This window comes from Lutra lutra, chromosome X (assembly GCF_902655055.1).
Source record: "Lutra lutra chromosome X, mLutLut1.2, whole genome shotgun sequence".
Taxonomy (NCBI): Eukaryota; Metazoa; Chordata; class Mammalia; order Carnivora; family Mustelidae; genus Lutra; species Lutra lutra.
In genome coordinates, this window is record NC_062296.1 from 27,732,694 (window position 1) to 27,844,866 (window position 112,173).

At 48.3% G+C, this 112,173-nt stretch overlaps 2 protein-coding genes and 1 non-coding gene across 9 annotated transcripts; all 3 read left to right on the top strand.

Annotated features, from left to right (window-relative positions):
• The first annotated feature begins 22,525 nt into the window (after window positions 1–22,525).
• On the top strand, window positions 22,526–86,644 carry SEPTIN6 (septin 6). 7 transcript variants are annotated; one of them, XM_047715563.1, is made up of 12 exons: window positions 22,526–22,775; window positions 28,640–28,791; window positions 41,295–41,409; window positions 48,599–48,794; window positions 61,356–61,542; window positions 64,014–64,175; window positions 68,972–69,068; window positions 72,030–72,198; window positions 75,519–75,651; window positions 77,114–77,304; window positions 79,053–79,113; window positions 82,336–83,032. In XM_047715563.1, the coding sequence occupies exons 2-12, from the start codon at window positions 28,711–28,713 to the stop codon at window positions 82,393–82,395; spliced, it is 1,452 nt and encodes a 483-aa protein (XP_047571519.1). In that variant the 5' UTR covers window positions 22,526–22,775; window positions 28,640–28,710; the 3' UTR covers window positions 82,396–83,032. The 7 variants fall into 7 exon arrangements, with proteins under 7 accessions (XP_047571519.1, XP_047571514.1, XP_047571518.1 ...); XM_047715562.1 differs by having other exon boundaries at window positions 22,676–22,775; window positions 79,070–79,113; XM_047715559.1 differs by having other exon boundaries at window positions 22,676–22,775; window positions 28,640–28,725.
• Window positions 85,004–85,107, top strand: LOC125092561 (small nucleolar RNA U13). Its single transcript, XR_007125013.1, has one exon. It is a non-coding gene; the product is annotated as a small nucleolar RNA U13 (small nucleolar RNA).
• Window positions 86,645–94,570: 7,926 nt separating the features above from the next.
• NKRF (NFKB repressing factor) lies at window positions 94,571–110,174 on the top strand. Its single transcript, XM_047716265.1, has 3 exons — window positions 94,571–95,303; window positions 106,000–106,130; window positions 107,187–110,174. The coding sequence occupies exons 1-3, from the start codon at window positions 95,038–95,040 to the stop codon at window positions 109,142–109,144; spliced, it is 2,355 nt and encodes a 784-aa protein (XP_047572221.1). The 5' UTR covers window positions 94,571–95,037; the 3' UTR covers window positions 109,145–110,174.
• The last annotated feature ends 1,999 nt before the right edge of the window (window positions 110,175–112,173 follow it).

The window sequence follows — 112,173 nt, forward strand, 5'->3', positions numbered from 1 at the left end:
AGATGTTTTCCTACAATAAGATGATGGACTGGGGAGGGATGAATGACTGCGGGAGGTTCTAGTAACGAGCCTGTACCTTTTGACTTGTGTATCATTTTGCTGTAAGGGCTCTGTGGCCAGAGACCACGGGGTGAGCTGTGAGATAACAGAAAAAATATATATATTTAGCCCTGCTCCCTGTCCCTGGGGACTCTTGGACCATTGTGATTTTGATAAGAGCACTAGGAGCCTCTTTGGTTCTTAATGTTGGGGGTTTTGACAATTTTTTAATGATCTTTTAATTTTTTAAAAGATTTTATTTATTTATTTGACAGAGAGAGAGAGAGAGATCACAAGTAGGCAGAGCAGCAGGCAGAGAAGGGGAAGCATGCTCCCTGCTGAGCAGAGAGCCCGATGCGGGGCTCGATCCTAGGACCCTGGGATCATGACCTGAGCTGAAGGCAGAGGCTTTAACCCACTGAGCCACCCAGGTGCCCCTTGACAATTTTTGACACAGGACTCCTGAGCACTTATCATTTCAGGGTGACAGGAGTGTCCTTTGTTCTAATGAGGCGACTCTGGGTGGGCTCTTGGATGACTCTTGGATGAGGACTGCTCACCGGAAAGACCAAGCCTTGATTAGAAGCTTGGAGTTTTCTGCCCTGCCCCTTGTTTCCCGGAGAAGGGAGAAGGGAGAAGGGCCAAAAATGGAATTAATGATCAATCATGACTCCATAAAGTCCCCCCAGTACGGGGTTCAGAGAGCTTCCAGGTTGGTGAACATGTGGACACTGGGAACAGCAGCATTCCTGGAAGCTCTCTGTCACCTTCCACATACCTTGTTCCCATGCGCCTCTTCCATCTAACTGTTCATCTGCGTCCTTTTTTTTTTAATTTTAATTTTTTTATTTATCAGAGAGAGAGCATGCACAAGCAGGGAGAACAGCAAGCAGAGGGAGAAGCAGGCTTCCCGCTGAGCAGGGAGCCTGATGCGGGGTTCGATTCCAGGACTCTGGGAACCTTACCGGAGCCAAAGGCAGACGCTTAACGGATTGAGCCACCCAGGCGCCCCTGTCCATCTGTGTCCTTATCATACCCTTCAACAAACAGGTAAACGTGTTTCTCTGGGTTCTATGAGCCACTCTAACAAATTAATTGCACTTGAGGAGGGGGCTGTGGGAACCTCTGATTTATAGCTCTAACAACCTGTACTTGCCTTTAGTATCTGAAGTGACGGCGAGGGCAGGGGGAGGGGGGTGTACAGTCTTGTGAGATTGAACCCTTGACCTGTGAGACTTGACGCTATAGTGTCAGTAATGAGTTCAATCCTCTCAGCACCCTGCTGGTATCCAAGAGTGGCTTGTTGGTGTGAGGGGAGCACCTTCCCTACCCCGTTCCCCGCCACTACACATTGGAATTGTGCCCAGAACTAAAGTCATAGTTAATGAGAATTTAAAAAAAAATATGTGGGGCCAGATTGTAAATATTGTTTTACAATATTTTTTTTAAAGATTTATTTATTTATTTATTTGACAGACAGAGATCACAAGTAGGCAGAGAGGCAGGCAGAGGGAGAGAGAGGAGAAAGCAGGCTCCCCGCTGAGCAGAGAGCCCGATGCGGGGCTCGATCCCAGGACTCTGGGATCATGACCTGAGCCGAAGGCAGAGGCTTCAACCCACTGAGCCACCCAGGCACCCCAATGGATGCTGGGTGTTTTACAATATTTTTTAATTTTACAGTGTATCTTTGAGTTCACTCCATGTCAGTGGACTTAGAGATATGACATGTAAAGGGCTTGGAAGATGCAGGTCAAACAGTGGTTATGGTGGGAAAGAGATTAGGTTTGGGGCTAGTTGATGAAAGGGAACCTGACTTTTTAAAAAAGTATTTATTTAAGTCATCTCAACACCCAATGTGGGGCTTGAACTCACAATCCGGAGATCAAGAGTCACATGCTCCTAGGACCCAGCCAGCCAGGCACCCTGGTGAACCTTACTCTTTTGCCTTTTGTTTTCTTTTTTTTTTTATAACATTGGGCTCATATATTATCTGTGCAATTAGTAATACATTTACGTTTTAAGACTCAAACTCTAAAAGGTCGATTTGTTCCCTATCCCCACTCTGTTGTCCGTATGTTTCGGATTCACTCTCATTGAATTATTCTTCCACTCAGTTATTGCTGAGCACCTACTGTATGCATGGCATTGTGTTAGACGCTAAGGGCTTATAAGAAATTTAAAATATGTTTTGGTTTCAGGGGCGCCTGGGTGGCTCAGTGGGTTAAGCCTCTGCCTTCGGCTCAGGTCAAGATTCCAGGGTCCTGGGATCGAGCCCCACATCAGGCTCTCTGCTCAGCGGGAAGCCTGCTTCCCCCCTCTCTCTCTGTCTGCCTCTCTGCCTACTTGTGATCCCTTTCTCTCTGTCAAATAAAAAAAAAATTTAAAAAAATATGTTTTGGTTTCTGTTGATGAGCAACTTTAAATCTGGGTAGGAGAATTGCAGGGCAATCACTCCCTCGAAGTCAGAAAATCAGCATATGATGAAGATTAGACATTACAAATAGTATTTTAAGGGCAAAATGTTTCCCAGGCCCAAGGCAGGGAGAGTAAGAAATTGACTGTAACTTAACAGAGAGTTATAAGCTGGGAGAGGATGTGTTGCTCAGAAGGGAAGCCGTTAACCCAAGACACAGAGACGGGGGAACTAGAAAAAGAGTTGGCAGGGCCCACCCAGTGCCCTCATGTCTGAGGGGCTCCCTCAGCTTCTTGAAATGTCTGGGTCACCCGTCAGGGGTGCGGCTGAATCCCTGAGCCCTGCCCCCACCCCAGGAGTCGGGCAGGTAGAAGCAGGGCCCCTACTGTGGTTGTAGAGCTGGAGAAGCTTAGCCGGAAGACTGGAGGAGCAAGTCCAAAGTGAAATCCACTAGGGAGAGGCTGCAAATGAAGCCTCAAGAAGTCCAAGGGCACAACAGAGGCTCAGACGCCAGACTTCAAATGGGCACAAATCCGAGAGGCACAGCCGCAAATTTACTGTCCGCTTCTGTGTGAAGTTGTGTATATATACACGAGCAAGGAGGTCCAGTGCAATGGGATCAAACGACCCTGGGGTGCATTCTTGGGGCCCTAGGTGTGTCAGGCTGTTCTAAAGGCAGTTTATTGGGGACAGGCAGTTTCTCACTGCAGTGGAGGTGAAGGTAGCGCGCTGTGGCTACCGTTGCTTACCGCCTTTGGACGTGAAATCCATCCAGCTAAGCCCTTTGCTCTGCTTCTACGGTCACTAAGCAACCTTCTCATTAAAATGTGGCCCCTCTCGTAGGTCTGCCCGGAGGGCATAACGGGCTGGCTAGCCTGTATAAATAGTCCTTCTCTCTCATTGTAATGTTTTTTCAAAATGAAATGTTTTTCGAAATGTTCTCTTATTACAGAAGGAATAGATGCTAATTATAGGAAATACACACAAGCAAGACGAGAGCATAAAGGTCACCCATAAGGCCCACAACCCAGAATGACCACTGTTCGTACCTTTGTGATTTTGTGTTGGTACTTGTGTGATGAGTTCGGGTCTTTTTAATATGTAAATTTATCTACAATCGTTATCCCTACGGTCATATGTGAATATTTACCTTCGGTGTTCTTTTTTTTTTTTTTTTTGGATTGGATGTGGTTTTATTTTAGATTCAAAGACATTTTTTACCGTATTTCATCAGTTTACCTTCAGTATTCTTTCTTTTTTTTCATTCTTTTTTTTTTTATTTGAAACTTCTTCAATTATATAGGAGCACATTTTCATAAAAGCTTCTAATACAATATAAAACAATATAGGGTAAATTGTGAAAGACCCCAGAAGCAGTTCATAGTAAATAGCTTCGCATTTGTTCTGACAGCCGTTTTTCTCCGAATTTAGAGATCAGCATTACATACCATTAACAAAGAAAACCTTGCATCCTTTCTATCACACGTGCTAGTAACTGCTTATTTTTACTACAGATCCTATCGTGAACATTGTATCGTGTCAATAAATACAATTTACATGGTTATTTTCAGCGGCAGCATGGTAGTTCATTGTAGGAATGTACCATAATCTATTGAACTAATACCCTATTGTTGAACATTTAGGTTGTTTTCAACAACCTCCTGTGTAGACCATTATGCACGTGAGTGATTGTTTTCTCGGCATAAATTTTCATGGGTAGAATTGTGGGGTCCGACAATGTGAACATTTGAAGGTCCAATTGCCCTCCACAAAGGACATAGCAATCTACACACCCAGCACCCAGAGTACGAGGGCGCCCATTTTCCTCAGTCCTTGCCTACGCTGAGTATTTTAAATCTTTTTAAACTTTACCAACCTATGGGCACAATAGGGTAGATTACTGTCAGCTTTAATGAGTGTCTGAAATTGTTCCCGAGGTTTGTTTATTTAATTCAGGGCCAACAATGTGCTGAACACTGTATTAGTTACCAGAGACATAATGGTGAACAAAAATGGCCACAGATACCCATCTTAATGAAGCTTACAATTGAATGAAAGACAGACATTAATTGAAGGATGCAAGGGTCATGAAGGAGAAGTACAAAGAGCTTGGAGGATATAAAATAGGGGACTTGGTCCATCAGGGAAGGCTTCCTGGAAGAAGTGATGGTGAGGTTGGTAACTAAAGGGAGAGTTGGAGTCATCAAGCAAAGCAAGGAAATATTCCATAGAGAAAACAACATGTACAAAGACTTTGTGGTAGGAGAGGGCATGGGGAGGTGCTGAAAAGCAGTCAGTGGACTCAGAGCACAAAGAGTGAGGGACAGGTGCAGAGAGGTTGGCCAAGGCTAGGGCATTCAGGCTGGTCAAGTGGGTTAAGGATTTTGGTCTTTAACTGAAGCGCAAAGGGAAATCATTGATGAGCAGGAGGATGACATGATCAGATCTGCAGCATGAAAAGACCACCGTGGCTCTAGGGTAGACAAGAGATTGGCAGGGAACATGAGTGGATGCAGGTAGGCCATCCAAGAGGGCAGTAGGTAGTTCAGATGAATGATGATGGTGCTGGCTTGGAGCAGTGTGGAGGCTTCGTATATGGAGATCAACGCACAGACACAAACTCTGCTAAGTGTCAGGACATATACTATGGAACCAAGAATCAAGCCAAAACCCAATCATCACTGAGTCCTGGCCTATCTCCATCTGGAATCTCTCTCTTGAATCTATTCCATCAACCCTGTTCCAGCTTCTTCTCCTGCACCTACCATGCACCAGTCACTTCCGTGGCCTCCCGTTCATTTCCTGGACCTGTCACCACAAAGATTTTTCTATCTTTTTTTAAAAGATTGTATTTATTTATTTGACAGACAGAGATCACAAGTAGGCAGAGAGACAGGCAGAGAGAGAGGAGGAAGCAGTCTCCCTGCCAAGCAGAGAGCCCGATGTGGGGCTCCATCCCAGGACCCTGAGATCATGACCTGAGCCGAAGGCAGAGGCTTTAACCCACTGAGCCACCCAGGCGCCCCTCCCATTCCTTTTCTGCACCTGTCACCACAAAGATTTTTCTTTCTTTTTTTTTTTAAGATTTTATTTATTTATTTGACAGACAGAAATCACAGGTAGGCAGAGAGGCAGGCAGAGAGAGGAAGGGAAGCAGGTTCCCCGCTGAGCAGAGAGCCCGATGTGGGGCTCAATCCCAGGACCCTGGGATCATGACCTGAGCCAAAGGCAGAGGCTTTAACCCACTGAGCCACCCAGGTGCCCCTCTTTCTTTTTTTTTTTTTTTAAGATTTTATTTATTTATTTGAGAGACAGCTAGAGAGAGCACACACAGGGCAAATGGCAGAGGGAGAGAGAAAGGGAGACACAGACACCCTGCTGAGCAGGGAGCCCAATGAAGGGCTCAATCCTAGGACCCCGGAATCCTGACCTGAACAGAAGGCAGACCCTTAACTGACTGAGCCACTCAGGCACCCCAAAGCTTTTTCTTAATAATGGGTTTATTGAGATATAATTCACATGTCATATAATTCTCCCTTTCAAAAGTACAATTCAGTGGCTTTTAGCATTTCACGTATATGTGAAACCACTGTCACAATCTATTTTTAGAACATTTTCTTCACCTCCAAAAGAAAACCTATAGCCATTGACAGTCATTCCCCCTGCCCCTTCCAACCTTTCCAGCTCTAGGCAAATAGGAATCTACTTTCTGTCTCTATAGATTTCCCATTCTGGACACTTAGTAAAACTAGAATTATACAATGTGTCGTCTTTGGTGACTGGCTTCTTTCACTTTGAATCATGTTTTCGAGGTTCATTCATGTCGCAGCACATATCAGAACTTCGTTCCTTTTTAAGGCAGAATAATAGTCCATTGTATGGACATACCACATGTTTTTTCTCCATCCGTCCATTGACGGACATTTGGGTCGTTTCCACTTTTTGGTCATTTGGGTAGACATGTGTTTTCATTTCTTTTGGGTCATTCTCCTGGGTCATCTGATGACTATGCTTCACATTTTAGGAACCACCTGCCTGTTTTCTGAAGCAGCTGCTGTCTTACACATTACAGGCAGCTATGAGGGAGCATTCCAATTTCTCCACTTTCTTGCTAGCACTTGCTGTTGTATGTCTCTTTTATTGTTGCTATCCTAGTATGTGCGAAGTGGGTGTTCCTTGTGGTTTCCATTTACATTTCTCTGAAGGCTAATGATGTTGAGCATGTTTTCACAAATGTATTGGCCACCTGTCTGTCTTCTCTGGAGAAATGTCTATTCAGATCATTTGCTTAATTTTTTCACTTTTTTTTAATTGAGATACAATTGACATATGACATTACTGTATGTCTATACTCTCCTAAGCATTTTGCAAATTTAAATATATTTCGAGGTGCCTGGGTGGCTCAGTTGGTTAGGTGCCTGAGTCTTGGTTTTGGCTCAGGTCACGATCTTCGGGTCCTGAGATCGACCCCCGTGTCGTGCGCCATGCTAATTGGGGAATCTGTTTTGGGATTCTCTCCCTCTCTCTCTCCCGCTCCTTGTGACCCTTTCTCCACTTGCATGCTCTCTAAATCAATCAATCAATCAATTAAATCTTCATACCAGTCCTGTAAAATAGGTACTGTTATTATCATTATCTGAGTTTTACAGGGAGAAAAGAGACCAAGGCACAAAGAGGTTCATTTTGCCTAAGATCCCATAGCTAGTAAGAGGCATGCTGAAATTTAAACCCACGTTTAAACAATTTATTCAAGCCAAGAGAAATTTGGTGGGCCCAGCTGTCATTGCCTCTTGCCTCATGTCATGAATTTTGCAAGTCCGGTTCACCACGTGATGTGCCAGAGAAAGCATTAAAGATTATGAATTTTATCTGGGCTCGTGCCTTTAATCATGAGCATTTTATGAGCTATTTAGAAGAGATTGATCTCAAGTATGGAGATTTACTGAGCTGCCATCTCCAATCAAGGGCTTTTGGAATAAGAGTTCCCAAATCCAATTTGTTAGACCTCCAGTGATTCACAAGATTATATTTTTGCATGGATGTGACAAGACATCTAAATGCATTGAACTCGAATCTTCAGGGGACAAACAAAAGCTCCGTTGATTTGTTCAAGGAAATGAAGGCTCCAACTGGACATGTGGATTGGGCAGATGGTGACAGGAAGCTGCTCGTTTTCCATTACCAAGCTAGCTCAAGTTCAATGCATTCATAGATTTTGAAGGATGCTGCACTCCATTGGGTGGAAAATAAGTCAATGTGTGTGAAGATTTTCTTCCCTGGATGCAGGGGGAGAGGTGCTTAGGACAGTTTAGACCACAGGATCCTGAGAGCCCAGGACTGGAGGAGGGAGGGAGTCTCTTCCTTTGGACTAGACACACAGAGCCAGCGATCTGTAAGCCAAAAACGCCAGAGCGGTAACAGCAGGACCAGAGCCAACTTCCAGGACTGGACCATGCTTGGCAGGCACCAAGCATGCTTGATTGGCCTGCATTTTCTGTAGCAACCTTGATAGGGTTGCAGAGGGCCCAGCTGAATTTAATGCATCGGGGTGGGATGGTCAGGACAGGCTGCTAGGTTTTGTTTTCTCCAGTATTACCCTTTTAGTGAGCTGTAATTCACATACCACACAATTCTTTGGGCTTACATGTTTTGAGGAGTGCGAACAGTCCTTAATTTTCATAAACACACAAAATACAATTTAAAAGACATTTTTATGATTGCCTTGAGAGTACAGATACTAGGTCGTCATTTATGTGTGTATATCCTGCTTGTGGCTTAATGATCATACCCACTACTATGAGTGTCTGTCATCGTTTGGCTCAGTGAACTGGACCTGCCGGGAATTTTGCAGGTAAACATCATCCTACTCTCTCCAGTTGGATCGCCCATCTCTAGACAAGTGTTGAGGTCTTCCTGATGCAGCTGAAAAGTGCACTCTCTTTCTTAAAACTGCCCAAACTGAAGCCCTGGGTGGTCTGTCTCTGGAGTCAGCATGAGACAGGCCCAGACTGAATAGCTCCCCCTCTCCCATTCATTTTGGTAAATATCAGTGTTCTATTCTCATTGAACCAGTGGAAATTGAGCAGCGACTGACAACAGGCCTGTAAGTGTGCACTTTTGAGTGAATACAGTTGATTTAACTTTTTCTGGATGCTTCTGGGTTCCTGTCCCTATAGTCCCTATTCTTGAAGAGCCAACGGGCCATATTTCACTGTCATTATCCATTTCTGCAGCTTATATGTATCCACATCTTTTATTAAGTGACCTCCAATGGAAAAATGTGGATGCCCCAGCTTAAACAAACTTTACTGAAATTCTGGTTCTCTTGTCTAGATTTGTGATCAGAACTAAAGGGGAAGTCATTTACAACCTGTAATATCTGATAAGGGGCTTAGAGAGCTAGTATTTTATCTCTGTTGTTTATTGAGGGCTAATCCATTTATTTTGGAAGCCAATAGAGAGATGGTTGGGAGATTCTCTGTTCTGGAGGCTGAGTAGCTTAACCTCTGGTCTCACCTAAATGGAAGGTCACAGGACCTCTGGAGGTGGGCCATGAAACTACTTACAATGAAGCCCAGATCTTCCTCAGGATGTAACTTTGGCTATTTGCCAGCCTGTCAAAAAGTGCTTGGCGGAGTCCCTGAGTTTCACAATATGAAGCATGGAATTAACCAGTCACCTCAATACTATTCCAGCTCTGGAAAGACCATGTAGGCCCCTGTTGGGCAGGGCACACCATATGAAACCTTCTCTAGAACCTTCTCCCCCACCTCCCAGATACACATCCTTGCTCATCTTCGGTTTTTGATTCCAGCTCGAGGTAATGGACTCATACTGTTGGAGTTCACTCCTAAGCCATTTTTTTTTTAGATTTTTATTTATTTATTTGACAGACAGAGATCACAAGTAGGCAGAGAGGCAGGCAGAGAGAGGGGGAGAAGCAGGCTCCCCACTGAGCAGAAAGCCCAATGGGGGGCTCCATCCCAGGACCCTGAGACCATGACCTGAGCTGAAGGCAGAGGCTTAACCCACTGAGCCACCCAGGTGCCCCAAATAAATAAATAAAATCTTTTTTTAAAGAAAGAGCCTGTATGTCTTTTTCTCCCTGCACACCCACCTAGAGTGTAAGTTCCATAATAACACACATTCCCAGCTGCACCACTGGGGTCAGACCCAGTGCCCAGCATGGCCCCATCAACCTTTACTGAATAAACAAATAAGCGAACTCATTCCACTGGCTTACCCACTCCTTTAAACCCTGCCTGTGTCCTTGACTTGAACCCTTAGCTAGAGATCAACACTAGGAAATGTCTGATGTTAAGTAACATGACTTCCCCATGAGTTGGCTTGGTTGGATTAGCTGCAAGTCAGTTGGCCCCCAGGTCACCGAACCCACTTTATAAAGTTATTTAATATTAACTAGTCGAGTACAGAAAATATGTGCTGAGGGCAATGATTACAATTTCATCTTAATTCTTTTTTTTAAGATTTTATTTATTTATTTGACAGAGAGATCACAAGTAGGCAGAGAGGCAGGCAGAGAGAGAGAAGAGGAAGCAGGCTCCCCAAGGAGCAGAGAGCCCAATGCAGGGCTCCATCCCAGGACCCTGGGATCATGACCTGAGCCGAAGGCAGAGGCTTTAACCCATTGATTCACCCAGGTGCCCCAATTTCCTCTTAATTCTAATAGGAGCAAAATACCATGACAGATTCGCTTTTTTTTTTTTTAAGATTTTATTTATTTATTTTACAGAGAGAGGCACAGAGAGAGAGAGGGAACACAAGCACGGGGAGCGGGAGAGGGAGAAGCAGGCTTCCCGCCGAGCATGGCGCCCAACATGGGACTCGATCCCAGGATCCCAGGACCATGACCTGAGCCGAAGGCAGAGGCCCGACCCACTGAGCCACCCAGGCGCCCCGACAGATTCGCTTTTGAGATACCTCTTGACAGGTGATGATAGAATCATGTCACCAGCCTTCGGAAGGTCCCAGTGTCTATTTGTCATGGTAGGGGAAAATATCAGGCCAGGTGATCGAAATGCTGATTCAGATTACTGGAGGAGAAATTTAAAAAGAAGAACACAGACTCTTGGCAGTGCTTTCCGACCTACTACAATATTGGAAATAATTAGTAGAAAAGATGAGATCAGAGGACTGATCTGGCCACCAGGAGAACTCACACGATGGCAGTACTAAGATCCATGGTCTGTCCTTCGCCTTTGCAATTTAGAACACTCCAGTCTCCGGATAAACAAAATGTGCTATATACAGGCAATGGCATATTATTTAGTCTGAACAAGGAAGAAAATTCTTTTTTTTTTTTAAAGATTTTATTTACTGGGGTGCCTGGGTGGCTCAGTGGCTTAAGCCTGTGCCTTCGGCTCAGGTCATGATCTCAGGGTCCTGGGATCGAGCCCCACATTGGGCTCTCTGCTTAGCAGGGAGCGTGCTTCCCCCCCTCTCTCTGCCTGCCTCTCTGCCTACTTGTGATCTCTGTCTGTGAAATAAATAAATAAATAAATTTTTAAAAACAAAACAAAAAGATTCTATTTATTTATTTGACAGAGAGAGAGAGAGACAGTGAGAGAGGGAACACAAGCAGGGGGAGTGGGAGAGGGAGAAGCAGGTTTCCTGCTGAGCAGGGAGCCCGATGCGGGGCTCCATCCAGGACCCTGGGATCATGACCTGAGCAGAAGGCAGAGGCTCAACTGACTGAGCCACCCAGGTGCCCTGAAAATTCTTTTTTGTTTTAAAAGATTTTATCTATTTGTCAGAGAGAGAGAGAGAGAGAGAGAGAGCACGAGCAGGGGGAGGGGCAGACAGAGGGAGAAGCAGGCTTCCCACCGAGCGAGGAGCCCTATGAGGGACTCGATCCCAGGACCCTGGAACCATGACCTGAGCTGAAGGCAGACGCTTAACCAATTGAGCCACCCAGGTGCCCCAAGGAAGGAAATTCTGACACGCTAACAACATGGACCAATCTTAAAGACATTGTGCTGAATGAAATAAGTCAGTTACCATGATTCCCCTTCTGCGAGGTCCTAGAGTCATCACATTCATAGAGACAGAAAGTAGAATGGTGATTGCCAAAGGCTGGGTAGCGAAATGAATGGAGAGTTATTATTTAATAGGTATAGAGTTTCAGTTTTGGAAGATGAAAAAAGTTTTGGAAATGATGGTGGTGATGATTGCCTAACAATGTGAACGCACTTAGTGCTAATGAACTGTGTGCTTAAAAATTGGTTAAAATGTGGGCGCCTGGGTGGCTCAGTGGGTTAAGCCTCTGCCTTCGTCTCAGGTCATGGTCTCGGGGTCCTGGGATCGAGTCCCATGTCAGAGTCTCTGCTTGGCGGGGAGCCTGCTTCCTCCCGCCTCTCTACCTACTTGTGATCTCTCTCTGTCAAAAAAATAAATAAAATCTTCAAAAAAATTGGTTAAAATGTTAAATTTTATGTCTATTTTTCTATGACTAAAAACTAATAATAAAAAATTTAAAATTGAACAAAAGATAAAACACTCCAAACCAGGAAAATGAGCTCACCGCAGCCCATTTCACATTAATTAAAGCAGAGTACCAATTTACCAATTTACAAAGAAATCTAGAACACTAAGGGAAAAATTATAAAGGGAAATATTGATCGATTTTGACTGTATAAATATTTTTAATTTCTTTACACCAAAATCCATCATAAAATCAATGACAAAGGATTAATAGCCATACTATATAAAGAGCTTGTACATATTAACAGAAAAATAAGTGTTTCAATATAAAAGTGGCAAAGGACATGAACAGGAAACTCATAAAAGAAAAAAATACAGTTGGGTGATAAGTGAACATTTCAATCCTTCTTTCTCTTGTTAGTGAAATGCTGGACCCTAATGGAGGGCTTGAGACCTCATATCGATCACTTGAAATCAGTCATGGGGAGAGTATTTCCACCATGGAAGCAAGCAAGTACTGTGTATCAGAGTTTGGTTTTCTTCCTTGGAGAACAGGTTGGAAACATTTACCAGCAAACTACTATGCATATTCAGTCATTCTCTCTCACCTGGTTCCTTTCCAACTACGGTTAACACTCTCAAGTCTTCACAGCCATCTTTAAAGAAGCCCGAACCCATCCTTTATCCTTCTCCAGCTACCGTACCATTTCTGTCTTCCTTTAATCAAACTTCTTCAAAGAATTGACTAGACTTGCTGAATCCATTTACTCATTTCCTAATTATTCTTCAACACACTTAAGCCATTTTTTGCCACCACCACTCCCCTGAAACAACTTTTGTTCAGCTCCGTGACATCCATGAACCCTAAATTCTATGAAGAATTTTCCCTTACCTTTCTGACCTCTTGAAGGTATTCTTTTTTTTTTTAAGATTTTATTTATTTATTTATTTAACAGAAAGAGAGAGAAAGGGAGAGAGATACAGCAAGAGAGGGAACACAAGAAAGGGGAGTGGGAGAGGGAGAAGCAGGCTTCCTACTGAGTGGGAAGCCTGATGAGGGGCCTGATGTAGGGCCTGATCCTAGGACCCTGGGATCATGACCTGAGCCGAAGGCAGATGCTTAACGACTGAGCCACCCAGGTGCCCCTCTTGGCAGTATTCAACTCTGTTAACCATTACCTTCTTAAAACCTTCTTGTCTTTGGGCTTCTGTGTGATACATGATCCCGGTTTTCCTCTGATCTTTTTCGCTCCTCTTTCAGTTCCCTTCTCAGATTTGTCTTTCCATTTCCTACATCTAAATGTTGGTGTTTTCCAGAGATTAGTCTTGAGTCCTCTTCTCTTTTCTATTCTCTCCTTAGGTGATGTCATCCATTCCTGTGACTTCATTTTATTTTGTAAGATTTATTTATTATTTTAGAGAGAGAGAGAGAGAGCACGCACATAAGAGGGGGGAGAGGCAGAGGGAGAGAGAGAAGGGAGGCAGACTCCCCGCTGAGTGGGTTGTCCAACTTGGGGCTTGATTCTCAGGATCTTGAGATCATGACCTGAGCCAAAACCAGGAGTCGGATGCCTAACTGACTGAGCTACCCAAGTGCCCCCATTCCCGACTTTTATGCAAATGACTTCTAGGTCTGTATCTCCAGCCGGGTTCTCCTCTGAGTTCCAACTGCCTGCTTGACAATGTCACCCTTTCAGTGTCTCAAAAGCATCTCAGACTCAATATATCCCGAACTGGAGCCGAAGACTTTCTCTCTTTCCCTCAAACCAGAGGTCTCTTAGTGTTCCCCATCTCAATAAAATGCACCATGATATAATCCAGAAACTTAGGAGCCAACATCTCTGTCTTCCTCATTTTCCACATCACAAGTCTGGGTTGTCGTTGGCTTCCAAATATTTCCCAGGTAAGTTCTCTTCTCTCCATGTCCATTTCCACTGTCCTAGTACAAGCCTCCATGATCTTTCCGGTGGACAACCTCCTCATTGGCCTTCCTGCCTCCATTTTCTTCCCTTAGATATGCTCTCCACAGTTAAGAGTCCTTTCCTTTTTTCTTTTCTTTTCAGATTTATTTATTTATTCATTTTAGTGAGAAAGAGAGAGCGCGGGCGTGAGTGCATGGGGGAGGAGCAGAGGAAGAGGGAGAGAGAAACTCAAGCAGACTCCCCACTGAGTGTACAGCCTGATGGGGGTCTTGATCTCATGACCCCAAGATCATGACCTGAGCTGAAACCAAGAGCCCGACGCTTAACCCACTGAACCACCCAGCCCCCGCCCCAGCCCCCACCCCACACCCGGCCAAGGGAACTTTCCAAAACAGGAGTCTGATCATGTCACACTCCTGCCTTAAACCTCTCAATGGCTTCCCATTTTTTAGGATTAAAAAAAAAAAAAAACTTGCACTGCCCTAGGGCCCTGAATTATCTGGCTCGATGCCCATGTCTCCAGCTTCATCTCATACCACTCCAGTCCCTCTGTACTCTAGGCACGCCAACTTTGTTTTGGTTTCTAGAACAGAGACTTCACACATCCTCTTCCCTTTGCCCGGAATGCTCTTTCCCCCTCCTGTCCTCCCTGCACCTTGCTGACTCCTATCTATCTAATCCGTCATCTCAATTCAAATGTCACTTCCCTCCATGGAGCCTCCTATAAGACATGCTAGAATAAATCCAGTCCGCATCTCTCCAGCCCCACCCTGCCATTATAGACTCTCGGGTACACTAAACATCTTCTTTATTGTTATTACAGTCTTATTTTTGCATTTATGTGTGTGATTATTTGATTATTGTCCATTCTCCCCACTAGACCAGAAACTCCACGAAGGCAAGGACTAAGTCTTTTTTTGCTCATCATTGATCTGCAGAACCTAGGGGAAGACTTGGCCACAGTAGATACATAATTAATATCGGCAGGACTAATGAATCAGTGATTCTTGTATATAGGAAATTCACAAAACCAGACCAGCTAGCATTTCTTCTTTTATTAAGGCTTCCAGGAAGCTAAGAATCATATTTAAAGCTTAATCACAGTAATCATATCAACCCTCTATAAATAACACATGTGAATCATCTCTTGTAATCTTGGTGTTCTATTCTTAGTTTATTGACCTGTAACATCGGTTTTGGCATAAGATGCTGTGTGTACGTGTGCCTGTGTGTGCAACACGCATGAGAACATATATATGGATACAAAAATAAATCAGTCCCTAAATGCAAGGTGTTGAGAAATTGATAAAAAAGAAGACCCCCCCCCTTTTTAAAAAAGATTTATTTATTTATTTTAGAGAAAGAGAGAGAGTGTGAGTGCACGCACAGGGGTGGAGGGAGAAAGAGAGAGAGAAAAAATCCTCAAGCCGACTCCCCACTGAGCGCAGAGCCCCACATGGGGCTCGATCCCGGGACCACTAGATCATGACCTGAGCTAAAATCGAGAGTCAGATGCTTAAGCACCTGAGCCACCCGGTTTCACCCCTCGCCCCTTTTTTTAAGACCTCATCTTAACCAGTGGCGATGGTGAAGCTGGTGTTTTATACATGTGTCATTTCCATCTTTTTTTTCAGTTCTTTTTTTTTTTCAAGCTCTATCCCCAACATGGGGCTCCAAGACTAACAGTCGCATGCTCCACCAAATGAGCCCGCCAGGCACAGACCCCCCACCGTCTCATATTGCAGACCTTTCATGGTGCGCGTGGTTCATCTGTGGACTATAAGGGCAGCGGGTAGAGACCTTGTTTCTCTAGATTCTGTACCACGTCTAGGGACTGTCGACTGATATCATTCAAACCACAGAACTCACTGTCTTTTTAAAAAAACTTTTTTATTTATTTGTCAGAGAGAGAGAAAGCACAAGCAGGGGGAGCAGCAGGCAGAGGGAGAAGCAGGCTCCCGGCTGAGCAAGGAGCCTGATGTGGGGCTTGATCCCAAGATCCTGGGATCATGTCCTGAGCCGAAGGCAGATGCTTAACCAACTGAGCCACCCAGGCATCCCTAAAAAAAAAAATTTTTTTTAAAGATTTTATTTATTTGACAGAGAGAGAGAGAGAGAGATCACAAGTAGACAGAGCAGCAGGCAGAGAGAGGGGGGTAAGCAGGCTCCCTGCTGAGCAGAGAGCCCCATGTGGGGCTCCATTCCAGGACCCTGAGATCATGGCCTAAGCCAAAGGCACAGGCTTTCACCCAGTGAGCCACCCAGGCGCCCCTAAAAAATCTTTTTAAAAGATTTTATATTTTTAAGTAGTCTCCACACCTAATGTGGGACTCGAACTCACAATGCCGAGACCAAGAGTTTTGCGCTCAGCCAACAGAGCCAGCCAGGCGCCCCTTGTCTTTTTATTTAATTAATTAATTTATTTATTTATTCATTTTAAAAAAGATTTTATTTATTTATCTTACAGACAGAGATCGCAAGTAGGCAGAGAGGCAGGTAGAGAGAGGAAGAAGCAGGCTCCCCGCCGAGCAGAGAGCCCAATGTGGGGCTCGATCCCAGGACCCTGGAATCATGACCTGAGCCAAAGGCAGAGGCTTTAACCCACTAAGCCACCCAGGCGCCCTGCCCCCTTGTCTTTTTAAACCATTTTTTATTCTGTGAAATGTAACACACTTCAGAGGGGTTCCTAAAGCATATATAGCAAAAATCGGTATTTAGAAAGCAAATACCCACGTGACCACCACCAGGTTAAGAAATAAAGCCCTGGTATTTATTGTCTGTGGTGCGTGTTAGAGACTGCCTTATGGCACATTTGGTACTTACTACCTGACTTTTCGTGTACACAAGGTGAATCACCTCGGTGAGACATTTCCCTGAGAACAGAAATCATATGTTATATTTCTTTATCCCTCCCACGGTGCCTAGTGTGATGAGTGCCCTAGGTATGGTAGGTGGGCAATGCATTTTATAGGATTCTGCATCTTAGATGAACTCTGTGACTCCGGGAAGACCACCGAGGGCTTATTTTGGCAAATGAGAATTGTTGGAGGGAACACAAAATTGTATTTTTTGTCTAAATCTGTGAGTCCAGATCAGGGTAGAAGGATACTAGTTTATCACAATGTGGGCCATCAGCTCAGCCTTCTCTTGAGTTCTGGCTATTGCCCAACGTAGAAAGCCAGCCTAGAACTATTGGGGTAGCCTCCCAACCGGCCTTTGGGTCTCTCATCTATGCCCTTGTTCAATCAGTGCTTCAGGTGGTGATTCAAGTAACCTGTGTGGACACAAATGTCACTGTGTCATGCCACTGCTCAATGACCATTCACGCGCCAGTTCTCCAGCAATGCCCCTGGGAGGCTTGTTACAAACCTGCTCCCCCCCCTACCCCGCCCCCACCCCTCCCCCCGCCGCCACCCCTGCAGAGTCCGAGTCAGCAGGTCCAAGGTGGGGTCTAGGCCGCTGCCTCCATAAGAAGCACTGTGGGGGAGGGGCGCCTGGGGGGCTCAGTAGATTACGTGTTTGCCTTCGTTGCAGGTCATGGTCCCGGAGTCCTGGGATTGAGCGCCGCCATAACCGGCTTCCTGCTTGGCGGGGAGTCTGCTTTTCTCCCTCTCCCTCTGCTGCTCTCTCACTCAGTCTCTCTCTCTCTCAAATAAATACATAAAATCTTAAAAAAAAAAAAAGAAAGAAAACACTTTTCAAAAGAATACTTCTGCTAGCAGAAAATATGTCCACATTATGTGTGTGCAATATGAAATCATAGCCACAGGCACAGATGTCCATGAAAAAAATAAACTATTGAATTAAGCACGATCAATACTGGGATTGTCTGTTTAATATTCATTTGCTTCTTGTTCATTCATTTTGTTGCTCGCTAGCAGATAAGCAGGAGCATCTGTCAAAGATTTAGGGGAAATTTATGGTTAAAAAAAGTTAAAATAGAGAAATTTCTACCCATTATCTGATTTTTTTTTTCCACTCTGAGCATCCATCCATTTGCGGCGGGCATGTTTCCAGACTGAACAGGGCTTGTCCCTGGAGAGCACAACTTGAGAACCCTTACTCTGGAACATGAAGTCTAAACTCTTTGGCATGACCAATGCGATGCTTCCAGATCTGACCCCATCTTATCTTCCAGATTCATTTATAGCCACAGCACCCCTCACCTCCCCGGGGCCGAGACTTGGAATTCGCTGTCTTGTGATTTTACAAATACCATTCTTCTACTGCCTACCTCCCCTCAACTCCTGCCCTCTCGATGATCAGATGACCTACTACTCATTCTTCAAGACTCTATCCAATGACTCCTTTCAGGTGACTTTCTCCATCTCTCTGGGTCTCTATCTCCCCAAGGTCTTGCTCGGGACGGATGACGTCACTGCTTGTTTGTGGAGCTATCTGCCAATTGGCCTGGGAGCTCCCTCCGGTCGCAGAAGGGATTCTCGTCACCCACCTTTTCTTGAGGTCTCTGGCTGATATGCAGCAGGGACTTGGGGCATATTTGTGGATTAAATGAGTACATTTGCAAAGGGAGTGAAGTTTATTTTTAGAATCTTCTAGCTCCCTACAGGGGCGCCATCTATACCCTTTTTTGGCACCCCTTCCCCAACCCAACGGACTCTGTAACTTTATGCTGTCCATGTAGAAATCCACCAGGATCTGCCATTGTTCCTGGAGCCCAGGCTCCAAGCTTTTCCCTCGGTATCCTACCATACCTTACCAGTCCTGTGTCGCATCCCTCCGTGGGCTAGATTTCAGATAAACCGGTGGTTCTCACACTTCCCCGTTAAGTTCAAACCCCCGGGTTGCTGGGTCCCAGCCCTCTAGGGTCTGATTCAGTAGGTCTTGGGTGGGGGCTGGGAACTTGCATTTCTACTAACGTCCTAGGGGATGCTGCTAGACAAAGACCACATTTTCGAGAACCACTGGGATACATCAGTGCAAAACCAGGGGTGGCGGTTAATAAAGCACAAAGGAATCCTTACTTCGCCTTGACTCCACCCCTTCACTGAGTTTCTGATTCTGTTAGCACATCTGGATTTGTTTCATCCCAGATCATTTTCCCCTCTGCTTTGCTTTGTCCTCCTCTTCCAACTTCCTGATCTTTTCAGATTGTTCTGTAGCCCAATGCTACTATCCCTCCCTTCCTCCTTCCATAAAGCCACCATTTCAGGACAAAAGCTTTCCTGAGCTCTTAGCTCCATTTCATCGCCCTCTTTTCCCTCCCCGCTCAGTTTTAGCCACTCCCCTCCCCCAGCAGGGACTGACCTTTCTAAAGCTTGGCTCTGATTAGGATCCACTCCCATCTAGCACGGTAGCCATTTCCCCTCCCCGGCAGTCTGGTTCCACAAACAACATTAGCATGCTAATGACAGTCACCTGCTGGCCCTGGGAAACCGCTGAGCGCGCCAGGGCTCAAGGACAGTGGAAACACTGAAAACAGCACGTTTAAATGCTTCCGTTCATTCATTCACTCAACAAACATGGATTGAGCACTGGCCAGACACCACGCTGGGGCCGAGGGATCCCCCAGAACACATGGATCATGGTCATGGGTTCACAGCAGCGCCCCAGGGCCCACCATGCCTCTTCATGAAGCGGATCTTTTGCAGCACTCATCAAGGGGGACAGACATTCAAGAAGAAACTGACCCCTTGTGAGCCCTCTTGTCTCAGCCTTCCTGCTGTCGCTGTACCTGGGCAGGTAACCCAGGACCAAAGATTGGGAGACACCAACCCAGGGAGGGTCCGGACCTCTTTGTTGAAATAAACACTGTAATCCACGCCTCTCAGTGATCTGCCCACTGTATTGAGTGAGGCCGAGGTATGTAAAGCCCAGAACACAGTGAGCTGAAACCTCTCTGCACATACACATACCCACTCGGACACACACACACAAGCACACAACACTGGCACTCACACTTTTACACACATACCAACACACTGAAAATACACTCTGACATATACATCAACACAGACACACACATTGAAACAGACACACACCGGCAGACACACACCAACGAACACAAAAGGAGTAAATACAAGCCAACACACACACTGACACATGCTGAAACACACAGACCTGTAGCTGACACACACACTGACACATACAAATGCACACCTAGTCCCACGTCAATACCAGCCCACAGCCCGTAGAAACCCGGGATGCCCAGGACCTAGCAAGGGCTTGAAGAAGCAGATCTCAGAGAAGGACCAAAGGGTTCCAGGAGACTTGAATTACACACTTGGTTCCAGTCTGGAGGTCCAGATTTTTGGAGGAGGGGACCTCCCAGGTTCTGAGAGTCCCTAGGGACAGGCAGGTGGAGTGGATCACTTCGGCAGGGCACCAAGGATTTTGAGCTAAGATACCTCCTGGAAGGGCTGAAAGGTACCGAGCTTTGGGCAGCACTGAGTGCTAAGGTGGGGGATGGAGCGGGGGTGGGAGGGGAGAGCTGGTAGGGGGAAGTTAGGGCGCTGGGGGGTGGGCAGTACCCCAGAGAGCAGGAAGGATTCCAGGAAAGCCCAGCTGCACCAGGCCCTCCTCCTGGCTCCGCTGGGCTCCCCGATGCTCTGGGTATCAGTTCTCGCCTCTGGCTTCTAGATGCACCCCTCTGGTGCCGCCACCACCCAAGTCCCACGTCCTGATCATTTAGTGACCTTGGGCCCTTCTCTGTCCACCACAGCCATGCCTTTGCCGGAGAGGACCTATCTCCCTCCCAGACACCCAGCCGGGAGGCGGGCAGTCACCTCTGACTCCCCGCCCCCATCCGGTCTGGGCACAGCCTTACAGCGGTTCCTCATATACAGCGCTGGTCCCGCCCGTTGCTGCCACCCCAATCCAGGGCCGGGCGCCTCCCCCAGGCCCTGCCCCAGCACCCTGGTGGGCCTCGGAGACTACAGCTGCCCCAGTTCCTTGCCATCACCATCTGCCCGAGGGCCCACGCTGTCTCCTGAACTCCCCTGTGCTGGTCCCTGGTTGTGCCAGGCTCCTCTCTTTTGTCCTCTCCTGGGTCTCTAGCGCAATGACCGGCACACAGGGGGCACCCTCAAGGGGGCACCCTCAATACTTGGCTCTTCACGGCTGTGCTACCCCCCCACCTCGTGTCTCTTTCTTCTGGACCCGCCCCCTTCCCCCACCTCCCATTCCAATCCCCCGCCCCCTTGCTCAGGAAACGCTGAATTGGAAGCTTCCTGAGTGCCAGACCCCGAACTAGGCACTGGGGGTGCATTTTGTGGAGTCCCTGTTCTCAAGGGGCACACCGCACCTAGAGGGCTCCCTGACGCGGTGTGAGAAGCACCGTCCCCCAGGTGGAACCAAGTGCCAGGAAAGCACTTCACGTGGCCGCCCCATTTCTCTGCCTTCCCTTCCTCCCCAGGCCCAGGCTTCGGCATCGGCTCCCTTCTTCTCTCTCCCTGGTTCCTGTTTTTCTCCTTTTCCTCCCTCCTGCCTCCCCCTCAGCCGCTCCAGACTTTGGGCCGCTGTGGGACCACCTCCTCTATCCTATCCGGGCCACCTCGCTGTCCGGCTTTTGCTCATGGGTCTGCCTCCCCCTGAGGTCCCGGGTTCCACTTGGGGGTCTGGGCGCCTCTCCGAGACCAGGGCACCAGCCTTGCGGAGGAGTGGAGCGCAGTGTCCGCCAGCTAGGGCTTCGGGCACGCCAAGTCGGCTAGGGCTCGCGAGTCCTAGGGAGCCAGCAAGGGGCCACTCCTCAGGAGGGGTCGGGGGCGTCAGGGCTGGAGAAGGGGAGAGGTGCGGAGGGCGAGGGAGAGGGCCCGCGGCGGCGGCTGGCCAGGAGGAAAAGGAAAGCGGGCTGGCACAGCCTCTGCCTTCGGACGCTCTCCCTGCGCACCGCCGGCCGCCTTCTCCCGGGCTGAGCGAAGGTGAAGGGGAAATCCGGGAGGGACCGAGCCACCGGAGGCCGCTCCCCGTCACTCCCACATCCCGCTCGACAGAGCTGGGGGTCTTCATCCCCAAGCTCCTCCTCTGAGACTCCCTGGCGACCCAGGCACTAGAAGGGGGTCGTGGTCTGAACCCCCGCTCACACGCTGAGCTTCTAGGGCTTGGGGGGGGGAGAGGAGTGAGGGGTCGGTCTGTATGAAGGACCCAGGAGTGGTGAGCTCGGCTCCACGAAATTACAGCCTACAGCATCCGAGGCTTGGAAACCCCAGGGCAGAAGGGGACCTCGAGTTTGCGGGCCTCGGACTCCGCACGTCACAGATCAGTTGCGGGGCCGCAGTGCGGATCCCCCCAACTGCCCCCTCTATCTAAGATCCACTGTGGAGCGGCAGGTGCCGCAGCTGCCCCCTCCCGGGCCATGGGGGTGGGAGGAGGTGTAGACGAGCCTCGCGTCTCCAGCCGCGGGCGCTCCCATCGGAGCACCCTGAGATCTCGGTGGAGAGGAAGAGGGGGTACAGGGGGCTGGGAGGAGGGGGAGGAGGACTGCAGAGCTCAGCCGCCGAGCTGTGCGCGGGAGGGGGAGGGGCAGGGGCTCCCTTCCAGCCTCCGGGGTCTGGGGACTCTGGGATGTAAGGCGAGAGCAGGGGGGTGTGACAATTCAGCAGAGGTCGGGACGTACCACGGAGCCAGTGGCGGGGGGGGCAGAGGACGTGGTCACCGAGGGGAGCCCCCGCCCCCCTTCGCAAAGGCCTACAGCTGAGGTTGCAGGGAGAACTGGAACTGGGCTCGCTGTAGGGGGAAGCGGGGCGTGAAATCCGCCCCCTCCCCATACCCCACTTCCGAGGGGGTGGGCGATAGAGAGGAGGTCGGGGTTGGAGCGGCGGCGCGGGGGCCCCTCCCTCGCACCTCCCCCCACCGGACTTGGTCGCGCCCGAAGTGTAACACTTTCTCTTTGTCGGAGAAGCTCCGCTGTTTCTTGTGCTCTAGCTCTGGTGGCGGCGGCACCCGTGGCAGCCCTGGCGGACGCAGGAGCGATGGCAGCGACCGATATAGCTCGCCAGGTGGTGAGTGACCGGCTGGGGTGCCGGCGCCAGGGGCCGGGGGCCTGAGAAGGGCGGAGGAGACCTGGCCGCCGCCACGGCCGCGGCGAGGGCAGCGGGCAACATCCAGGAGTCAAGGCGCGGCAGGACTTCTGCTCCCGGGGTCCGCGGCTCACTCCCCCAGCCTGTCCCCGCGGGTGGCGGACGGATGAGGGGGCCTGGCGGAGGCTGCGGGCCGGCTGCTGAACTTGCATTGCCCTAGGGCTGCAGTGAGCGCCGCCGCCTCCCTCGCTGCAGCTGCCGCCGCGCCACTGGGGCGTTGCCGAATGAATGGCCGAACCAGCCGCGAAGCCCTCGAGGTCCCAGGCTCCCTGGTCTCGCTTCCTCCGGCCGTCGGGCCGCCCCCCTGCGCCCAGCACCCTCCTCCCCGGGACCCGGGCCTCCAGCGGAAGAGGGGCGCGGGGCTGGGGTGAGCCCGGGGCAGGAGGCGGTGAGTGGTGGTGGTGGGGGGGCGGGGAGGTGACTGGCTGGGGTAGGGTTTCTCCATATGCATTACATATGTGACTGCGTCTGTGTGTGTGTATCACCGTATGCGTCCGAGTGCACGCGCGCACACTCGTGCCTCCCGGGCAGGCGGCGGCGCCGGGGCTGTCTGTGACCCTAGATGAGTCCGCCTGTTTCTCTGTGGGCGCTCACCTCCGTGGCGTGCGTCCTTGTGTCCCAACCCCTCTCTGCTTGTGCCGGGTGCCTCTGGGTCCCGTGTATGCGTGCGTGTGTGCGTGTGCGTGTGTGTGCAGCTCGCTGGTCTGGAGGGGGTGGCTGCGTGTTTTGGCATGTTTCTGGATACCTTGACCGGCGGTTTGCCAGCCTCTGGGGGTCTGCCTCGGGTGCGTGTTGCGCGTAACTGGGCTTGTATGCCAAAACCTGTGCAGCTGGCTTCTTTCTATGGGGACTCAGGAGAATAAGTGTGAGGCTTGCAAAAGCGGTGCCGTCTCATTTTGTTGGCAACAGACTCTGGAAAAACAAAAAACAAACAAACAAAACCTTCTTTTAAAGAACTGAAGTTTTCCAGCCTGGGATGTTCAGAGAAACCATAACTGAAGTGACCAGAGGCTCCATATTTGTTTGGGTTTTTTTTAGACCAGAAGTTTGGTTGTAAAGGGAGGGGGTGATTCCATTTGGGGGAACAGTGTAACCTTTCTCTTCCTCCGTGGTATCGGAGGTCTTCAGAAGCCCGCAGTTACCCTCACTCACTCTATGGTGAGGGAGAGTGAAGTAGGGGTAGGTGAACCCCATAACACCATATACTAATGGATGAAGATCTCCGAGCCACACACACACAAAAAAGTTTTTAAACCTTGTGGCTTACTTATTTAGGGAAATAGTCTATGCACTGTAATTCCAGAGCCAAAAAACCCCCCAAAAACAAAAAAAAAAAACAAAAAACCCCCCAAACCTCTAGGTATTTGTTGTAATTGAAATTGATTCGTTTTTGTTTTCAAAATCTGAATCCAGAATCTGGTTGTATTTTCTCTACAGGATATATATGAATTTTTTTCCACCCTCTTGTCTCTGTCTGGAAGGGCAGGATGATTTCTTCTGAACCTCCCCAACCCCTGCAGACCCCAGAACCAGATCTTTACATTGTCATGATGCAGGAGGACCAGGAGTAGGTAGACAGGGCTCTGTGATCATGGAATTTGATAGGATTCTCTTCTCTCTGAGATTGGCACTGTCAGATTTATTGCTGTGGCATTTTGAAGGTTCCCAGAGTGCTTTTCTGCTCCCTGTTACCTGCATTTTAGAGGTGGCTTAAGTAGAGGGATTAAGTCTCCTGGATTACACTTGCCCTGTCTTTAGTGACCAAAAAGGACGCTAATGATTTTTCTCGTCAGTTAATTAATTTGCATCGACCGATCCTTGCTCCCTCACCAGTCCCCCTTGCCGGGATTAGGATTGCAGGGCAGATGTCGTAATGGGGAACATTCCAGAAGGTTGTGTTTCACCTCAGGCAGATTGAGGCAACCCAGAGGTCCCCTTTGTTTGGCGGATGGGGGGGGTGGATGGGGGTGATTTAGGGCCTTTGGTTTGCTTTGCGTGGTTCCAGTTTGCTCTGGCTGGCCTTGCTCATACTGTATGATGAAGAAGATAATTGTAAGCCAGATTCCGAAGCTGAAAGAGCAGCCCAAGCACTTGAGACCTTGTTATCAGGATAAATGGGTTTCTGGGAAGACTGACGTCACTCTCCCTGCCCCCCCCACTCCAGTCTGTAAAGCTCTTGTTTATGTGTCATTTGTCTCTCTGCTCTCCTTTGTGTCTGTAAGAAGTTGTAATTCACCAGGGGAAGATGGAATTAACTCAGGAGACCTTGGGTGTCTGGTTGCTGCTTGTTTATTCCAAGGAACACGTATCCAGTGTTTGGGAAGAGAAGACTGGAGAATCAACTCAAGAGTGCCTAGCGTAGGAGTTCTTTTGAATGAGCTCTGAGACATGGAGCCATCCAAGCAGCACTCTGCTGTGTGCCTGACGGGGGAGGTGTTCTTTCCAGAATCAGTTGAAGGTCACCGTGGCTAGTTAGGTAACATCATTAGTGACTTAAAACAGGCCATGGAGTTGTTGGATAGGACCCTTCTCTGGGCATGCATGCTGCTTGGAAGTTCAGCTCTTGAGTACGCAATCCAGTCCCGTCCCATCTGAACAAACACCACGAAGATTCTGCATGCCAAAACCGTTTCTCCATTGTGTCCACTCATTGACTTTTCACCGATAAGTGTCCAGCACTGTGGCTAGCCCTGGTGAACTCGACCAAAAAAAAAAAAAAAAAAGTAGCAGACATAATTCCTGGCTTTTATTTTTTTTTTAATTAATAATTAAAAAAAATTTTTTTAAATTTATTTATTTGACAGACAGAGATCACAAGTAGGCAGAGAGGCAGGCAGAGAGAGAGCTGAGCAGAGAGCCCAATGCGGGGCTGAATCCCAGGACCCTGGGATCATGACCTGAGCCGAAGGCAGACGCTTTAACCCACTGAGCCACCCAGGCACCCTAAATTTTTAAAAATTTTTAAAAAATATTTTATTTATTTATTTGAGAGACAAGAGAGACAGAGATAGCGAGAGAGCATGAGTGGGGAGGAGAAGGAGAAGCAGAGTTCCTGCTGAGCAGGGAGCCAGATCTGGGATGATCCCAGGATCCTGGGATCACAACTGGAGCCAAAAGCTGACACTTAATGGACTGAGCCACCCAGGCGCCCAGCTCCTGGTTTTTAAGCTTATGGTCTAAGCTTGGAGAGACAGATTGTGGACACTGTGAAATAACTAGAGAACTTTAGAAGATTCTTGGGCTGTCCCCACTCCCAGCCCCTACCTGTGAGGTGACTTGGGCTGCTATTAATATATACTCTTTAAGGGTGCATGACTCGTCCAAGGTCACGTAGAAAGCCACAGCCCAGCAGGCCTCAGGGGCTACATCTTCTGGCTTTTTCATTGAGCTGTTTCTTTCAGTGTTGCATTTTTAGGTCCAGACTGTTAAGTGCTGGCCTGTAAAAGGAACAGCTCATTGAGTCTGGCTTGAACCAGTCCCACAAGGTGGACAGTGATGCTGTCCTCCGGTGGCAGCCGGGGAATGGTCTTTCTCCCTAATGAAAGGTTTTGCAGGGACTAACTCTGCCCTACCCGGGGACCTGCCTACAGGCTGGGAGACGCCTGCCTCTGCATTCTGGTCTTGCTACCAAATGGCATTTACCCTCCATTCCCCCTGGAAGCTCCCTACCTCACTAAAAGGAATATTCTACTCCAAGCGGGGAGAGCAAAACTCCAGTATGTACCCATACCTCCACTGAGGACACAGCACAGAGGGAAATTTACATGGCTGGGGTGCCTGGGTGGCTCAGGAAGTTGAGCAGCCATCTCCTCCTATCAGCTCAGATCATGATCATCTCAGGGTCATGGGATCAAGTGCAGCATGGGGGAGGGCTCCGTGCTCAGCTGGGCATCTGCTTGAGATTCTCTCTCTGCCTCTGCCCTCCCCCCCTCCTGCTCGCACACTCCTGCACTCTCTCTCTCTCAAATAAATAAATAAATCTTTAAACATAAAAAGAAAATTTGCACAGCCTCCAATATTAAAAATCATTGAATCTAAACCAAGCTGATCTAAACCATTGCTGATCATGGTACTATATTCTGACTTTTCTGTGTTTGAGACTTTTCCAAAGAAAAAGCTGGGGGGACAGGGCACCCAGGTGGCTCAGTGGATTAAAGCCTCTGCCTTCGGCTCAGGTCCTGACAAGCGGGGCAGCATTGGGCTCGCTGCCCAGCAGGGAGCCTGCTTCCCTCCCTCTCTCTCTGCCTGCCTCTAGGCCTACTTGTAATCTCTGTCTGTCAAATAAATAAATAAAATATTTTAAAAAAAGGAAAAAAAAAGCTGGGGGAGGCAGGAAATGACAATGTTCCGTCCCCCCAAAGGCATACCGTCCCTTCCCTCAGGGAGTTTACTATCTAGTAGTGGAGGCAGACTTAAATAACTATATAATTATCATCGTGATCAGTGCTACACAGCTCAGCTGTGGCCTGCTGTAAGAATTCATTACCAGCGGACCCAATCCAGCCTCCAGTGTGGGCGATGGGTGACGGGAAAGGACTCCTGAGGGCTTTGGCTAAGAAAGGGGGTGGGTGTGAAGATGGGTGAGCTCTCACTCTGCTCCTGGCCTGAGAGCATTTCATTTGTTCATTCATGCACTTCTCTCTCATTCATTCCTTCAGTGCGTATTGAGTGGCACGCACTCTGCCAGGCCCTGGGCCAGGTGCTGGGGTGTATCTGGTGCCCAAGGCACACAGGACCGTGCCCTCTGAGAGCACCCCCCCCCCATGACAGGCAGGAATCAGCCCCGTTTCCTTTCATTTCCTAAATCCTGGAAATGTTGAGTGTTAGCAGTGTTCTTATTACAAAACTGCATTACAGCTGAGCAGTTTGTCTGTATAGTATAATGAGATTTTGATCTGCAGTCAGGTGCATAGCATTTACCTTGCGGAGCCTCTGCTGTAAATTTTCCGTTAATTGCTGGCTTTGTTACCCAGCACGGCCCCTCCCTTTGTGCGCTGTAAGGGAACACACCCGTTGCATGAGCCTGAGCAAAACTAATTAGGAAGATAAGTCCCCTGGAAAAAGGTATTCCAAAACCAGACAGGACTGATTTCTAGACTTGCCTGGGTTTCTGGATTATCAGAGCCATGGTTTTGTATTAGCACGAACAACTGAGAAGGGCTTGTAAGTGGTGTGTACTCTTTGGACCACATTCAAGAAAGAGAAGGAGAAGAGAAAGCAAAGAGAATACCATGGATAAGTGGAACAGGTTTCTTTCAACGGTCTCTAAATGCTGTCATCTATATTTCCCGGATGAGTCTTCGTGTTTTCTTCTTTTATGGGTACAGGGAGACCAAGGGACTTAGTCCCAAGTGTGTGTTAGTGTTGTTCAGTGGCTGAAACAGTGAGACCCACACCGGATGACACAGATCCGTTCAAAACAACCAAACCTGCCCTTTTCGTGAAGTTTCTAAGAAATAAAAATCCTGCCAGACCCTAACTTCCCCCTCTCTTCACTGCATTCCTTCTCACCCCAGTGCACCCGTGGGGGGGGGGGTGTAGCTCAGAGAAGATTATCCTTGGATGCCTTGAAGAGTCCATGATGGTGAAAAGATTCTCCACTTCAATCCCAGATAGCGCAGTCATGGGTTACGTGTGGGTTTTCTTTTTTCTTTCTTCCCATATTGCTTTAAATAAAAATCTTGGAGCCACCAGCCGTGTAATGATGGATTATTTTAAGTAACAACTGGGGGGGGGGAGGAGCCGAATAAATTAGAAACACAGACCCTTCCTCCTCGGTTTGGCAGGAGGAGGCTTCTGCTGCTGGGATTTGAAACCGTGGGTTTCTCCGCCGCCTGCAAGAGGAAGGAGGCCACATATGTGCTCAAGGAGGGTGAGAATTATGCCGCGTGCTCCTTGCTGGCCCTGGACTTGGGTCATCTGTTCCACTCACTTAAAGGTGACTGGGGAAAAGATTTGCAGGCCTTTTCCGGGGTGGGGAGGTGGGATACAGGATCAGGGCTCAGGTTTCTCCTGGCAGGGCCCCCTGGAGCCCCCTAATGAAGGCCCTGGGGTAACAGCCACAGATCTCTGCTTTCTGACCCTGATGAGGTGTGAGGCGGTGCCGAGTTTCCTTTCCCAGCAGAGGCCCCCGCTCTGAGCACCGGCGCGGAGGCAGGAACTGGGTTTTCTTAGATCCACTTTAAATGAGACCAGATGGAGGCAGAGGCAAATTCAGGCTCCCTAGAGGACAGCTGGGCATTCATCCAGAGGCCTGTGAGTAAACCTTTTTTTCTTTTCTTTCTTTTTTTTTTAAAAGCAGATTAGAGATAACAGTGGCCAGAACACCTCAAAAACTCTGTTTAAAGAGCCCAGCCCGGAGGGAATCTGGCTTTATGTGGGAAAGGTGACCTGCTACCTGCAGGAGTGGCCCCTGGCCTGAGATGGAACTGGCTTTTACCTAGAATCTGGCTGGTTGGGTTAGGTTGCCCTGGGGCTCAGCCTTAGGCCCAAATCAGACTGCCTCAGTTGCTCTCCATGGGCCAGACCCACCTCGGTGAGCACACAGGGGTCCAGGTCGTGATCCGTGACCCTTGTCCCTCTTGACTGTCCTTAAGCCACAAGCCCGATGCCCCCAGAACTTTAGCAGCTTGAAGGAATATACCTGCCAACTTGGAGTCAAGCTTTCCCACCTTAAAGCGGCCCTGCGCTCACCAGGGCCGGGAGCCCTGCACTGCTCCGCTCTCTGCCCCAAAACCCCTCCGTGACTCGGGCCAAGTCAATTCCTCTCTCTCAGACAGTTTCCCCTTTTGCAAAACGAGCGGGTTGGTGTAGGTGAGCCTTCAGGGCCGCGACCAGCTCTAATGCTGTATGGTCCTCTGTTTCCTTGTTCTCCAGCTTAATTTCTCTTAGGCTCTAGCCTGCTTCTACTTCTGTCCGAGGTGGCCGACTTGAACTCCACCTCTTCCCTGCTTTGACTCCTCGAGCGAGCAGGGTGGGGAGAGAGGTGAGGGAAAGGCAAGTCTGTGCTTTGAGCTCAGCCGGATTTCTGTAAGCGGAACTGAAACAGCGGTGCAGATGGTCTGCCCATAGGTGTAGTGAGCTATTGTCTTCCTATAAAGGTACATGACGGCTGAATTTCTGTCTATTTGAATCCCGTTTTAAATGCACTAGGAGAGCTGGCCATTTAATGGAATCCTGCTGCGAATCCTTTTATAGAATGAAAAGCCACTCAGGAACTGATCTGGTGTATTAAAATCCAGAGTTCCTTCTATTGGATTTGCCAAAAATGGGCCTTCTCCCTGCACGGTAAAGATGGTTTCCTTTGTGCTTCCCCAGGGTCCCCGAAGCTGCTTCCCCACTGAAAGGCCCAGGTGGGCAAGATTTCTCTCTCCTTGGAAAGGGCCCCCACCCCTTCCAAACGTCTCTCTCCCAATTCAGGGCATTGCTACTCTTGTCAGTTTCCTCTTAGCCTGGCCTAATCGGCTGGAGGGAAATCCTGACATTTGCCATGGGAGACACACTGGAGGGTTTTTTTTTTTTTTTTTAAGATTTTATTTATTTATTTGACAGAGAGCGATCACAAGCAGGCAGAGAGGCAGGCAGAGAGACAGGAGGAAGCAGGCTCCCTGCTGAGCAGAGAGCCCGATGCGGGACTCGATCCCAGGACTCCGAGATCATGACCTGAGCCGAAGGCAGCGGCTTAACCCACTGAGCCACCCAGGCGCCCTTTTTTTTTTTTTTTTAATAATCTCTGGGAACTTATCAGTGTTTTTGTGGTTCTTAGGGCCGATAATACAGTGGCGTCCACTCCCCCGACTGGAGGCCGTGGAGAGGGCTCTCAGCCACCTGATTGCTACAGCAAGCATTTTTCTGGATGTTTGCGGATATGTGATTTGACTTCTTGTTCCCATGAATCCTTATAATAATAAGTTATACCATATAATAAGTTATGTATATATAATGTTATAGTAAGGATAATAATAGGGCTTTGTTCTCGTATTGGGAAAATAAATGTTTACATACAATAAAACTGCCCCAAAGTGGACTACTTAACCGGATTTTCTGATTATCTGTATGTAAAGCACCTTTCTCATAGCTGTGGTTGAAGATTTTGCCAAAATATCTGAGGCTCCTTCTCTTGTCTTGGAAAGCATCGTCGTAAAATCTTCAAGAAAACATGACATTTTTCTACTCTGATTATAAACATGAAATCTGCCCCCCCAAAAGGTAAAAGATGCCTATTGTTGGAAATTTGGAAGACACAGAAAAGCAACAGTGCCCACATTCCCTCTACCCAAAAGTATATATATATATATATATATATTTTTTTTTTTAGAGATTTTATTTATTTATTTGACAGAGAGAGAGAGAGAGAGACAGCAAAGGAGGGAACACAAGCAGGGGGCGTGGGAGAGGGAGAAGCAGACTTCCCGCTGAGCAGAGAGCCCGATTAGGGGCTTGATCCCAGGACCCCAGATCATGACCTGAGCCAAAGGCAGATGCTTAACCAACTGAGCCACCCAGGCGCCCCCAAAAGTAACTGTTGTCACCATTTTGGTATAACGTTGACTTTGAACAACACAGGGATTGGGGATGCTAACCCCCTGCAGTGAAGAATCAAGAATCCACGTATAACTTTCATCTCCCCCAAAACTTAACTACTCACAAGCCTACTGCTGACTGGAAGCTGTACCCATAACAGGAATAGCAGGACTAGCACATCTATTGTATGTTATCTGTATGACACACTGTATTCTTACAAGAAAGTAAGCTACAGAAAGTAAAATACAGAAAGTAAAAAGAAAACCATAAAGGGGGGTGCCTGGGGGACTCAGTTGGTTAAGTGTCCCTTGATTTCGGCTCAGGTCATAAGGTCGTGAGATCAAGTCCCACATCCGCTCCGCCCTCAGTACGGAGTTCTTGCTCAGCTCAGAGTCCGCTTGAGATTTTCTCTCTCTCCCCCTGCCTCCCCTCCCCCGCTCTCTCTAATAAATAAATAAAATCTTTTTCAAAAAGGAAAGCATAAGGAAGGGAAAACACATTTGTAGTCCTTTCTTGTATTTATGGGGAATAAATGCATGCATATGTGGACCCAGGCAATTCAAACTGCGTTGTTCAAGAGTCAACTGTATATTCTTCTGAGCTTTAAAAAATACATTTAGGCGGGGTGCCTGGGTGGTTCAGTCGTTAAGGTTCTGCCTTTGGCTCAGGTCCTGATCCCAGAATCCTGGGCTGGAGCCCTGCAGAGGACTCCCTCCTTGGCTGGGAGCCTGCTTCTCCCTCTCCCACTCCCCCTGCTTGTGTTCCCTCTCTCACTGTGTCTCTCTGTCAAATAAATAAAAATTTAAAAAAAATATATATATATATGATTTCCCCCATGATTGGAATGATCCTGTATATGTAGGGTTTTGTTTTGTTTTGTTATTTGCCTATTTGGTGATCATTTTCCCATGTCACTGAATATTCTTAGAAAATGTCTTCAGCTGCTTAATATTCCATTGTGCACCATTGAACTATTGTTTGATTTTGATCATCCTGAGGGTTGCAGGATCTATCAAAGATCCGTATTTAATGGGATTGGGAGGGAGAAAAACCATAAGAGACTCTTAATCTCGGGAAACAAACAGGGCTGCTGGGGTTGGGGGAGGGAGAGGGTGTCGGGGTGATGGACACTGGGGAGGGTATGTGCTATGGTGAGTGCTGTGAAATGTGATGAGTCACAGACCTGTACCCCTGGGGCTAATAATACATTATATGTTAATAAAAATAATTAAATTTTTAAAAAGATCCGTATTTAGGGGCATCTGGGGGGCGCAGTCGGTTAAGCTTTGGCTCTTGATTTGGACTCAGGTCATGATCTCAGGGTGGTGAGATCGAGCCCCGAGTGGGGTTCTGTGCTGGGCGTGGAACTTGCTTAAGATTCTCTCTCTCCCTCTGTCCCTCCCCCAAAGATCGGCATTCAGGGCTGGGACGGAGATGGAGAAAGGAAAGGTGTGAGAGATCAGGCCCACCAGTAAGTGACATGTGAGACTGCTGGAGTGAATCCTATTTCCAGTGTATCTACAAGGTGCAGAGGCCAGAGGAGAAAGTTTAGGGAAAGGCGTGATGAGTTCCAACCTTTATGTTTTGGCCTCATACTTCTGTACTTCTTTATTGATTTAAGTCATCTCTGCCTCCCACATGGGCTTGAACCCACGACCCTGAGAGCAAGAGTCCCATGCTCTACCCACTGAGCCAGCCAGGTGCCTTGTTTGGGTTTCCTTCTTCAACATGTCAGCTACTAACTCAGCTCCCCTAACTTGAGGCGGAGGCCGGGAAACTCCACTGATACAGACGGATCCTCAGTTCCCAGAGGCCTCCTGGACCTCTTGCTTCCTATCCCGCCAAGGCTGGAAGAGGGGTGAGGTGGGGGAGGGGGAGAGGGGGACAGGGACTGCCCATCGGGGTGCTTATGGGACTCTTTGTTTTCAGAATAACAGCAATGGGAGCAAGTTGCACAGCTGGAACCAGCATAACTCATTCTTAGTAACATGCACCTTTGAATATTCAATTAAAAAATGAAATTGGGGGGCGCCTGGGTGGCTCAGTGGGTTAAGCCGCTGCCTTCGGCTCAGGTCATGATCTCAGGGTCCTGGGATCGAGTCCCACATCGGGCTCTCTGCTCAGCAAGAAGCCTGCTTCCCTCCCTCTCTCTCTCTGCCTGCCTCTCCGTCTACTTGTGATCTCTCTCTGTCAAATAAATAAATAAAATCTTTAAAAAAAAAATGAAATTGGTGTGTCCCCAGGGGACGAGGCGGAAGAGAAAGAGAGCGGTGTTTCTGCCCGTGAGATGAAATGTGGTATAACGTATTTCAAACCGCAGGTGACTGCAGATGGGGAGAAAACAGGAAATGTAATTGGGGGGGGAGGGGGGGCTCTCCCAATTCTCAGGAGCACTCCTTCATTTTGCCTTCCTTTTAGCTCTTCTCAGATTTGGCATCCTAATTACCCCTGCTGTAAAGCTGAGTGAGAGCTCTCTTTTCTTGTATTAAAAATGTTTTTAAATGACATGGGTATTGTGTGAATACATTCATGCTGTAAAAGGATCAAATAATACGGAAGCATACAGACTAGCCCCTTGTGTAAGCCCCTGTTTGCGCATCGCTCCCCTGAGGTAGCCACCGACGTTCCTGGGTTTGGTGGGATTTTTTTCTTGGCTTCTTTCTATGCATTCACAACCATTTATGTGCAAGCACACATATATTGGGCTTTTTTTTTTTTGCACATGTGGCCTCCCCCTGTGCTGCTTGTTCTACAGCCTCTTTTTTCTACATTGGAATATGTCTTGGAGATATTTGCATTGGGACATACAGACCTGCTGCATTCTTCTTCCTTTTTTTTTTTTTAAATTTATTTGACAGACAGATCACAAGTAGGCAGAGAGGCAGGCAGAGAGAGAGGAGGAGGAGGCAGGCTCCCTGCTGAGCAGAGAGCCCGATGCGGGACTCGATCCCAGGACCCTGAGATCATGACCTGAGCCGAAGGCAGAGGCTTTAACCACTGAGCCACCCAGGCGCCCCTCTTCTTCCTTTTTAAGGATTTATTCATGTATTTAATTTATTATTTTTTAAAGATTTTTATTTTATTTATTTGACAGAGAGCGAGCATGAGTAGAGGGAGCCCCAGGCAGAGGGAGAGACAAGCAAGCTCCTTCCTGAGTGGGGAGCCTAATGCTGGATCCATCCCAGGACCCCGAGATCGTGACCTGAACCGAAGGCAGACGCTTAACCAACTGAGCCACCCAGGCGCCCCTATTTATTTATTTTAGGGAGGGAGAGAGAGAGAGTGCACATGAGTGGGGGGAGGGCAGAGGGAGAGGGAGAGAGAGAACCTCAAGCAGGCTCCCCGCTGAGTGCAGAGCCTGATGTGGGGGCTCTTCCCACGACCCCGAGATCACAGCCTGAGCAGAAACCAAGAGTCAGGTGCTCAACAAACTGAGCCACTCTCGTGCCCCAAGACCTACCCCATTCTTCTTAACCCCTGAAGGATATTCTAGAATATACATGTACCATGATTTAGTTAAATATTTTTCTGTTTTCAGACATTTATGAGTTTTCCCCCTAGTATTTCAGTATTGTCATCATGCTGCAATGAAGTTCCTTGTACATGGATCTTTGTACAGATACTGACTTTCTGCAGAATAGATTCCTAGGGAGGTTTCAGGGTGACAGGAGATGGGCCCTTAAAAAAAAAAAAAGATTTTATTGATTTGTTTGAGAGACGGCATGAGAGCACATAAGTCGGGGATAGGGGAGGATCAGAGGGAGAGGGAGAAGCAGATTCCCCGCTGTGCAGGGATCCGGATGCAGGACTTGATCCCAGGACCCTGGGATCATGACCTGAGCTGAAGGCAGATGCCACCCAGTTGCCCCAGAGATGGGTGACCGTGGCCCTTCTGGCATCTCAGTTCCAGCCTTAAACATGGCACCCGCCACCTGCTACTCCAGATGATAACTTGAGGTATTACTGTTGGGCCAAGCTGTCAGTTCCATCTACTCTTGCTGCACATTGTAATCCAGGGAACGTGCAGTTAACTGCAGTCAGAGTAATTAAGGCCTCAGGTAATCAGGCCACCTTAACGGGAAAGAGGAAAGAGATAAGATAGCAGAGCTTTAATGAAGGAGAGGACAGAAACTTCCAGGGGCTGTCCTGGGGTCAGTGTACATTCAGTCCAATGTCCTTTTTACCTCTACATATTTAGCTCTGAACAATGAGGACTAATACTCATAATGATGACCTTGACATCTTATAAGATTTATCAAAACAAGAGTCAATGGTGCTCGCTAGACAGGATTTCCTAAAGCAGGAAATATATACACAAATACATTTTTGAAGCTTTCTCAACTATAAGCACTGAGACAAAAAGTTTCCTTCTCAAATCTTAGCAAGAAAAACACAGTAACCAGATCCCATGTCCCCTCGTCCCCAAACCTTCCAGTTAATTTTTGCGTATTGGATAGACACTAGGTAAAAAAATGCAGAAGAAATAAGGATTCTAAAGTCACCAAATTCACCAAATTTCAGATTAATGTTTATTTCTCTGTACTTCTTCCTGACTTCAAACTTGGCCTCTGGTGCTAGAAAACTATTGGGTCATGTCTTATTTTTCTGATCATTTCCCTCGTGTGGAAGAATCCTTTCCATCCTCCCATTCCTTACTTGTGGGCATTTCCTATATTCAATCTCCAGCTCTTTTCTGTACTATCTCTTGGAGAACACATCCAATTTCATACCTCCCACTCCTAAATTCATACCCCAGTCCTGAATTCTCCTTGAGCCTACAGTCCCATATGTGTAAGTAATTGTTGGATTTCTTCTCCTGTATATCTCACCAGAAAATCAAAACTGTCTTATTTTCCTTAACATACAGAATGCTTTGGGGGCACCTGGGTGGCTCAGTTGGTTGAGAGTCCAACTCTTAATTTCAGCTCAGGTCGTGATCTCGAGTCCTGGGATTGAGCCCTGCATTGGGCTCTGTGCTCAGCTCTGAGTCTTCTTGGCCCTCTCCCTCTGCTTCTCCCCTGGCTCCTGCTCTTGCTCTTTCTCTCTCTCAAATAAATAAATAAAAGTCTTTTAAAAACATGCTTTTACAAATCCAGAAGCCAGAGACAAGCACCAATTAAAAAAAAATGGGCAAGGACATGAATAGGCAACTCACATATATGTGTACCTTATACACAATGCATGTATAGAGTTGAACCATAAAAAGAATGTTCACCTTCACTAATACAAGCAGCTAAACGTTGTGATGCCATTTTTCAATGATCCTTTCACAGTGGTTTAAAAGCCTCAGAAACTTAGTGTTGGTCTAAGTATAGGTAAACAGACCCTCTTCTGTATTGGTGGTGGAAATAGACATTTGTACTATTCTCTATTGAATGATTTCGCAATATGTACCAAAGTCTTTCAAATGTGTGTGCCCTTGGACCCAGTGGGCTTCAATTCTAGGAATTTAACTTAAGACAATAATCAAAGATCTATGCAAACCTGTAAGAACAAGAATTATTGTTTCTATTGTTTAAAACTTGGAAACATGTGGAATGTCTAGCAGTGGAAGATTAGTTCTGTAGAATGCTATGTGGCCAGTACAAATAATGTTTTAGAAGTATGCTTAATTTCTCAAGAAAACATCCACACTCTGTTAAGCGTCAGGCTACAAAAAGGAATATATAGAATTATCCTTATTTTGTAAGAAACAAAAGGTATACAGACTGGAGGGAAACACACATGAACGTTATGAGTGTTTGTTGTTTTATCGTTTTCCCTGTGTTGTAAAATTACTACAGTGAACCCTGCTTGCTTTTTAGAAAATAAAAACTCCCATAAATATAATGTTTCCTAATAGCTTATTTAAAACCAGAATCCTGGGGCGCCTGGATGGCTCAGTGGGTTAAAGCCTCTGCCTTCGGCTCGGGTCATGATCTCAGGGTCCTGGGATCGAGCCCCACATTGGGCTCTCTGCTCCGCGGGGAGCCTGCTTCCTCCTCTCTCTCTTTGCCTGCCTCTCTGCCTACTTGTGATCTCTGTCTGTCAAATAAATAAATAAAATCTTTAAAAAATAATAAATAAAAAAAAAATAAAACCAGAATCCTCCATTTCCCCCACTAAACAAGCACCCTTTCCTGGCTTCTCTCTTTTCTGCCCATGGTGCCACCAATCCAAGTTCCCAGGCTCAGAACCTTGTGATTGCCCTGCCCTTCACTCCCACTTACCCGATCACTGATGGAGCGATCACCCTTCTTTAGGACATGTCTCGAGTCTGTTCCTCCCTCCTGAGTCCCAAGTCAGAGCAGCTCAGTTCAACCAGCATTTATTGGCACCGTGCCTAGATGTCACTCTGTCAGGATCATGTTAGTGGAGTCATCTGTCTTCCTGCTTCAGCTCTCTCTGTCCTCCAGTCAATCAAACGTCCTGCAGCTGGAATGATCTTTGTACAAAAAACGCCACTTGTACCCTGCTCAAAAACACTCGAAGGGCCCCCGAATGCCGTTGCCTATGGAATAAAGCCCATACTCTTTCCTCTGCTATTTAAGGCTCTTTACAGCACTATGCTAGGTGGGAGGTAACAGTGGCAGGGGGAGGGGGGCACATGGGAGGTTCTTGGTGAGTTGTTGACAATGTAGGAAGTCTTTAAGAATAAGGTGTGGAAGGGCGCCTGGGTGGCTCAGTCTGTTAAGCATCAACTCTTGATTTCGGCTCAGGTCACGATCTCAAGGTGGTGAGATGGAGCCCTGTGTCTGGCTCTCTGCTCCTCACTGGGCATGGAGCCTGCTTAAGATTCTCTCTCTCCCTCTCTGTCTCTTCAAAAAAAAAAAAAAAAAAGATTCTCTTCTTCTGTCCCTCCCCCTGCCCCCTCTCTCTCTCTTTTTCAAAAGATTTAGCTGTTCATTTATTTTAGAGAGAGAAAGAAAGTGCTAAGGGCTGCAGAGGGAGAGGGAGAGAGGAACCTAAGGAGACTCTGCACCTAGCATGGAGCCTGACCCGGGCTCCATCCCATGACTCCATCCCATGACTTCACCTGAGCTGAAACCAAGATTCTAACGCTCAACCCACTGAGCCACGCAGGCACCCATCTCTCCCTCTCTTAATTAAAAAAAAAAAAAAGTAGGAAGAAGAGGAGGGGCCCCTGGGTGGCTCAATCTGTTAAGCATCTGTCTTTGGCTCAGGTCCCAGGGTCCTGGGATCAAACCCCATGATGGGCTCCCTGCTCCGTGGGCAGTCTGCTTCTCCCTCTGCTGCTCCCCCCTGCTGGGCTCTCTCTCTTCCTGTCAATAAATAGATAAAATCTTAGGGACACCTGGGCGGCTCGGGGGGTTAAGCCTCTGCCTTCAGCTCAGGTCATGATCTCAGGGTCCTGGGATCGAGCCCCGCATCAGGCTCTCTGCTCAGTGGGGAGCCTGCTTCCCCCACCCCCCTCTGCCTGCCTCTCTGCCTACTTGTGATCTCTGTCTGTCAAAAAATAAATAAAGGGGCGCCTGGGTGGCTCAGTGGGTTAAGCCGCTGCCTTCGGCTCAGGTCATGATCCCAGGTCCTGGGTTCGAGCCCCACATCGGGCTTTCTGCTCAGCAGGGAGCCTGCTTCCTCCTCTCTCTCTGCCTGCCTCTCTGCTTACTTGTGATTTCTCTCTGTCAAATAAATAAATAAAATCTTTAAAAATAAATAAATAAATAAAATATTTTTTTTTTAAAGATTTTATTTATTTATTTGACAGAGAGAAATCACAAGTAAGCAGAGAGGCAGGCAGAGAGAGAGGAGGAAGCAGGCTCCCTGCTGAGCAGAAAGCCCGATGTGGGGCTCGAACCCAGGACCTGGGATCATGACCTGAGCCGAAGGCAGCGGCTTAACCCACTGAGCCACCCAGGCGCCCCAATAAATAAAATATTTTAAATAAATAAATAAATAAATAAATAAAATCTTGAAAAGAAAAGGAGTAGCTTTCTTCCCACGTCTCCACTATGTTCAGTTTGAAAATTCTCTTTCCTTTTGGCGCTTGGACCAGAGGCCAGAGTTTCATGGTGCTGAATTTGGAGACAGGAAGAGGCAGCCAGGGCCGATAAAATATGGCTCAGGAAACCTCAGCTCCGAGTGTGTCCCAATTTCCGATGCCTGTTATGTAGGAGGACCCGCGGAGAAAGCCTACTTTGGCTCTTAAGTCTCTGTCTCCCCTGCCATGTTGAGGACCAAGAACAACTGGTGGGAAACTTGCATCTTCGTTTGTTTGCTCTAAGAAAAAGGAGGAGGAAGGGGTGAGGGGAAGCAGAAAGGGGTGCATGTAGAACCAGCCTCCAAGGGCCGTGGCCCACGCAGGAAACCCAGCTGTTCTCAGGTGCCCCTCTGGGGCCTGGCAGACGCCAGCTCAGACTGAACTTTGGCATATGGTTGTGTGTCAGGAATACTCCGCTGGGAGTGTGTGGGGGAAGACATGTGAGCATAACGAACTTTCCAGATGGCAGTCCCAGCCCTAGCCCTGTCTCTCGCTCTTGGAAGACCCGATGGCATGACTGGGTGAAGGGGCTACCTGGACCGCCGTTCTGGCAACAGCAGCTGCGGAGGGGCTCAGCCCATCCCTCTCCGGGCGCAAATGCGCACTTAGGGACCTAGCCCGAAAGCAGGTGCAGGCAGCAGAAAATTTTGCTGGTTAACACAGCCCGGGATGCTGGGGCGGGCCTCCTGACATGGACCAGGCCTTCTTGGCTTGCTCTGGGTCCCTTTCTGGTTCCCTCAAATCTTGGTGGAGCTCCCACCTACCAGAAACTCCCAACTCCTTACATAGCCTGCTGGTGGTTCCCGTCTAGCTGCTTTGGACTGCCCTTCTCTCTTCCCCTGGGGCCGTTGGCAGTTAGCACTTTTCTTGAGTGCCCGCAGGCCTCTTTTTCCTTCCCCCCTGGCTCCTTGGAAGCCTGCCCCAGTTTGAGGCTCTCCCTGCTTTACAAAACTACTAACAGTTAGAAGCACTGGGACTAACAGGTGAAGCAAGGGCCCTCTGCTTCCCAGGGCTGAAAATGGCTTGGCTGACCTTGGAGACCAGGGAACCGGGTGGGGGCAAGCACGGAGGCAGCTCTCTCAAGCTGGCGGGGGTGGGGGGGGGTTTCCCAAGTGTCCCATGGCATCACGTGTTATTTGGGGACTCTGCGGAGAGGGGTAACCTCCCCGAACCCTAGCAGGAGCAGCTTCTGTCGATGGGAGGCTCCCCACATCCCAGGCACGGCGCCCAGAGCTCATGGACCAGTCGCCCATGGGGTCCTCACCCCAGCCCTATGAGCTAGTCACTACTTGTCCCTGACTTGACAGATGGGCAAACTCAGAGGACTTGAATAACTTGTCCGAGGTCAGAAGGTGAAGGGGGTGGGAATCTCACTGAGTCTCATTTCCAAGCCTAGTCTCTTGCCCCTTAAACTGCGCCCCCATTGTGTTTGCCCCCCATGGCCTGGAGAGAGGAGGAATTGCTTTCTGAAGTCCTTTTGTAATATTTACCGGACGCTTAGGCACGGACCAGGCCTTATGCGAAGCTCCTTTGAGTCCCCCGACCACTGGACAGACGTGCAAGGAACCTGAGTCACGGGGAGATGACCTGGCTTTTCAGTGGTGGCGTGGAGCATAACTCCATGACCGTGAACCTCATCCCCTGACCCCGCCCTCCCCTGCTGTCCCAGAAGCCACCTGGGCAGTTCGCTCTGCGTGGACCCATGGTGACCTTCACCGTGGAGCCCACAGAGGCCTGCACTTGAGAAACCATGACTTCTAAGCCAGTGGCCGTTCTGCTTCGGGGCAGGGAGGAGCTAAGGGAAGATGGGGACCCACCCGGCTTGGGTTTAGGGGACTACTTCCTCGCTTGTGGGTATTTGCATGAGAAGGGAGAACCCAGATTGCTTTTAAGCACATTTTCATTTTCTCCCCTCTCCGTCTCCCTTCCCAAATTAGGGTGAAGGTTGCCGCACGGTCCCCCTGGCTGGACACGTGGGGTTTGACAGCTTGCCCGACCAGCTGGTGAATAAGTCCGTCAGCGAGGGCTTCTGCTTCAACATCCTGTGCGTGGGTGAGTATTTCCACAGCAGGAAATGCTATTACAGAATATGGATCCTTTAATGGCTGCATGAGGCTTGGCAGGTAATTAGGTTAAATACAGTGTCATTCCGGCCCATTTGCAAAAGTGTCTTCCTCCTTCTTCCTCTTTAATCCCTCTGTTTGCCTTTGTGAGCAGCCAGCCCTGATGATATTTTTCCCCCGCTCAGACCAGAACACCAGGCCGGACCTTGCAGGGAAACTGAGCCGTGTGACATCCAGTGGAAATTTTTGTAAGGGAGCTGGCTGGCTCAGCTACCATGGTCAAGTTCACTTGGACTACAGGAAATAGGAGCCAGGGCAGGACTAGGAGGGAGGCTGATGACTGTGGTAGGATGCCTGCCAATCGGCTGTGGGTAGCGGGGTGGGGCTCTCTCCTCTGCAGCCCTGTGGTGCTCCGTACAGTCTGAGCTCAAGGCGAAAGTTCTTTTCTTCCCTTTGAGCATATCTCCACTCAGGGATGCCTGGGTGGTTCAGTCAGTTAAGCTTCTGCCTTGGACTCAGGTCATGACCTCAGGGTCGGGGGACTACAATCCGGCTCCCTGCTCAGCGGGGAACCTGCTTCTCCCTCATCCTCTGCCTGCCGCTCCCCCTGCTTGTGCTCTCTCTCTCTCTCTCTCTGACCAATGAATAAATAAATGAAAATCTTAAAAAAAAAAGTATATCTCCACATGGACCCTTAGTCTCAAATGTGGGAGCCAGGCGTTCATCACCTCTCATGGGCTAATCACAGCACCAAGAGAGTTCAGTAATGTTTGTGAAATGAATGAATGAGTTGACCCCCATGGGCACCATTCGTTCTATTTCTCAAACACTTTGCGTAGTAGCAATTTGAGTCCTTCCTAGGACGCTGTGGTGTGAGCAGAGTGAGTACCATTTGTATCTTCACGGAGCAGATGGAGACCTAGACATCTGGGGAGGATAAGAGACTTGACCGGGGCAAGGCAGAGTAGGTGGGGGAGTGCGGACAAGACCCGAGGTCGGGCTGTGACCCCTTTGACCTTCTCACTGCTTCTTTAACTGCTGCCAGCGACATCTCTTGAGAACGCAAAAGCGCTTCGAAAACGATCAGGCACCGGCCACACAAACACGAGGAACAGCAGTTCCTTGACATTCTTAGGCTTTCCAAAGTCCCAAATTTGCAAACACGATGATAGCATACGATTTTCACTGTATTGAGCAGCAAAGTCTACCTGCACATGTTCAGCATCCTTCTTCCAAACCTTAATGACTGTAGAAATACTATAATGGAGTCTGTTTGTCCACTGGTTGGAACACTCAGACACTCTTGCTGATTGCCCTTTCTTAGTTTTCTAGAGAGTGTATGGGGAACTCGTTCATGTTGAGGATCCAAACCCCCGCTGAGCTGGATATTTGACTCTTTTTAAAAAATTTAAATGATTTCATTTATTTATTTGACAGAGAGAGATCACACGTAGGCAGAGAGGCAGGCGGGGGTTGTGGGGGGAAGCAGGCTCCCTGCCAAGCAGAGAGCCCGATGCGGGGCTCGATCCCAGGACCCTGAGACCATGACCCGAGCCGAAGGCAGAAGCTTTAACCCACTGAGCCACCCAGGCGCCCCGGATATTTTACTCTTTAATGTCATCTACAGTTCTATTTTCTAACTAGGGTCATTCATTTTCTTGGACTCTTTCTTTTTCTTTTCCTCTATCCTTAGAGCTCTCTTTGTTGTTGTTTTTTTAAGATTTTATTTATTTGACAGAGAGAGAGAGTGGGAGAGAAAGAGGGCACAAGCAGGGAGAGCAGCAGAGGGAGATGGAGAAGCAGGCTCCTCACTGAGTGGGGGGGCTCGATCTCAGGACCCTGGGATCATGACCTGAACCGAAGGCAGAGGCTTTAACCCACTGAGCCACCCAGGGGCCCCCTTAGTGCTCTTTCTCGATCATTTCCTGTAGGAGAATAACTGGGCACTCAGGGGACAAGTAGACAACAAGGAGGCCACTTCTTAGTATGGATGACAGGTAGTCAGCTATGCTCGCTCACTGGCCAAATGACTGTCCCCCACACGTCAGCTTGGGAACTCAGGAGATGACAATATGGGCATCACAGAATTACATACCGTGGGCCTGGGCATCCAGAGCTAGGCCAGCAGTTCTTCAAGTGCTAGAAGTCTACTGCTCGTGGTTATGATGCGATGCTATTAGGAGAAGGACACAAAATAAACAGAAGCCACAGTGTCATCATGCCGAGGTGTCATCATGTCCAACATCGGCATTGCCAAACTGCCCTGATCTTTGGGCGTTGGCCAGCTTACTTTGCATAATATTTGATTACCGCAAAATTTCCGTGCAAACATATTGGATTCCCTTGGCATCCCTCCCGGAGCTCCGTACGACCTGCACTGAAGCCGAGGAGCTCAGAAGTGACAGGACAGACCCACCCTCATCAACCTGTCAATGAGGGGCCGTCTGGCGGGTGACTGAGGCTCTAGGAGGGAGGTCGCAGAAATCGGAGTGGCCTTCTGAGGGCCGGAAGTGTAGTGCGCTTGGACCGCCAGACCGTGGGCTCCCTCAGGGCCCTGAAGAGGAGGCAGCCAAGCTCAAGGCAAACGAGTGGGAGGAAGAGTGAACCCCCGTCCTTGAGTTCCCGCCCAAGCCTGGGACAGCGGCAGCCACTCGGCGTGCCCCTTCTTGGGTAGAATTTCTCCACTGCCCCAGACCCTTTGAGAGGGGAGGAGCAGGAAGGAGATCCTCACCCCCAAGAGTCACCCCCTCTTTTTCTTGTGGCACCTGCCAGGTCCCAGGAAATCACTCTAGTAGCCCCCCTCTTGGCGCTGCAGGGGCGCCCCGTGGATGCCCCGGCCTGGACTGAGTTCGTTTCATTCCCCATCCCTGATGCAACCCGCACACCTCCTGCTCTCTGTTCTCACAACCCTGTCATTGTTCAGAGAACCCACAATTTGGGCCGAGGTCATGAGCGGTTTAGATGGGCTCTTAGACTGCAATCTCAGCCCAGCCATGGGAACGGGTACTGTCACCGGCTTGGCCAGGGGTCCGTAGCTTGCCTGCGGGAGGTGACCTTTTCTCCCGCAGGACTTTCGGTGGCCGTGCCTTCAGGCCTACGGCTGGTGCATAACTATCAGGTTTACTCCTGTAATGACTGTTCTCAGATAAGTCTGTTTGGGCCTAGCCTCTGTCCTCCCAAAGGATTTTCTCTTCTTTTCTGGAAGGGCATGTTAAGGTCGAACTGATGGTAGTCCTAGCTTCAGTTATGAACAGAGACCTAGGACATTCGGATCACAGCATTGTTTATCTGGGTGCTGGGCTGCTGGCCGTAGGGGTCCAAGCCCAGCAGACTGAGTACCCTCTACGCTGATGGGAGCGTGTGCCCGTGAGCACAAGTGCGTGGTGGGACTGAGAGAGAGAAGTTTTGTGAATCCAGAGCCTAATTCAAATGTAAGGCTACCAATAAATGGCACCCAATAGAGGGCCTGTTATGACTCCTGTTATGACTTCTATAATTATTATTATTATGGAATAATTACTGAGTGGGCTGAGGTTGCCCTCTCCATCCCCAACCCTCCCCCACCCCCGACAAAAAACATATACTAATCGCTTAGCTCTGGAACTGGCAAAGATCCCAGGAGCCTAGATCTAGTGCAGGAGGCCTCCGCCACCAGAGCCAGCAGGACGAATGTCCTGGGGCCAGTTGCTCTTTTCTGCCGGGAGGGAGCTCTGGAGGGACGCTGCTCTCCAAATGTACCAGCAACAGTGACGCCCATGAGGAGTGCAGAGAGTCATAATGATAATATTTACTCTGAAGCTGCTCAGGATTCCAGGCTCAACTGGGTCGTGTTGAACTTGGAATAAAACACACACGAGAAGGAGATCTGCAGCAGGTGGGGCGAGCCTATTCCAGCACACCCCTCGGGGCCAGGCCTCAGCAAGGTCAGGAAGGAGAAGAGGGCAAGGTTACAGACCCAGCTATGACCTTGTTCCTGTCGTTAGGCTCCCTAGAGTTCCTGGAGAGTTTCTTTTGGAATACCTCCTTGTTGAACCTGGGAGACAGCTCTCTTCGTTCAAAGCTGGCAGAGACCTCCGCTGCGGGGACCACGAGCTCCCTGCAAACAAGGACGGTGGCTATCCTGTGCACCGTCGTATCTTTTGTCCCTAAAATCATGCATGGCTCCGGTGAGAGGCCCCGTGAACATTTGTCGAGTGACAAATGAGCCGATGTTGCATGCCCGTGACACACTTGGGCGTATTGGTTATACGTCTGGGCTCCAGTGTCTGACTGAATTCAGGGCCCGCTCTGCCAGTGACTCCTTAGGGACCCTAGACCAGTTCCTTCCTCCCACTTTTTACAGATGAGGAAGGAGAGGAACGGAGAGACTGGGGAGTAGGGCAAATTCACATGGCTGGCAAGTGGCTTGGCTAACCCTTCCGTAACCAAAAGACAAATAGTAATATCTACTTCCTAGGTTCATTGTGGGGAACAAATAAGGAAAGTTTCGTGTCACAGCTGTGCCTGGTACGTAGAAAGTGCTCCAGAAGCCACCGCTATCATTATTAGTCTAAACCTGCTCGTTTTCTGGGGAATGCATGTGTCTGGGCAAAGGATGTGGATATTAGCGGCAGACAAGGAAAAAAGGGTGGATTATCCCAGGCAGTGTAGTTTGAAAAAGCGGATCTCATGTTACGTGTTTCCAATGGAAATTCTTTGTTTAAAAAACCGGGTGTTTCCAGCATCCTCTCTCCATCAAGCAAAGTGAGATAGAGTCTTCTGGGCCGGTGATGATGACCTTAAAAGGGTTAAGAAATCCCGCTGTCTGTTGGAGGAGGGAGGAGGAGAGAGAAATTGAACCCTGGGGACTCCCCGGGTTTCCTGTTGGAAACTGCCAAGTTTCCCCCACCTTCCTGCAGGGGTGTGGAGTCTGCTGACCTGACCCGATCCTCCTCCACTCTGGGTCCCCAGGGCAGCGTGGGAGGGGACTGCATCCTAGGCTCAGGCTGGGTCCGTGCCAACCACGAAGAGGGACCCCCACACCCTGCAGGCTCCACACTGATGGACCAGCTCGCTTGATTCTCTGTCCTCTTCTCAGGTTGCATTTATCACAATTCCCTGGATGCCTGCGGGTTCCTGTCTTCCACTCATCGTTGGGCATCCAATTTCCACAGCCCTTTTATGCTGGCAGGCATTCGCATGGTCATTTGCCCTGCCGCTCCCTCCCCTGCTGCACTGCCCTGCCCTGCCCTACCCTGTCTGGCGGCCCTCCATTCCTCCAGCTGTGCAAACAGCAGCCGCCTGAGCTGCCTCTGGGCATGGGCACGCCTGGGCTAAGCCCTCTGAGGAGCACGGAAGATGCCCCATCCCTGCTCTCTGAGGATCTGGGGATCAGGGGCCAGGGAGCCAGCTCTGGGTGCTGGGGGGACAGGGCCCAGCACTCTAGGAGCTGCGGGGAGCTTAGCCGAGAGCTCACAGAGCAGAAGGAGGTGGGGGTGTCCCTGGAAAGTTCATCAGGTGCACACAAACATGGGCTCCAAGGGGCCCAGAGGGGAGGGGAGGGAGCCACCCGCTGCGTCCCCACGTCAGCGGCTCTTGTCTCCTGCTCGAGGGAGCTACACCCCCACCTGGGGCGGGGAGAGGGGGTGATACAATCCGTTGCTTGGCCAAATGTGTCACCTCCCATGGCAAAGGCCCCACTTCACTCAATCTTTCTGGAGACCCAAATACTTCCTGTTCCTTTAGGGAGGGGGGGAAGAAGGGGGCCTCTTCTGGGAGAATCTTTGCCGCTAATAGGTATAGCAGACCTTGGCTGGAAACATGATCTGGGGGGACCATTTCCCTGCACCCTGGCAATCCACCACGGTAGTGAGACCTGGCTATGAAGCTGGGTTGGGGGGCTGGGGAGCCAGGCTGAGTTGAATGTTCTTCTTGTTCTCTCTCTCTCTCACCAGTCGCTACACAAACAGAAAGCTCTCATCCTAGACAGATTTGAAAAAGCCCCCCCTGTATTCATGGCTCATCATTCAGGATGAAAGGCACGCAGGAGGCAAAGATAGACACACCCAGAGGGTGGAAGGGGAGGGGGCCCTTTGCTTTACACATTGTTGTGGTGCGGCTCTAACCCTAGCCCTGGAGAGCAGAAGAGCAGGGTGTTCCAGAAGAGAACTGAAGCTACTCCAGAAGCTACTGAACCCTTTATTCCTGGCATTCCTGACTCGCTGCGGTGCGGGGGGGCAGGCTGGAAGCCCAAATACGGTTTGGATCTCTGGAGATGACAAGCCTCTGTAGCGCCCAGCTCAGCTTGGGGCCTTCTGGCACATTCCTCCCCAACTCCCAGGCCACCAACTAACTCTCCTCCAATGTCTTCTTTCCCTGAAGACCCCTTGGCTCCTGGCAGTGGCTTGACCTCCCTCAGGTCTCTCAGGAATGACCTCCAAAAAACTTCACCAGTGTCCACGGGCTTTCCCCCCACTCCTCTCCCTGGGTGTGAAAGTCAAGACTTGAAATTCCAATGGTTTAGTTTATTAGTATCCCGCAGCCTGTTAGTTAAACAAACAAATGACTGGTTTGTTTGAAATTTAAGAAGAAGAATGTGTGGCCTGCTAATTTCCCTCCCTGTTAGCTAAAAATGGCCTCCCCACTGGGATACACATCCGGGCTTGTGCAGAGCGCAGTCTGGGCCCAGCAGGGTGGTGAGGTGGTGATGAAAATCGAAAACAGCCCTTTAATTTTTATCACAAAAGCTATGCCTGTTCCACCCAGAAAACTTGGAAAATACACAGAAGCAGGAGGAGAGAAAGGAAAACCGCACATCACCCCCACCACGCAGTGATAGCCGTCTTGCTAAGAGTGTATTGTGTGCCCTTCTGGACTTTTTCCAAGTATAACTGCTACCTCTCCATCACTCCCTGCAACAGAGTTTTTTCTGACGATAAAAGCCGTGCATCCGCAACCTTCAAATGACACAAAAATAGGAAGACTAAAAGGAAAATTACCCAGGTTCCACTCTCCTGAGACGCTCCTGCTGATACGTTGATGCAATTCCTCTCGGTGTCTTCCACTTACCTGAGAGCCAACAGTCTATCTAGTTTTACACGCTCTTCAGTTACCGCGCACGTGCTCCCACGTCAAAACCCGATGTGGGGTCTGCAGGGCCGTTGTGGGAACGGACCATAATTTAATCTTTTGCTTTTCAGGAGAGACAGGTTTGGGCAAGTCTACCCTCATGGACACCTTGTTCAACACGAAGTTTGAGGGGGAGCCGGCCACCCACACACAGCCGGGTGTCCAGCTCCGGTCCAACACCTATGACCTCCAAGAGAGCAACGTGGGGCTGAAGCTCACCATCGTTAGTACAGTGGGCTTTGGGGACCAGATCAACAAGGAGGACAGGTAAGGAAGGGGATGGGGTGTGGAAGCCGGTGGGAGGCTACAGGGAGGAGCCCACCTTGGGGACCTGCCTGGACCTCCTCCCAAAATGGCCACGGACATGTACCAAGCACCGCCCCCACCCCAGGTTTCCATTTCCACCAATCATTGTAGTCCATGCATTCTGCCAAAAGAAAGTTATCTTTCTGAGATACATGGATAAGGTCTCTATTCCATGTGGCAGACATGTACTGAGTCCTTCCTACCTTGTGCCCTGACAATCTAAAAAAGATTGTCTCTGCCATTGAGGCACCCACAGGGGAGGCCAGTTTTGAACAAATAAGTTCCATCGAGTGTGATATGCTCTGGGAAGAAAAGGGTACAAAGAGGTAAAGGACAAGTAACAGGGAGCTCACGAAGTAGACAACAAAGGTCTGGGAGGCCTTCCCTCCTCATCTGGACCTTGAAGGATGAACTCTTGCCAGACAGACAAGGGAAATGGGGGGAAGGGAAGTCTGGGCTGGGGGAATGCTTGTACAAAGGCAAAGTGTGGAAGACTATGGAATGTTCTAGAGATCTATGGCTTCCTCAGTTTAGCTAGCTCAGAGGCAGATAGACTGTGGAGCTAATGAAGCTTAAGCTTCATGGCCCTCATTTGCATAGGCCCTGCCAAGTTCCTGGAACTAATTTTTCGTCATAATGTTGTTTTGACTTTCTGGAGGGCCCTTCTAATTGCATAAGCTTAATGTCCCACAGTACCTGTGTCTGCCCCTGGGCTGGGGCTTGGCGTGAGCAAGGGAAAAGTCAGGGGAGATGAGCCTGAAGAGGGAAGCAGAGTCAGGTCATGGGGGAATTTCTAGAATGTGCAGACGTGGAGTCATTGAGAGGTTTTATGGAGTAGAATGAGATAGTCTTAGGGCGTCTGGGTGGCTCAGTCAGTTAAGCGTCTGCCTTTGGCTCAGGTCATGATCCCAGGGTCCTGGGATGGAGTCACGAGGTGGGCTTCCTGCTCATCGGGGAGCTGCTTCTCCCTCTCCCTGGCCCCTGCTTGTGTGTGCTCTTTCTCGCTCTCAAATAAATAAATAAAATCTTAAAAAAAGAGAGAAGGAGATAGTCTGATTGGCCTTGAAGTAGGTTCTTTGGAAGGATAGGGAGGGCAAGAAGACCAATTAGGAGACTATTGGACCAATTAGATGGAGGCCAGAGTTAACACAGGTGCTGAGATAGGAAAGAGGAGGCAGGTTTGGTAAATATGGAGTAGGTAGAATCAACAGAACTCGGCAAAGAGTTGGTATGGGGTTGTGAAGGCAAGAGAAGGATCTAGAATGAAGCCCAGATTTCTGGCTTTGGAGAGTGGACAAATGGTGGCAGCATTCAGCAGGAGAATTAATTTTAGACCTGTTGAGGTTGAGCTGTCCGCGGCCTACTGAGACCCCCTGACGACCTTCTGTGGTAGGCAGCTGAATATGTAGGGGTTAGAGGTTGGCAGAGGGTCAGCCCTGGAAATATGGATTGGGATTGTCGAGGTAGAGGTGCTATGTTCCAACCGCAGACTCATGCAAGATCACCCAGGGATCAGAGTGGAGTGTGGTAAACACTGGGGTACAGACAAAAAGCTGAGGGTAAGTCAGCAGATGGAGCAAAGGACCCATTCCGGAAACAGACCGAGCAGGAATACGCAGAGAGGTGGGAGGAGAGACTGCAGGGCTGTGGGGGGGGGTGCGGCTCGTGTTAAGAGTGGAGTGGGGGTGGGTGGGTGTGGGATGGCTTAGACACTGGGATGTGTTGAGGGAGGGGGTTGGGTGCCATGTGCATTTCACTAGATGTCACATGGTTCACGCACGGCCCATCTCAGAAAAGGCCATTCATCATTCTGAGGGGTGTCTGTTCATCCTTTGAGGATTCTCTTGCTTCTTAGCCGAACTGGATCCCCAGTTCTCCTGTTTCTCCCTTGAAGTTCCAACAGTCGTACTCATGTCCCGATAATGAGTAAATATATTTAGCTTCTTTTTTTAAAAAAATATTTTATTTATTTATTTGACAGACAGAGATCACAAGTAGGCAGAGAGGCAGGCAGAGAGAGAGGAGGAAGCAGGCTCCCTGCTGAGCAGAGAGCCCGATGCGGGGCTCCATCCCAGAACCCTGGGATCATGAACTGAGCCGAAGGCAGAGGCTTTAACCCACTGAGCCACCCAGGCGCCCCTATATTTAGCTTCTTTTTTTTTTTTTTTAAAGATTTTATTTATTTATTAGACAGAGAGATCACAAGCAGGCAGAGAGGCAGGCAGAGAGAAAGGAGGAAGCAGGCTCCCCGCTGAGCAAAGAGCCCGATGCGGGGCTCGATCCCAGGACTCCGAGATCATGACCTGAGCCGAAAGCAGCGGCTTAACCCACTGAGCCACCCAGGCGCCCCTATATTTAGCTTCTTAATAATTGAACTGAATTTGGTTTTTCATTGGGAATTCTAGACGGACATCTCTGCTTTTTATAGCTTTGCTTATTATGCTAATTTTGTTAGGGTGAGAATAAATCGGGCCCTGGGCAAAGGGGATGGATATTTGGGGTTATCTCAGCTGCAGATGGCTCGGGAACTTTTCAATTAAATTTCTCACGATTCTCGGCAACATGCATTTAACATATCTGACATTGGAAACAGCTTTGGTGATGACAGTTTGGGAGGACCGAGCTGATACGGCCCCTTAGAGGCTAATCTACTTCCATTACATTGGTAATGTCCTTATTGTTTTTCCTGATTATAAACATGATGCATACTAATACAAAATCAAATAATATAAACTCAAATAAGTAGAAATGAAAAGCCTCTCAGAAACTGGGCCGGAGAGCAGAGGTGGGGCAAGCTCCAGGGATTTGTAATAAAAAGCAGTGTTTTCTCCATACTGATGGGATCATTTGGGCATAGCTAAGTCAGTGCAGCCGCACTGAAGCAGAGAACCAGAATGCAATCCTTTACCCATGGTGCATGGTCTTCTAAGAAGAGCAGTGATTAAGGCCGTACCCTGGGGAAAGCCACTGTTTAATAAAAGATGCAGAAGCATGGGATGCCTGGGTGGTTCAGTTGGGTAAACGTCTGTCTTCAGCTCAGGTCATGATCCCAGGGTCCTGGGATCGTGCCAAGCATCTGGCTCCCTGCTCAGAGGGGAGTCTGTTTCTCCCTCTGGCTCCCCCCCCCCCCCCCCGCTTGTGCGCTTGCTCGCTCGCACTCTAACTCACTCTCTCTGTCAAATAAATGGATACAATCTTTCAAAAACCAAAAAGATGCAGGAGCACAGGAACTCAAGAGGGAGATGGAGGACAGGCTAGAAAGAGGTGTGTTTAGGAACTTAGGTTTTGGTCCAGACCGACCTGGGTTCAAATCCCATCTTGCTATTGATGAGTGATGTTGGTACAAGTGTTCTGTGCCGCTCTCTGCTCATTGATAGCTATTGTCCTGGCTGGTCCCACGCTTGTGGCTTCTTACGATTGCAAGACAGTCTCAGCAATAACCACCAGGGAACTTGGAGACCAGAAAAGTTTATTATTTGCAGGTCCTGGAAAGCACATGGCACAGCTGGGACCACACAGTGAGGTCGCAGGGTAGAGAAAGAGAAACCAGGTGTGGGTCTGGAGGTCTGCTCTTATTGAGATGGAGAGTTTAGGTCTAGGATTTGGTGGGCTTGCTCTAGATGGATGGATTTATTTATTTATTTATTTATTTATTGGATTTTATTTATTCACTTGAGAGAGTGAGTGAGAGAGAGCACAAGCTGGGGGAGGTGTAGGGATAAGGCAGAGGAAAAAGAGGACTGCCCGCTGAGCAGGAAGCTGGACATAGGGCTCGATCTCAGGACCCTGGGATCATGACCTGAGCCAAAGGCAGACGCTAAAACTACCGAGCCACCCAGGCGCCCCTAGATGGGCAAATTTAAAACATAAGAGAATTCTAAGCAGGAGAAGAGAAAAAACATGTGGCCCAAATGGTCTCTTATGGAAATCAACTAAGATTTCTGAAACAAAGGAGCCCCGTGGGGGGTGGGTGGCAGCGGAGGGAGGGCTGACTCTTTACCTGAAGGAGGCTGGCAGTGTGTTTATTCCAGATAGTCAGTTGTCTTTGAAGTGGATGCTTCTGCAATAAAACTTAAATCAGGCACTTGGCATGGCAGAAAAGAAAAGCCAACCCTCGGAGCTTACACCATAAGACACTTAAATTCTCTATGGCTCCTTTTTCCCACCTGTAGAGTGGGGATGACGATAATACTAGTATCTACCCTAGAGGGCTGTGGTGAGGCATACTTGATGTGTCTGGCATATAAAATGGTCCAGCAGTGCTGGGCACAGGGACGCTGGGTGGCTCAGTCCATTAAGTGCCTGCCTTCTGCTCAGGTCATGATCCTCAAGGTCCTGGGATTGAGCCCCACATCAGGTTCTCTGCTCAGTGGGGAGCCTGCTTCTCCCTCTCCCTCTGATCCTCCTCCCACTCGAGCTCTCTCCCTCTCTCTCTCTGTCTCAAATAAATAAATACCTAAAAAAAGTAAAGCGGTGCCCGACACAGAGTAACTAGGGAACAGAAGATATTGTTATGATCATTACTTTTATTGGTAGAAGAATCGAGGGAAAGTTGTACCGTGTAGCGTAATGGGAGAAAATAACAAATGGAACTAAAAAATATCTATTGGCTTTGGCAATATGAAGGTCATTAATACACTAAGGAATAATAATTCCAGGGAAGTTGTGGGTGGAAGCCAAATGGCCATGAATGAATGGAATATAAGTAAAGGCATCAGAGTAGCAAAAAGAGCAACAGGACAGAAAAGTGAGACTAAGATCAAATGCATGTTTACATGGGAATTTGGCATATGTAAGTCAGCAGGGAAAGAAAGGACTATTCAAGAGAATGTGCTGGAAAAATAGGCCATCCATTAGGAAAAAATAAAATGAGACCGTCCCACACAAACACTAGGCACAAAAATAGATTTCAGATGGATTAAAAACAAATTCTAAAAATATAAGGAGAAAATATAGAAGAAGGTTTTTATAGCTTTAGGGATAGAGAAGGTTTTTCTAATTGTGACACAAAATCCCAAAGCCATGTAAGAAATGACCGACACATTTAAACTTACTAAAATTAGAAAAAAAAAACCTTTGCATACTGAAAGATGCTATAAACAAAAGACAAACTACAAACAGGGAGAAGATATTTGCAGCCTATGTCACAGACAAATGATTCTTCTGAAGTGTAAAAAGAGCTTCTCCAGTTCAGTGAGAAATAAACAGGTAACTGACAGAAGGGGGGTGGGGAGGTATAGAAATTGACAACTAACCTACAAACCCAGACTCATCCCACAGTCACCAGTGTTTAGGGAAGAGCAAAATGAAACAAAGAAATATTTTTTATCCATCAGAGTTGCAAAAATAAGAGACAAAGAGACAATGGCTGCTAACACCAGCTAATTTCATTCATGTTGCTGGGGAATGTAACTGGATACAGATGTTTTAAAGGGCAGATGTGGTGGGACCTATTAGAATCTTAAATGTGACTACCTTATGATCCAGCAATTCCACTTGTAGGAATACAGCCGAGGGAAACAATTGCACACGTTCATGAAAAACATACAGAAAGGGTGTTCACTGCAGCATTGGATATGGAATAAAAAAAATTTCGTAAGCACCTGAAATTTCCACCAATAGAGCAGCTAAATGAGCTATGGTACAACTGTACCATGGAATACTTTTGGCAGTTTAAAAAAAGGCAAATCTGTATACACTCATGTGGGGGGATGTTACTAAGTGAAAAGAGATGTAGCAGAATGATAATGATACACCGATCATGATGCCATTTGTATAAGCCCACCCTTCCCAATGAAACACCAAACACCGCCCCCCCATAAATGCAGAGAAAAAGATCTGCGAGGTGAACAAACAAACTGAAATTGTACTTACGTCCAAGGAGGGGAGATGGAGTCCCAGGTTGGGTGTAGAGATTACTACAAAAAATAAATATAAACTTAAAAAAAAAAGTCGCTCCTGACCTCTACACACTGCCTTATCTCTTTTTCCCAGTTTAGGAAAGCTTTTTAAAGGAGTGGTCTACACCCACTTTATGTGTTTTTTTTTTTAAAGATTTTATTTATTTATCTGACAGACAGAGATCACAAGTAGGCAGAGAGGCAGGCAGAGGGGGGGGGGCAGACTCCCCCGATGAGCAGAGAGCCCGATGCGGGGCTTGATCCCAGGACTCTGGGATCGTGACCTGAGCTGAAGGCAGAGGCTTAACCCACTGAGCCACCCAGGCGCCCCCAGTTTATCTGTTTTTGACGTTGAGAGAGAGAGAGGGTGAGGGCTTGAACGGTAACTGAAGCTTCGAGGACAGAGAGGAGGAGGCAGGTATGAGAGAAAGAATCCACAACATCTAGTAACCTAGTTGATGTGGGGGATCTAGTTCAGTTGATAACATTACACTAAATGTCAACTGTGTGCCAGATACATGTGAGGTGCCTGGGATACTAAGAAATAAGGAAGTTGTGGTTTAGTGGAAGGGAGTAATACGTAGCCTACAAATTTTACACAGTGTAGTGAATACCGTAACAAAGGCACATGGAGAGAGCTGTGGGGAAAGGTGTAGCCATCAGCAGAGCACGGTGGGGGTTTAAGGTGGGGAGGAGGGGGTCAGGAATGGCTGAGCTAAGTCTAGAAATCTTGTGGGATGCGCACAAGTTAGCCAACTGGCATACTGTGGGTATTCGGTACCTATCTGTCAAGTGAATGAAACATACATTCATGGGGAAAAGAAAATTTTAAAAATACCTCTAAGGTTTTATCTTTCAAGACCAAATGGATCCACTGAACGTTGTTAATGAGGATGCCAATGAGGGTAGAAAACAGTCTACGATGTGTCGGAGACTGAATGAGAATGAATGAATGAATGAATGAATAAATGATTCTTTCCAAAAGATCTCCATTTACCCATTAAATATTTATTGAACTTCTATTATATGCCAGGCCCTGTGGTAGGTGCAGAAGACAAGCTCTGTTCCTGAGGGAACAAAAGGCATAGGGCAGTAGTTGGAGAGAAATGTGTGGTTGAGGGGGGTTGGGTTGAGGAAAGATCTTTCTTTTGAGATGAGGGAAGAGTTCAGCATATTTACAGGTTGAAGGGTCAGTTGGGGGCGAGGACCCTGTAGATGAAACAAGATTCTCAAAGAGCCTGAAAGGAATGAGAGCGAGTGCCCGGAGGGTGATGGGCCTGCACGCGATGAGACGAGAGGGCGGTAGGGAAGGGCGGATTCCGTTTTAGAGGGGAGAGACTGTGGCAGGAAATTGCGCTGCTGTGAGGCTGGTGGCCCCAGTTTTGTTGGTAATGTTGCAGCTGAGACCCTCTCGAAAGTGGAGATGTCACACGCGAGCAAGTTTTAGAGCTTGAGGAAAGCAGTCAAAGTTTGGAAGCGTCCATGGAGGCCATGGGAAGGCAGCCAGTCAAGGTCAAGGTTGCTCTGTCTGAGGTTGGAGGCCGTGGCTTTGAGTGCCAAGACTTTTGTGATGGCCTCTAGCTAACTTCACCAGCCTCTGTGTGGGAGCAGAGGGCAGATCCCGAAATGTTTTCAGCGCAGCAATTTGCTGGCCCACTAGGGTGGAGGGGAGATGAAGGTGTTGATAAAAGAGTGTTTCAGTTAATCAGTCATGAGGTTTGGCCCGGGTGGAGAAGGAGATGAGGCCAGTGAGGGGCTCATTGCCGGTGAGACAATGGAGAGGTCAGGGTACCCCAGGAGTCCGTGAGGCAAAAGGTCAGGTGGAGGAGGACCCAAGGTGTAAGAGGGTTGGAAAGGTGAGAGGTCATGGTCAGAGAGCAGGGAGTTAGAGGATGTCTTGGGGGAAGCTGATGTGGCCAATGGTAAGGTGTGTCGGTGGCTGAAGCAGACGGAGCCCGAGAGTTGTAGAGTTTGCGCAATCAGGGAATAAAGAGGCTGAAGTCTGACGGGTTGTCCAGGAGCACACTGCTGACTGCTGTCACCCAGACTGGGAGAGAGACCGCGTGGGTCAGGCGCCGCCAGAAGACGACAGAATAATAGGTCTCGAGCGAAAAAAAAGGTTTTACGCTGAGGTGGAGGAGGAATTGTCTCGAAGTGGCACCGGGAGCTGCAGGAAGGCCCACCCTGCTGACCCCAAGGCACACAGGCTGTGGGAGAGGACTTCCGGGTGGGACTGGGGAGTCTGCAGTTCCTACAAGCCCGCACGTTGGGCTCTGACCTTGTGCCTCCTTGGTTTTGCTGGCTGAGACGATTGTGTCAAGCACATCGTGTGTGACCGGGCCTTGTAGGGTTCTGGTTGTGGGGGCACTCCGATGGCTGTGACTACGCAGAGGACGGCACATGGGAGAGGGAAGAGACTGGGGTGACCTGGAGTGTCTAGGAAGCATCTAGGAAGGTGTCTAGGAAGCGTGACTGGGGGGTGGTGAGCACTGCAGCCGTGGAATGCACGAGACCGCCCAGGAATCACGTGTGTGCAGTGTGTAGAATGACGGCAGAACATGGTCCAGGACGGAACCTTTGAGACAGGCCAATGTTTAGGGTGAGTGAGAAAGAAGAGTTCTGGGGGCAGGAGAGAATGGCGGCAGGAAGCCAGAGGGCAGTGTTTCAGGAAGGGACTTGTCATCAGTGTCTAGAAAGATGACAGTTGAAAAGTGCTTGCTGAGGGCGCCTGGGTGGCTCAGTTGGTTGAGCGACTGCCTTCGGCTCAGGTCATGATCCTGGACTTCCAGGATCGAGTCCCGCATTGGGCTCCCAGCTCCGTGGGGAGTCTGCTTCTCCCTCTGACCTTCTCCTCTCTCATGCTCTCTCTCACTCATTCTCTGTCAAATAAATAAATAAGATCTTAAAAGAAAAAAAAAAAGAAAAGTGCTTGCTGAGGGGTAGAATCATTAGTTTTCTAGAATACGGCTGTTTAAGAAACCCAAGGTAGTCATCTGGAAAACAATTCTAATGAATACCAGTGCAGTTAGGTAGCCATTTTTTAAAAAGATTTTATTTATTTGACAGAGAGAGAGATCACAAGTAGGCAGAGAGGCAGGCAGAGAGAGAGGGGGAAGCAGGCTCCCCGCGGAGCAGAGAGCCCGATGAAGGGCTCGATCCCAGGACCCCGGAATCATGACCTGAGCCGAAGGCAGGGGTTAACCCACTGAACCACCCAGGCGCCCCAATTGTCTTCCTTTTAGAGACTGAGTAATATTCCATTGTCTGGCTCTCCCCCATTTTGTTGATGGTTACTGGGTCGTTTTCATCTTTTGACAATTGTGAATAGTTCCTCCTTTCTGTACTAGCTCCCAGCTCCCTTGCCTTCTTCCTATTGCAAATCTCCTCAAGCTCGTTTCTGCCTCTGGACCATTACCTTTGTTATTCCTCTCCGGAATGCTCTTCTCCCAGATTCTCCCTCTCTTATACCCATCCATGCAGTGCAGCTTAAAGGTCACATTGTCAGAGAAGCCTTCACGATCACTTTTTATCCCTATTATCGAAAGGAGTAAGAAGTAGCATCCAGACTAGGAATTGTTTTTTTTTTTTAATATTTTTTAAAGTATTATCATCTATTTATTTAAGAGAGAGCATGAGCAGAGGGAGAGGGAGAAGCTGATGCTCCGTTGAGCAAGGAACCCAATGTACGGCTCAGGGCTCGATCCCAGGACCCTGGGATCATGACCTGAGCCGAAGGCAGATGCTTAACCGACTGAGCCCCCCGGGCGCCCCAGACCAGGAACTGTTCTGTGCCTTTGGACTTCTTAGCAATCTAGTGAGGTCTTTGGACTCATTCTTCAGATAACCGTCTTAAATGCCTAAAATATGCCCATTATACTAACAATACACTTCCCAAAATATTTTCTATTTGTGAGTTAGTAACCCCTATTACTTTATTAGTTCCTGAAGTAATATCTACATGCAGCTTGAATAACTATCATAAGTTAGAAGGTGTGTAAGTATAAATGCTATTTTGAGCTGTTTGCAACAACTGTAATAGGAAGCAAAAGCATCAGTGATTTCTATTGACTGTGAAATCACAGATATTGCTAAAATTACTGTAGATCGTTACCTACATTTGTACTTGAAAAACCACTAAGCCTCGGTGAGGGCTCTGTGGAAACGATGTGGTTTTTTCCTACCCAAGTTGGTGGAATCTACGAATTCTCTCCATAGACCCCTTGGAAGTCTGTGGACCCCAGGTTAAGAGCTCCTGCCCTAAAATGTGAAAGACATGCAGTAGTGACGAGGAGGGGTGGGTTACGTTGGAACTGGGCTTTTTTGGAAGACTTTCTTTTAGAGAGCGAGAGGACAAGTGTGTGCCTGCATGCACATGAGCCGGGATGGGGGGGCAGACTGAGAGACTCTCAAGCAGACTCCCTGCTGAGCGCAGAGGCTGTCTCGGGTCTCCATCTCAGGATCCTGACATCACGACCTGAGCCAAAACCAAAGTCAGACACCCGACCCACAGAGCCGCCCAGGTGCCCCTTAGAACTGGGTTTTGTAGCGGCTGGAAGCCATTGCAGGAGGCCGGGGAGTGATGAGTGGGAGAAGAAAGCTGCCTTCTCCATCGTTCCACGGAACCTGGGTGTGAGAGACAGAGAAATTTCCAGCTGAGAAGGCACATGAGGGAAGCCTTGTCTTTGAAGGGGAGTTGGGTACGCCTGGGAGAAGGAAACATTTGTGCAGACACTGCCTGTGGGAGTGAGGGATTTGATTTATGGCAGACTGGAGGCCAGTGAGCACAGCAGAATGGGGTGGGGAATCCTTCCTATATTCTGGGTAAGTTGGACACGGAGGAGAAGGACAAAGATGAATCACCCAGGATTGGCCGGTTTGGCTGGTCTGATTCAGAGACTCCTAAGGGCCTGAGGCAGCAGCAGAAAGATAGGCCCAGGGCACCACCAGAGACTGAGGGGTGGGGAAGGGCGAGAAAAAACTCAAAACGCACTCTCTTCTTTCCTCCTCTGGTTCCTTTTGCAGAACAAAAAAAAATGAAGTTAAAAAAAAAAGTTATGTGAAGGAGGGAAAAAAAAGAAGCAATGCCATAATTTGATAATTCAAATGAGCCAATCATCCAAAAATTACTTAGAGAGGTCAAAGGGGTGCAACCCCCTCCCTTGCTCCTAATTCTTCAGGAACCTCCTAAGGACCTCAGCGACCAAGAGATTCTTGGATGCTGTTCCCCTTCAGAATGATGTTTAGCTCAGAGGGCTCAAAGGAAGGAAAAAAAAAAAAAGGATTTTATTTTTAGAATTTTCTCTGGGGCTCCAAGATACCTTGCACCTGGATCTCTTCTCTGTATGTAGTGCTCAGAATCTAGGATTTATGGGTTCTTTTTTTTTTTTTTTTTGTAAGCTATTTTCCCTTCTCTAGCAGGGGGATCTTTCAGAAAGGTTCCGGTTGGGAGCTGTGGCCGGTGGGAAGCATTGGCCGGGCCCTGCTCTCTTTGATTCTGTTTCTGTCTCTGCCAGCTCACCGTGCTGGGTTTGAGAACAAACCCTCTGGCTTGGATGGTGAGGCAGCGGACAGGCTGGTGGGGGGATGAGAGCAGAGGCAGAGCTGAAGCCACGCTGACCTAGTTAGAGCTGAAGCTGGCTGCAGAGGTGGCAGAAATGGCCCCGGAGAGAAGAGAGAAGCTTCCCAGGACAGGGAGGAACAGAGGACTGGCTCTGGTTTCAGACGCCCTGGCAAGACTTGGGGTCATAAAGGGGACTGTGTGTAGAGACTGTGAGCTGGGTGTGTGTGTGTGTGTGTGTGTGTACGTGTGTGGGGGTGGACATTCTTTACCAAATGTTGTCCACATGCTTAGATTTTAAAGTCATACTCTTGGAGGAAATGAAAACTGGAAAAATATGTGGACCTTAGGGGAGCTCGTGGGCAGTGCCATAAACCCAGCGAGACCGAGCAGAACCCAGGCTGTTCTGACAAGCTCCCCCGGCAGTGGGTCAAGGAGCGGTCCCAGCCCCCACCAGGTCCCCAGCTCCCACAGTAGGCACTGGGGGGAGACGCAGGGAGCACGGATGCGGAACCAGCCTGGAGCACAGTCAGCCCACCCCCGGGACTGCCCGCGGGCCCCACGCTGCCTCAGGCCCCCATGGGGGAGAGAGGAGTGCCCTCTGTGGCCTCTGGCCCTCAGAGGGACAGTCTATTTGAGGGAATGGTCATTCTTGGCAAGTGACAGTAAGTGATCCGATAGCCTTATTATTATTATTATTATTATTATTATTATTATTATTTTATGCTCCGGGGTCAGAGAAGGGATTTCTGGCAAAAGTGGGGAAGGCTGTGTGGAAGAGGAGGTGGACAGTCCATGACCCTGAGGGGTGGGAGGGCAGGACTGGGATGAGAAGGGAGACGCGGGTGGTCCAGAGCAAAGGTACGCCCGGAGCAGAAGTTGGACCAAGGAGGTGGCGGGCCCGACGGGACGGGCAGGCCCGTTGATGGGATATGGAGGAACCCAGATGGATGGGGAGAGTCAGATGACCCAGGGCATTTTAAACTTCGAGAAGACACTGTCCCAAAAGTCCTGGTTTGGAAGCGGTCGGGCCACGTCCCTGCTCTCCCCCACCCCACCCCGCAGCTACAAGCCCATCGTGGAATTCATTGACGCCCAGTTCGAGGCTTACCTGCAGGAAGAGCTAAAGATCCGCAGGGTACTGCACACCTACCATGACTCCCGAATCCACGCCTGCTTGTACTTCATCGCCCCCACGGGCCACTCCCTGAAGTCTCTGGATCTCGTGACGATGAAGAAGCTGGACAGTAAGGTACGAAGGCAGGGGCGAGGGCGGGCGGGAGGCCGGGCACACGGAAATCCCCCTTACCGGTCTCTCGGGCCATGCAGGTGCCAGATGCAGAAGACGCTCTGGGGCCTCCTCATCCTCCCCTTCATTCCCTGATCCTCCAGAGAGATGGTGTTGTTGATCCAGCACCCGCGTTGTATGCTTTGTGATCTGTTTTCCCGGCGCAGGGCATGGGTTTACCCTGAGCCATCTTTCTGCCCTGATCCCTCTGGGGGTTAAGGGTGGCTGCAAGCAAGATGGCCGCCTGGGCCTAGGGGCTCAGCCTTTGGCAACGGAGAGGTGTTTTCTTCTTTGCCCCAAGATTAACTGGCCTGTTCGAGAATCGAACATGGCAAACTGGATTTTGAAAGTTACTATTTCTATTATCAGTAATAATTTTAGTAACAGCAGCTAATGTTTGCTAAATCCTCATTATATGCCACTCTGAGGCAAGCACCCTCTGGACCGTCTCCTAGAATTCTCACAGCCCAGTAAGGCAAACACCGCCATTATCCCCCACTTACCGGAGGAGACACGGAGGCTCTAAGAGGCTAAAGGACTTGCCTGTTGTCATGCAGCTGGCTCCTGGCAGAGCCTAAATTCGAACTTGGATCCCTGGCACCATGTTCTGTGGCCTCCAGGCCTGAGAAAGGTGGCTGCGGGAATCAGTCGTGTCCTTCCCTGAAAGGAACTAAAAAATGTAAGTCCCATGCCAGACGGAAATCAGACAAGGATTTGTCCTCTGAAAGGACTATTTACTGTACAAAAGAATAAAGGCAAGATTCCTTAAAAAAGCCTAATCCAATTTCCCCCTAACATTTCCTATGTGCCTGGCTGTGGGGCGAGTACCGTATATGCATTATTTTATTTCATCCTTCCAAGAATCCAGGGTGGTGGTTACCATTATACCCACTTCCTCACAAGAACACTGAGGGACAGAGAGCCAAGTGGCTTTCTGTAGGTCAGACAACTTGTAAGGAAGGGGTCCAGGATTTGGACCTGGCTATCTCTGACTCCAAGGTATTTTATTTTGTGAAATTCTAATTTATATGCATTACTTAGTAGCCTATCCATGATAAAAAGACACTTTCAGCTCAAATCAAAATAGAAGCAAATTTTTCATTTTTTTGCCCAGGATGCTCACCCCCCACGAGCACTGGGCTGCTCTGGAAAGGTCGCTATGCCTTGCGTGTCCTGTATAGGGCAGCAGAGAGCCACGCACCAGTGGTCTGGTGGGTGGGTTGGGTGGAGTTAATCAGCCTTTGGCACACGTTGGTCCTAAGTCCATGGGGACATGGTGGAAAGTGACGAGGAGAATTGGCTCTGTCTGCTGTTCCACCTTGGCAACGGCATTGACCCTCCCACCACCCCCCGCTGCCCTGTGTCCTTCGAAGACTTTAAGGAACGTACCTGTAGGGTCCCATCTTTCTCTGATCTGCATGTGAAACTGGAGACAACCTTTGCAGGTACTCCTCAGGTAAAGCATAAAGCAGGCTGGCTTGAGCCTCCAAGTGTAGAGCTCTTCCTGGGGCCCAAGGACTGTCGATGATGCTTCCCACCCCCTGCCCCAAGTCTGCTGGTGGCAACGCCTCTGCTCCGCACGTGAACCTGAGCCCAGGTGTGCTCTGTCTCACGAAGACACGTGCGTGTCACAGTTCTTTACCTTCCCGCCGCAAAAGCCCTGTCTCTCCTTGGAGTCATTTCAAGGGCCAGGGCTCAGGTGGATTGAACCTTGGTGTGGCGTTAGGCCTTTGTCCTGCTGTCGGCAATTGGACATATCCACCTGCTTGCTTTGTGCAGAAATTAATCGCAAAACAGGCAGGGTAACTCTTGTTTGCTTGAGGTCTCAGATCATACCGGAGACTGAGAGGGTCCTCTCCCTCCAGCTGGGTTGGTTCATAAGTTTGCTGCTAGAAAGGAGGTGGGTCCCTAACACACTGGGGCAAACCTGCCCCGGGTAGGTTGGAACAATTTACTGTTGACAAGGAGAGGCCCCCTGCCCTTCTTGTCAAGCACAGATTCCCAACTGTCATCTTTCTGATTGGAATCACTCAAGCAGTGACCTCGATATTAAGGTATCACACAGCTCATCGATTTGGAGCTCAGCTGGTTAAGACTGTGGAATTAGGAATAAGGCCGAAGTTGAATCTGGATCCCAGTTCTGCTACTTACTGCTCTGTGGCCTTGGACAAGTTACCTAGCCCCTCTGTGCCTCAGTTTCTCATCGGTAAAGTGAGAGGGGTGTCTTCAAGATTAATTGTGTTAATCCATGTAAAGCACTTAGTTCAGCACACAGCACTGAGTAAGTGGCCCCCATCGTCATTTATTATGCTGTGATTTGGCTGTAGAGGTGGCCAGTCCTGGGCTGGTGGGTTGAGCTCATGGAAGTCCTCTGTCATGCCGCTATCGGTCGCAGATTACCAACAGAGATTCCGCTTTGCGCCTTCCTTCCCCAGGTGAACATCATCCCCATCATCGCCAAATCAGATGCCATTTCGAAGAGTGAGCTAACAAAGTTCAAAATCAAAATCACCAGCGAACTTGTCAGCAACGGGGTCCAGATCTACCAATTCCCTACAGATGATGAGTCAGTGGCAGAGATCAATGGAACCATGAACGTGAGTGTGGGCAGAGGGCTTCAACTTGCTGACCATTTGCTGTTTGTTTTTATTATTTTTCTTCTTTAGAAAGATTTCATTTATTTATTTTTGCGAGAGAGCGAGAGAGCATGAGCAGGGGGGAATGGCAGGCAGAAGGAGAGGGAGAAGCAGGCTCCCTGCTGAGCAGGGAATCAGGTGTGGGGCTCGATCCCAGAACCCTGGGATCGTGACCTGAGCTGAAGGCAGACGTTTAACTGACTGAACTTCCCAGGCGCCCCTATGTTTATTATGTTACAAACTAGTCGAACAACACCATTCATTTTACCGCAATCAACTCTCCATCGTCTGAATCTCGGGTGTTTATGAGAAGGAATCCAGAACCCAAACAGCTCCTCTCCCTTATCCTTGGCTGCTTCAAAGGCTCAGAGATGCAGAGATTAATAGCTAGAGACGGAGGGAGGGAAAGGCCAACTTTAGGAAGAGTCTGGAGCTGAGGATTCGGACCTCTCCTTCCACCCTCCTCTTTGGTGCTGCTTCGGTCTAAACCAGCCCTCCCCCCCAACCCCCAGGACTGCCAGAAAGGCAAACAGTCTTCCTCTCTGACCAAAACAATGCCATGACAACCACAGCAGGGAAAGTTGGCTGGCTTCCGAGACTCCGCATCATCGAGCCCTCTCCCCTCCGAGGGAGGAAAAAAATGACATCTAGCCTCCAATTTTTCTGGTGACTAGAGAAATGTTATTTTTAAGTTTCAGGGTGATGCTTTGCTTTATTAAGTGTGAATGAATCAAATAAAAAAAAAAAGCCTCCCGACTTGCCATCTTTCCTCTCCTCTCCCACGTCACTACCCCCCCACCCGCCACCTAGAGGAATGCGTAATGAACAAGGCGGGAGTCAAACATCTCTTCAAGCTTCTTTACAATGTGTTGATGCTGTTGCTGTGAACTCTTCAATGTTGTGATTTCAAGGAGACAGCTAATAGCTTTCAGAAAGCCTCTGCTTTGAGAACAGATTTTTTTTCTTGCTGTTGAGAGGCATCAGTTTTTCCTAATGACATAATGCCCGGGTATAGCCAGACTCAGGAAAGACTGGTAATAAAAGCCATTTTTAGAAAACTTTCCAGCTGCCACCGCCCCTGAGTTATCATTACGGTATCAGCTGCTACCTTCTAGAATTTGGCAAACAAATTAGCATAGCGGGGCGGCAAGTCATTGTGTCCGCCCGCCTTGCTGCCCGTCGGTACCCCCGAGATGCATTCGCTATTAGAAGGCCCTTAGAGGAGAAAGGTCATCCAACCTCCCAACTATAATGGATGTTCTGGAACTGGAATAGACTAAGTCATGCCAACTGGGTCATCCAACCTTTTTTTTTTTTTAATTTACTTTTAAAGATTTTGTTATTTTTATTTGTTTGAGAGAGAGACCGAGAACACAAGCAGGGGGAGCAGCAGGCAGAGGGAGAGGGAAAAGCAGGCTCTTCGCTGAGCAGGGAGCCTGACTCAGGGCTTGATCCCAGGACCCTGGGATCATGACCCAAGCTGAAGGCAGACGCTTTACCGACTGAGCCACCCAAGCGCCCCCATCCAACCCTTCAAAATATACTGAGAGGAATGCAAGGTAGACATGAGACAGGAAAGGTAGTGAATCTGAGAACAGACTCCCAAGAGGAGGCTTGAGAGCTTCTCAGAGTTTTTGGAGACTGGATGTCTGACGTCGGGGGACCCTTCCCTCTGCGTTTCAGGGGCAGTGCCGTCCTGCTGCCATCAGAGTCTCCTTCCTGGGCCCATAGCTGCAAAGTGCCACCCCCGGGAGGGTGTTTGCTTGGAGGGTGTACCCTGTCCCTGCTCTGCTTGACTCTCTCTGGGTCGTCTAAACCACCCGACACTCAAGAGCAGCAGAACGTGGGCCAAAGCCCGGCCCCATGCTTTTCTACCCTTCGTGGCTAGCTGGCTTCCAGCAGATGCCATTCAGCCAGGAGGCAGCACGTGGGTGGCAGCGAGGGGCCAGGAGGGCCAGGCAGCAAAAGCATGGTGGCCTTACTGTTCCCTGGCAAGATTTGGGCCCAGGAGTTAGGGACCTGGGCGAGTCGTTTTCCCCAGATTGCAAGTGGATGAGAGTATGAGAACTGCCCCATAGGGTTGTTGCGAGAAGCCAGTGAGAGCTGCCCAGCAGCACCCAGAAAATTCCGCTTGTGGATGCTTATCAGAACAGACTTTGCTGCTGGTTGCCAAGCGTGTGCCCTGAGAGGTCTCGGGAGCCCTGGCGGGGGCTGGGCCTTCCTTACAGTGGGCAAGGGCTAGAGTGACTGTGTGGTGAGCAAGAGGGGAAGCCAGTGACCCTGTCCCCTAACTAACCAAGGCCTGTGGGGAGAAATCTAACAGGCCCAAGGGAAGACAAACTGATCTTTTTTTAATGCCTTTTTTTTCTCCTTGAGTTTTTTTTTCTCCCTCCTTTCCTCCTGAGCCCAGAGAAATCCCTGCCCATTTCACACAGCCCCCTCCATCACTTTCGGCTAAGAGCCGGGAATGCGCCAGAAGGTTCTCTTTCTCACCTCCTCCCCCGGTCTAGTCCTTTGCCATCGCTGCCCTCTGGCTCTTTTGTGTCTCGTGGCTGAAGCCCTGGCTCTTGGCAGGAGGGGTGGTATTTTCCCAGAAAGTGCTTGGGGGTGGATTTGAGGGTCCCCACCTGTCTTGGGGGTCCTGAGTGGGAATGCCCGGATGTCCCTCCGACTTCAGTGCCCCCATCGCGCCCCGTGTGTTACACACCCAACGACCCTCATGTTCAGTCTCCTCCTAGGATCAACGCAACATTTCCCGCAGCCACCCCAGCCCGTGTTCCATGTACCCTTAACCTCCTTTTTCCTCTGTCCCCACTTCAGGCACAGTGAGTGGAGTGGGAAGGGGTGGAGGGGGTTGCTGAGGAGATGCTCTGAGAGCAGCTGACAGAAGGTGACGGGAGAGTCCCCTCAGGGGCATACCAAGCTCTTTGGGAGACTTGCAAGTGTCCTAGAGCTGATATCCTGATGAGTCCTATGGTTTTCCATCCTGAAGAACATTCTTGGGGGGCAAGTGCTAAAGAGAAGGAAGAGGAAGGATTGGCTGTGACATCAGTGAGCAGATCAGGCAAACAAAAGACATTTGCTGTAGGTTTGCCAGAATCGAGCTGCTTCTTATCCTCTGACCTTGCACAGCCGGGTCACCCCAGAGTTTGGAGCACTCACCCCATCTGCTGCTCGGACTCCCTCCGTGGGTGTGACAGACCAGTGGTGGGCTCTGAAGCCAGAGAGACCTGGGTTCCATTCCTAGCTCTGTCCCTCACTGCTGTGTGCCTGCTGGCACCTGGGCCTCAGTTTCCTTGTCTATAAAATGGGGATAAGAATGCCTAAGTCGCAGTGCGGTTGAAAAGCATCAACAAGACATGTGAGCTGCCACTGCTGCTCCTGCCAGTTCTGTAGCTACCCCAGCTGTTGGTAAAATTGCTGCTGCCTCCTCTGTGAAACCGGCATTGACTTCATGAAGTGAGCTGCTCTCTCTTCCTCCAGCTCTTGAACCTGTGTTTCTTTCCTTTTTTTTTTTTTAAGATTTTATTTATTTGACAGAAAGAGTAGGCAGAGAGGCAGGCAGAGAGGGAGAAGGAAGCAGGCTCTCTGCTGAGCAGAGAGCCCGACGTGGGGCTCCATCCCAGGACCCTGGGATCATGACCTGAGCTGAGGGCAGAGGCTCTAACCCACTGAGCCACCCAGGAGCCCCTGAACCTATGTTTCTAATCGAGACTTTACCGCATTGTTATTATCGGCATGTCTCTCTCCCGCACCAGACAATGCGCTCTCCAGGAGAGGGCTCAGAGCTTTTTCAATGTCGTCCTGGTCATGTCCAGCACATAGTAGGGGCTCAGTAAATACGCATAGCATGGATCAGGCAGCAAATGAGTCCAAAGAAAGCTTGCTCCAGTGACCTTGTACTTGTCTGGGGCGAGCCCTTTTGAGTAAAGCCCCACCCAGGATCACCTGGTTTGGAAACAGTGTTTTTGTTCGGCAGTCCCACTTGGCCAGGTCTCCCAGTGCTTATGACCTGCCTGCTCCCTGGGAGACGGGGACCTGGGAGTGTTTCCCAAGCTCCCCACTACCAGCCGCGGGCAGTTGTCTTTTCTTTGACCTCCAAAACCTTCATCAACCAGGCCTGTTCTGTCTCATATGATTCCAAGTGTGTAATTCTGGCGCTCCCAACAAGACTGTAAGCTCCTAGAAGGTGAAAGAGTGTCTCCTACTTCCTTTGTCTCCCTTATGGCCCTTAAAACAACCCAGTAGGGTTATGGGCATATAGGAAAATACCTGCGGACTTGACTTTTAGGTTCAAGAGTTCTGCGGGAGCTCTTGCTTCGGGGAAGGATGAGAACGAGGAATGCATAGCTCGGTCAGCAGTGTGGTTCTAGTATATACCGGCTGCCCGGGCTCTCACACTCCGGGGAGGGGGCAGCGATCCTAGCCCCCTTGGCTCCCTTTAGCCTCTCTGTCCCCCCTGAGCACGTGTGCGCTGATCTGGGTATCCACTCAGTATTCAGCTTATTCTCTGTCTTTGTTCCCTATGTGTTGGGCTACGTCATTGAGAATTTCTGGATGGCAGAAGTTGAACTAGGCCTCTTAGCCCCATGCAGCTCAGAGCTTAAGAAATGCCTCTTGGTGATGGCGATGGGGAGGGACACCACCATGGTGTGATGGGCCCAGGGCCCCAGAGCCAGGCAACGGTTGTATCAAGGGACACTCGACGCCTTTTTCCAGGAGCACTGCTCTAAGACTCAGTTTGCCTTCTGTTCCAGGCGCACCTGCCGTTCGCTGTCATCGGCAGCACAGAGGAGCTGAAGATAGGCAACAAGATGATGAAGGCGCGGCAGTATCCTTGGGGCACCGTGCAGGGTGAGTGAGTCTCCAGGAGACAGGGCCCCTTTCCCTGTGTCCAGCCGCTGTGCGGCTAGTCCCTAACTCATCCCTGGTCTCTACTCAAATGGCTGCGGCTTCCAGCAGCTCTGGCCCTGCCCCTGAATTCTCTGCCATGAGCAGGTCTCTTGGTCTCTAATGGAGAAGTTCCTAAAACAAAAACGTTCAAGAAAACATGGGTATTGGCCTCAGGTGCCCCTAGGGCACCAGGAGACGTACAAGAATATAGCAGATGCGTAGCAGACAACCCAGAAAGCCATCTGAAATAGATCAGATGAATTGCAAAACGTTCATCTAATGGGATATTAGTGGTGAAAATGAATGGATTATAGTTACTCGTACACGAATGAATCTCAGAAACATAAGACTGGGCTTAATAAATCAGAGAAGCATACATGCTGTACGGCTTCATTGATGTGAATTCCCAAAGTAGACAACACTGAAGACCAGTCTTCTTAGGAATTCATACGTAAGTGGCGAAATAGTAAAGAGGAAGGAAGGATGGTGAAGCCCGGAGTCAGAATAGTGGTTCAGCCTCGTTTCAAGTCCAGGCAGAGACACAAAGGTGCTGTTATTGTTTCATCGGAATTGTAGATACATTGGTATTCATTTTTTTCTTCTTTATTTCTCTCTCTGTGTGTGTATATATATATATAAATTTTATGCAATTATTATACAATTTCAAAACAGACGTATATACACTCAGGACACTTCCTTTCGTGGTCTGCCTGACCCGTGGTAAGTTACCCATGGAGCTAGTCAGTTCTGTGGATACAGCAAGGCCTGGGACACTGGCCATGGGTAGAAGAAGCTTCTGGTCCTCCAAATCTTCAGCTCTAAGCTGGGTCTTAGAGGGGTACCGTGTGCAAGAGGGCGACTGATGGACTATATGCTCAACCCTGCCACTGAGCAAATAACCGGAAGTGGGTGGGAAGTTATCCACTTCGCATACAAAGCTGGCATGCTTCTGGGCACACCGGAGCCTCTCCAGTGGTCGCTGGATTTTTCCATAGGTAGGACAGGACTGGTTATTGGAGCCGTGCTAGGTTTTGGTCGTCTCTACCATCTGGGGCCGAGATGCTCTGCTAGGAACATTTGTGAACGGTTCCTGGACCCATAGTCCTAGCTGGGAATGAGTCTGTGGTCTGAGAGACAATCATGTGGAGTAAAATGAGGAGAAACCAGCCAACTGGTTCCAGTGACTTCCTGCCATTTAGATCGTGCACACCTAACCGGCAGAGGGGTTTTTGAAGGTTTTTTGTGTAAGTTGGAGTTCACTGTTCTGTCCAAGTGACCTTGGAGTCAATCCTTCTGACCGGCCACCGGGCATCACTGTGCAGAGATGGAGGAAGAGCTGGTCCGGAGAATTGCCTGACTGATGTAATTTTTTTTTTTAAAGATTTTATTTATTTATCTGACAGAGAGAGAGAGATCACAAGTAGGCAGAGAAGCAGGCAGAGGGGAAAGGGGGAAGTAGGCTCCCTGCTCAGCAGAGAGCCTCATGTGGGGCTTGATCTCAGGACCGGATCAGGACCTGAGCCGAAGGCAGAGGCCTAACCCACTGAGCCACCCAGGCGCCCCATGACTGATGTAATTTTTAACATTAGCTTGTGTTCTATGGCAGCAGGGGGCTTTATTCCCAAGGCAATGGTTTTTTTTTTAATTTTTTTAAAAGTTTCACTTATTTAAGTAATCTCTATACCCAGTATGGGTCTCAAACTCACGACCCCAAGATCTAGGGTTGCATGCTCTTCCAATGAGTCCGCCTGGTGCCCCAGGGCCGTGGGCCTCAAGCAGAGGGGTTATGTGAGCTGATGTGAGCGTTGAAAAGGTCACTCTGTCATTCCAGACCCCCTCCCTGCCCCCACTCCCCTCTCCAGGCCCTGGAAGACAGAACCTAGGGTGACTAGGCCAGTTCGTCATTTCAGACACCACTGTCCCTCATGGTCAGGCCAGACACCCCCACCGTAACCCAGGGGAGCCATGCCTGGAGGCACACAGCCACAGACCTTTGCCCTACTCTTTTGAGGGGGGGCACTTTCATTCGGGCCAGAAAGTGGGATCCGCTTCGCCTGGTCATCATTGCTGCTGTGGGTCCACCATCCACCCTCTAAAACACACCTCCTTTGAATCTCCGACCCACCATTCAGGCAAGCCACACCTTGGTCCACACCCTTTCTGGCCACTGTGGTCTAGAGGTCCTAGTTGTTCCCCTTTATTCTTTGGAGACTTGGCGCCTGCTTGGAGCCTTTGCCCCCCCCTTAGCTCACCTGCATTTCACGCCCATCCGCCGCTTGCTGGCCACGTAACTTTGCCTAACGTTATTGAGACCTTGTGTCTCAATATTATTGAGACCCTTTCCCGATCTGCCTGATACATTCTCATTTTTCCCTCAAGAGCCTCTCTGGTGAAGCCTTCACTCTGCTGGGGCACCTTTGGCCCCCGCCCATCCTCTGGGCTTGCACCACACAGGCCTCCACTTTGGTAATTTTTGCATTGTATTTGCCTGTTTGCTTCCGATCTTCCACTCCACTGTAAGCTCCTTAGGGCAAGGCTCCATGACTTCGTTTCTGAATTCCCGGTGCCTCACACAATACTGGGAGCAGAGATGCTGGAACTCTTCATGGGATGGACGGCTGAATGTGCATTTGCCGTGAATGCAAACGCAGCACAGAGCAAACAGACATTCCCATGAGGTGCCGCGGAAGGCCTTCTTAGATTTTTTTTTTATGGTTTTGCAGTTTTCTGTTATTGTCAGCCTTGTAACTGTCCATGTGCATTTTCCGTGGAAAAGGGGATCAGGAGGCCAATTCGCAGGCTGCGTACACCCAGATGGAGGGGCCACGTGGCCAGGAGGCCTCTGGCCTCTCGATCAGTCCGTTTCCGCTGCTTCTGGCCCTCCTCTCAGTGCGCTTTCAACCCCCCTCCCCTGCCGTGCAGTGGAGAACGAGGCCCACTGTGACTTCGTGAAGCTGCGGGAGATGCTGATCCGGGTGAACATGGAGGACCTCCGGGAGCAGACCCACAGCCGGCACTACGAGCTTTACCGGCGCTGCAAGCTGGAGGAGATGGGCTTCAAGGACACAGACCCCGACAGCAAACCCTTCAGGTACCCCTCCAGCCAGCCTGGCCCACCCTGTAACTGTGGAAGCCTTGCCCTGGACCCTGCTCACGGGCCCATTTGCTTCTTTGGACTCAGGCTGCCCTGCCAGATTTCTGAGCTGCTCCTTCCCCTCCTTCCCCTTGTCAAGCCCAGATGACGGGACCGGGTAGCAGTCATTGTGCACTTGTCGCTGACCTTCATGCTCTTCAGGCACTGTCTTAGTGTCTGCGTTCAAGGGCAAGTTTTTTTTGGACTGTGGGATGTTGATAATCTCTGACATACTTCTCAAATCAGAATCTGAGATGCTTTCAGACAAGAGGAATGTTTCTTTTTTTTTTCTTTAAGAGGCATGTTTCTGAAAGTGGTTTCCTATGCCGACAAGAGCCATCTGATCTGTCTTCATGATGTGTGACATAAGTCCCACACTGGAAATCACCATAGGATGTCCTTTATTACAGCTCAGTCCCCTCTCAGGAAGTGTTGGGCCTCAATTAGGAAATGAGGGGTGCTTGTGGGCCCAGGTTTTCAGATGGTCCCTGAGATCCCACAGTACCTGTTCCCAGCATGAAGTCGGCCTAGGGGCAGAGCGTGGCCAGTCCTGCAGGGGGGCCTGGTTCTGAAGGAGTGGACTCGCTCCCCTTCGGGGACAGGAGCAGCTGGAGCTCCTGGGGATGGGGGAAGTTGTGCTCACCTCTCTGGTGGGCACTCCCTCAGTTTTCCCTCTCCTTCCCCTCCCACAGCTTTATCTTTTTTTAAGATTTATTTCTCTATTTATCAGAGAGAGAGGGAGCACAAGCGGAGTGGAGGGAAGGGGCAGAGGGAGAAGCAGGCTCTGCACTGAGCAGGGAGGGCGATGCGGGACTTGATCCCAGGACCCCGGGATCATGACCTGAACTGAAGGCAGACGTTTCACTGACTGAGCCACCCAGGCCCCCCTCTCCCACAGCATTAATCTGCGTCTTTGGAGGAGGGCGTGTGCCCCTGCCTGCTCATTTCTAGTCCCTGCCCCTCCTCCCGCTCCATCCTGGACACCTGTTACCCAAATCTCTGCCCTTCGCCCTGGCTGCTTTCCACATTGCAAGCCAACATGCTCATCCTGAAGAAATGCTCCCTTAACTCTTCCTCCTCGCCATTCCCCCACCCTTTCAAGAAGTGTGGCTCTGGTGGGAAAGAGAAGGAACGGTTGTAATTACTGCCTTCTGCCCCCACCGCGCCTCTCCGAGGTCGACAATCACATAACTCGTGGCTAGTTATGATGGGGCCTCCGAGTCCCGTCGTTCTCTATTTCACCATGTCGTTCAGTATCCCTCCCCACTGCCTCTTTCCTGAAATTCTCTCTGCCTTTGGCTTCCCTCACACTGGCCGGGCAGGGTCGGGTCCTTCTCTCTCATTCCTCCTTTGGGCCACACTGGCAGGCTCCTTTTCTTCAGCTCACTTTAAATGTTGGGGTACCCCAGGGTTCCTTTCTAGGGCCTCTGCTCCTGTCCCTCTGTGTTCTCTTGGCTGCAAGTTCTTTCTACAATCAGCCCTTCTTACTGAAATCATGCTTTTGAGCCCCAAACCCATTGCTCCAACTGCCAACCAGATATTCTGACTCGGACGCCCCATGGAGGACATACCCCCAAGTGCGGGGGTCGAAGCTTCACTCTGTCTTGTCCCCTCGTAAACATACCCCTTTCCCAGGGTTCTCTGCTGCACTTCCTGGGTCCACTGTCCATCTGGTTGCCCGAGCCAAAAAACCCAAATTGTTCTAACATCCTTCTGCTTCCCTCACTGTCCTGTAGGTTCCCCCAAATCTGGATTTTTTAAAAAAAATATTTTATTTATTTATTTGACAGAGAGAGATCACAAGTAGGCAGAGAGGCAGGCAGAGAGAGAGGGGGAAGCAGGCTCCCTGCTGAGCAGAGAGCCTGACACGGGGCTCCATCCCAGGACCCTGGGATCATGACCCGAGCCAAAGGCAGAGGCTTTAACCCACTGAGCCACCCAGGCGCCCCCATCGTTCCTTCTTTATCCCATTTCCTCCATCCCCACCCGTCTCCTCCCAACACCCCCTGCCCAACCCACACCTGGCAACCTTATTCTCTGTATTTTTTAGATTATGTTATGTTAGTCACCGTATAGTACATCATTAGTTTTTGATGCAGTGTTCCATGATTCATTGTATTTAAGAGTCTGGTTTTTTTGTTTGTCTGTCTCTCCTTTCTCCTTGGTCATTTTTTTGTTTCTTAAGTTGCACATACAGGTGAAATCACCTGGCATTTGTCTTTCTCTGACTGACTCCTTTCATTTAGTCTTATGCCCCCCGCCCACCCCCGGCTCCATCTGTCTTGTGACAAATGGCAAGATCTCATTGTTTTTTTCGGCTTTCTTGTGGGAGTGAGCCATCCCGTCATTTCTTCTTTGGACTGTGGGGAAGTCTGTCCTTCACACAACAGCCAGAGGAGTCTTTCTCATTTTCAAATGGCGTGAAGTCAATCCTCCTGCTTGAAACCCTGCAGTGGCTAAAAGGCCAAGTGTGTAAGGCGACCTCCAACACCTGCTCTCTCCCGCTGGACTTGGGAACCTCACCTTCCTCTGCTCCAAAGCTTCTGCGATCCTCTCCGGCCATCTTGGACCTGCCCAGCTCCCCAAGTGCATCATCGTCTCTCCACATGTGCCTTTCCACCTGCTGCCCTCTTCAGAGCATGAGCCCTCCTCTTCTTCACTAGGCTGACTCCTGTGGTTTTAAAACTGATGCTGGGGGCAGGGAGACTTGGCCTGGGCACTTCCCAGTAGACCGACCGTGAGTTCCTTGGTGGTGGGCCCAGTGGCTGTTGGCTCTAGATGCTGAATAACTAGCATAGCGTCGCTTGGGCCTGTGTCTAGCACATGGTGGAGTCTCACCACGTGTTTTTTGAAATAGTCTACTAATATGGTCCATTTCGGAGCCGGGATGTGGGAGCCAGTTGCAGAGGAAGGACCCAGATTAAGAGACCAGAGACCCAGCTTCTGGTTCCTTCCTTGTGGCCTTGAGCAAATTGCCTCACCTCTCTGGTCCTCTTTCCTCACCTGGGTAACCGGGTCAGAGATACAGATGCTCGGAGTCACTTTCAGTTCCAAGTGTCTTATCAGTTCCCCAGGGCTACCTCAGCCCCCGCGAGCAGCCCGTGACCCTGCGGTCACACACCAAGCCAGCTGCCTGCAGCTTTATGGTTCTGTCTTTGCACCTCTCCCAGAATGGGGGAAAGGGAGGATGGGGGGACACAGGGAGGATCACTGGGGCCAGTTTTCATTGATGAAGAGCCATTCCAAAGGCAGGGGAATTAACCTGACCGTATTCGCAGCTTACAGGAGACATATGAGGCCAAAAGGAATGAGTTCCTGGGGGAGCTCCAGAAAAAAGAAGAGGAGATGCGACAGATGTTTGTCCAGAGAGTCAAAGAGAAAGAAGCTGAACTTAAAGAGGCAGAGAAAGAGGTAAATGTGACCCTGACTGCCCAACAGACAGGAAGAGGGTCTCAGCTTGGACTCAGCAGAGGCTTTTGCCCCAAGGACACAGCCGGCAGGAGCCTCGAAGCTTCCAGGCAGGAATGGGGCCCGGCATCAGCAACCCTGCCTTGACTGGCACCGAAGATGCTGTGAGATCTGTGTCTTCTTGATCCCTCATTCCCCAAGGCTGGGATGTGTTCTCGTTCTGTGTCCCTTAATTCTCTAGAGCCTCGCACTCCCATAGCCACTAGCCACGTGTGGCTGTTTACACTTAAATGGACTAAAATGAAATAAAATGTAAAACTCAGTTTCTCAGTTGCATTAACCCTGTTTCAAATGCTCAGTCCTCCTGTAGCTGGTGGCTACCATATTGGAGAGCCCAGCTATGAACATGTCCATCACCACAGAAAGTTCTATGGGGCAGTGCTGCTCAAGAGTCAAGGGAAAAGTCCATGGCATGCATATTGATTTGTTTTTCAGTTTCACTTTTTCAAAAGCAAAATGCCACCTGGTACATTGGAGCAGAGACACGAGGGGTTCTCAAAGATAAATGAGTGAAAGGCCAGTGAACAAAAGCCAGGTTAGGGCAAATGGATGGCCACAGCTTCCACCACAGTACCCCAGGGGACGAGTAAAAGCTGATCTGTTCAGCCAGCCTGTCATCCATCTCCCCTTACTAAGTGGTAGTCCCAAACATTTGTAGGACCCGGAGACCTGTCCTCCTCTGTGGTAGGATTTGATTGCTACGGAATCCTAAATTCTCTCCAGAACCCTCAAAGAAAGTGAGGTTATACTTGGTATTCAGGGGACTTGATCACGTTCTGGTTTGTTAGCACAGTGGCGTGCCAGAATGTTCTTACTGTTCTCCTTCGGGTGTCTAGGTTCTATCCAGGGCTAACTGAGTCTCCCCTTGGTCAAAGCTGAGGTCTCTGCACTCATTCCATTTTATAAAATCCTTTCATCTCCTTCCATGTCTGAGGACAAGTATTTTCTTTGACCAGCTTCGGCACTGCTGAAGTTTTCCCTGCAACCTGTGGTGATCCTCCTTGACCAGAGGGAGTAAGGGAAGGCAGAGGCCCCCTCTCATATTGGGCCATCTTGCCATATAATCCTCCGAAGTGTGGATTAACCTTGGGCAAATTCCTTCACTTCTCTGCCCTGTTTCCTCATAAAATACAAATAACACCAGAACGGTTCTTGATACTAATTTTTAATTAATAGACATTAATAGTCCCCTGACCACATTCAAGAGCAGAGACGTGGAGATGAGGTGGCAGGGGAGGGACCTACCGCAGACACCATGCCCTCTGGTGCCATCACAGCAATCCTTGGCAGAAATGTCTCCTCAGGTCCCCGCCGGTCCCGCCGGTCCCCACCTGCCCTGGACTTGGCTCCGTGAGGAGCCGCTCCCAGGGGGCCTCTCCTCAGACCCCCTGTGCTTCCCTGCCAGCTGCATGAGAAGTTTGACCGTCTAAAGAAGCTACACCAGGATGAGAAGAAGAAGCTGGAGGATAAGAAGAAGTCCCTGGACGATGAAGTGAACGCCTTCAAACAGAGAAAGACAGCGGCCGAGCTGCTCCAGTCCCAGGGCTCCCAGGCTGGAGGCTCACAGACTCTGAAAAGGGACAAAGAGAAGAAAAAGTAAGTGGTGGGCTGCTCCGGGGCTGTGGCTTCTCTCTCCTCCTGCTCGTCCCCTCAGCACAGGGCCTGGAGACTGGGCAGGGGGCGAGGGCTGGTGGCCAGAGGTGGGCTGTGGGCTGACAGGTGCGTTTTGCGTTTGGGTCCCTTTCACTGTTCTCCGTGTCCCCTGAGTTGGGGGAACTGAGAGTAGGGGCGGGCTGTGGTCCCGGGGGCCCGGCCCCCCTGCTCAGCTGGGTGGGAAACCCCGGCAAGGTCCAGGTAGCAGGGGAGGGAGGGACAGAAGGGGGGCAAACGGAGCATGGGAGGGGAGAAAGAAAGGAGGAATCCATGAGATTTGCAGAATTGCAAGGAACGGGTGAAGGAGGAGGAGGAGTGCTTAGAGGGTAGAGGAGAGAGCCCGCCTTAGCAGAAGCCCCCAGGCACCCTCTTTCTCCCCAAGAGCTTGGCGGCGATGTGGCTTACGGGCCTGCTTTTTCATCCCGTGTCTGAGGTATTCACCTCCCCATGCCTCTAGCCCCCCAACCCGCTTCTCACTTAGCTGCAGCCAGCAGTTTAACTGCTTTTACTGAAGGCTGCAGCCCAGTCTGGTTCTCCCAGTTTGTGCCATCCCTCCCTCTTGGCTGCATCATTGTCGGGTGGTGAGTACTTGGTGGGGAGCCCCCAGGTGCTAGTAGACTCCATGTGCCCCAACCTCAAGCTGGGCAGTGACTGTAAACTCTGTCCGTCCCCCCGGTACTTGGTAAGGCAGGACAGCATGGGCTCCTGCTCCCGTGCAGGCCCATAACCCTGAGCTGCCTCGAGGCTTTGCTGGCCTGAGCTCCCCGTTCGGCATCCCAGAGCCAGAGGAGAGGAAAGGATTCCCAGTGGGACTTATCCAGGGGTCCCCTGTGCTCTAGTTGCTTGCACAGTGTGACACGGGAAGCCCTCATGGGGAGTCCTGGGCCACGTCCTTACCAAAGGGACCCCAGGATCTAAAAGGTGTCCACGATCTTCACCTTCTGTTCTTAGCGACTTGTTCCTGCCTCAACTGATCACTTAGGAATAAAACAGTGGCTTCGGCACAACAGTAAAGTAGTTACTATCTGAACGCACTCAGTGCCCCAATCTAATTATTCAAAAGTGTAATTTGAACACTGTCACCCATGAGCCCAGAAATTTGTGTTACTGAGTCCCCAGACTCTGTGTCCGATTCACGGACTAATGAACTTGTTTTGGTGTTACCTGATAGACAAAGTTTAACTAGCCAGAAAAAAGCCTCTTTGGACACGCCGTATGTTAACTAATCTGGGATTGTGTGTGAGTCACATCAGCAAGAATGGGTTCCTATTTTTAAGATTGGAAAAAACTAAATTTGTCCTCCAGCTCTAACCTGCTACCTTCTTGGCCTGGGATATTTGTGAAGTCAGTTCCCAGGCCAGCCTCACAGCCTGACACTAAACTGACACTAAACTGTAAATATTCCCTATTCAGACGCTCACTCGAAGTTCCTCCCAGACCAGGCGCTCCCTCCTAGTGTTCTCATGTGGACAAATCCCCCCTCTCCCGCTCCAGGCAGAAGACCCTCCATAGAGAGACATGTCTTCTCCAGAGGTTAAGAAAGAGTGCCCATGGTTCAGGGGTCCCTACCCGCCCACCCTCCCTCTCCCCCAACCCCACTCTTCCTCATTTCCTTTGATCGCTAACCCTTCATTGTTTGCGTCAACTCATAAAATTTGGATTTGTCCTCAAGCTCACTCTCTCTTCATCAGCTCTTACTGTTTTACAGTTAACTCTGCTGTTTGCTGCATGCTGCATGAGACCCAGGTCCTGGTAAGCTTTATTAACTCTCAGTCGAACTGGTGGTGGCTTCTAGAACACATCTCCCCAAATCCCTCTCTCCACTCAACACACATAGTCACCAAAAAGCTGCTTCACGGTCCTAGCTCTTGTGACTGACAGCATTAAGCAACAGTTCGCTGTAGTCTCCAGGGTACATGTGGAATGTTGGCCTGCGTGGGGACAAGCGGAGTGTTTTCAGACTTGCCGTTGCGACGGCTGGGTAGCCTAGGTGGGTTCTGTGATGGGTAGCTGAGGTGTCATCTGTGGCTGTTTCTTTCTCTTAAAAGTGCCCTAATCATCGCTTTCAGAATTAACTAATGGGTAGTGATGAGGGAGATCAATGGGCTCGTTGGTCTGTCCTGTAATGTCAGGGTTGACATTGAACCCCAGGTTTGGGAATGTTCCAAGTCAACGGAAACTTGCTTCTCTGTTTCCCTCTGGTGGCCGTTTCTTATTCAAGGGGTTCAAGTTCTCAAATTTGCCTTTGGCTCTGTGCCCACCCCCCTCCCAAAAAAACCCATAATAAAAATGGAAGAAAATGAGGTTTAAAATATTATAGAGATTTCCGTACATGTCATTCTGTAAAGACCAGCTGCCTGAACTCCTTCGATAAGAAGGCAAGTAGGCAACCTTTGGCATTATGGATTCCTGAGGGCTGGTATGTCTGTGGAGTGAAAACAGTCCTTGGCATCATGTAGCTTATAAATTAATTATAGCAACGATCAAGCACCTTTTATCTATTCTTCTAGACTCAGTGAGTAGCAAGGGAACATAAGTATATGTTTCACAGAATTAGGCTTACTGCTATTTTTTAAACTCGGCCATAGAAGCTTCCAAACAGGAACAAGAGAGAAGAGAGTATAATGTAACCCCGTGTGTCCACAGCCCAGTCCCCAAAAAACTCTCAAGATATGGCCAATGCCATCTCATCTGTTAATCCCCAAACCTGCTGGATTCCTGTAAAGCAAAAGCCATATCATTTCATCTGTCAGTACTTACGCAGGGGTCTCTGGGAGATGATGACTCTTAAAAAAAAAAAAAAAACAAAAACCCATAACCACAACGCCACCGTTACCACACCTACAAAATGCACAATGTGTTACCATCACATTCTAGCCAGTGTTCCAAATACCCCGGCTGTCTCATAAACGCCTTCCACATTTACCTTGTCTGGATCATGGAATGTAAACTATCAAGAAGGCTTCTCCCCACAATGTAGTTTATGATTTAAATGGACAGCCTGCTGTTATTCGCCAAACCTGTGGCTGGCAGTATCGGTCTGGGGACTTCGGGCAGCTGGCAAGACATCCTAATTTCAAGCAAATCTCCAGGAGGAAGTCCCCAGAGGCTTCTGAAACACAAGGCCCCTGAAATTGGGCCAAAGGAAACAACCCTAAAAGAATAATGCAATGATTTATTGTCTGGCTTAAAGGCAAGTCTTGGAGACCCTAGTAGTTGATGGGAATAAAGCTGCAGATCTCCATTTGGGAAGACTTGGAATTCCTAGAGTGTCTGTCCACTGCTGTGGCTCTCAGGCCTCCAGCAAAGGGTCCGACGCCTCTTGGGGCTCTGCGTATTTGCCCCCCTGTTTTCAGGGAGGACCACAGCAAAGACGAATCCTGGTGGGTTAGACTTTGGTTGACTTTGGTTGCAGTGCCCAGGACCTGACACAGTTTGGTTCATATTTTCCTGAGTAAATCATTGTTAGTAGCCATTACGAAAATGAATTCTGGCAAAACTATAATTAAAGCCATGCTGTACAAGTGAGAGACAGTTGGCAACCAGTGGGAACAGCCCACCCCAACCCCAAGTAGATATGCTTTTCCTGGCAGGCTTCTCCCCAGCAGACTGTGAGGACAGTCCCAAACCAAGTAAGGGAGGGGGGCCTGGGTTCCTGGGCATCTGAAAGCCACAAGGGCAGCCTGTCCCCTCCTTCAAAGCCCTCATTCCAGGGGCAGATCACAAAGGCCACCCCTCATTAACTGCAGCATGGGCAAGGGGAGGCTCGCTGTGCCTCCCTGGTTTTGAAATGTCTGGAGGCTCTAGGGGCCCGCAGTCTGCACTTGCAAGAGATATTCCTCTGGGACCCCTACACAGTTGTACATACTGTTATCTTAATGGTTTCTGGCCCCTTGGCCCATGGGGTGTGTGTGTGTGTGTGCGCATGCACGCACACAGGATGTGGACAGGATACACGTACCAAAATATGTCCACCCGCCCACGCTGCCCAGAGCATAGGCCATCGCCATGTTGTTTAGGTCTCTCCTCCCCCGGGAAGTAGACAAAGACTAGAATAAGTGGTGAGCATTTGTGTGGCTTTTTTTTTTTAAGATTTTATTTATTTATTTGACAGACAGAGATCACCAGTAGGCAGGGAGGCAGGCAGAGAGAGAGGAGGAAGCAGCCTTCCCACTGAGCAGAGAGCTGGATGCGGGGCTCGATCCCAGGACCCTGAGATCATGACCTGAGCTGAAGGCAGAGGCTTTAACCCACTGAGCCACCCAGGCGCCCCTTGTGTGGCATTTTAAAACTTTCCAAAGCATTTCTCCAGATGACATACTATTTTCCCCTTGCAACAATCCTGTGAGGCAGAGAAGAAAGGAATAGTCTTCAGTTTGCAAGACAAATGGATGGAGGAGTGGGGAATTTCAGAGGCTTACCGAGGCTCCCAAAATGAGTTAGTGGCAGGTAACTGTGGTCTGGACCCTACTGCACACCCCTCAACCATCTCCAGATACTTCCCAGTCCTGCCTCAGGGTACCAGTTAGTGAAGTGGGGCTGCTCCAGAGTCTACCTGTGGAGAAACCTCCACCCCCTCTGCTTTCCCTGTGGTACAAGGGAAGCCGTGGCCAAGAGCCTGGCACTCTGCCCAGCGGCCTGAGGATCCCTGGTTGGAGATTTGCTGACTGGACTCCTGTACAGTGTCTTGGGGTGGGGCATCAGGACCTAGTAATTAAGAAAAGAGAAAGTATTCTTTGGCTGTTGATAATTATTTTGCTTAGCTAAAGCCACTCTCCTGTCACTCTGAGGGGTATGGGGGTATGTGAGAGAGAAAGCATGTTTCCAGGAGCCAATGCAATAAGACCTTATTCTAACATAGCTATATCCTAATTTATCCATTAGCCATCACGACAATTTCCTTCTAACCTTTTGTTGTTGTTGTTGTACATTAATCCATCCATTCATTAACCCAACTTCTCTTTTCATTTTCAGTTTGGGCTTCCTGTAGACGCCCTTTTCCTGCGCAACAGAGCTGGGCCTCCCTTTCTCTAATCCCCCCTTAACATGCCTGAGGGGGCGCACAACCCATGCCCTCCCCTCTTTTCCTGCCAAAGTTTATAGAAGCCTGGGAGTCTGAGGATGGTGTCTGGCCTCTGGTCAAGAAGCCAGCGGTCACGTGGCTCGGAAGTGGAGATGCCTCCTGCATCCCAGTCCCTCCCCCCGCCCACCACCACCAGCCACTCCCCCGCCATCTTTGCCAGACTGTAACATGTTTGAGGGTCCCATCTCCTACTCTCCACCACCAGCTTCCCTGTTTGAATTCTGATTGCTGCTTGTTTCCCTGAAGTATTTGCCTCCACCATGGCTGCATAAGTGCCAGTGAGTCCCAGTTAGTCCCCATGCACTGGGCTTCCCTGACCCCCTCCTAACCCACAACAGGAGCCATGGCCCCTTCTGAGAGAGCTCCAAAAGGAGATCCTCTGGTGCCTTTTTCTTTAGGCCTCTCAGCCCCGCCTTTTCCAGTTTTGAGTTGCTCCAAGTAAGTTGCACCCAAGTTGTGTTAAAAATCCAGAACCAAGTCCTTTCCAGAAAACATGACTGCTGAAGAAAAGACCGTAAACCTCTGCTCTCTCTAATTCCAGATACCCCACAAATGCAGAAGGGAGAATAAACCTGAATGTTATTATCAGCCTAGTGTCTTCAATGATAGACTTCTGGAAATCTGAGGTGTCTCAGTATCTCCGTTCCACTCAGGCAGGCCTAGTTGCAGGTTCATGCTGGAAACTGCCAGACGGCAAGGTCAAAGAAGCAATGTTTTCAGCTTTGCTCTGATGCGTCTTCCAATCCTTAGCTGGTGCATGGAATGAATTTTAACCTGTGTTTTGCATGTGTCCCCCCACCCACCCACCCATAAGAAGAGGCGAGACTGTCTGCTGGGGAGGAGAGAAGAGGGGTTCTGTCTGGGAAGGTCCCTAACTTTATCTGGATGTGATATTTAAAACAATTTTTATAACGGGCCTATCGGATAGTGACTTTGGGAACCCCTTTGAAGTAGAGAGCCCTCCATTGTCAGGGCCACAAGGTACAGCGTCCTTTGGCCTTTGGCCAGCGAGAGAGAGCAAGAGAGCGAGCTGAAGGTCACGTGGCAATAATGTGTGGCTAATGCGCCGTTTTTCTGCCCTTCCTTTGCAGTAATCCATGGCTGTGTACTGAATAGTATTCCCCGCTACAGCTGGACTGGACTCCATTTAGCCTTTTAAGCCAAGGTTCCTATTTTAACTGACAGCTTTCCTTTGGGGGAGGGGGCAGACAGTACCCCCCGGCCTCCCACCCACACCCCAGCCACAGACTTCCACTCTGAGTCCCACCTCTCCTTCTGAGTTCTGCCTCCGAGTCCGCTGGCAATGATCACGACCTTCTTCTTCTTTACTTTTTTTTTTTTTTAGGGTTTTTTTTTTGCGGGGGGAGGGGATCACTTCCCCCCCGAAAAAAAAACACATAGTAAAACCAGGCTATGCCAAATTTTCAGGGCTTTCCGAAGTGCTGAGGATGGGGAGGGGCTTTCCTCTCTTCCCTAAGAGATTGTAAATAATACAGGAAGCGAAAAGTAGAAGCAACAAGAAACGAATGTATGCACATGTTCTCTGTTCTTGTTGGCAGAGCAAGAGTGCAGTTTTTATGTGTAGTGTTGGGTGAGTCACTCATTGGTTAGTGGCCAGAGGCAAATTTGGAGTTTCTTGAGAAAAATCCAAGTCTCCTAGGGGAGGATTTTAGGAGATCCCATGCTTGGAGGTTCAAAACAAAACAAACAAAAAACGATATTCCGCCAGTAGCTCGGAGAGATCCGACATTAGGGCTGGCAGGTGTCCTTGGGAAAGGCATCGCATTTGCAGCTTTGCTGTCTTGGTGTCCAGTCTTAACAGCTCTTTCCCAAGAATCTCAAACTCAAACAACCAGCCGACCACCATTTCCATTTCCCCCCGGTTATCATTTGCATCACAAATGGGGGGGCTTCTCATTTGCATTTGTTTACATATTAACTACTTGAGGCCTGAGGAGCTCTGAAAACTTCAAAAGTAGTAGACCCGCCAGCCAGTTTTGGGAGAACTTCAGGGACTAGGCGGGAAGGTTGGGGCCAGGGAGAAATTTTGGTTCATCAAACAGATACGACCCAAAGGAAATGGAGAGCCGGAGAAGTCGAGGGACTGGCCCGATGTCCCAGTGCTGTTCTGCGGCGGAAACCAGGCGAAATTCAGTGTCTCCTGACCCCGGCTCCGTGTCACAAATGGATTCAGCCTGTTCCTCTCTGTTGCTGGAGACCCAGGTCTTTTGATGTTTGGAGAAAACGGATAGTTGACATCACAGGGCTTTTGAGGGTTCCCCCTACACCCCCATAGGAAACTATCTGAGGAGGGAGTGGGTGGGGACCCGCAAAGCAGAGGACTCCAGGCCAGCTTCTGAGCTGAGCGTTTCTGCTGATGGTGCCTGTTGACCAGCCAACAGGTCCGCTTTCCTGAACTCTGGATGGGGGCCCAGGCACGCGAGTGTGGAACAGGTGCCTTACAGGACCCTTGTAATTAAGAAAGTTTGGTAAAGGAAAAAATCTAACCTGCGAGGGAACAGAAGGCCTTTCTGAAGTCAACTAGAAGGATTAACATAGTTCTTTTTGTAGTTCATAAGCGTGATGATTGGGTGTTCACGCTCCTGTGTGACATGTGCCACCCTCAAACCTTGTTATGACCTTGGCACATTACCCATCTGACGTGGAAAAAAAAAAAAAAGAAAAAAAATAGTTCTTTTCCTGGGTAGTTTTCTCACTGTAGACCGAAACGGTTTTTTTCTTTGTAATTCTTACAATTGTTGTTGTTGTTGTTTTAAATACCCTTAAGTACTCTGTTAACCTCTGGTGAGACAAATCCAGTCAGTATTTTCCCAGACTGGAACGGAATGGCTTTCCTGAAAAATTCCCACATGTGATCACACACACACACACACACACACACACCATTCCTCTTAAGCCAAGAAGTTTCCTTTTCCTCCCTGTGGTGCAAATCACTTTTGGTTTTGGTTTTAACCATTTGGCATTCACACATGGCTGTTTTTTTTTATTATTATTATTAAAACAAGAAGCTTCAAACCGGTGTGTGGTGTTCTTAAAAATCTTCTCAGCAGACTTCCGGTGGTTCCGGTCTGTCGGTGACCCCCTTCCTAACCTGTCTTCTCCTAGTATCATCTGTGCTGCCTCACGCGACCCACGCCCCTTGCCTGGTCTTACTCTGAATGTCCTTTCTCTTTGGCTAATTTCATGTTTTCTTTCTCTTTCTCTCTCCCTCTCTAGCTTTTTTTAATCTTGTCTTCAGCAGCTGCACTAAGTCTCAAGGAGAAGACTGCCATTATCTTGTCTCAAACCAGAAACCAACCAATCCCCTTCTCCCCTCAAACTGGGCCCGTAACACACACCACACTCCACAAGGGTTCTCCTGGCTTACATGGTATTTTAAATGGAAATGTCTTGTCCTAACCTAAGCAAGGCAGGAAAAGAACCTTCCGAGCTGGAGAACGGACCAAATGTAACCTGAGAGAGACAGCCGCAGGACGACTCACCCAAGTGTCAGTGACTGGGACGGGAGACAGCTGTGGGTGTGGAAGTGCTGTTCCCAAGTTTCCCGGTTTTCCTTTTTAAACACCAATTCTCCGGTCCAATGGGTTGACTGTCGACGGCCACTCACTGTTAAACATTTCTGAATATGGAAGAGAAAGTCAAGCGACAGTCCTCTCTTCAGCATTCACAGGCCTTCTGCAGAACTCACCCTGCCCCTGCCCCCGTAAGGGGGAAAACGGATCCATTCACCCTCAGGTGGGGAAGGGAGAGACAGGAGGGGCTTTAAGGTTAGTGAGAGCAAAACTACTCCATTCAACCCTCCAGGGCCATTTGGGGTTTTGAGAGAGGTTTCTGCTCAACCTGGGGTCTGCAAGGAGAGTTTCGTGTTCATAGATCTGCCTTGAATTCATTGGCTTAACTTGCATCAAAATACCATGTAAGCGCGCTCTTTCCTGTATATACCTACAATCATTGCCATTCCACTGTCTGGTGTCTCCTGAGAGAGCCTCTTTGCATGTTTTCCAGAATCTCTGTGTGTTTTTCTTTCTTCTCCGTTGTTCTTTTTGCTCAAAAGTGTGACCGGTCACCGCCCCTCTGGGGCTTTCATTTGCCAGGAGAAACACCCCAAAACCAGCACTGTTTAGCTTGATACCTTTCTAATGTCCATGTCAATTTTCAATAAAATTCAAAGAAATGCTCCATGGCTGTGTGATCTGATCTTAAATCGTTGGGTGATGCGTTCCACCACGATTTGCCCTGGGAGGAGTGGGTAGCTGCCTTCCACGTGGGTGACTCCCAGCGGCTCAGGGAGGCAAGCCCATATATAATCTTCGCACGTGGGCTGCCGTGCCCCCCTCTTGCCGTTTGGGCCTACAGTTCCCACGGGGCAGGCAGGAGGTGGGCAGGAAGTCCTCTATTTTCCTTTATTAGCATGGATTTAACGGATGCATTGAGCTGATTGTCACCTAGGATAAAAGGTGGAGGAAGTGGAGTCCCAGATCCTGCAGAACAAGATTCTGGTGAGTTTTAATTCCTGCAGGAGAAGAACTCGGCACCGCATGTCTTTCTTTCATTTATTCCTGTGATGTGAGCGTCCTGGAAATTCATTGAATATGACCATGCTTCATGACTTGGAAAGCATTCTATAGATAGCAAGTAGGACTTTACGTCCTGGGTCTACCAGGGAGGGAAGCCTCCTGTTGCCCCCAGCGTTAAGGTGGGCAAGAGGGGAGAAGGGTCAGCTTTTTACAATTCTGGTTGCAGTCGAGGTGGGGTTTTCTCTCCTTGGTCTCATTTCCCGATTGGCCAGAGGCTGGAGACCCAGAGACCTGAGAAGTATCCCTCTTCTCCCCATACCGGGAGAAACGACACTGTCCTGCGTTTGCGTAGCTCTCCCACTAGAGGGTAGTAGAGAGACACACTCGCTTAGGACGTCACTGAGCAGTGGCAGGCCCCTAGGTGTGGAAAAATATGGGCGCTCGAGCCCGACACTTTTGCTGTGTGCTCTGGGGCAAGTTGGGGTAAAAACTTTTCTGTAAAAGGAGAATAGAAGTAATCGCTTTGCAGGGTGATTGTGAAATCTAGACGAGCAAATGAAAATTAACAACCTGGTTCAATAAACCACATCCCTTATTAAGGATGGAGTTTTCCCTTTACTTGAAGTACCTTAGGTTCCTCTAATCCAGGGTTTCTCAACCTCAGCACTATTGACATTCGAGGCCAGAGAATTCTTTGTCATAGGGGCTGTCCTATGCATTATAGCGTGTTTAGCACTCTCCCTCCCCCCAAGTTGTGATAACCCAAAATGTCCCCAGACATTGCTGTATGTCTCCTGGAGGGCAAAATCGTCCCATATTGAGAACCATTGTTGTAGGCCAGGGGTCAGCAAACTTCTATACAGGACCAGCCGGTAAGTTATTTTTTTTAACTTTTTTTTTAAGATTTTATTTATTTATTTGTCAGAGAGAGTGAGCACAGGCAGACAGAGAGGCAGGCAGAGGCAGAGGGAGAAGCAGGCTCCCTGCTGAGCAAGGATCCCAATGTGGGACTCAATCCCAGGACCTCAGATCATGACCTGAGCCGAAGGCAGCAGCTTAACCAACTGAGCCACCCAGGTGCCCCCAGCTGGTAAGTTATTTTAGGCTTTGCAGCAATGTGGCCTCTGCAACTGTTCACTCCAGCACAAAAGCAGCCGTAGATAATATGGAGAATGATAAACATGGCTAGGTGCCAATAAAACTGTATTTGTAGATACAGAAATTTGAAATTCACGTGTGAATTTCATTTCCCTGTGTCCTGAATTATTATCCTTTTGATTTTTTTTCAACCACTGGAAAATGCAAAAAGCATTCTTAGCATGAAGGCTTTCCAAATGCAGGCAGGGGGAGCAGATTTGGCTTGTGAGCCATGGTTTGTTGGTTGGTGTATCATTGAACCTAAAGGCATTAGAGGTAACTGGCCAGTTAAAAGAAATTGCAAATAGGGATGCCTGGGTGGCTCAGTCGGTTAAGCATCTGCCTTCAGCTCAGGTCATGATCCCAGGGTCCTGGGATTTAACCCCACATTGGGCTCCTTGCTCTGTGGGGGGGCCTGCTTCTCCCTCTCCCACTCTCCCTGCTTATGCTCTCTTTCCCTTTCTCAAATAAATAAATAAAATCTTTAAAAAATAAAAGAAATCAGAAATGAAGACAAATGGCTGAAGACTTAATGCAAGTGAGTGTGGGGGGACGTGTTTAACTAAAATTTGCATACAGTTCTCCTAGAACATGGACACGTGGGCAGGGGCCTGCTGTGGCAATGAGGGCCTGCCCCTGGGACACTTTTGAAGCCGGTGACAATGCCAACTGCTTCTAGGGAGAGAACCGGGCCTCAAAAACCCTCAACAGAGCCTAGCAGCCAGGCCTCCAGCTGTAAGCCCTGAGGTTAAGCAGTATCCTCTCCTATCTGAAATGCCCCCACTTGGGGAGATTCCTCCCTTTACCAAAAGTGCAGCTTTCTTGCGAGGTCATTCTTTTAAAATGCAGGTCCCCCTGGAAAGAGCTGTGTATCAGACAGTAGAACCCCACAGTGGCTTTGCCACCTGGAACTACCTTAACATGGGTGTCTGTCCAGCCCCTGCACTACCTCTTAGCTCACCTGGCTTGGGCTTTAGAAGGAACCTGCCTTGGGCTCAATATCTATAAAAAATTATACATCAATCTGTTATATATAGACTTGGGGCCAAACTCCTTATCTTGGTTTGGGGCTTAAATTACTTGTTCTCAATCCAATAATAAGGATATATTGAACTCATCCCATGGGTTTGACCCTGTGCCTGCGCTGTGGGGGATACTGTTGTAGGAGATCTAGGTAGACACTGCTCTTGAGGAACTCACGGACCAGCCGCATCTTATCTACTCAACGCTATTCTCCAGTCCTTCCTAATACCCAGCCTTCATTCCACTCATCAGTCTGCACCAGCCTCTCCTGGAGATATGCAAACTATTTGTTGGCTTTGTCTGAAATACCTTCTACCTATTTGAATCCTACTTTCGGGGCTCGGACCCCACCTTCTCCTTGAAGTCTTTCTTGATCCCATCCACATCCACATATCCCGATCTCTTCTCCATCTTCAAACTTCCTAGTTGAACTTTTATGATCTTTTCTGCCTCCTATTTGAGAGACTTCCCTCCTCAAGAGATGTCAAGCTTCCAAAGGGTTGGAACATAATTTACAGCCCTTCAGAGAGCTCCGCAAAGAGCCGGCCACACAACCAAAAATCACCAAGATGTAGCAAGATTGAGATTCTTCAGCAATGTAGGGAGCTAACGCACTTTCCAAACATTTAATTTTGGAATTAAGTTGTGAGACTGCTATAAAGTATATCTGCATACTCTTGACTCGGATTGACCAGCTGATAACATTTGGCCCGTTTGGTTTATCGTTGTGCGCTCTGTATATACAGATCTAGATCTACAGATGGCTATACATATTTTTTCTGAACCATTTGAAGGTCATTTACATGTATCATGGCTCCTTTTTTTTAAGATTTTATTTATTTATTTGACAGAGAGAGCGATCACAAGGAGGCAGAGAGGCAGGAAGAGGGGGGAGGGAAGCAGGCTCCCTGCCAAGCAGAGAGCACGATGCGGGGTTCGATTCCAGGACCCTGAGATCATGACCTGAGCCGAAGGCAGAGGCTTAAGCCACTGAGCCACCCAGGCACCCCTGTATCATGGCTCTTTATCCCTAAATATTCCAGTGGGCATTTCCTAATAATAAGGATATTTTCTTACGTAACCACAGTTATTGACTTCATTAAATTTAGCATTTTTACAACACCTTCATCTATCGAATAACACGCTTTATAGTATTTTTTTCTTCCATATAGGATTTGGTCTAGGATCACCCATTGTGTCCTGTCTCTTTATTCTCCTTTATTTTTTTTAATTTTTAAAAGATTTTATTTATTCATTTGAGAGAGAAAGAGCACAAGCAGGGGGAGAGACAGATGGAGAGGGAGAAGCAGACCCTCCACTGAGCAGGGAGCCTGATGTGGGACTTGATCCCAGGACCCTGGGATCATGACCCGAGCCAAAGGCAGATGCTTAACTGACTGAGCCACCCAGGCATCCCTCTTTATTCTCCTTTAATATAGAATCTTTCTTTGTCTTTTTTTTAAAGATTTTATTTATTTGACAGACAGAGATCACAAGTAGGCAGTGAGGCAGGCAGAGAGACAGGGGGGGAAGCAGGCTCCCTGCTGAGCAGAGAGCCCAACACAGGGCTCGATCCCAGGACCCCGGGATCATGACCTGAGCCGAAGGCAGAGGCTTTAACCCACTGAGCCACCCAGGCGCCCCTCTTTGTCTTTTTTGATATTGATGTACATATATATTTTAGGGGGGGCGGGGCGGAGCAGATGGAGAGGGAGAGAAAGAATCTTAAGCAGGCTCCATACCCAATGTAGAGTCCAACACGGGGCTCGATCTTACAACCCTGAGAGGTGTAGAAGGTGAAATCCAGAGTTGGACGCTTAACCCACTGAGTCATCCAGGTGCCTCATGACATTGATATTTTTAAAATCCCATTTAAAAAATAGATTGTTCTCATTTTGGGTCAAGTGTTGCCCAGGGGTGCCTGGATGGCTCAGTGGGTTAAAGCCTCTGCCTTTAGCTCAGGTCATGATCCCAGGGTCCTGGGATCGAGCCCTGCATCGGGCTCTCTGATCAGCAGGGAGCCTGCTTCCCCACCCCTCTCTCTCTGCCTGCCTCTCTGCCTACTTTGATCTCTGTTTGTCAAATAAATAAATAAAATCTTTTTTAAAAAGGTGTTGCCCAATTTCTCAGTTATATAATTACTGGGTTTTTTTCCCTCCTTCTTTGTTACTAATAAACAGTCTGTATGGAAGCAGCTATAAATCCATGCAGATATCCTACTCCTCATCAAAAATTTCCTCCTAGATTTAGCATCTATTGATAATTCTTGCCTGAGCTAATCAACAAAATGATGATTTTCCAACTCCTGCACTCCCTTCATGTTTACCAATCAGCACACAGTATTCTATTGTAAGCCAAGGCCTTCCCTTCTCCCACATTACTTCTTTAGCTACTTTGTAGCAATGTGGACTTAGGACTCCCTATTTCTTCAGTAGTCATTGCTGTCCTTAATGATTTTGATGCTCAGATTACCAAGATTTGGCCAGTGGAAGCTCCTAGATTTGCTTTTAATCCTCCAGGAAACATTCCTCAGGAGGATATTATAGCGCAGACTACTCTGGTCAAGAACTTTCGGTGAGTTAATTTCTGGGGTAGTTTATGGGGGTTGGGGCCAGGCTCCGGGCCTCCCTCCCTTATGTGTGTGTGTGTATATATATATATATATACACATATGTATGTATTTTAAAGATTTTATTTATTTATCTTACAGAGAGAGTGAGAGACAGAGATAGAACATGAGCAGGGAGGAGGAGGCAGAGGGAGAGGGAGAAACAGGTTCCCCGCTGAGCAGGGAGACTGATGTGTGGCTTGATCCCAGGACCCTGAGATCATGACCTGAGCCAAAGGCAGAGGCCTAACTGACTGAGCCACCCAGGAGCCCCGGGTCTCCCTCCTTTGAACAGTCACTGACTCCTCCATAGGAAAGGGCAGGGAAGGAAGCTCAGAGCTGTCCGTGTGTGCAGTGTAAAGATGGTGGCAAGAGCCTGTGTTAGAGCAGAGAAAGATGATGGAGGAGAGGAGGATGAATGACGACAGAAGTTTCTGGATCATTTTAGGATTGTGATGGCTGCCTTTATCATTGCTCCCTCCTATATCTCTCTTCAACTACTATTCAGACAATTTATTTCTGCTTAGAGGTCTCAGCTCCTGCTCACTGAGAAAATATCTGTGGCTTGTGAGAAGGGAATGAGCTGAACATAGGTTGGCTGAAGGATTTTTTGATCAGAAGGATTACCAGAGAAAGAAGGTCATGGGGAATCATGCAAATTTTGGTTCTGTTTTCTAGAGGATGGAACTGCTTTTTCCATAGTAGGAATTACACATGAAATCCAGTTATGGCTGTCGCAGAGCAAATGGCCTCTAATACCAGTTTCACTGTTGTTCATTTTGTAATCCAAGTTCAAAACTCAGATTGTAGTTATTTGCTGCTATGTGATGGAAATGTCTTAATCCAAGCTGACAGGAAGTAGTTTTTATTTTTTCAACTATTTTTCTAGGCATATGTGTATTGACTACAATGCTGATTTTGATCAAAGTTGGCAGTTTAGGCTGAAATTAATTCATCTGTGAAATAACAAATCGGCTTAAAATGTAGGCTCTAAGAAAATGAATTTCACAAGGTTGGGACATTGGGAAGAGCCTGCCTGCCTGCCTTCCTTCCTTCCTTCCTTCCCTCCATGATTCATTGAATTCAACAAATATCTCTAGAGTGTCTACAGGAGCCAGGTGTAGGTGCTAAAAACAAGATGAATGAGTTCCTTGTTCTTATGAAGTGGACATTCTTGGGGGGTGGGAAAAGTGAAACTTAAAAAAAAAAAACCTCCCAAAGTTGATACATACTGTGAAGAAGCAGCAGCCGCAGCAGCAGCCGCAGCAGCCGCAGCAGCCGCAGCAGCCGCAGCCGCAGCAGCCGCAGCAGCAGCAGCAGCGGAGGAGGAGGCGGGCAGGGGGCAGGCGGGAAGGGAAGAGAGGGAGGGGGGAGGGAAGAAGAGGAGGAGGAGGAGGAGGAGGAGGAGGAGGAGGAGGAGGAGGAGGAGGAAGAAGAACAACAACCCAGGGCAATGCAATAGCCAATGACTGGGGGAACACCCGGTAAGGAGTCAGGTGACAGAGATCTGATGTCAAGTTTTGCCAGTAATAGTCTCTACAGCTTTTACCAAGTCAGTTCACTTCTCTAGCCTTATTTTTCTCACTTATACAAGGATGACTTGAATGTATGATCTCTAAGCTTCCTTCCCAGTATCGAGTTCTCTGATTCGATGGTTTGCAGACCATTACTTCAATAAACATGAATGCTTACCATTGAGTCAAAGACAAAGCACACTTGGTGTAATGGGACAGACACTGGAAATAAATCATTATGAAACCGTGTGAAAACCACTGTTATCTTCTGCTCTTCTTAGTCCAATATACTCCTACACAGAAGATGGGTCATATAATGAGAAATATGTCATTTAAAAAGTATGTCATCTAAAGAGGTAAGGAGGGCAATGGTTCAAAACCACCTCATCCAGTGGTCCCGCTGCCCATGAGACCCTGAGTTTTATGCAGAACTATTTTTCCCCATCAAGATCGTAATCAGTTCTAGGACAAACAACAGAGAAAACCCGGTTTCTTTTTCCTTTGTATTTCTCCTATATTGAGCGTACAGTAGGTGCTGTATAAATTCCCGCTGAGAGATATTTGTTGATTACTTGAATATCGCAGGTTGGCGGCAGAGACTGAAGAAACTGCCCGGAGCAGATCCACAGGTGGAGTGACACGTTTGACGACCGAGTGAGTTAGCCATTTGCTGCTGAGCAGCTTTTAACCCTCTTTGTGCTCGTTTTGTATTTTGTCATATTTTGTACGTTTTAAATTCATACGTGACATACAGAATTATTTGCAGTTGCGATCAGAACTGTGTAAAGATGGTGTCTGTATTTGTCAGCAGTTGGAATGGCATATGGATGATACAAGTGTATAACTTGAGAAGTAGCACTGTGGTAATTTTCTTTGCAATAGAGTATTACATTTTCCTTATGTTTACACAATAAAATACAAAGTTAATAACACACCATGCAGAGGTTTTCAAGCTAGCCTCTGAAGAAAAGGCGCCTTGGAGAGCTGACATTAAAAAAAAAAAGAAAGTGTAAAATCCAAACCTACGTCCCCCGTCCCCGCCTCCCCCCCCCCAAAAAAGGGCACGGTCCCACTGTCGCACCGCTCAAAAACCCAGGCGAAATCCACCAGGCAAGCCGTTGTGCCAACAATCATCTGAGGGCGCCTTCCAGGGATTTGAGGGAATCATATTCCCGAACTCTAGAGAACCTTCCAAAATTCCCTTCCCAAAGTCCCCGCCCTCCTCCTGTCACCGTAGTGCGTCAAAGGCCCGTCGTCACAGAAGGGAAAAATGGACCTCGCGCGAGATTCGGCTACGGGATTTCGAAGTTAGGGAACAGCCGCGGCGCACGCGCGCTGGCCTCACAACCTCGGGGCGGCACGCGGGTAGGTAGCCTAGAGCCCAAAGGAGGGGGAGCAGAACGTGCTGGTGTCTCCCCCGTCCCCCGGTCACCGCGCAGTGCGTGGGTCTGCGGGTCGCTGGAGGTGCGGAGCACCGGGCCGGGCCGGCCTCCCCGGCGCGCGTGTGACCGCGACGGGCGTCCTCCTGCGCCTCCACGAGTTGGAGGAGTGCCGCCGGCGTGCGCCCCGGCATCGGGACCTGAGCTCGTGCTCGCCTTTTCCTTTTTAACGGTCACCCTCCCCCCCCACGCACACACTCCAGTCCCCTGAGAGTTGGTCTTCGCGCCTCGGCGCGCCCCTTTTCACCCGACCCCTCCCACCGATCCCAGTCCCCGTTCGTTCCTGGTGGGTAGCCGGCTTCATCCCTGGGGTCCCTGCTTGGGGGCGGAGAAGATGGCTGGCGGACGTCTGCTGCTGGGGGGCGACTTCCTGTCGCCGCCGCCGCTGCCCCCCCTCCCGCCGCCGCCGCTGCCGCCCCTCCCGCCGCCCCCGCCCGAGCCAGTGCTGGAGCAGTGGCGCTATAGCCACGAAAGTGACTGGCAGTGGGCTCTGCGGCGCAGCTTCATCTGTCGCCACCTGCACAGCTATCCCGGGGCTGCCCTGGACCAGCTCCTCGCGCTCTCCGCCGCCTGGACCAACCACGTTTTCCTGGGCTGCAGGTGAGGAGAGTGTGAGGGTCGGCTTAGGGACCCGGTAGGGGTCTCGGGGATGGGATTCAGGACAGAGACGGGGGCAGGGTACGGACGAGGGCTTAGAGGCTGGGTATCTGGAGGTGCTGGAGGACATCAGAGGGTTCAGTACTGGTCTGGGGGATCGGCCGAGCGAGGTGGTGGAGGATGACATAAGAGCCAGAAGAAGGGTGCGGGGATCGCGGGAGCAGCTCCTCCAGGACCAGGGATGGAGATGAAGCAGCAGCTGGAAGGGGATTGTTGAGGGGTGGTCATTGTGGCGGTGGTTTTGGAGGGCGTGGGAAATGATGAAGAGCAGAATCTCAGACCTGCGTAGGACCTTGCAAGGATGCAGTATCTGCAGAGATACTCGACAGTAGGGGCTTCGAGGGTCTGCGGGCGGAGTGGGAGGGGGTGGGGGACGACGGGAACCCTGCTAGTCTCCTCCTGACCACTCCCTCTCTCCATCCCCATTAAATAAAACAGCACCAGCACCCCCGGCGGGGTTTTACTGTCTTCTCCTGGCGAAGCGGTTTGTATGAGGTCTCTCAGCCGCAGGGTCCGCCTTGCTTGTGGATTTGCGCATAATGTGTCTGGACGCAGACAAAGAGATGGATATATTTTACTCTAAAAATGGATTGCTCTCCTTTCACCATAAATGTGATCAGGAGAATTAATATTTGGCCTCTGGGTGAGCCTTTAGGGGTGTGTGCGTGTGTGCGCGCGTGTGTACCCCCCCTTTCCTAGAACCTGGTGCGTCTTCTGAACAGGCCTCTTTAAGAGCTCTTTGCAATTCAATGGAGACTGCAGTATGGTTCCAGCGCATTTTTTTTTAAACGGACTACTTGGACCTCTGTCCTTCTGCACCCCCAAATCGGTCCTAGACTAATCATTCCTTTGAAAGACTAGACGCTTCTTTTTTTTGGACACTTCTGCCTCGCAGTTAATTTTTTATTAGGAAGGATGAGAAATTCTGGAAAATGATCAGATCAAATTCAGTCAGTTCAGTTCTAGGAATGACCATAACAGATACAGAAAAATAGTATTGTCCACATCTACCAGTAATTGTTGAACACAGCATCTAGTGTATACTCTGTTTTTCTCTGATCACCAAAACTTATTTTTTCCTATTTTCTCTAGGTTAGTATAATTTCTGTCTCCAGAGACAATGATTATTTTACTGGAGGAACTGGTTACAACTGGGGAAGCCTCAGTTATTAATCAATTTGGATAAATCTAATTGACCTTCACACAACAATATTGTTTTTGCAGTTGAAAAAGTACCTTTATTCTATAATCATACATCTCCTTGATATCACAGAAGGCCATGGGAAATCTGAATCCTGAAAAAAATTTACATGGGGGAGAATAGCTATCCTTTGTGTTAATAATAAATCTTACCTTCCCATAAGAACGTAAGCTCTTTTGGGAAAGAGGTTTTTGTTCTCTTGTTCACACTTTATCCTCAGTGCCTAGAACAGAGTCTTCTGCACGATGGCCACTCAATAAATATGTATGGGATAACAGATGAATATAGCTTTATAATGTACAACATATTTTATTTATGTATCTCTCTTAATACAACAACCTTGGGAATTAGGTGGTATCTCATTTTTACAGCTAAATCAACGGAGGACAAGAAGTTAAGTGACTTTGCCAAGGTCCCACAGTTGGGACTAGGACTCAGGTCTTCTAGTGCTCTTTCCACTGAGACACGGCTGCTGTATTTGGGAAGGATGGACCAGGAGTGAAAGCAAGTAACTGACACAAACCACATCATTATTATATCGCAGGATTTCATTCCAAGAACAACAGCCCTTTATATAACCAGGGCATTAACCAGCACAAAGCAGGCCAATGGTAGTTGGTGTTAAAAGCTTAAGCATCCGAGACATTTTGTGTGTGTGTGCACTCGCCCAAGCACATCTGTGTGTACGGTGGGTGTGTAACAAGGTGAATGAACATATATATGTGCACAGACATACACACATTCCATGCCACATTTTAGTTAGGTCAGTTCTGTCACTACAAGAATTGCCATAACGTTATCAAATAGCATAACTGAAGAATGTTTACATTGTATCTGATAACATAGATACAGGAGAAAGGGAAGGGGCAACAAAGAATCTTGGAAGCCAGGGACGACGGGCAGTGTTCCATGTTAGGCTTCATCCAGCTGTCAGCTTTGGGGTGGGGGGGAGGGTAAACCTACATTCCAGTCCTTCTTAAGTTTGATGTTGGCAGAGCTCATTTTCTGGTCTGTTCTTCTATGACAGAAGATTGTTCTCTCAAGGGAACTGCAGAATACATGGTGTAGCAGCCTATTTTAAATTTAACTGTGGCTTTGTGGTTCATCCCTTGACTTTGGGAACAGGTTGTAAACAGTAGCACTCCTCCCCTCCCCCAATGAAGGGCTTTCTGTGTTCCCTTTTAGTTAGGGCCAAAATAACTCCTAGGTCAGGGGTATCTTTGAAAACTCCTTCATCATAAGGCCAAGACAGGAGGCGCTCACACGTTCAGGGAGGCAAGCTGTGTTTCATTTCTTTTGGTGATAGTGGTGATTTTCGTGGTACAAGCTTGACTATCTTGATTCTGCGGCAGTGGTTCTCAAACTTATGCGAGCATCACAGTCAGCTGTCGGGCTTGTTGAAACACAGATTGCTGGGGCCCCAGCCCAGGCTTTCTGATTCAGTAGGTCTGAAGCAGGACCCCTGAATCTGCATTTTTAACAAGTTCCCAGGTGATACTGATGATCAGGTGATGCTGGTCCGGTGATTACACCATGAGAACTACTGCTTTATAGGATAAAATAAAGCAGTGCTTTTTTTTTTTTTCCTGCTTTTCGATCATTTTTTCCCCTCAGGGTCTAGGCAACCAGGAAGCTCAAATAGCTGAAATTCTTTCTCTTCACTGTTTTGTCTGTTTCATAAAAGTAAACAACCTGTCAAAAGATTTTTTCCTGCAAGCAATTTCTAAGATATGTCTTGTGGCAAATGAAAGGTTAATGCAGGTAGGTGGGGAGATGGGGTAACTGGATGGTGGGCGTGAAGGAGGGCACTTGATGGAATGAGCACTGGGTGTTATGGGCAACTGATGAATCACTACATTCTATCCCTGAAACAAACAAAAAAAAGGTGCAGTCTTCTAAGCAACTGTATCTATAGCACTCACGTAATTGTTCCTAGGAATGTCTGGGAACCATACAATTTTTACTTAAAAACTGTAGATAATGTATCTATCCTTAATAAAGCAGAATGTTTGGTTAACTGGAGCATTCAGGTTTTCGGTGGTTCTTCATCAATAGGATTAGAAGCAGAATCCTGGCCTATTGATTTTTGATGAGATATTTATAGGAAAAATGTATCTTAAAATGAAACCAGGTTTGCTGCCTTGATTATTGTCTCTTCCTTGTTGCTGTGAGACTGATTTTTGGAAGGCAGGTGCCCGTTGAGCTCGTGTTGTGAACCTAACTTTGCATATAGGTGGCCCTCATCTAAAGAAACGGGAGTGGGGGCTTTCAAAAGATTTATCAATAATCTGACTGTGGGTTATTCCCTTATGATGTTAAGAGTCTTATTGATAGTTTTGAATAAATAATTTTATACTCAGAAATTCTGATCTTTGTTTAGTTTTCAAACCTCAGCTGTTCTTTGGACCTAGAAGAACAGTTGAATAAATTTTTTAAAAATTGGGGAGCATTACTACATATTTGTTAAATTTCAGGTGCATTGTAGATCATAAGTATGCACCTGTCTTTTTCCAAGAATGTAAGATTCATGAAGTCACATGTCTTTGTCCATTATAAATCATCTTTATGTATGCCAGGCATGGTGGGACAGTTGAATAGTATCCTGATTTCCAAAAGCTTGGTACAAAATAAGCTATCTTTGAAAACCCTAAAGACCTGCTGAGGTTTTCTTGGTTTTGTTTTTTTAAGCATTTATGATCAAATGGGTAAATTAACAGACTTTTAAATATATAATATGCATGCATCTGAAAATTACTGTATTAGATTTGCCTTAATGATACTTTGTATCATGGTCTCTCCATAAGGTAAAATATTATGTAGCCATTAAAATTCATGTGGTAATGACATAGAAAAAAAACCTATGATCTCATAAATTAAGAACAACCCCCCACCCTACCAGAGTGCAGATCAACATAGATGATCTGTAGGAGATATGGAGGGAAGGCGGCGATATGGAAAGCATAGAGAAAGGAAAGAAAGTAAACTCCAGATGTTAATGAGGTTATCAGTGGTTGGGTTTGTAGGTGCTTTTCTTGGTGGGTTCTCTAAAATTTTTGGAGGAAAGGTGATACTTCATTTTTTTAAAGATTTATTTGTTTATTTAAGAGAGAGCAGGAGTGGGGGCAAAGAGAGAGAGAGAAGAGAGAGAAAATCTCAAGCTGACTCAAGCGCTGAGCACAGAGCCTGAGGCAGGGCTCAATCTCACAATCCTGAGATCAGGGCCTCGGCTGAAATCAAGAGTCAGATGCTTAAGCACTTAACCGACTGCACCACCCAGGCACCCCTTATAGCAGATTTCAAAGTAACGCCTTTATGGGCTCCTGGGTGGCACAGTCAGTTAAGTTGATTTTAGCCCGTCCTCATCTGAGGGTCTTGAGATCCAGCCCTGCCTCAGCCTCTGTGCTCAGAATGGAGTCAGCCTGGGATTTTCTCTCCCTCTCCCAGCTGGTGCGCTCCCTCTCTTTCTCTAAAATAAACAGATCTTTTAAAAATAAGTAAATCTACTATGAAAAAATACATAATGGAAACTGGTGCGCTCTCTCTCTTTCTGTAAAATAAATAAGCACATCTTTTAAAAATAAGTAAATCTACTATGAAAAAACACATAATGGAAGCCAGTAATGAAAGTTTAACTGGCTTGGCTTATTTAAAATTTGTGGAACCACTTCTTTGTTCTTGGATAGCTATTCTCTGAAGAATTTTAGAAATGGGAATAAAATAAAATAAGACCTAGTGGTCTTATTGAAGACTCTAGATTAATTTTTGCATTGTTCTCTGAATAGTCAAGAGTCAGGTACTAAATAGTCTTTTCCATTATTGTTGGAGCTGGTTGGGTTTCCTCAGTATTATGACTTCCTAATAAAGGACTGAGAAGCAGACTGTGTTCACAGCCTACGCAAAGGTTTATTTTTATAGCCCATGGGTGACACTGAATTTTGTGGCAGATGTAATGAATAGGGAACAGGAAGTAGGTATATAATCATTACTACTGCTGGAAGAAGCCTGAGAGAAAAGTGAATGGAATGAGCCCCAAATGCATCATTTGTGCAGGCTGTATGTCTGACATACATGGCGTTTACAGTTGTACACTGTATTTGCGATCAGGCTGGAGTGGAAGTCTGGAGAATTTTGACTGGAACTCACGGTGAGTGGCTTGAGTGTAGTACAATTCAGGTAGCAAAAGTGGCATCACCAGTTCAACATTTATAGACTTTCATTTTCATAATCTTCTGTTTTCATCTTGTACCTTGGAATTTGGACTCCCAAGTCCGAATGGAAGTGATACATAGAAAGCACAGTGTTTTAGGCTTTACTTTTTCTTTTTTTTTGGCTATATGAGAATAAATGAAAATAAAATTACTCTTGGCATTAAATACTGATGTTAGCAGCAGCAATAGGAGCAATTATCAGTGGGAAGTGCGGGTTAAAACCAAGCTAGCTTGTGCTGATCTCCGTGAAGCCCACCAGGTCCTGACTTCTCCAGCATTGCAAGAAAAGATGTCTGCGGGGTGTGGAACCCATCGGGCCAAAAGTGGAAGATGTTACCCTCCTTCAGGTTCAGAACCTATTCATGTCAAGGCGTGATAGTTACTCATATTCAGAACTTTCTTCCCAAATGCCGCCAGGCATCTCTTTTTTGATCATAGGCCAGGAAGGCCTCTCAAGGGAGGAAGGGTGAGTAGGTCCCCACGATAACAAGGACTTTACTTGAGCTTCTATGTTTGTTTCTCTGCAGTTACAGGATATTCTGTCAAGCAGCCATTCTACTCTATAAGGAAGCCTTTTAAATATTGTATATCTCAAAGCTATTTATTGTGGAAAAAAATCAAACACAAATGTTAAAGAGTTTAGTGGACCTCCATGTCCCCTCACTCAGGAGTGTCAACAGTTTGTGTCATGCTGCCCTTCTCATGTCTTCGGTTGTGCCCCCAGTTTTTCTTGTGCGAGATAGTCTGGAGTATATTAAAGAAAATCTTGACATCATTTCCCCTGTGAATACTTCAGTATGTATCTGTTCTGGACAAGAGTTTTTATTTTTATTTTTATTTTTTTAATGGGAGGAGGGGCAGAGGGAGAGAAAGAGAATCTTAAGCAGGCCCCGCTGAGCATTGAGCCCATCACCGGGCTCTGTCTCACAACCCTGAGACCATGACCTGAGCCAAAATCAGGAGTCGGATGATTAACCAACACAGCCACCCAGGTGCCTCACAGGTAAGAATTTTTACAAATAGAGTCCTGATAGGGGTGCCTGGGTGATCTCAGCTCAGAGCTCAGGTCTTGATCTCAGGGTTGTGGATTCAACCCCCATGTTGGGCTCCGTGCTGGGTGTGGAGCCTACTTTAAAAACAGGGCACCTGGGGGCGCCTGGGTGGCTTAGTGGGTTAAGCCTCTGCCTTCGGCTCAGGTCATGATCTCAGGGTCCTGGGATGGAGCCCCACATCAGGCTTTCTGCTCAGCAGGGAGCCTGCTTCCTCCTCTCTCTCTGCCTGCCTCTCTGCCTACTTGTGATCTCTGTCTGTCAAAAACAAATAAACTCTTAAAAAAAATAGGGCACCTGGGGGCTCAGTCGTTAAGCATCTACCTTTGGCTCGGGTCATGATCCCAGGGTCCTGGGATGGAGCCCTACATTGGGCTCCCTGCTCTGCGGGAAGCCTGCTTCTCCCTCTCCCACTTCCCCTGCTTGTGTTCCCTCTCTCACTGTATCTCTCTCTGTCAAATAAAATATTTTAAAAACTAGAGTCATAATACCATTATTTACACTCAACAAAATTAACAGTAATTTCTTAAAACCCATGTTCAGTTTCCCCATTGTCTTAAAGTGTATTTTTTTCAATTTTATTTTTAAATAATCTCTTATACCCAACATGGGGCTCAAACTCACAACTCTGAGATCGAGAGTCACATGCTGTACGGACTGAGCCAGCCAGCGCCCCTCATTTGTATTTTGGTTTGATTCATGATCCATACCAGGTCCATGCATTGTATTTGGTTCCTCTGTCTCCTTTAATCTATAACCACATTCCCGTATCTGTTTATTTTCATGCTGTTGATTTGACTAAGAAACTGGATTGTCACATAGTGTTTCCTTCACTGGCTATGTTCTTACGGTGATGTTTAACATATTTCTGGGCGTGAAGGACTTGCTTAGGTTCAGGTTCAGTTATTTGAAGGACAATACTTTATAGATAGTGCGTTATATTTCCTGTCATATCATATAAGGGACACCTGTCTGCTTGTCTCATTTTTTAGTGATATTGAGATTATAAAGTTCCCATCAACTTTTTAATTTTTATTTTATTTCTTTAAAAGATTTTACTTACTTATTTGACACAGACAGATCAGAAGTAGGCAGAGAGGGAGAAACAGGGTCCCCACTGAGCAGAGAGCCCGATGCAGGGCTCGATCCCAGGACCCTGAGACCATGACCTGAGCCGAACGCAGAGGCTTAACCCTCTGAGCCACCCAGGCGCCCCCCATCAACTTTTTTTAATCAAAATTTTTATTGAGATAATTATAGATTCATATGCAGTTGTAGGAAATACTACAAAGAGATGCCCTGCATTCTTTACCCAGTTCCCCCAGTGATAACGTTTTGCAGAATTATTGTGTAATATCAAAACTATGACAGTGGGGTGCCTGGGTGGCTCAGTGGGTTAAGCCGCTGCCTTCAGCTCAGGTCATGATCTCAGGGTCCTGGGATTGAGTCCCGCGTCGGGCTCTGCTCAGCAGGGAGCCTGCTTCCCTCTCTCTCTCTCTCTCTGCCTGCCTCTCTGTCTACTTGTGATCTCTCTCTGTCAAATAAATAAATAAAATCTTTAAAAAAAAAAACTATGACAGTGATATTGTTAACAATCCACTGATTTTATGCAGTCTCCCAGTTTTACTAGTACTTGTGTGTGTGTGTGTGTGTGCATGTGTGTTTGGTTGAAACAATATTGCATGTGGAGGTTTGTGTATCCACTGCCACAGTCAAGATATTGAATAGTTCCAGTACTTCAAGGATCCCTCACATCACGCTTTTATAACCACATCCGGGGTGCCTGGGTGGCTCAGTGGGTTAAGCATCTGCCTCTGGCTCAGGTCATGATCCCAGGGTCCTGGGATCGAGCTCTGCATCAGGCTCCTTGCTCAACAGGGAGCCTGCTTCTCCCTCTGCTGCCACTCCCCCTGCTGTGTGCACGTGCTCTCTCTCTCTCTCTCTCTGACAGATAAATAAAATCTTTAAAAACAAATCACATCCATTTCCTTCCCACTCACCATGGTATTGTGTGTATCAGTAGTTTACTCCTTCGTACTGCTGAGTAGTGTTCTGAGGGGTGCGCGTACCAGTTTGACCATCTGCCTGTTGATGGACTTCTGAGCTGATTGCAGTTTTGGGCGGTTACAAATAAAACTGCTATGAGCATTCATGTACAGGTTTTTGTGTGAATGTAAGTTTTGATTTCTCTGAGATAAATGGCCCCAAAAAAGGGGTCATTGCTAGGTCATGTGGTAATTGCATGTTTAATTTTATAAGACACTTCCAAGTTGTTTTCCAGAGTGGCCGTACCATTCTGCATTCCCTCCAGCAGTCAATGAATGGTCCAGTTCCTTTATGGCCTTGTCAGCATTTGATGCTGTCGCTCTTTTTTACTTTAGCCATTCTGAGGGTGCATAGTGATACCTCACTGTGGTTTTAAATGACGTCTCTCTCTGGTTAATGATGTTGACCATTTTTCATGTGCTTATTTGCAATATATGTGTCGTCTTTGGTTAAATGATTTGGTTAAATGATTTTAGTTAAATGATTAACAGATTTGGTTAAATCTGTTCATATCTTTTTGTTCATACACACATACACACATATACATATATATATAGTTGCATTTTGAGAGATTGTTATACTGGATACTAGTTTTTGTGGGGTTTTTTTGCAGGGGCGGGTCAGGTGTTTGGTTTGTAAATACCTCTCCCAGTCTGTAGCTTGTCTTTTGTCCTCTCACAGGGGCTTTGAGAGCAAAAGTTTTTAATTTTGATGAAGTCCATTTTATCAGTTTTTCCTTTTATGGATCTTGCTTTTGGTGTCAAGTATGAGAACTGTTGGCCTAGTCCTAGATTCTGAAGATTTTCTCCTATGGTTTTTTTTTTTAAGATTTTATTTATTTATTTATTTATTTGACAGAGATCAAAGTAGGCAGAGAGGCAGGCAGAGAGAGGGGGGATGCAGGCTCCCCGCAGAGCAGAGAGCCCTATGTGGGACTCAATCCTAGGACCCTGAGATTATGACCTGAGCCAAAGGCAGAGGCTTTAACCCACTGAGCCACCCAGGTGCCCTGTTTTCTTTTTAAAAAATAATTAGTTTTACATTTTACATTTAGGTCCGTGACAAATTTTCAATGAATTTTGGGATGAGAAGTGAGGTTGGGGTTCGTTGCCCACTTACTCCAGCACCATTTACTGAAAAGCATGGCCTCCTCTATTGAGTTTGCTTTTGCGACTTGAACATGTTTCTGGGGGTCTCTTTCTGGGTTCTTCCCCATCAGCTTTTCACCTCATAGGCCTAGCGGCCACCGATGTTCATTATTTTATGATGGGTTGCAGAAAGGCAGTAGTCTATCGTTCCTCCAGTTACTAGCTGGAATGCTTCCATAAAAGAGCTTTTTCTCATTGACTCTTAGTTACTCTGATGAACAATTTGTACAGAAAAATACCAGATAAATGCTTGCTTTCTTCCCTTAATATTACCTGTTTGGGGAGTAATGACTTGATTCCCTGCCGTCTTCCAAAGGTGACCAGTAATGAGTTTGTAAGTATCATTGTAAACTAATAGATTGTTAGTATATTTGTTGTGTCTGAATCCACTGCGGGTTGTTATTCTCACTGCTACTCTGGTTGGCTCACTTTGCCGGTAGGACTGTGTTCACATTGGCTTTTGAGTCCATTTGACACAACTCCTGAGGCCTTTCACAGCTTCCTTGTTTCCAGGCACAGGAATATCTCCCAGGTTCATCTTGTACATTTCCTCCCCCAGACTTGGAATCAGCCATTTCTATAAGGACCCTGATTCTTTTTTATGGGAAATGGTAAAGACCACAGTCTGGATGTCAACATCCCAGCCCTCTTAACACTCTGAGTACCTCTGTAAATACACAGGTGCAGTTATTTACACATGATATACATATATGATAGAGAGAAGTCATAAGTTGATATGGACGCTTTTAAATCAAATTAAAAGATCTTCCTTTAAATATCTTGCTTTTATGTTCCTATGTCTTCTAATGATAGTAAGATAGATAAATTTTGATAGGTAAATATTATAGGACACATTCTTCAGTTTAAGAGCTAAGATAATCTGTTGACATAGTCCTGTGGGAGCAATTACAAGATGAGCTCATGTAGAAGCTTTTTAAAAACTGCATTCGTACCTGTTTTAACTATAGATTCTATTAATTTAAATAGGTACAGCCCACGCCTGATGGAAAAAATTCTCCAAATGGCTGAAGGTATTGATATTGGGGAGATGCCTTCATATGATCTGATGCTGTCCAAACCTTCCAAAGGTCAAAAACGTCACCTCTCGGCATGTGACGGTGAGTATACTTGTTTCTGGAAGGTGGGGTTTGAAGAAACAACATGGCTTTTTAAAAAAATGGTATGAGTGTGGTATATGGTCTTCAGTAACATTGGGAACATTGGATCTTACACAAATGTGAAAGAGTTTTAACTTAGTTATGTACAGTTTTGTTTTGAGGATGCTGAAAGGAACTGAAAACTAAGAATACTGATTCAAATGATAATGCTGTCTGTAAAGTCCATGCCATGGAACCTCCCTCTAAGCAGAACAACCTTATACTCTGATCTTTTGAACATCTAAGTAACTAAAGGCTCTTGGATGGGTCCAAGACAGACCAGCTTTCTACAGCAGTGGTGTCGGGAGGAAGCTCCAGTGTCTGATCTAGCCTCCACAGAGAGTCCTTCCACAGCGTTCAGTTCGCTGTCCCGCATAAATCACTGGTCTCCAGCTGCTGTTGGTTCTAGAAATAAAATAGACCAAACCACCCTTTTGCGCAGAATGGGTCAGAACTAAGATTTTGAAGCTGAAAACCCTTTGGGATCTTTTGATTATTATTTTTTATTTGATTTTTAGCCACAAGCACATAAAGAACTGTGACAGAGTTATGTCTGCTGCCAAAGAGAGAGGCTGTGTATACGCCTCGGCTGCCATCTCTTTTGCGCTAGGGCCGTCTCTTCTGCTCGCAGTTTTTTATGAAGGGCGCTCTCCGGCACAGGTGGGGTGAGATTATCCTGGAACAACCTGTTAGCCAGTGCACTTCACCTGTGCTTTACCTTGTTAGTTACAGAAGCACCGACCAGTCATGTGTGGTGGTGACCTGCATATCTGATTCGGTGGCGTATTTTCTGTCAACTTTCTTCCCTTACACGTGGGACAGGCAGCATCCCTTCTTCTGCCAGAATCCTACGTTGATATTTGAGTCCCTTCCCCTAAGTACCCTGAAGTTTTTGTGATGGGAAGTGTCTTGTACCAACAGTGCAATTTGCAAATGACACAGTTGGTACTGTCTTGCTGTTTGCTTCTTTTGAAATACTCCCTTTTTAATGAATTTTAAATTTCACTCGTTCTATAGGTCAAAATCCTCCTAAAAAGCAAGCTGGTTCCAAATTGCATGCGAGACCTCGTTTTGAGCCTGTGCATTTTGTAGCTAGTAGTTCAAAGGATGAGAGACAGGAAGATCCCTATGGCCCTCAAACAAAAGAGGTAAATGAACAAACACATTTTGCCGGCATGCCAAGAGACGTCTACCAAGATTATACTCAAGACTCTTTCAGTGTGCAAGACGGGAATTCTCAGTATTGTGATTCATCAGGATTTATTTTCACAAAAGAGCAGCCCGTAACAGCCAACATGTATTTTGACAGCGGGAACCCCGCCCCAAGCAGCACGTCGCAGCCGGCAAACCCTCAGTCGGGCCCTGAGCCTTCCCCGTCACAGACATTTCCTGAGTCGGTGGTAGCCGAGAAGCAGTACTTTATTGAAAAATTGACAGCGACTATCTGGAAGAACCTTTCAAACCCGGAGATGACTTCCGGCTCTGATAAAATCAATTACACCTATATGTTAACTCGGTGTATTCAGGCATGTAAGACAAATCCCGAGTACATATACGCTCCTTTAAAAGAGATCCCTCCTGCTGACATCCCCAAAAATAAAAAACTTCTAACAGACGGTTATGCATGTGAAGTCAGATGCCAAAATATCTACTTAACCACGGGTTACGCCGGCAGCAAGAATGGGTCCAGGGATCGAGCTACTGAGCTAGCTGTGAAACTCCTGCAGAAGCGTATTGAAGTTCGAGTCGTCCGGCGGAAGTTCAAGCACACGGTCGGGGAGGACCTTGTGGTGTGTCAGGTCGGCATGCCCACCCACGACTTTCCTCCGGCCCTGAAGCCGCCGGAGGAGCTGGTGGTGCTCGCTAAAGACGCCTCTGGGCAGCCGATTTTTAACGCTTCCGCCAAACACTGGACCAATTTTGTCCTTACCGAAAACGCAAATGACGCGATCGGCATCCTCAACAATTCGGCCTCGTACAACAAGATGTCAGTCGAGTACAAGTATGAGATGATGCCAAACCGCACGTGGCGTTGCCGTGTGTTTCTGCAAGACCACTGCTTAGCTGAAGGTTACGGAACCAAAAAAACAAGTAAACACGCGGCTGCTGATGAGGCCTTGAAAATCCTCCAGAAAACACAGCCCACCTACCCCTCGGTCAAAAGTTCACAGTGCCAGACAGGCTCTTCACCCAGGGGATCTGGAAAGAAGAAAGATATAAAGGATCTGGTAGTTTACGAGAATTCTTCAAATCCAGTGTGCACCCTGAACGACACGGCCCAGTTCAACCGCATGACGGTCGAGTACGTCTATGAAAGAATGACCGGCCTCCGGTGGAAATGCAAGGTGATCCTTGAGAGTGAAGTGATCGCAGAAGCCGTCGGGGTGAAGAAAACGGTCAAATACGAAGCTGCGGGGGAAGCTGTGAAGACGCTTAAGAAGACCCAGCCGACCGTCATCAACAATTTGAAGAAGGGGGCTATCGAAGATGTGATTTCCAGAAATGAAATCCAGGGCCGCTCAGCGGAGGAGGCTTACAAACAACAGATCAAAGAAGACAACATAGGAAACCAGCTGCTGAGAAAGATGGGCTGGACGGGCGGTGGTTTAGGTAAATCCGGCGAGGGCATTCGGGAGCCCATCTCTGTCAAAGAGCAGCATAAGCGAGAAGGGCTCGGTCTTGACGTGGAGAGGGTGAACAAAATCGCCAAGAGAGATATTGAACAGATCATCCGCAACTACGCCCGCTCCGAGAGCCACACGGATTTGACTTTCTCCACGGAGCTGACTAACGACGAGCGGAAGCAGATACACCAGATTGCCCAGAAGTACGGCCTTAAGAGTAAGTCGCATGGGGTCGGCCACGATAGGTACCTGGTGGTAGGAAGAAAAAGACGGAAGGAAGACCTACTAGATCAGCTCAAACAGGAAGGCCAAGTGGGGCATTACGAGCTCGTGATGCCTCAAGCCAATTGAGCTCTTAACTAATTTATTTTGTAAACGCCCAAGGAGGCAGATTTGTGAATTAAAGAAATGCCACATGTCCTGGTTGCAGAGTACATTCATTCTTAAGATGTTTCACCTTGTTCATTTCCTATAGTGCTCTATTAGCTATCGGAACCTGAAGAATTCTGTCCGCCCGTATTAGCTTCGGTCCCGCAGATGATATTGTGCAGTTACTGTTTGTGTCTTTCATATTGCTGTGTCCCTCCGATTTTAGTAGTTTGTACAAAGCAAGAACACGTATCGCAGTGGAATTTCACCCCGAGAAGGAAATTCCCATTTTAAAGGGCATAGCACAGCAGCCTGCAGCAGTAGTGACATTGACCGCGATGACGGTCAAACTCCAGTCTGAACTTCAGACTTCCTGAAGACGCCGGGTCGTTTTGTATTACTATTTTCATCTTTGTGTGAAGCCAGTTCAAGAATGTTTAACGGTAAATTGTGCTGTACGTGTAAATGTCGTTCCCGACTAAATGATGTAAAACTTTCTTAAAGTAATTTTAGTGTTCATTTATTTATAACTTCTACCATGTGGTTTCCGGAATATTGGAAGTGATTTACTGTTACCTTGTGGTATATGAGTTTTAACAAATCCTAGTCTTCATGCCGAGAGAGCACTACTTGAGAGAGTCGTTGAGAAGTTTCACAAACTTTGACCCAACCCGAAGGAAGGAAGCTGGAGCTGTTTGTTCTTGGGGCCTCGCAGCAGGCCTCGCAGCAACTCCGCGTTACAGCCGTCCCGCCGCCCGGGCGTGCGGCACAGCCCGGGTGGCCGCGGCCGTGGCAGGACCAGGTGAAAGACCGCAGCAGACACACTGGTGCTTGGACGAAAAGGTCAGTCGGCCGGTCCCTCTCTCACACACAGCTTATTAAGCCCCAAAAGCCAACTTTGTAACATATTTAAAACCGCTATTTTCGCTTATTTCTGGAATGTAAAAAAAAAATGTATAAAAAAGAACTAGTGTATGCTTCCTGAATAAAAAGGAGCTGATGTTGATCAAAATGGCAGCACGCTTATGTTGGGCAGCAGCCTAGGAGCCACACTTTGGGTTATCAGGAGGCGGGAAGTGGCGTTTGCACAAAATGTTTCAACACCAGAGCACACGTGGGTGAACGTAATGACTTAGCCGAGATGAACAGCTGGTCGGTCGCCCGTCACTTTCCTGTGGACCAACACGCCGGCCACAACCAGACCTCCGGCTGTGTCCTTTTATGTGATTTTGGTCTTGTAGCTCCGATAAATCAAGTGTCGCTATTCAGAGATGAATAGTAATACCGAGAGTTAAACACGCCAGTGAAATTAGAACAATTGGGTGGTTCACAGTGTCTGGAAACATTTAGCACCATACTTGACATGTAATTGGCCCACAATATACAGTAATTTCCTTTCTCCTCTCATATTTTGGAATGAAAAAGCTGCCCATTGTAGTTAAACCAGTAGTTTAAAAAATAAAAAGGGATTGGCTTTTATACCTGGATCTCTAGGTTTTAGTCATCCACAGCTATTAAGACTGTGTGACACTCGCTTTTTACTAACTCCCTTTCTCTCACAGTGCGTGGCCTTTCCCAATGTGGGTAGGAAGAGAAGTGAGGTGTGCACTTTATTTGGGCACTTACTGTTTAACAATGGCAAAGGGAACATAAGCTAAGATGTTTATAGATTTTATAGGATTTGTTTTTTAAACCTACGAGCTCATGCCAACCTGGAGAAGCTGTGGCTCAATTCGCAAGTTAGAAAAGCCGCCCTTAGCTCTCTGCAGTAAGAGTGGCTTTGCAGATCAAGGGGAGCCGAGGGCGGTGGGGGGGGTGAAAACTCATTTCTCCCTTTACATTTCTTTTCTCTTCCCAAAATGGTTGGACAGGGGAAGGGCTGTGGGGAGTAGGGACATAAATCTGGTTTTCTTAGCTAAATTTAACAGAACAATATTAACGTAGTAAGAGTTAGGGCTCCCAAATAATTGGGCCAACTATACATTTGGTTCTGGGTTTGAGGGTCCAGATTTGCTGACTTTTTTTTTTTTTAAGATTTTTTTTAAGATTTTGTTTGACAGAGATCACAAGTAGGCAGAGAGGCAGGCAGAGAGAGAGGAGGAAACAGGCTCCCGGCCAAGCAGAGAGTCCAATGTGGGGCTTGATCCCAGAACCCTGGAATCATGACCTGAGCCAAAGGCAGAGGCTTTAACACACTGAGCCACCCCGGTGCCCTTGTTGACTTCTTAGATCAGCTTTGGTATTCATGTGGAATTAGGTTGAAGTCACTTAACTCTGCTTGACAATACATTGAGAATGAGCTGCTGACAACCTTGCTGTCCTGTTTTGTCCCCATTCTGTTCCCCATTCTCTTGGCTCCTCTATTTTCCTTTCCTTCTAAAGAGCAGTCATTTGTAACTCAGTAACTTTGCTGTAAAACCACAGATAAATGAACTGCTTCAAGTTTTATTTGAACTAAATAAGTTATACCAAAGAAGTAACTCTTTCAGTTACATATATAGCCTCGAGTCTCACAAATCTACTTTTTAGATTTTTTTTTCCTCTCCTTTGATTGCAAAATGAATGGGAATTTCATGCATTCTTTTGGGAAACTTTTTTTTCTTAAGTAGGATACAGTGCATTGACTTTGCTGTGAGTAAGCCCTGAAGCTGGAGATGGGTCTTAAATAAAGGACTTTTGATTATAACTTGATTACAATCCTCATGGTTCTCTCTCATGCCACCTTCCCCATATCAGAAGGGGCAGAATTGAAGACTCAGGTTCCAATCAGACTGCCATTTGTAAGGGGACCTTACAAATCTGTTTTAACCTTACTGTTCTAATTATATGCGGGCAGCCTGTGGCATTTGTTAAAACAAACAAACAAACAAACATTGTAAAGAAAAAAAGGCAAATTAGCATTAAATGTTTGGTTTGTGTAGTGCCTTTGACCGTGGACATGATGCTTTTAGAGATCAGCTGTTGTAAAGGATACATGGATAATCCAATGGAAAAGATGGTGTTTCTCAGGA

Coding starts and splice junctions, on each gene's coding strand:
- SEPTIN6 (XM_047715563.1), top strand. CDS start 28,711: ATGTGCTCAAGGAGGGTGAGAATTATGCCGCGTGCTCCTTGCTGGCCC. Junction 61,543..64,013: donor TGAAGAAGCTGGACAGTAAG/GTACGAAGGCAG, acceptor TTCCTTCCCCAG/GTGAACATCATCCCCATCAT. Junction 72,199..75,518: donor CCCGACAGCAAACCCTTCAG/GTACCCCTCCAG, acceptor CCGTATTCGCAG/CTTACAGGAGACATATGAGG.
- NKRF (XM_047716265.1), top strand. CDS start 95,038: ATGGCTGGCGGACGTCTGCTGCTGGGGGGCGACTTCCTGTCGCCGCCG. Junction 95,304..105,999: donor CACGTTTTCCTGGGCTGCAG/GTGAGGAGAGTG, acceptor TAATTTAAATAG/GTACAGCCCACGCCTGATGG. Junction 106,131..107,186: donor TCACCTCTCGGCATGTGACG/GTGAGTATACTT, acceptor CTCGTTCTATAG/GTCAAAATCCTCCTAAAAAG.